Here is a 144,179-nt window from a genome sequence, read left to right on the forward strand (position 1 = left end):
GTTGTACTGTAGAGAAGCAGCAGAAGCAGCATGGTTTAGTGGAAAGAACATGGGCTTGGGCGTCAGAGGTTGTGGGTTCTAATCCTGGCTCCATTGCCTGTCAGCTATGTGATTTTGGTCAAGTTACTTAACTTCTCTTTGCCTCAGTTACCTCATCTGTGGGAAGCAGCGTGGCTCAGTGGAAAAGAGCCTGGGCTTCAGAGGCAGAGGTCATGAGTTTGACTCCCGGCTCTGCCACTTGTCAGCTGTGTGACTGTGGGCAAGTCACTTAACTTCTCTCTGCCTCAGTTCCCTCATCTGTAAAATGGGGATTAACTGTGAGCCTCACGTGGGACAACCTGATTACCCTGTATCTCCCCCAGCGCTTAGAACAGTGCTCGGCACATAGTAAGCGCTTAACAAATACCAACATTATTATTAAAATGGGGATAAAGACTGAGAGGCCCACGTGGGACAACCTGATTACCCTGTATCTACCCCAGTGCTTAGAACAGTACTTGGCACATAATAAGTGCTTAACAAATACCATCATCATTATAATTATTACCCTCCCAAGCACGTAGTGTAGGGCTCTGCCCAAAGAAAGCCCTCAGTAAATACCCCTGATTGATTGATTTTATATCCAAGGATATCCTACAAAAGTCCAGGCTTAGGATCTTTCAGAGCACATTGTCAGTTTAACCTGACCACATTTATGAACTTCATCTACAGGGATCTTTGTTTTTATTAACTTAACCTGATGACTGAGCTGAGCATAGAGGAAAGGCACAGGATAATAATGTGTTTTTAATAAGATTCTGGCCCACAATCTTTAAAGTGGCAGAGGGAGGGTGGGAAGAACATAATAAAGCAAAAATAACATAACCAGAGCAATAACATGAAACAGGTTTTTGCAATACAATTATAGGGACAATTTTGAGATCCTTCACCACAATAATATCACCATCTCTAGTCCAGTAGCTATCACCTTCCCACCGTCCAAAGGTTCGGACAGATTCGGGTGGCTGGTCACCCAGTTTTAAACTCTCTCATCTGGCACTGATTTGGGGTGGGTTACTTTATGCCAACTTTAAATTTTGGGTGTCTAGAATCACTGAATGGACATTCTTCCCATAAATGACACCCATAAAATAACGTTATATTAATTCCCAGAACAATGTATGTGATGCTTCATGAGACCGCCCATGTGACAGGGACCATGACATATTCCCACCTTGGTATTCTCTCCCAGTACTTAGTGCAGTGTTTTCCACACCATTGCACTTTTTAAAATTGGTAATTGTGTAGCGCTTTCTATGTGCCAAACACCATACTAAGAGCTGCAGTATTAATTGGGTTAGACATGATCCCTGACACACATAGGGCTCACAGTGTAAGAGGGAGGTAAAACATATGAGGAAACTGAGGTACAGAGAAGTCATGTTACTTGACCTTGGGTAAGCACAGAACCAGGATTAGAATCAAGGTCTTCTGACTCCCAGGCTGGGACTCCTTCCACTAGATAACACTGTTTCACTTTGTCTGGCACATAAATGGGTCAACAATAGCTACCCTAGTATAAGTGTGCTGCTGCTGCTTCAACTCTAGCTTTTCTCCCTTCTGGGTCACCTATGTACTTGAATCTGTAACTTTTATGCACTTTAACTTTTTATGGTACTTTTTAAGTGCTTATTAATGTTCCTCTACTCAACTCTGGGGTAGATACAAGCTAACCAGATTGGACACAGTCCATGTTCCATATGGGGCTCACAATTTTTATCCCCATTTTAGAGAGGAGGCAACTGAGGCACAGAGAAGTTAAATGACTTGCCCAAAGTGATATAGCAGTCAAAAAGTGGTCAGGTTTAGAAGACACATCTGTCTGACTCCCAGGCCTCTGTTCTAACCCTTAGGCCATGCTTCTTAACTAACTCTCTTCCCCTCTTCAAAGCCTTACTGAGAGCTCACCTCCTCCAGGTGGACTCCTAGACTGTGCCCCCTCTTTCCCTCTGCTCCTCCTCCCCTCCTCATTCCCCCTACTCCTTCCCTCTGCTCTACCCCCTTCCCCTCCCCACAGTGCTTGTGCATATTTGTACATATTTATTACTCTCTTTTATTAATGATGTGTATATAACTATGATTCTGTTTATCTTGATGGTATTGGATGGAGAAGCAATGTGGCTCAGTGGAAAGAACCCGGGTTTAGGAGTCAGAGGTCATGGGTTCTAATCCCGGCTCCGCCGCTTGGGCGAGTCAGTTAACGTCTCTGTGCCTCAGTTCCCTCATCTGTAAAATGAGGATTAAGACTGTGAGCCCTATGTGGGACAATCTGATCACCTTGTATCTCCCCCAGCACTTAGAACAGTGTTTTGCACATAGTAAGCGTTTAAACAAATACCATCATCATCATTATTATTATTATTGTTATTATTGATGCCTGACTACTTGTTTTGTTGTCTCTCTCCCCCTTTGAGACTGTGAGCCCATTGTTAGGCAGGGATTGTCTCTATCTTTAGCCAACCATTATACATTCCAAGTGCTTAGTACAGTGCTCTGCACACAGTAAGTGCTCAATAAATACAGTTGAATGAATGAACCTCACCCTGAGGCCTCTAGCACTAACATACATACCTCTAATTTATTTTGATGTCTGTTTACCATTATAGGCTGTGAGTTCCTTGTGGGAAGGGAAAATATCTACCTACTTTGTGCATTATATTCTCCCAAGAGCTGATTTCAGTGGTCTGCACACAGTAAGCTTTCAAATACTACTGATTGATTGCTTAGGCCCCAGGCTGGGAGCAGGGCCTTCCTCAGTGAAAACTGGAAGGAAGGGCATTGTCATATCATTCAATCAGTCATATTTATTAAGCACTTACTGTGTGCAAAGTGCTGTACTAAACACTTGGGAGAGTATGATATAACAATAAACAGAAGCCTTTTGTGAGATCCCAGTAGAGCTGATGAAATTAATGTTGTTCAGATAGTCTTCCACATGCCTGTCCCATTCTACATTTTATAAAGTGATTTTTATTTTAATGGTCATAGTTGTAGGTACTGCTTTGTAGGACATGTTAATTTCTCTGCTGCAAATCAGAGTCTTCCTTAGGTTATCAGAGTTTAGTGTCTGAACAAGTTTTCTGATATCTGATTTTATACTAATCTCCATTAAATTGTAGATTGATTAATGTGACTGAGAGATCACAACAAATTTACTTGCCAAGCCTTTATCAAGAATCTACTCTGGCCATTGCACAAGCTTTTCCAACTCCATCTACCATTTCAATGAAGATTTCCCCATTTTTCACACTGTGGACATTTACATGTTCTCTTTTATCCAGAGAGGTAATCTTTCATTATCCTTTCTACTTGGCTTTTTTTTCAGCTGGGCAGCAACATCATTAGCCATTGAATAGTAAGAGTCTTGGCTTCTATTTCTTCCTTTGGTAAAAATACTGAAGCTATTCAGAAAAAAAAAGGATTATTATCTTAAATGTCGTTGTAAAAGAAGAGTCAGAGCTCATTTAAGCTGCGACTACATTTTTGAGACATAATTTTTAAAAACTGTTCCAGAGCCAAGTCATGATAACTGAACTATTAAATGAATTTTAATAAAATGCTCTAAGAGAATTACTCTTACTGAAATATTTCCTGTTTCTCTATATTAACACCATATTTTAAGTTCAAAATGTTGAAAATTACCATGGAAACTTCCTACTTAAGGAATTCAGAACAGTTGGAAAAATTTAATTATAAATGTGTACATATTTCTTTAGATATGTAGGGTAGAAGCATGCACATTATTATAGCATGAAAAATATAGCATATATATTCAAAAAAAACCTCTATTTCCCTTCACATCAAAGAGAAGCTCATTCAATTCAGACCATATATTGAGTATACACTGGGTAAAAGACACTGTAGTTGGCAGTGGTAATCTAATACAGAGGAAAATGAAAATGTAATCTTCTCGAGGAAAAGGGTCATGCAGGTGCTCAAAAATTGTTATTAAATATAGTTCTAGTGCACTTTTCATTCAATAATATTTATTGAGCACTTACTATGTGCAGAGTGCTGTACTAAGCGCTTGGAATGTACAATTCGGCAACAGAGACAATCCCTGCCCACTGACAGGCTTGTAGTCTATTGTCCCTCCTCCCATTAGTTGCAACTATTTGTGTCTGTTTCCTCCTTATTAGGTGGTGAACACCTTGAGGACATAGAATGGGCATTTTACTTCTCTTTTAGTCCCCCAAGCATTTAGGTAGGCTTTTACCCTTAGTAGGTTCTCAAATATCAGTGACTAATTGGAGAAATTATCAAAACAAATGCTTCTGACTCCAGAGTACTCATTGATTTATTTGTATTCATTGTCATTTTTAGGTTACTTTTTTTAAAGGTATTTAAGTGACCATAACAACGATAATGGAAGAACCATTACAAAGATTACGGATTATGGCTGCAGACAGGATGTTGTGGAGAAAATATATCCATAGAGTTGCTATGAATCAGAAATGACTCTACGGCACTTGATAATAATAATAATTTGTAAGTACTTACCTGGTACCAGGCACTGTACTAAGCTCTGGGGTAAGTGCAAGCTAAGCAGGTTGGACACGGTCCATGTCCCACATTGGGCTCACAGTCTTAATCTCCATTTTACAAATGAGAGAACTGAGGAACAGAGAAGTTAAGTGACTTGCTCAAGGTCACACAGCAGACAAGTGGCAGAGTCAGGATTAGAACCCATGACTTTCTGACTCCCAAACCCCTGTTGTATCCACTAGACCACACTGCTTCTCTAAACTGTGTTTCTATGTGGTGCTTTTCTTACCAAAGCACCTTACATTAATTAGTTATTTACTGCTCTTGACACTTTGCCAGGTAAGGTTCAGGTATTATTATGCCCAATTTATAGCTGGGGAAACTGAGACATGGGACAGTTAAGTGACTTGCCCAAGGCCACACAATACATATAAAGAAAAGTTAATTAATGGAGTCAGAAGATTCCCTGATATTCGTGTTTGGTTAAGAACAATGATATCTACTACCTAAAATTGAATTTTTCTTTAAAAAAAAAATATTATATTCATGAATTTTATATTTGCTAAGTGCTTACTCTTTGCAGATGAGGTAACAGACTCAAAGTGATTTACCTAAGGTCACACTGCAGACAAGTGACAGAGCCAGAATTAAAATCTAGGTCCTTCTGACTCCCAGGTTCTATCCACTAGGCCATGCTACTTTCCCAAGAATATGTATGTAAATAAGAGTAAAGGCACACCTGACATGTACTTTTAAATAAAAATCCAGACTCATTATCCCCCCAAAACACCTGGCTTAATTGAAATTTTCAATGACTCAGCCTTGTGTGAAACTCAAGCCTCTCAAAAGGCTGTGACTTATCAGGATTTTCAACGTAACACCTCTGCAGGGTGTGAGTCATTGTATGAGGCATCCACCATGGAATGTGAAAAGTAAAGTGTGGAAAACTGTGGTCATGGAATAGTCCCATTTTAAGGTAAGGAAAAAAACAAATCCCCAGTCCATGCAAAAATGCCTACATAATAACTGTATCTTGAGTTAATTGGCTTCTTTCTTCCCTTTTTACTTTTGCTATTATAATATTTCAAGAGAATTTAGTGATTGTATCAGGCAACAGTTTTACCACCCTTAATTCTGAATGACACTAAACTGAAATTGAACTTTGCACCACTCTTTCATTGTTGGTATATGTTGGGCTATGCTATATGAATTAGGCTGAAAATGACAGGATAATTAAGATCATAAACAAAAAAAGTAATAAATTACAGTATTTGTTAAGTGCTTACTTTGTGTCAAGCAGTGTACTAAGCGCTGAGGTGGATACAAGTAAATCAGGTTGGATGCAGTCCCTGTCCCTCATGGGGCCTCCTAGTCTTCAGCCCCATTTTAAAGATGAGGTAGAGTCACAGAGAAGCAAAGTAACTTGAGAAGCAGCGTGGCTCAGTGGAAAGAGCCCGGGCTTGGGAGTCAGAAGTCATGGGTTCGAATCCCGGCTCTGCCACTTGTCAGCTGTGTGACTGTGGGCAAGTCACTTCACTTCTCAGGGCCTCAGTTCCCTCATCTGTAAAATGGGGATGAAGACTGTGAGCCTCGTGTAGGACAATCTGATTACCCTGTGTCTACCCCAGCGCTTAGAACAGTACTCTGCACATAGTAAGCGCTTAACAAATACCAACATTATTAACTTGCCCAAGGCCACACAGCAGATAAGTGGCAGATCTGGGATTAGAATCTGTGACCTTCAGACTCCCAGGCCGTTCTCTATCCGTTCATGCCATGCTGCTTCCCTAAGAAAGATGAGAGACAGTAAAGCATCATGGCTCAGTGGAAAGAACCTGGGCCTTGGTATCAAAGGACCTGAATTCTATTACTGACTGTGCCGCTTGTCTGCTGTGTGACCTTGGACAAGTCACTTACCCGAAGCAGCATGGCTCAGTGGAAAGAGCACGGGCTTTGGAGTCAGAGGTCATGAGTTCGAATCCCAGTTCTGCCACTTGTCAACTGTGTGACTGTGGGCAAGTCACTTAACTTCTCTGTGCCTCAGTTCCCTCATCTGTAAAATGGGGACTAAGACTGTGAGCCCCATGTGGGACAACCTGATTCCCTTGTGTCTACCCCAGTGCTTAGAACAGTGCTCTGCACATAGTAAGCGCTTAACAAATACCAACATTTATTTTATTTTTATTTCTATCAGTTTTCTCATATGTATAATGGGGATCCAATACCTGTTATTCCTTTCCATGTGGAACAGAGACTGACATATCTCCCCAGGCTCTCCCCATCACCCAGACTCACTCCCTTTGCTCTAGCCCTCCTCCCTGCCCTACAGCACTTGTGCATATATGTACATATCTATAATTCTATTTATTTATATTAATCCCTGTTTACTTGTTTTGCTGTGTATATATCTATAATTCTATTTCTTTATATTGATGCTATTAATGTCTGTTTACTTGTTTTGATGTCTGTCTCCCCCTTCTAGATTGTGAGCCCATTGTGGGCAGGGATTGTCTCTCTTTGTTGGCTGAATTGTACTTTCCAAGGGCTTAGTACAGTGATCTGCACACATTAGTGCTCAACAAATGTGATTGAATGAATGAATGAATAGCCCAATTATCTTACACCTAACATGTCTTCCAACTCTGTTGTACTCTCCCAAGCACACAGTTAGTGCTCAATAAATACTGCTGATTAATTGATCTTCCCTAGAGTGTTTGGCACATAGTAAACACTTATGAAATACCATGAAAAAAGCCTCCAAAACAAAGCTAGTGTAAAATCTCAAAATCAAATTAGGAGACATTACCCCTTTCCATCCTCCAGACAGCAGTGACTCCCATTAAATTGACAGGGACTCCTTGTTTAGCAGCATTCTTAATAGTTTTCTTGAAAACAAAGTGACACCCAAAGGAGTGTTAAACTATCGTGCCCCACAGGAGGTTACAAAACAAAATGCATTAATGTGCTCCCAAAATTCAGAAAAGAGCCAATATATTTAAAACCAGTAATTAAAAAAAAGAAAGTTAGGATTAGATAGCAATGCAAAAATGTACCGGTAATTAAAAACTATGACTAAGATATTTGTGGGCATATATGCTATCATTTCATTTTCAAAGGATTATTGTTTATATCCTACTCATCCAAAAGATCCTACTCATTATCTAACAGAGCACGAACAACTCTTGACAAGGTTTGTTTTTTTTTCCCTCTTACTAATCAATCAATTTACTTCAAAGGTTGAAGAGGGAGGGAAAGGAAACAGAGTTAAAGGAGGAACGTATTTGAGCCATGGTAAACTTTGTACATGCTGTGAAACTGGAACATAAAACTGAATTGAGAGACCATTATAAGAAATTCAGTACTGCAATTGAAAAAGGGCACTAAATGAATAGCTTTATAGCAAGGGAATCCCTGTTCCCAAATATTCTTTTACCTCATTCTTACAACCGTGATTTCTCTCAAACTTCATCATTCATTTAGGAAACCCTCCATTTATCAGTTCTTCAAATTCTCCTTCTTTCAGTATCCAAACAGCATCTCAAATTCACTTTCCTCCATAAAGCCTTTTCTTTCTAGTTGGAAGAGGTTGTTCCCAAAATAGTGTCCTCAATAAATACAGTTGAATGCCTGAATTTTAGGAAGGTTGAAGGTGATTCTTCCTAACTGGAGCAGTGAGAAATCCAGAACACCCCCTCCAGCAGTAGTGACTGTTGCTTTTCTTAGGATTATTTTTCCTTCCCCAGGAATTATCTTTCTTAAATATGCAAAACCACAGATCTCCCCATCTCCTTCTAAAAGGCTTTCATAACTTCTATCACTCCGTGGTGCATTGGGTAGCATGAGAAGTTGCCCTCAGCACTTACAAATTTTTTTCTCCTGTACTCTCTCAAGCATCTAATATAGCTCTTGGCACACAGTATGCACTCAGTACACTCCATTAATTGATTGACTGATCCTCAGCACTAATCTAAATAGGAATATTCTGTTATTTATCTGGCTGTTTCATCCTGCCATACCCTTTTTCATCCTCCTGCTCCCACTATTTGCAAGTAATTCTTCTACTTCCACATAAATGGGAATCTCCTTAAATGCATGAAACATGTTTTACTTCTGATTTTTTTAATGGTGTTTGTTAAGCACTTAATATACACCAAGCACTGTTCTAAACACTGGGATAGTTACAAGATACTCCCTGTCCCACATAGGGTTCACTGTCTAAATCAGAAGGAGGAGCATTTAATCTTCAATTCACAAATGAGGTAATTGAGGCATAGTGAAGAAAAGTGACTTGCCCAAGGTCATACAACAAGTAATTGGTGAAGCAGAGATTAAAGCCCAGGCCCACCAGGCGCCTGTTCTTTCCATGCTGCTTCCAATGTACTATCTCATAGATTTGGTAATAATAATAATAATAATGATACTATTTGTAAAGCACTTACTATGTGCCAAGCACTGTTCTAAGCGCTCGGGGCAATACAAGGTAATCAGGTTATCCCACGTGGGGGCTCCCAGTCTTAATCCCCATTTTACAGATGAGGTAAGAGGCACAGATAAATTAAGTGATTTGCCCAAAGTCACACAGCTGAAAAGTGGCAGGGGCGGGATGAGAATCCACAACCTCTGACTCCCAGGTCTGTGCTCTTTCCACTGAGCCATGCTGCTGCTTCCGTAGTACAGTTTGCTGTATTCAGTAGAGAGTCAATGAAAATCACGGACAGATTCAATTTGTCTGTCAGCCAGATGGAGAAGCGGCTTGGTTTAGTGGAAAAAGCACGAGTTTGGGAGTCAGAGGATGTGGGTTCTAATACAGGCTCTGCCACCTCTCTGCTGTGTGACCTTGGGTAAGCCATTTAACTTCTCTGTGCCTCAGTCACCTCGTCTATAGAATGGGGATTACGACTGTGAGTTCCATGTGATTACCTGATTACCTTGTACCTCCCTCTGTGGTTAGAATAGTGCTTGGCACATAATGTAAGTGCTTAACAAATACCATCATCATCATTGAATCATCTTTTTTTAATGAATTTATGACAGTATGACATAGAAACCTATCTTAATAAACACTGCAGAAGATAATGTATAGGAAGGTGTGATTTAGACTAGCTGTTAAAAACAAAGACCAAGAAGAATGAACGAGGATGTTAATTCCTCAGTCTCACTATGACTCACGTCAGCTTCTTCCATTCACGGCCAAGTATCAGCTTTTCATGGTCTTAGCTGTGTGCCCTTGGCCTGAATGTGGCAGATCATCTGAATTTTATTAAAGTAAGCCTTCTGAGAAATTAACTTTTAATTCTTTATGCATAAGGTCAGAGCCCTGTCGATGCTGCCCATTATCTGGCAAGTTTTCTCTTTGACAAACATAAACAATGATTAGTTAAATATAACAATTATAGTACTTATTAAGCACTTATTTTGTGCCAAGCACAATAGTGAAAAAGGATTAAATACAAGGCAATCAGGTTGGACCCAGTCCTTGTCCCATATGGGGCTGAGAGTCTAAGTAGAAAGGAGTAGGATTTAATACACATTTTACAGATGAGAAAACTGAGGCATGGAGAAATTACATAAAGTCACCCAACAGGCAAGTGGCAGATCTGGAATTAGAACTCAAACCATACAAAATGTAAGTTCATTTCCTTTTGTACTAAATTAGAAAATGTGAAGAAAAATATTTAAAAAAATCCCAAGAAGAATATAAATAAAAAAATGTAGAAGATTGAAATAATTTCTCAAACAGACAAGCAAGCTATGTCCTCCTTTCTTGTTGTGAGCATTCTTAGGCTGACAAAGAATAAAGTGAAGCACAAATCACTCACAAAAAAAACCCATTTTGCTTCTGTTATACAGATAATTCAGGCTAAGTGACTATAAGCAGTTTGGAAACCTGGTCCAAAATCTTCAGTAAAACACAATTTCTCATTACCATTACACATAGGCTACATGCTGGAAAATATTTTGTCCCATGAATCTATTTGTGAAGATGTCGAGTTGTTGTCAAGTCAAGGAAGACTTCAGAGTTTCTAGGTCTAAACACAATCATTGTTTATTGAAGCCCCACATCACCATGTGCAAGCAGTGGGACAACCTGCAGCCACCAACAGACTGGCCGATTAGTTCAGTTGATGCTCTTCTTCTGCTCCGGATGATGCAGCATCCATGGCACCTCTCCTACCCCCACCAAGGTCGACCCTACTTCTGCCTCTGGCACAGCACTCCTACTCTCTCTTTTATCCTCTGGATGATTATAGGGACCATAAAGGGACTATGTATGCACACATGTAGAAGTTCCCCCTAACTTGTTTTTGGATAATTCTTCATTGCCCTGGAAACTCAGGCTCAGGACTTATTGATGGACCGGAAGTCCTGAGTACAGTATGTGCCCTTTCCTGAAAAACAGAGAGCACCTGAGCCCCCAAATGCATGGAGCCCCAAGTCCCCCTGAGGAATGGGAAATCCTGAACACAGTGAATACTGTGCTGTTTTACAGTCTCCAGCGAAAAGGGAGAACCTGTACCTACAGTAAAGGTGGAGCCCCTCGTCTCCTTGAGAAAGAGGAAAACCCTAGCACAGCGGATGCCATTCTATATGTGACCAGCCTCCCACAAAACACAGACCACACGGATCCCCTCGAGAATGAGGAAAATCAAGCATAATGGCTGCCTTCTAGGTCATAACAGGAAGTTGTGCAAAATAGCGGGTTTTCTCAAACCTATTTCCACTACACTCATCCCCTACCATGAACACTAATCCTAATGTATGATTGACTCAGTGGGAAATGAGCATTAGGTTTTTTTGATATCTTTACAAATTAAGAAAACTAATTCACAAAGATTTCAGGACAGTCCTCAAAATGTGCACAGAAGAGGAGCAATGGGGAGTACCCTTTGTATTTTCAACCCAGTATCTTGAACTACCATTTTTCAGATCCTACCTGGAGGGTTTCCAGTACTCTACCGGGGTTGACTGCAGGAGGGAGATTCAAGCAGAGGCATACTCATTACATTGCTAACTTGGGCATTGGTTAGCCAGTGGGAGGCAATCTGCTATAAGTCAAAACTCACCTATGTTGGGCCGCAGCGACATAGGAGAGAGTCAAAGGCAGAAACTCAAGTTACTGCATGGAAGAAAGCAATAGTAAAACACTTTCATATTTTTACAAAGGAAACTCTATGGATAAACTACCAGAATGATTGCAGATGAAGGTGGGGCATTCTGTAGAGATGTGTCCATGGAGTCACTTAGAAATCATAAGACAAGACAATATCATGAATTTATTTATGTTCCCATCCTCATTAAGCCCCGGTGTCCTTTCCCTGCTGCCCTTACGTTGAAGCAGAATTAGATCCAAGTGAACAGAGTATCCAGGTATAATTCAAGAGATTACAGGTTGAGAGCTTCCTAAATTCATAATTTTGTTGGTTATATTCACTATGATTGGAAGCCATTCCATGGGAGAACTGATAAGTCAGTTAGTCATATGTACTAAGTACTCACTATGTGCAGAGCACTGTACTAAGTGTTTGGGAAAGTAAAATACAACAATGAACAGACACATTCCCTGCCCACCATGAGCTTACTGTCTAGGGAGGGAGACAGGCATTAATAGAAATAAATAAATGACAGATATTTATGTAAGTTATTTATGTAAGTAGGATGTTATTGTATTAACGTGGACTGACTCATCTCACAAAAAACTCATCACCTCTCCCTAACCTTGAAGAATGGACTACTGAAATCTGCAGATCTTTGGGGGAAAGGAAGGGGCAACTGTACCAACTGCCCAGTGACAGTGCATACTCTTCAATCAGTTGTATTTATTGAAAGTTTACTGTTCGCAGAACTGTTTGGAAGAGTAAAGAATTGCCCTGCCCACAATGAGTTTACAGTCTAGAGGATGAGATTCAGCACCTTGTTGGTAGGATAGTCTAGAAATCTGGCAGAGGGCCTTTCACTGAAAACATGACACATTTCCAAGATTCTTGGGGCCTAGAGGAATTACTCAAGACCAGAAATGAGCAAAGGCCCAGCCCAGATGTTTGGTCCAAGCTAAAGAAGCCAGAAGCCTAGCAGGTTGTCTGAAACATTAGAATTCAAATTGCCCTTTAGCTTAAATAGCAATGCTTTTCCCACATTTTAAAATGTTAATTGTTGTTTTATTATTTGAGGTTTTATGGTCACTCTCAACTTGACTCTGACAGAAATCATCTACCATTAAAAATTGATTAGCTGAGCCAATCAATACCATTATTTAGCAAAACGTTTTTATGAAGCATAATAGAGAGTAGATACAATCCTTTCTCTCAAGGGGTAAATTTAGGTTTGTGGTTTGATAATCTATGACTCATGTGACAAAGGTATGTCTTCCAAGGCAACCATTATTGTGTGGATTCTTCCAATTATGGAATTGTTTTAAATCTGCCACTCCCATCCTCTCCTCTGATTGGTAACCCCACGCAGGATCTGATTGTTGGGCAGATCTGCCAGTTGTATCCCCCGCATCTCTGATGCAACCCTCTCTGTGTTTGAACTTGGAAAGGTGGGAGAGTGGGCATTCAACACCCACTGTATCTTTCTCTTCTCATGGCAGTAGAAGTAGAAATTTGAATTGTGAAAAACCTTGTCCTTTAGAGGTAGAGTATTATATATCCTTGGTTTTAATAGACATAACTTGAATCTTGATAGCTCACACCTGCTGTACCTTCTCATGTCAGAAAAAAACTCTGTTTCTCCTAAAGGTCCACACTCATCCCAGCAAAAGTAGAAATTCCAGGAAAGGGATTTCCAACATTGCGAGAGGTTGGTGGAGAGGGACAGTTTGGATGTAACTAAGAGGGTAATAATAATTATAATAATAACGATATTAATGATTATTATATGATATTAATTATTATTATTATTGTATTTGTGAAATGCTTACTATGCTTAATAGTAATAATAATGATAATGGTGGTATTTGTTAAGCACTTACTCTATGCAAAGCACTGTGTTTAGCACTGGGGGGATACAAGGTGATCAGGTTGTCCCACGTGGAGGTCACAGTTTTAATCCCCATTTTACAGATGAGGGAACGGAGGCACAGAGAAGTTAAGTGACTTGCCCAAAGTTACACAGCTGGCAAGCGGCAGATCCGGGATTAGAACTCCTGACCACTGACTCCCAAGCCCGGGCTCTTTCCACTGAGCCATGCTGCTTCTCGGTATGCTTACTTACTATGTGCCGAGCACTGTTCTAAGCACTGGGGTAGATACAAGGTAATCAGGTTGTCCCACATCCCACAGGGGCTCACAGTCTTAATTCTCATTTTACAAATGAGGTAACTGAGGCACAGAGAAGTTAAGTAGCTTGCTCAAGGCCACACAGCAGACAAGCGGCGGAGTTAGGATTAGAACCCATGTCCTCTGACTCCCAAGCCTGTGCTCTTTCAATAAAACATGGTCCTCTGTAACTCTCTCTACCCCTGTCCCCAGAGCTGTAGAGGGTGATGAATGCATCCAAAAATCCAGGAAGGCTTTCTTTGAAATGGTAACCTTTTAGAGGTTCCTCTAGAGAGAAGTAGCCTGCAGGCATGTTGGTTACTTCCCTCCTTCCCGCTGGGAAGTGCGGGGTGCAATCAATCAGTCCATCATATTTATTGAGTGTTTACTATATGCAGATCACTACACTAAACGCTTGGGCGAGAACAGTACAACATAATTGGTAGGCACGTTCCCTTCCCAAACTACAACCCCTGCCCCCCGCCCTCACACATATAACTACCCACTACTGATGTGGCGGCAGAGGGATTCCCACGCTGTTTCTTCCCCCTATCCACTCTTGGTTAGCAATGGTGAATAGTGAAACTGAGTCTTGGTATCTTGTGAAAAAGAAATATCACTTCCTTGGTGAAGTCACCTTGAAAATAGTCAGGCTTTGGGGAATTCACAAAACAGGAGGATTTCTGTTAAAAACAGATTATATTCAAGGTACAATTTCAAGGAGTTTATTAACTAAACGTTTAGGAATAGCAATATACAGTTGATACTGGGGTGCTAAGGAATATAACCTGGGAAGAGGAGATCAGACAGACAAGACCTCTGGGAGATTATAATTCTAAAGGAATTTGTGGATGGAGAGAAAGTTCCTGGTATGAGGAGGACATTAGCAAAATGTTGGCTGCAGGAGAGAAAAGATTGAAGCATAGCAAGTACGTGAGTTTGAAAGGAACAAATACTGTGAGCTGTGAGAATTGTGTGCAGTGTGAGAATTGATTTGAGAAGAGGAAGTGTTGATGGAGTGATTTAAAGCCAATAGTCAAGAGTTTTTGCTTGAGGCAGAAAGGAAAGGGTGGATATTAAATATTTTTGAGGAATGGAAAGATGTTTGCAATATGATGTGTTGGCAGTTGGGATGGAGAGGAGGGATTGATATGGACAATGTTCTGAAGAATCAAAATAAAAAACATAGGATTTTGTTGACAGACAATATGGGGGATGAAAAAGAGGAGTAGTCAGAGTTACCGCCAAGGCTGTATGTAGTCTTTATGAAGGCGGGGATGATGATGCTGTAAATTGTGTTGGAAAAGCTGGGTGAAATGTTAAGGAAGGAAATGATCATTGTTTTTTCTCTTTTTACTCCAAATTAACCTGCCAAAGAGTTCAGTTTAAATTTGGATTGTGAAAAACCTTATCCTATAGAGGTAGAGTATTATATATCCTTGGTTTTAATAGGCATAAACAACTTGAATCTTGATAACTCACACCTGCTGACAATATGCTATCTGAAGTATTGCCATATTCATTATTTAACCTAATATCTAACACTCTTTTAGGAAGAAAACTTAAGCAGAGAATTACCTTGCAACTGATACGAATATTATTCCTTATTTCACAGTATACACTTGAAACTCATGGTCCGTTACTAAATCTAAATGGTAAGGAGGGAATTAGAACTAGGGCTTTAGAGTACTATTACTACTATGAAGCAGTTAGGCTTTTTACCCCATATTGGTTCTACAGAAGTATCTTAGCACTGTTACCTAGACAATAATGTTGTGTTTTATTGTGTCAATTTCTTTGCATATTTTCAAACTTTAATCCCTGAAAAATTATGACATACTACCTGAAGAAAGCTGCATTTTTTGCATTTAATAATTTAAGACAAAGGGTAGAAAGTTTTTTGTCACAAAAATTCCCAGATGATTCTTGAAGATCACTCATTTAACAAGGGATACTAAGGTCCTTGTTATAATGATAATAATAATTATGGTATTTGTTAAGCGCATAACAAGCACTGTTCTAAGCACTTCAATCTTCTATTCTATCTAAGTTTTCTAAAGGTAGATAGAAGGTTATCAGGTTGTCCCACGTGGGGCTCACAGTCTTAATCCCCATTTTACAGGTGAGGTAACTGCAGCACAGAGAGGTTAAGTGACTTTCCCAACGTCACACAGCAGACAAGTGGTGGAGTCAGGATTAGAAACAACATCATCTCACTTCCAAGCCCGTGCTCTTTCCACCAAGCCGCGCTACCTTCATTAAAAAAGATAACACAACTGGAGGTGAAATCCTCTCCTCTATCCAAATTGCAAATTTTTAAATTTAAACCTCCTTCCAGTCAATAAATACTTATAATTTCCCCTGAGCATGCAAGAAAATCCAGTAACACATTGTGTTTTACTGATTTCCTCTTCTGAATGAGAGGAATTGTATATACTAGATTTCCAAAAATTTAATGAATTTTTTTTCTACAAAATTTGGATCTTAATTTTCCAACATGATGCCAAAAAACACTCTTTTGCCAACATCCTGGAGCACTTTACTATTAGACTAGAAATATGATTCTGAGAAAAATGCTGATGGTTCCAAGCTCAATAATACATTTTTCCCCAAGGTATGCTTTTGCATTATGTATAAGCTAGGTTTGTTCATGATGCTTTAGAGTTATTCTAGCAAGGAAGCAACTACTTCATATCAAGAAGAGAAAATAAAAATAAGTTTACATGCAATATTTCAATTTCACTGGAGTATTAGAATTAAATAGAATTATATGCCACAGGAACACAGACCCATACATATATAAATGCATATGTATATCTATGTATTTTACATTATATCTATATCTAGATACAGAGAAGCAGCAAGGCTCAGGGGAAAGATCCTGGGCTAGGGAGTCAGGGGTCATGGGTTCAAATCCCAGCTCTGCCACTTGTCAGTTGTGTGACTGTGGGCAAGTCACAACTTCTCTGTGTCTGTTACCTCATCTGTAAAATGGGGATTAACTGTGAGCCAAACGTGGGACAACCTGATTACCCTGTATCTACCCCAGCGCTTAGAACAGTGCTCTGCACATAGTAAGTGCTTAACAAATACAAACGTGATTATTATTATTAGATAGATATATCTATAATATATATCTAGATATAATGGCCTTTCATTCTATCTTAGTAAACAAAGAATTTATATCGCAAAAGTCAAACCCTATTTGTCTATAATGGAATAGCATTGCTCAGGGTCTATTTTTTCACAGCTACCTTTCTGGATTGTAAAATGATTTTGCTAGTTAAAATTTACCATTTAATTTATAAAGGTGAGTAACTGAGAGTCTGTATTAAAATTAAAACAGGATGAGATCATCTGTTTCTTTGCCTTATATTTGTTTGATTAACTAAACACACACACAGACACACACACACACATACACAAAAACCCTGGGATTTCTACAGTTGGTCCTGAACTCCATGGAACAGGTTAAGCATCAAACTGAACACAGTCAGTTTTGAACTAGATAACATAATCTTCAATCTCCATCTTTCCTCATGTTTTGGGAGGTTTGAGTCATACTCTCTGTGGACCCCAAGGAGAATTCACCATATGCTGCAGAGGTGAGGTTAGGCCTCAGTGAATAACAATGATAATGGTATTTGTTAAATATTTAATCATGTGCCAAGTACAGTATTGAGTTCTGGGCCAGATGCAAGATAATCAGCTTGGACACAGCTCCTGTCTCACAAAGAGTTCACAGTCTAAATAGGGGGGAGAGCGGGTCTTGACTCCCATTTTTAATATGAGAAAAGTGAGACCCATAGAAGCTATGTGACTTGTCCAAGGTCACACGCAGGTAAGTGGCATGCCTGGGATTGGAACCCAGGTCCTCTGACTCCCATTCATTCATTCAATAGTATTTATTGAGCGCTTACTATGTGCAGAGCACTGCACTAAGCGCTTGGAATGTACAAATCGGTAACAGATACAGTCCCTGCCCTTTGACGGGCTTACAGTCTAATGCCTGTTCTCTTTCCCCTTAGCCTCATTGTTTTCCACTGACATTGCTTCCCTTGCATGATTTTACAGTAAGGACCAAGTGCAGTGTAATAGAGAGGATATGGGAATGGGAGTTAGGAGACAAAGGTCCAGTCCTAGCTCTGGTAATGGCTATTGTGTGAGCTGTGACAGGTCACATATTCTCTGAGTCTCAGATTCCTCATGTATATAATGGGCATAATTCCTACTTTTCAGAGCTGCTGTTGAAATGAAATGAGATTATAAGGGAACAAATAGTGATGACAATAATAATAATAATAGTGGTATTTGTTAAGCACTTACTATGCACCAGATAAGGTACTAAGCTCTGGGGTAGATTCAAGATAATCATGTTGGACACAGTCATTCATTCATTCGATCTTATTTATTGAACACTTACTGTGTGCAGAGCACTGTACTAAGGACTTGGAGTATACAGTTCAACAACAGATAGAGACTCTCCCTGCCCAACAATGGACTCACAGTCTACCCTGTCCCACCCACATAGGGCTCACAGAATACACAGAATAAACACTCAAATATCACTGATGGATTTAGACAGAGACTGGTCTTAGTAAATTCTAAAATAGAATTAGGAGCATGGCTTAGTGAATAGAGCATGGGCCTGGGAGTAAGAAGGACCTGGGTTTTAATTCTATGCTATGCCACTTGTCTGCTGTGTGATCTTGGGCAAGTCACTTAACTTCTTATGCCTCAGTTACCTCAACTGTAAAATGGGGATTAAGACTGTGAGTCCCATGTGGAGCATGAACCATGTCCAAGTTGGGGTAGTCCTTAGGACAGTGCCACACACATTGTAAGCACTTAATGAATACCATAAAAAAATCAAGGCACCATGGGGATTTTTCACCCCACACAGGGCTAATGAGAATGTTATTTTCCACTGCAATAGCCCCTACAGCAAAATATATTTTTTCCTCTGTCTACAAGTAGGTTTAAAATACTCACCTAACTCCAGAGTGTTCTAGAAGTATTACTCCTGATGGTCTTTAGAAGTAAGGTATTCATAACTGATTCATAATAGCTGTTTAATAAACAGCCATTCAGATGACTTCATCTGCTATCTGCACCATACAGTACTAGTTGCTAGGGAAATATGCAAAAAAAATAGAGAAGGTGCCTGTCTTTAAAAATAAAATAGGGAAGATAATGCAAAAACAGTCAAAAAGCTCAATTATTTGGGCAACATCAATACAGAACCTCAGAAGAAGTAGAAAAAAGTATATTTATTGAGAATGTACAGTATGTGTGGCCTACTGGATAGACCATGGGCCTGAAAGTCAGAAGGACGTTGCTTCTAATCCCAGCTCCATTACCTGTCGGCTGTGTGCCCTTGGGCCAGTCACTTAACTTATTTGTGCCTCACTTGCCTCAACTGTACAATGGGTATTAAGACTGTGAGCCCCATGTGGGACAAGAACTATGTCCAACTTGATTAACTTCTATCTACCATAGCACTTGGTACAGTGCCTGGTACATAGTAAACATATAAATACCATTAAAAAAAACCCCAATACTGGACACCAAAGAGTACTAGTCTGGGCACCAGAAATTCTGACCACCATGGAGGGTGCGATGAAAGCAGAAAATGTGGTCCTGTCCTCAAGACACTTTGTTAGACCGCAGTGGAGAAATAGTTTTCTCCCTGCCCTGAATTAGGGGTTAGTCTCCTGTATATATCAGTGCACTAGGGCTAAACAGATTGACCACCCCAAGCAAGCTTGACAACAACAAGACAAGCATGATGTTAGTCTGCCACCAGCCACTCCTAAGTAATAATAATAATAATGATGGTATTTGTTAAGCACTTAACTATGTGCCAAGAACTGTTCTAAGCGCTGGGGTAGATACAGGGTAATCAGGTTGCCCCACGTGGGGCTCACGCATTTAGTCCCCATTTTACCGATGAGGGAACTGAGGCACAGAAATGTTAAGTGACTTGCCCTAGGTCACCCAGCAGATAAGTGGTGTAGCACGGATTAGAACCCGCATTCTCTGACTCCTGAGCCCTTGCTTTTTCCACTAAGCCATTCTGCTTCTCCAAGTTGCATCCACAGTATTTAATTTCAGAATTTAAAGATTAAGGAAATACGTGACTATATTAAGAAAGGAATTCAGAAGGTAATTATCTACAGCTCCTGAAAGTTGTTTGGACTGATTAGCAGACCATCACCTAGAAATTAGTTCTAATCAGGCAGTCCTATGGACTTGTGACTGTGAGCTGCTTGAGCGACCCTTGAAAAATGGAGTTTAGACTAAATCTTCAGAGGCTTGTAACTTTCCGCAGGCAGTAGATCGGGATAGGTAATAATAAACACTGATAGATAATAAATACCTCCCTCATGTCCAGATCCCACTGAAGAGATCCACCCTTCCCTCTTCACCAGAAAGCAGTTCTGCCCCTGAAGGGGAAGAGAAGTTTCACTCCATTACTTCCCAGATTATTGCCCTCAACCTGGAAGGGTGGGGAGGAGGAGGGAGAAGGGCTGCAGCAACCTGGTGATCTAACAATACTTGAAGTATCCACTCCTTCAAGTAGGCCAGGATTACTGAGCATTGGCAGACACTCCATCTCTCAACTCAGCATTCTCAACCCCATCCGGCAGGGCCAGGGTACCTTAGACCCACTGGATCTGTCGAGGCCTTAAGTTGCTTTGGAGTCCTTGCTTCAAGAGAAGCTGCCTACAAGGAGGTTGCAATGATACGACTGCTGTCACAATTTTATGGTGCCAGTTCTCTGCTCTGAAGCAGAGAAAGGGCAGCGCTAGGTGGAATAGCTCCATCCCAACCCTCTTAGCAAATAATCAAGCAGTCTCGGAGCCACCTTAGTCTTCGGCAAGGCAAGGTCCCGTAGGACTTTCTATTCTGCTCAGGAAAGCGGGTTTCAAGGAGGAAAGGAAGGAAGCAGAAATGTCTTTACAGTGTGTATTTCAGAAAAGCAGCTTTAAATACACATCCAGGCAGCCTCTGAACAATAGGCTGTATAAAAAGAAAGCAAAACCTAGTCATGAAATAAAGATATCCTAAACAATCGACAATGATAAACAGTTTAATTCCAGATGTTTTAAAACATGCTTTAATGATATTACTATCCAATTACAGTCTTGTGAAATGTATTTTAATTATCTGTAGAATTGATAGTTTCTGGAATTACACATGTTTACACAACCCAACCCAACAAGTATAATTAGAAAATAACCATTAAACCTAGTTCAGCCGCAGACTCTCAAATAATCTTATGTGATTCAATTTAACATTTCCCAGAGCACACATCCAGGGTAGTTTTGCAATAGGATTTGAAGGATCCAAGGGTTTTGGAATGGTTCAGCTGCAACAAAGAAAATGTTAGGTAAAATATCACAAGAAATTATAGGGATCCCACCTTTCTTCTTGTAACTGTACCAGAAAAAAACAAACAAAAAAGCTTTAAAGTTGTTTCATTCTAACAGAAAAAAACAAACAAAAAAACTTTAAAGTTGTTTCATTCTCCTTTAAAGAGCCACAGATAGAAATAGTCGTGACTTCTTGCTCTAACACTCACTCCTGCCTGTAACTCTCTCCACCTTCACATCTATGTCTCATCATTTTCAAAGTCCTTCTGAAAACTGAGCCAGAATCTTCTGAGCCAGAGTATCTGAGGTTGTAGCTTCTGCTCAGCCAGGTACTTTGGTTTCTGTGTGGTGGGATTGCGGTTTTCCATGCACCTCCTGGAGATGGCCCTGCCCCAGCCATCAGTGGAAGGAGGGAGCTATGCAACCAGGGCAGTTGAAATTGGGAGGAAACATGTTCCATCTGGCCTGTCTTTACTGCACCTTCTGAAGTGGGTATCAGTCCCGGTTGTAACTCACCCTCCTGGGAGTCACATTGAAGGGGATTCAGGATTTAGCCTTTAGGACAGGGTTCCTGGGAAACTTAAAAATAATAAGAAAATAGGACACATAATTATCCCTAATTTTTGAAGGCTATATGGAGGCATGGGGCAGTAAAGTGCAAATTAGAAATATGAGAAGACAATTCATGTCATCTGAACTTCAAATCAGCTTCCAACACTCTAAGTGGCATAGTAAAACTTCCACCGAAGTTTATATTTTATCCTAAATATTTTTATATAAGCTCATATGCACATTAATGTTCTAAATTTGCTTTAAATATCTACTTAATTTGGGTCTACTTAATTATTATAAGAATTATAATATGCCTCACACTGCCTCCTGAACATATTTCCTTTCCCATTTATCAGATTAGGGAATGACTTGTTCTTTGGGTAACTCACAACATTTATTTGGAATTTGAGACAAATGATCTCTTATTCACTCTTTTCCTCCTGGATCATCAAAATATCCTAGGGAAATACTTCAGTTCAAAACAAATTGTTGCAAATAGCTTTTAACTTTTAAAGAGCTAAACTTTATCTTCTCACTGTGTAGGGGGGAAAAGGCATCTTAAAATTGCAGACTTCCTGTGCCTCCACATTTGTCTTCCCCTGATCCTCCTTTCCAAACAGAGTTAGCTGTTCCCAGCTGTAATCCCTGGGCCTCTGCTGCTCAAAGAAGGGCTCTTAATCAATTTAAGCCTCTTAGTCCATCTTAATAGTGTCTTGTTGTCCTGGACATGCCAGAGGTGAAGGACTCAGTTTGGGTAACTGTCCTTCCAAGAATCCCTATCACCTGTTAGTAATCCCAGTGTTCAACCCAGGACAGACAAGATGAGCAACTGAGAAAAGGGCTCATCTAGGGTTGAATTAACCCAAATCCAGCGTTTTACATCTTAAAATAATAATGATAATTAATGGTAATAATAGTAATAATAATAAAAATATTTGTTAAGCACTATCATGTACTAAGCACTGGAGCAGAGACGCAGCGTGACTCAGTGGAAATAGCCCAGGCTTGGGAGTGAGAGGTCATGGGTTCCAATCCCTGCCTCGCCACTTGTCAGCTGTGTGACTTTGGGCAAGTTACTTAACCTCTCTGTGCCTCAGGTCCCTCATCTGTAAAATGGGGATTAAGACTGTGAGCCCCACATGGGACAACCTGATTACCTTGTATTCCCCCAAGTGCTTAGAACAGTGCTTGGCTCATAATAAACACTTAGCAAATACCATTATTATTATAATTATTAATACTTACAATCTAAGTGCAAGTTCACAGTTTGAGTAAGGTAGTCCAGAAGACCATTGTGTGAAGAGACACAATGTCTCCCCCAAATCATGAACATATTCCAGAGCACACATACAGGATAGATTTGCAATAGGATTTGAAGGATCCAAGGGTTTTGGAATGGTTCAAGCTGCAACAAAGAAGATGTTGGGTAAAGTATGACAATAAATTATAGGGATTCCACCTTTTTTCTTGTAACTGTACCAGAAAAAAAAAACAAACAAAAAAACTTTAAAGTTGTTTCATTCTCCTTTAAAGAGCCACAGATAGAATAGTTGTGACCTCCACTAGAGCTTCCTATCTAGACTGTAAGCTTGTTGTGGCCAGTGAATGTGTCTGTTTATTGCTGTATTGTAGTCTCCCAAGCGCTTGCTACAGTGCTTTGCACATAGTTAGCACTCAATAAATAAGGTTGGCTGACTGACTAGTTAAGCCAAGTTCCATTAACAGACCGATAATGTCTTTGCTCAGCATCCACAACTATGTAGACAAAAATATATAGCCTGTGATTGCAGGAAAATGGAAACATCTGATTAGGAGGTAAAAACCTAACCTAACAATTCATTCATTCAATTGTATTTATTGAGAGCTTACAGTGTGCAGAGCACTGTACTAAACACTTGGAAAGTACAATTCACCATCAGAGAGAGACAATCCCTACCCAACAATGGGCTCACAGTCTAGAAGGGGGAGACAGACAACAAAACAAAACAAGTAGACAGGCATCTATACCATCTAAATAGATAAATAGAATCATAGATATATACACATCATTAATAAAATAGAGTAATCAATATGTACAAATATATACAAGTGCTGTGGGGCTGGGGAAGGGGTAGAGCAGAGGGAGGGAGTCGGGGCAATGGGGAAAGGAGGAGGAGCAGAGGGAAATGGAGGGCTCAGTCTGGAAAGGCCTCTTGGAGGAGGTGAGCTCTCAGTAGGGCTTTGAAGAGGGAAGAGAGTTAGTTTGGCGGATGTGAGGAGGGAGGGCATTCCAGGACAGCAGTAGGTTGTGGGCCAGGGGTTGATGGCGGGACAGGCAAGAATGAGGCACAGTGAGGAGGTGAGTGGCAGAGGAGCGGGGTGTGTGGGTTGCTCTGTAGAAGAAGAGAAGGGAGGTGAGATAGGAGGGGGCAAGGTGATGGAGAACTTTGAAACCAAGTGAGGAGTTTTTGCTTCATGCGAAAGTCGATAGGCAACCATGGAAGTTTTTGAGAAGAGGAGTGACATACCCACAGAGTCTCTGTAGAAAGATAATCTGGGCAACAGAGGGAAAAATAGACTGAAGCAAGGAGAGACAGGAGGATGGAGCTGAGCTCATAATTTTGCACCTGACTATAGAGCTGTAAAGCCACCTGATCACTGTTGGACTTCTCTGTGGACCAGGAGACTGCAGCCAGTGCTTGGAAACTTGATCACTTTTTGTCTGTCATCATCTACCTTGGATGGCATGCAGGGGGACGGGACAAGGTAGCTTGAATCTCCTTCCCCTCACCTCAGTGGAGCCCAAGCCAGACCGAGGTTTGGAGCCATGGAGGGGAAGGAACAAAGAGGAAAGACCATCTTGGGGCAGGGCTCCGTACTAGAAGCCGCATGGAGATGGCCTGAGACACTAAAGGCTCTATGCCTTGGGTTCTGGATTAGAGACCAGGTGGCGTTTACCTCTCTGCCCCAGAGCACAAGCCTGAGGAGGGGAAAGGGAGCAACTTGCCTAAGTCACACAGCAGGCAAATGGCAAAGCTGGGATTAGGACCGAGGTCCTCTGCATCCCAGGCCCATGCTCTTTCCACTAGGCCATGCTGCTTCCCAAGCCATGCAGCTGTATGCAACACTGCACCCAGGATATCCAAAGCTCCAAGGAACCTACCATGGTAACAAGTGAGTCTGTGACTAAGTGAGAGTGTATGTATTCCTCTCAGGGTGTTCAGCACCTCCTACATGCGCCTGGTCTCACCTTCATAATATTGCCAAAATCCACCCTTTTCTCTCCATCCAAACTGCTGTCGTGCTGGTACAAGCTCTCATAATATCCCGACTGTATTATTGTGTCAGTTTCCTCTTGGTAAACCCGTCAAAGGGCAGGGACTGTCTCTATCTGTTACCGATTTGTACATTCCAAGCACTTAGTACAGTGCTCTGCACAGAGTAAGTGCTCAATAAATACTACTGAATGAATTAATGAATGAATCTCCCGTCCTTCTGTCTCTCCACACTCCAGTCTATTCTTCATTCTGCTCCTCGGATCATCTTCCTGCTTCAGTCTATTTTTCCCACCTGCTGCCCAGATTATCTTTCTGCAGAAACGCTCTGGGCATTTCACTCCCCTCCTCAAAAACCTCCAGTGGTTGCCTATCAACCTTCGCATGAAACAACAACGCCTCACTCTTGGCTTCAAAGCTCTCCATCACCTTGTCCCCTCCTACCTCACCTCCCTTCTCCCATTCTACTGCCCACCCTGCATGCTCCATTTCTCTGCTGCTCACCTCCTAAAGGTCCCGCGTTCTCTCCTGTCCCACCGTTGACCCCTGACTCACATCCTACCTCCGACCTGGAATGCCCTTCCTCCTCACCTTCGCCAAACTAACTCTCTTCCCCTCTTCAAATCCCTACTGAGAGCTCCTCCAGGAGGTCTTCCCAGACTGAATGCCCACTTTCCCTCTGCTCCCCCTTCCCTCCCCTCCCCGCACCCTCTGCTCTTCCCCCTTCCCCTCCCCTCAGCACTGTGCTCATTTGTATGTATTATTTATTACCCTATTTATTTTGTTAATAAGGTGTATAGTTCTTTGATTCTATTCCTCTTGATGATGTTGTCTTGGTTTTGTTTTGCTCTGTTTTGCTTTGCTGTCTCCCCTGTTTAGACTGTGAGCCCATCACTGGGCAGGGATTGTCTCTATCTGTTGCCTAATTGTACATTCCAAGCGCTTAGTACGGTGCTCTGCACATAGTAAGTGCTCAATAAATATTATTGAATGAATTGACCCAATTCAATATGGATTCCACCCCCTTCACTCCACAGAAACTGCCCTATCAAAGATCATCAGTTATATACTTCTTGCCAAATCCAACAGCTTTTATCTCATCCTAATTGCCCTAGGCCGCTCATATGCCTTTGATACTGTTGGCCACCCTCCTCTGCTGGAAGGATTTTCCAACTTCACTTCACCCTCTTCACTGACACTGACTTCTCCTGGTTCTTCTCCTATTTCTTTGACTGCTCCTTCTCAGTCTCTTTCACAGGCTCTTCCTCTGCCTCCCACCCGCTAAATGCAGGAGTCCCTCAAGGCTCAGTTCTGGAGTACCTTCCATGCTTCATCTACACCCACTCTCTTGGAGAACTCATTCAACTATTATCAGACAGTTAATTGCTCTCCCCCACTTCAAAACTTTATTGAAGGCACATCTCCTTCAAGAAGCCTTCCTTGAGTAAGCCCTCCTCTCCTCTTGTCCTTCTCCCTTCTGTGCCCCTCTTACTTGCTCCTTCATTCATCCTCCTGTCCAACCCCACAGCACATATACATAGATTTATATATATATATATATATTTATATATATATATAAATATGTTATTTTTAAATTTATTCATTTATTCATTTATTTATATTAATGTCCATCACCCCCTCTAGACTGTGAGCTCACTGTGGGCAGGAATGTGTCTGTTGTTATATTGTACTCTCCCAAGTGCTTAGTACAGAGCTTTGCACACAGTAAATATGATTGAATCATCACTATTCAGTTGATTACCAAATCTAAATCTCCAGCCATCATTTGTCTCCTTCTCTGCAGTCTCACATTTCCTCCTGCCTTCAGGACATGGCAATTTGCATGTCCCACTGGCACCTCAAACATAACATGCATGAAACAGAACTCATCATCCCACACAAAGCCTGTCCTTACCCAGAACTCTTGTTACACAGACAGAATCATCATCCTCCCTGTCTCACAAACCCATAACTTTGGTATTATTTTCTACTCATCTCTCTCATTCCACACACATATTCAATCAATCACCAAATACTGTCAGTTCAACTTTTCCCACATTGCTAAAATATGCCCCTTCCTTTCCATCCAAACTGCTATGACATTCATCCAAGTACCTTGATCACTGCATCAACCTCCTCACTGTCCCTGCTGGCTCCTGTTTCTCCCCACTCCAGTCTATACTTCACTCTGCTGCCGCAATAAATTTTCCACAAAAATGTTCAGTTCACATTTTCCCACTCCTCAAGAACCTCCAGTGGTTTTCTGTCCAGTTCTGCATCAAAGAGAAATACCCTACCATTAGGCTTTAAGGCACCCAATCACCTTGACAAGTGTTTGGCACACAGTAAGTGCTTAACAAATAGCAACATTATTATTATGTGCAAAGCAGTGTTCTAAGCACTGGAGAGGATACAAGGTGATCAGGTTGTCCCACACAGGGCTCACAGTCTTAATGCCCATTTTACATATGGGGTAACTGAGGCACAGAGAAGTTAAGTGACTTGCCAAAGTCACACAGCTGAGAAGTGGTGGAGCCGGGATTTGAACCCATGACCTCTGACTCCCCAGCCCGTGCTCTTTCCACTGAGCCACACTGCTACTCTAATGACAACCTATTCACAACACTTCAATCTGACCTCTTGCCCATGTCCTGTCCCTTTCCTGGAATGTCGTCTCCATATCTGACAGATGATCAATATCTTCATCTTCAAATCCTTTGTAAAAGCACACCTCCTCCAAGAAGCCTTTCCTGACTAAGTCCTTATTTCCTCTTCTCCCACTCCCTTTTGTGTCACCCTTGCACTTGGATTTATCCTTCCTCAGCCCCATGGCACATATGTTTAGTCATTACTCATTTATTTATATTAATGTCTATATTGTCATGTAGACTGTAAGCTCAATGTGGATAGGGGATGTGTCTTCAGACACTATATTGTACTCTCCCAAGAGCTTAGTATAGTGCACTGCATACAGCAAGTGCTCAATAAATAGGATTAATTGACTGATTGAATTGATTGTGAGCAAGGAATGTGTCTACCAACTCTACTGTATGATACTCTACCAGGTGTTCAGCACAATGCTCCATGAACAGTAAGTATTCAAAAAAAAATTGATAATGAGGATGATGAAGATGATGAGGTCCTCTGACTCCCAGACCCATGCTTAGAAATTAAATGCCAAGTTCTGTTCTTAGAAAAAACAAGAAAACTCAAAAACAACAACAAAAAGAAAAAAACAAGAACCCACCGTCTATACATTCAGTGCAGAAATGGTGCTATGACTTGGTGCCTGCCACAGTTCAATATCCATTCAGGGCTCCTCACCCATACAGATTTCATCAGAACCCAAGGTGGGGAGAGAAGTGGAAGGGATAATAATAATGGCATTTGCTAAGCGCTTAACAATCTGCCAGGCACAGTATTAACCGCTGGAGTGGATACAAGCAGCTCGTGTTGGACACAGTCCCTTGTCACGTGGGGCTCACAGTCTCAATCCCCATTTTACAGATGAGATAACTGAAGCCCAGAGAAGTGAAGTGACTTGCCCAAAGTCACACAGCTGACAAGAAGCGGAGCTGGGATTAGAACCCATGACCTCTGACTCCCAGGCCCTCGCTCCATCCATATACCATGCTGCTTCTCTATCCCACAGTTTCTCATCTTCTGGCTTTGGGATGCACAGACTCTTCATCTCATTCATTCATTCATTCATTCATTCATTCATTCATTCATTCATTCAATAGTATTTATTGAGCGCTTACTATGTGCAGAGCACTGTACTAAGCACGTGGAATGTACAATTCAGCAACAGATAGAGACAATCCCTGCCCAATGATGGGCTCACAGTCTAATGGGGGGAGACAGATGGACAAAAACAAGACAACATAATCAGGATAAATAGAATCAAGGGGATGTACACCTCATTAACAAAATAAATAGGGTAATAAAAATATATACAAATGCCTTGCCTGCCCCAAGCCATGGCTGAGCCTCTAAAAGGCAACAGGCCCTCTACCAGCCAAGCACTCCATGCATGATTATACAGCAGGTAGGCGCAGGCTGGCGCATTCTTAGGTCTGTGCTTTTCTGGATGGATGAGGAGCCATGGCAGCGATGGCAGTTGTGGAAGCGTGGTGGTGACGGTGGTTGTGATCCTGTGATGGCATCAGCAGCAGTGACAGGAACAGAGCCTGGATGGAGGCTGGAGCTAAGTTCTGATTGTGCGGCCCCACACAACCTCGATGGCTCATCAGTTGGCAGCCTTTTCTTTTATGGGCAATTTCAAATGACCCCTGTGCTTGTGCTGTGCAACAGGCAGGAGGCAGAACCTGCAGGCTCTGCCACGCCACGCCCCAACTCCACTCTCTCCAAAGCTGCACATGCTTGGCAGCCATCTATGGACAGTCTGGGTGCCGTTGTCACAGCGTTCAAAGCAGCAGCCATATTCTAATTTCAGGAGGTGCTTAAGCACCATCTGAAGTGGCAGCACCTCAAATAAAATATCTTTGTGGTGCGGTTGGCTCTTCCACTTCCCAGGAGTCACAGTCCCTGAAGCACCTCAGTTAGACAATTTAGGCATTGCCTACAGCCCAAATTAGGAAACAGACTCATCTGCTATCATTTTTGTTATATAAATGGGTAAAGTAAAAGTGAACATGGAAAAAAGAACATTCTTAAGAGAACAGGCATTTATATTCTGATTAAGCTTGATGGAAACCTAATAAAGAGGACATTTTTAGGTATAATTAATGATCATATTTATTTAGCACTTACTGTATGAAAAGCACTGTACTAAGCACTTGAGAGAGTACAATATAACATTAAACATATTCCCTACCCACAACGAGATCACAGTCTAGAGAAGGAGATAGACATTAATATGAATAAATAAATAAATGAATAAAATAGATAAATTACAGATATATACAGATATATACATATGAGCTGTGGAGAAGGAAGGGAGGATTAATACAGGAGCAAGTATGAGCAGTGCAGAAAAAGTGGGAGAAGAGAGGAGGGCTCAGTCTGGGAAGGTTTCCTGGAGGAGATGTGCCTTCAATAAGGTTTTTAAGTGTAGCAGAGCAACTATCGGTCTGAAATGAGGAAGGAAGGATTTCCAGTTCAGAGGTAGGATGTGGGAGAGAGTCCGGCAGCGAGATAGAGAAGATCGAAGTACAGTGAGAAGGTTAGCACCAGAAAAATGAAGTGTGCGGGTTGGGTTGTAGTAGGAGAGCAGTGAGGTGAGGTAGGAGGGGGCATTTATATACCAAATTTAGGTATTTAGGCATTTAGGCATTTAGATATCAAAATCAGTGCAGCCAGTTTATTAGTCCTTTCCATTCCACTGGCACCTAGTAGGAATAATAATAGTAATAATAATAATAACAATAATAATTTAGTTCCTACTGGATCCAATGCACTGTACTAAGTGCTTTGGAAGTTCAAAACAGAGATATGCGTTTACTGTCGACAAACACTTTCACTGTAATGGGGAAAACAGACATAAAAATATTTACAAAAAGTGTACTCACATGAATGAATCCCTATTTGAATATTCTGCAAATGGGTATAAATATGTTCATGAGGTTGCTAGTGGATTTGGCCTTGTGATAATTGGAAGTACAGATGTTGGTAGAAGAGGGATTTTAGTAGCCTTTAAATAAGAGGAGAGCTGTTCGTTAAATTTGGGGAGGGAAGATCCTCCAGGCAAGGGGAACTGTATTAGCAAAGGGAAGGAGGCAGGAGAGGTGAAAACGAAATAGTTACAAGATTTTCTTGAGAGGAATGAAGACAGAGAACTGGAGAGTAATGGATAAACAGAGCAGATAAATAAGATGGGGGTGAGTTGATGGAGAGCCTTGAAGCCCAGTGAGAGATTCTGTTTGATGTGAGGGACTCAAGAAGGCAGTGGAGGTTTTGAGGAGTAGAGAGACGTGCTGAGATATGTACTTTGGGACACTTAGCCAACGATGACTGTTTGCAACAATGCTGTCCCATCAAAGTAAAAATATTGGCACACACCACTGTCAATCACCAAAGATGGACTGCTCTGTTATAGTGAAACCATTTCTTAAGAGGTCACAAACAGCCTAGGCATTGGGTTAGAACATATTTCATTCATTCAATAGTATTTACTGAGTGCTTACTATGTGCAGAGCACTGTACTAAGTGCTTGAAATGTACAATTTGGCAACAGACAGAGACAATCCCTGCCCAATGATGGGCTCACAGTCTAAATGGGAGAGACAGACAGCAGAGCAAAACAGAACAAAACAAAAAGACATCATCTTCAAGATAAGTAGAATCAAGGGGATGTACACTTCATTAACAAAATAAATAGGGTAATAAATAATATATACAAATGAGCACAGTGTTGAGAGGAGGGGAAGGGGGAAGAGCAGAGGGTGGGGGGGTAGGGCAGGGGAGGGGGAGCAGAGGGAAAGGGAGGGATCAGTCTGGGAAGGCCTCTTGGAATGAGTGCACTGTGGGCTATAGGCTTGTGTTACACGTTTCCCTTGCCTGCAATTTATTGTAATATCTGTCTTTCCAACTAGATCATAAACTTCAGAGGTCAGAGATAGTGTCTATCATCTTTATTGTATTGCATTTTCCCAACCCTTTTGCACAGTGCTCCACACACAGTAGAACATACAATAATATATAATTTGAAAAACAAGCAACACAGGTAGCTTATGTAATATTAAATATAAATCTTAGTGTAGAGACTGGAAAAGTAGAAACTTGTTCTGCTACCCTTGTTGCTTGTTTTTCAAATTAATTAAATCATTTGTTCAAATAACATTTATTGATTAATTGATTTAGGTACAATAGCAAACTTCTTCATGGATACATAAACTATCTGTAAAAGACCAACTCCTTGTAACTTTTCTTTATCCCTTCAAATCATTCTGTCCATCAGGGACTTCTTCAATCATTGTATAAATTAATCTTGAAACAATCATGACTGTATCCTTGGGCTGCATTATTGGGGAGGCTGTCACTTGGTATATGTCTGGATAAATTATGAGAGTAGAGAGAAGGAGGAAAATGAACTCTATCTGAGACATTTTGGCGTTCGATGGTTCATGTTGAGTTTAACTGGGATTTTCCTTGTCTCTTTTAGGATAACCTCACCTTACAGTCATTCACAAGCTATATTATCCTACCTGTGCAAGCTTCCACTAAATCCATCTTCCAAATTGGCTGCTATTCACATTCATTCCAACTTTCTTCAGGCTCCTTCTCCTCTCCCCAACTAGTCTCATTCAGATCCTATCTTCCATCCACAATATAAAGAGTGAGTAAATTTTGACTTTGTCATTTACCCGATAGGCTGTGAAAGAATTGTGATTTGAAACTATTTTTCTTCAAGGAAAAAATGATAAATTAGGAGGGAAACATATATGCAAATTTGTGAGATAAATAAAAATTCCATTTCGGATTAAGAGAAAAGGATAGCTTTCTTAATGAGTGCTGCTGAATCATATTTGCATAAATTGCTTTGGCAGAAAGGGAATTTCATGAATGTTTATAAATTGATTTTTCAGGCAGTAGATTAGTATAAAGATTCACAAGTTAGATGTATTGTGATGGTCTCCATTCTAAAAGTGGAGATCCTTTCAGTGTTTTGCAAATTGTCAAAAACATTAACAAAATATGTATATACTGTATAAATACAAAACCACATACACACACACACTCACACACAATATGGTAAAATGACAAAAAGTAGCCAAAATACAAAGGAAGAAGGAAATAAATTATAGTTTAACATATTTAAATATAGTTTAATATAGTTCAGCATCTCCACTACGTCTCCCGATTCCATCCAAACTGCTGCCATGCTGGCTCAAGCACCTGTCATTTCTCACCTCGACTGCTGCATCTGCCTCCAAGCTGACCTTCCTGACTCCAGCTTCTCCCCTTTTCAGTCCATATCTCACTCTGTGCCCTGATCTAAGTGAGCTTTGGGTTTTTTGTTTTGTTTTTGATGACTGACAAGGAGCAGACAGAGATAGGAGGAGAACCAGCAGCAGACAGAATAGTGAAGCTAAGTTTGGATAAGAAGATGGGAAGAGAGCATTTCCACCATAAGACAGGAAGCACATCTGTTTTTACTTCAATTACTGTTAAAGAGATAGGAGAGTGTAACCTTAGATACTTCTACTACCACCAAGCCATTTTAGTAACAAGAATAACTGTCTTGTTTTAAAAGAAGAAATTAAAGTGAACAAAATAATGTTTGATACTTAGCTGCTTGCCAAACTTCCCAGCCTGACTTTTGGGAACAACCCTCAAATGTTAATGCCCTGGATAACAGCAATGATCATAGTTTCCGGTTATATGTTCAAGTGGGATATTGGGCTTTATGATTAAACTCGGAACCCTTAAACAAAATTAAAGTTCATTGGCCTGCTGATGTGATCCCTGAATTTATCATCAACTCCCTCTTTCCCTCTTTTTATGTTAGAGCATAATAGAGTCTTCCATTCTGATCGAACAAGTTGTACCTAGAAATATGTTGAAGGAAGTTTGGAGGAAAAATAATCCTCCCTAGGTTAATATATTTTAATAACAGGCAATAGTTTAGTCAAACAGCTATCCCTGTAAGGCAGGAATTCAATATTTAGGTTTTCACTATTATCTTGGGGTTGGACTTGAATAATGTACAATAAAGTCACATTTATGGAATTGAATCTGGTAGGTGAGTTGCTGTTGCAGCAATTGCTCTTGACTGGCTGAGTGGAAACAGGGAAACAACTAAGGTGTTGGGAATATGAGAATCCCTGTAACCGTGTCTTGAATTTTACCGAGACTTATAATTATGACTTACAATCAGTACCTTCCTCGGCTCTGGTCTGCCCATCAGCCTTTCCCAAAACTATGGTATACTTTAAGTCCAATCAGGAAGACAATCGATTGTTCAATGGTATTTAATGAGTGCTTATTACACTAAGTTCCTGAAGGTAGGGATATATCTACTAACTCCATTGTATTCTACCAAAAACTTTGTATAATAAAGACTTAATGAATACTGTACTCTTGGGAGAGTAAAATAGAGTTAGTAGAAATGATCCACACCCCACAGGAGTTTATAATCTAGCAAGAGAGATAGGCATCATAAATTAAAATAGGGGCAGTAAGCGAATATAAAGATCAATCAACCCTATTTATTGAGTGCCTACTGTGTGCCGAACAATGTGTTTAAGTGCTTGAGAGAGTACGATATAGAAAGAGTTGGTAGACATATTCCCTGTCCACAAGTAGCTGACAGTCTAGAGGATATGTATGTAAGTACTCTGGGATGGTGGTGGGAATTAAATGCTAGGGAGGTGTGGATTAAAATCCATAGGTGACCAAGTGTCCTGGAGGAGGTGAGCTTTCAGTAGGGTTTTGAAGCGGACAAGAGTGCTATTTTGGTGGATGTGAGGAGGGAGGGCATCCCAGGTCAGAGGTAGGATGTGGGCCAGGGGTCGATGGCGGGACAGGCGAGAACGAGGCACAGTGAGGAGGTTAGGTGCAGAGGAGCGGAGAGTGCAGCCTGGGCTCTAGATGCAGAGAAGGGAGGTGAGGTAGGAGGGGGCAAGGTGGTGGAGAGCTTTGAAGCCAAGAGTGAGGAGTTTTTGCTTCATGTGAAGGTTGATAGGCAACCACTGGAGGTTTTTGAGGATGGGAGTGACATGCTCAGAGTGTTTCTGTAGAAAGATAATCTGGGCAGCAGGTGGGAAGAATAGACTGAAGCAGGGAGAGTCAGGAGGTTGGGAGATCAGAAAGGATGTTGATGCAATAATCCAGTTGGGTTATGATGAGAGATTGTACCACCAAGGTAGCGGTTTGGATGGAGAAGATAGGGCAATGTAAAAACTATGCAAAATTAACAAAAATCAATATTATTTGGAAACTATTCCTGTTGCTTTAATCAACACAAATTATTACTGAACCAATAATACATATGAAGGGTATTAGGGGTAGCAGTGTGGCTCAGTGGAAAGAGCCTGGGCTTCGGAGTCAGAGGTCATGGGTTCGACTCCTGACTTTGCCACTTGTCAGCTGACTGGGGGCAAGTCACTTAACTTCTATGTGCCTCAGTGACCTCATCTGTAAAATGGGGATTAACTGTGAGCCTCACGTGGGACGACCTGATTACCCTGTATCTCCCCCAGTGCTTAGAACAGTGCTCTGCACATAGTAAGCGCTTAACAAATACCGACATTATTAACAAATACATTATTATTATTTTAATGCAACCATAACCTAAATAAATTCTTTATAAGAATAAAATTTCAAGAGAAGACTTTATTAACCAAATGAATTACTGGGCATCATAACTTTAGCAAAATAATTTAACCCTTCTATTTTCAAAGTGTTTACACAAGGAAATGTTAAAAAATTGAACAGTTATCCTACTCATTCCTGACAGGAAAGATATTGGGATATGGAAAAGATCAGTTGAATAAACTTAGCTTGGGCTGTCATTCCCTGAATAATTTGTAAAGATAAATATGGAAAAGATTTCAAGTAATTCTTATTTTAACCCATTTGTAATGACAAAGACAATTATCTTGAACAAATGCACTGATTTTCTCTGGGATATAAAGCAAACTTTTGATTCAGGTAAATTAAACCAGTACTTTCCAATTTCTCAAACTATTTTTTTTCATCATGAGATTGTGGTATCTTACATATTTATGTGTCTGCTCTCACTTTATATACTTCATTGGAAAATCATAGCATTCTGGTTAAAATGCAAGGAATTATTTGCTAAATATAATTATCTTTGGGCTCAGCATTTATAGAAACTTATGATTAGTGCTTTCCCTCAGGAGGGATAATTATTATTATTACTATTAAGGGCCCCATCAGGGCCCAAGGGAGTATGAATCAGAACCACTCAACACTGAACCAAATCAGTCCTGGGGCCAGTGAGTCTGAAGTGAGATTTAAGAATGGAACTAGTTCTTCTGTAAGTATGTGTCTTTATATTTATCCACCCTGAGTCTTTGTTCCAGTCAGTTATGTCTACCAAAGTGACAGAACTCTCCTAACTGCTTAGTAGAGTGCTCTGCATACTGCAAATGTTCAATAAATTGATGAGATGATTGATGTCAAGCCAACTCCTGGAACCAGTTCAGGACTCACAACATCTTGGGGCCATATCTTGGGGACTTGGAGCCCCAATGCCTAGACTGGGGGGGGGGGGGGGTCCCTAACTGTGTCTGGGGATGGAGCCATCAGCCAAAGATGGGAGTTTCTTACTTTTCTCTTTCTTCATCCCCCCTCACACCAAACCCTGTAAGTTTTAAGAATTCCAAATGGGAGAGGACTGACCCAGCAGTGGAGAAAAATCATTTCAGTATTTCGGCAGTATTCATCGGATACAGGACACCTCAGCTCCTCCCAGAAACCACTGACTTTGTACCAAGTGAGTTACTCCAAGTTCCACACCTCAATATGGATATTCTTTCTCATAAATAAGTAATGAAAATAGGAAATTACTGTAATACAGCCGCAGATATACAACGTATTGTATTCTCTACTGGAGGGATAGCTGAGTTTCCTGACTCACTCTGGGACTTTATCCTTAATCCCATTCCCATATTAGGTCTTTGAATACTCATTTCACTGTATATTTCCTATTAACAGTGAAGTCATTTTTTTTACTACCAACATTGACTAATAAAGCCTTTACTGCAAAATGGGTGCAATTTAATATATGGCAATATATTTTCTGCGTTCATCATTCAGGTAACTTGTTATTGAACTGACCCTATTCTAATCACAGTGAAGAACAAATTCTTCCCTGTACAAAACATGTCACTGTGTGTACTTCACAATGTGCTGAAGCCCTTCCTGTCTACGTCCTCCATGTTGTCTAGGCCCCAGTGGGAACACCACTGGCAGGGGTGAGAGACCAAGAGTGGTGTTGTGCAAATGACTATCACTGGAGTCAATTTTATCCCACAGATGCTTGGAACTGAAGTCTTAGATCGGGGTTCAAAAGTCAATCCCCACTGGAGTTTCTATCATGATCACTGCCAGAAAAACAATTTAGAAGAAGATGCAAAAGTGAGGAAATGCAATACACTTCTGCAATTAGTCTTGCTTAGACTTATCCAGAGGGCAATGAGACTGTTGCCAAGATTACCTCCCTAAGGCTCCTGTAAGCTTCTTGAGAGCAGAGATTATGTATTGTACTCTTCAAAGCACTTGTTCAGTGGTCAGCACAAAGTAAGAGTTCAATAAATGTGATTCATGGACTGATTTTTGATAAGGAGCTCCCCATCTTTTGCGAAAAGAAGGAACACTGCAGTGCAAGAGAGGTCTTCTCTCGAGGGGAGTGGAACATTACAACCTTATATCCATGAGGAAAAAGGCCTTTTCTCTCTTCAACCTTGCTAATCTTCACTCATTTCTGAATGAATGAGCTCTTGGACAAGCAATTTTCTAATAACAAAGTACAAAATAGAGTTTCAAAATTGGGCATCCACTCTGACAATCCTAAGATTCTGCATGTGCAAAACCTACAGTACAATAATGGGAATAACTAGCTTGGGCCTGCTGGAAATATTTAAAAAGTCATTTTTTCAAAAGAAAAGAAACAGTTCCCAAAGAAGGGTCTTTTCCTTGCTGCCTTTGTTAGAACATGGCATCAAAGAGTAACTTTGAACCAGTCTCAGAAATTCTCATATGAAGAGAATGAAATAGGTTTTCTCCCAGTCCCATATCTACCAAAGAAATAGATGAAATCTAAAAATAATACTGTGTATATAGTATTGCATGGCATTTTCAAAACTAAATCAATCCTTTTGCTGTATTTGAATTAGCATGGAATATGCCCTGTATATACCTTGTGTATGCATTGTTTATGCTTTGTGTAAAAATATTTGTTTAATGCCTGAGATAGCTATATAGAGGAGAAAATGAACCATTTTTTCTGTTCCTCTATAAAAAGCTCAACTTCAAGCCTTGGATTTTTCATCCTCATTTTACAAGCAAGAATGAATAATGCTTCCAACTGCAAACCTGAATTATTTAAGATGGACAAAGGTCATTAAAATGCAATAAATAAAGTATTACAATTTGGAAACACATTAACTAGTCTTGTTTCCACTGGTTTTATTTAAATCCTCAATTTGCAGTAGTTGTGAACATAAAGTAATTTCTTCAACTTTACCCAGAGTGCCATCTAATGGCCCTGTTGTTTCAAATGAGACAAATCTAAATGTGTTATTGAGGAGAATTAATTTTAAGATACAAACGAAACAAACACAGTGAACTCTGGATACTTGCCAGTGACTTCTCTAGCATAATGCCCATGGATATTCTAATGATAAATTAAATGGCTAACTTCAAAAAGAGCAAGTAAAAATAATACCATAAGCTCAACTTCTTGCCCACAGATGATGACTGTGCCCCAGAGGCACATGTCCAAGGAGACATGTAATACTTCTTCCTCTACATATCCATTTTCTCTTTCTCTTCTAGCTGTAAACTATTTTGTCTGTCTCTTCCACAATACGGAAGTCTCTTTGAGAGCAGAAACCTTGTCTTCTAACACTATTGTCCTCCCCCAGGTTCTTAGAGTGGTGCTCTGCACTCTGCAAACATCAGGTGCAGACCAACGCAGCCACAGCCAAACAGGACAACCAGATCGATTACATCATAAAGGGAATAGATGGGAAAATGAAAGGCAGAGTTCTGGTATATAAAAACATGGATAAGTCCACAACTAAGATGATAGATGTAGTTCTGTTCGTGGCATCTTAAGAAGAATATAAATGGGCTGCAGAGGGTGTATGGGCAGGGGCATGCAGTGACTAAGCCATAGGTAGGTAATCTCAGACCCCTTTAAGATCTAAAGTCTGGGATTGCCACTACCTAATAGTTAGACCAGTCTCTCCCAATGCTTAGAACCTGTTGCTCTGGAAGCCCTATTCCCTACCTTAACACCATTACAAAACCTGGGAAAACTGAGTTTAGTCTACAATGAAGAATTATTGGTGGGGAGCAGTGACGGTTCTGAGTTCTCCTTCCAATATTTTTTTTTCCCCCATTTTAACACTATCTTGGTTTTCTGGATCTGTTCCTTATTGTTACTCATAATTTCTTGTTCATATCTATGTACGTCACGCTTAGATTGTGATCCCTGTTTGGAACAGAAAACATATCTGATTAATTACATTATCTCTATTCTACTGCTCAGCCTGATGAAGTTCATGGCCTAATGGAAAGAGCACAGGTCTAGGATTCAGAATGCTGTGATTTTAATCCTGGCTCCACCACATACCCACTGTGTGATTTTGGGCAAGTGATTTCACTTCTCTGTGCCTCAGTTTTCTCATCTGCAAAATGGTCTTAAATATCTCTTCTCCTTCCCTGGGACTGTGGGTCCTGCTTGGTACATGGATTTCATCTCAAGAGATTATACTTTATTTACTAGCTCAGTACTTGGTACATAGTAAAAACTCAACAAATACCATCATTACTTTTATGATAGTAAAGCCTCCCTCTCTAGACTGCAAACTCAATGTTAGCAGAGAAAGTATCTACCAACTATGTTATATTGTACTCTCACAAGGACTTAGTACAGTGCTCTGAACATAGAAAGTTCTCAGTACATGTGATTGATTATTAGAGAGAATGTTGAGTATGTAGAGGATAAAATGGAGGTTAATAGGTTGATGAATGGATGATAATACCTAAAAAGAATGCCTTTTCTATTTTAATTTCTCCAGGCATTCCATTGCTACTGGTAAAGTCTGATTACAGTGATGACATTTTGTTATGTTCTTAGATTTCAATTCAGTAAGGATAGTCAACAATCCAGGAGACAATCAGTCAATAAAAATATCGGGAGCAGGTTGGGACTGACGTATTAGTAAGAGGTTACGACGTTAGTACAGTCACTCATCCTGTTCTGACTGGATTACTGTATCAGCATCCCTTCTGACCTCTCAAACTCTTGTCTCTCCCCATTTCAGTCTATACTTCCCTCTGCTGCCCGGATTATCTTTCTACAGAAATGTTCTGCGTGTGTCATTCCCTCTCCCCAAAACTTCCAGTGGTTGCCTATCCACCTTTGTATCAAACAAAAACTCCTCACTATTGGCTTCAAAGCTCTCCATCACCTTGCCCTTTCTTACCTCAATTTCCTTCTCTCCTTCTACATCCCAGCCCACGTACTCAATTCTTCTGGCGCTAACCTCCTCGCTGTGCCTCGTTCTCGCCTATCCCACTGTTGACTCTTGGCTCACGTCCTACCTTTAGCTTGGAATGCCCTCCCTCCTCAATTCTGCCAAACAGTCACGCTTTCCCTCTTCAAAGCCCTACTGAAGGCTCACCTCCTCCAAGAGGCCTTCCCAGACAAAGTCCCCTTTTTCCTCAGCTTACCCCCCCCATCAACCCGACTCGCTCCCTTTGCTCTACCCCCTACCCCACAGCACTTGTGTATGTATGTGCCTATCTATAATTCTGTTTATTTATATTGATGCCCGTTTACATGTTTTGCTATGTATATATAATCCTATTTATTTATATTGATGCTATTGATGCCTATTTACTTGTTTTGATGTCTGTCTTCCCCCTTTTAGACTGTAAGCCCATTGTGGGCAGGGATTGTCTCTCTTTATTGCTAAATTGTACTTTCCAAGAGCACAGTAAGTGCTCAGTAAATAAGATTGAATGAATGACTGAATGATCAACTATGACACATTGGGGTAGAGGAAGGTATAGTCAATTGTGCTGGCAGTTTAGGTTGATGATCCATTTCTGTGGGAAACCCTTCGAAAATGTGCAATTACACAGCAAAGTAACGTACAAGCTCCTTTATATTTTCTCATTCTTTTAACCAAAGATCTGAAACCGATGAGTTCTCAAAGCCTTTGAAGGCTAACTGAAGACATGTCTCTTCCAAGAGGCCTTCCCTGACTAATCCCTCATTTCCTTTTCTCCCACTCCCTCTGGGTCATCCTGATTTACTCCTTTGATTCACCGCCCTCTCAGTCCCACAGTACTTAGGTACAAATCCATAATTTTTTATTTATAATAATAATAATGATATTGGTATTTGTTAAGTGCTTACTACGTGCAGAGCACTGTTCTAAGCACTGGGGTAGATGCAGGGGAATGAGATTGTCCCACGTGAGGCTCACAGTCTTCATCCCCATTTTACATATGGGATAACTGAGGCACAGAGAAGTGAAATGACTTGCCCACAGTCACACAGCTGACAAGTGATTAGACTGTAAGCCCGTCAATGGGCAGGGACTGTCTCTATCTGTTGCCGATTTGTACGTTCCAAGTGCTTAGTACAGTGCTCCGCACATAGTAAGCACTCAATAGACACTACTGAATGAATGAATGAATGAATGAAGTGGATTCAAACCCATGACCTCTGCCTCTCAAGCCTGGGCTCTTTCCACTGAGCCACGCTGCTTCTCTTTAATGATGGCATCTGTTAAGCACTTACTATGTGCCAAGCACTGTTCTAAGTGCTGGGGGAAATACAAGGTAACCAGGTTGTCCCACGTGGGGCTCACATTTTTAATCCCCATTTTACAGATGAGGTAACTGAGGCACAGAGAAGTTAAGTGACTTGCCCAAAGTCACACAGCTGACAAGTGCTGGAGCTGGAATTAGAACCCACGGCCTCTGACTCCCAAGCCCGTGCTGTTTTTACTGAGTCACGCTGCTTCTCTTTATATTAATGTCTGGACTGTAAACTTGTTGTGGGCAGGGAATGTGTCTTTTATATTGTTATATTGCAGTCTCCCAAGTGCTTAGTACAGTGCTCAGTAAATATGATTGCTTGATTGATTGAGTTCTCATGTCCAGACTATTTATTATTCCTCTTAGCCCTATAGCAACCTACCTATATCTGGAATACATCTCTAACTAGTTACTATTACGTTACTTTTTCTTGAAATTATAAACCACCATTTTTCCCCCCAAAGAACTTTTACATCAGTTATCTCATTTTATCCTCACAATATCCTTACAAGGGGAGGAGAGGCAACTAAAATCATGCTATTTTACAAGTGAGGAAACTGGAGAATAAAGTTAAGTGACTTACACAGTGTCCACACAGCAAATTCAAAATCATTGGATCTTATTCTCTGTAAGCTTTTTAACTTGCATTTTCATTCAGGGTAGAGACATAAGGTGAAGAGAAGCATCTCCTCTGATGATACTCAAGAGCCTAATGCTTTACTTAATTGGCAGCTAGCTATTCATAATTTTTTTTTTCAAAAGCTGCTCTTTAAAAAAAATATGAGGAGTTTAGGGCTTTATTCAGTGTTCAAAAAAAGGGAAAAACCATAAGCAGGATTGCATTTGTGGCAACCTACATCAATATGTTTTCAGCTTATCTATTTTTGCCCACTTGTCATGTAGAGCGTGAAGTGACTGGTGCCCCTTAAATAATCCCATAATCATGAAGAAAACGTTGTGAAAAGACAGGTCACCTTCAGTGAGCCATGAAATGAGACTTGGTTTGAAAGAAACAGCAGACCCCCACTTCACTTTACTGCACACCGTTTTCTTTAATGTGGTTGGAGACACGGTGAACTATAGTTCCAAATGACTTCAGCCTTCATAGAAATGAGGTGTTTGTAATTATGATATGTTATATATGTTTGATCTAGACAATAATTAAAAACAGAATTTTTAAATATAGGCAATTCTAATCCTCCTAATCTATAGAGTTCTAATGCTAAAATTGAAAGGGCATAGCAACATAGCAAAAGCCAGCGACATTGTTCATTTTCCAGTAGGTCATAAAAAGAAGGAAAAAATTCTTGAGTTGGCTCAATTGATTTTTGATTCTAAGTACTTCAAATATAATGAAAAAGGAAACCAGGTTTCTATGCAAGGCATATTTAGCATAAAATACAAGAAATACATATTTGAAATGAAAATAGTGAAAATACTGCATGTTATAAAATGTTTAAGCCCAGTTTCGGTGTCATGAAGTGGAGGCGACAGATAGAGGTTCAAGTTCCTAGTCCAGTGCTCTGTACACAGTAAGCACACAATGCATATGATTGATTGATTGATTCCAGTTCTAATTCTGCCACTGGCTTGCTGTGGGGCCTTGGACAAGTCACTTAACCTCTCTGGACTTCATTTTTCTCATCAGCAAGTGAAATATTTAACAGCTTTCAGGAACATTGGGAAAATGAAATAAGGTTATTGATGGGAAGGCACTATGGTAAAACACAGTATTATTATCTGTAAATTTTCCCTTTGTTATCCTATTATTGACCTCTAAACCACAAATTCATTCCACTCTTCTTGAATCTATTGATATTTTCTGCCTCCACAGTATTCTGACATACCAAATTTCTTAAGCTTTTCACTACTGAAGACATACTTCTTTTTGTTTGACCTGATCCTAGGCCTCTAACAGCTGTTCTCCAGTCCTTTTACCATAATATTTGGTAAGCAATGTGTTCACAGTCCTGTCCCCTTCATAATTATATAGATTTTAATCTAAGCCCTTTTAGGCTTTGTCTTCAAAGAGTATAGAAGCCTAATATGTTTAACCTATCTTGCTTCAAAAGCTGGCATTTTCTTAACCTTTTAGTGTGATTGCTCATTAAAACATTCCTTTTCTCCTCCTTGAAAAAATTTCCATTTGTTGCCTCCAATTCCGATCTTGATAATAATCAATCAGTGATATTTACTAAGCATATTTACTAATTTATCAACATTGAGCACCCAGTAAGTGCTCAGTAAATTTAGCATTACTAAAATGTGCCCTTTCTTCTCCATCCCAACTGCTACCATGCTGAAGCACTTATCCAATCCCATCTCGACTACTGCATCAGCCTCCTCTCTGACCTACCAGGATCCCATCTTTCAACACTCCACTCTACACTTCACTCTGCTGCTCAGATCACTGTCAACCAAAATATATAGTCCATGTCTTCCTAGTCTTCAAGATTCTCCAAAGTCTGCCCATGCACTTCCTCTTCAAACAGAACCTTCTTAGTATTGGCCTTAAAACAGTCAATCACCACACCCCATCCTACCTTACCTCACTGATCCCCTATTATAGCCCAGCTTGCATATGCCACTCCTATAGCATCAGTTTACTTACTGTGTCCCAATCTCAACTAGCTCACCACCTACCCCATTCCCACTTCCTCCCCCTATCCTGGAATATCCTTTCCTGCCATATACACCAGACCACTACTTTCTCCACCTTAAAGTCACATCTCCTCCGAGTGACCTTCCTTGATTAATACCTTCTGTCCTGGCTCTCTCTCCCTTCTGCATCATCTCTGTTCTTGGATCTGTGACCTTTGAACATTTGATATTCACCCCACCACAACCCCAAAGCACTAAGGTACATATCTTTAAGTTATATATCATAAATCATTAATTCATATTAATATCTGTTTTCCCCTCTAGACTGTAAGCTCATTGTGAGGACAGACTGTGTCTGCCAATTCTGTTGTATCCTACTCTCCCAAACAGTAATAATAATAATAATGGTGGCATTTGTTAAGCACTTACTATATGCAAAGCACTGTTCTAAGCGCTGGGGGGATACAAGGTGATCAGGTTGTCCCACCTGGGGATCATGGTCTTAATCCCCATTTTACAGATGAGGTAACTGAGGCCCAGAGAAGTTAAGTGACTTGCCCAAAGTCACACAATTGACAAGTGGCGGAGCGAAAATAGAACCCATGACCTCTGACTCCCAAGCCCGGGCTCTTTCCACCGAGTCACGCTGTGCTCTGCAAATAGTAAGCATTTAATAAATACAATTGATTAATTGGGTGTAGAGCACTGTACTAAGCACTTGAGAGAGGTCAGTACAGCAGAGTTGGTAGATATAGTCCCTGTATACAAGGAGTTTATAATCTAGAGGTAGGATCATGTAGGATCATGAAGTTATCCTTCCAGAATGTACTGAAATGTAAATTTAAGTGCATCTATGTAGAGAAACACGTGGCTCAGAGGCAAGAACACATGCTTGGGAGTCAGAGGTTGTGGGTTCTAATCGCGGCTCTGCCACTTAGCTGTGTGACTTTAGGCAAGTCACTTAACTTCTCTGTGCCTCAGTTACCTCATCTGGAAAAGGGGGATTAAGACCTGATTATCTTGTATCTACCCAGCGCTTAGATCAGTGCTTGACACAAAGTAAGTGCTTACCAAATACCAGAGAAGCAGCGTGGCTCTGTGGAAAGAGCCCCGGGCTTGGGAGCCAGAGGGCATGAGTTCTAATGGGTCTTCAGCTTGAAGCCTGTATGAACCAGATCCCTTGCACTGAATCAGTTACTACCTTGATGAAGAAAGACCTCCTGACAATGACCCGAAACCATCTAATTTCGGTTTTAAGTACCGTAGGAATTGTGTAAATGTATTGAGATTGGCTGCACTTGCTTGTCTATGTAACAGTGCCTACAGAACAAGTGTGGTTAGGTAAACTGGCCAGTGTGGTAGAAGGGTCTACTTTTCATTTGTTCAACGCTTACTATGTGCCAAGCAATGTTCTGAGCGCTGGCGGGGGTGAGGGGTGTTCAAGTCATCAGGTTGTTCCACGTGGGACTCCCAGTCTTAATCCCCATTTTACAGATGAGGTAACTGAGGCCCAGAGAAGTTAAGTCACTTGCCCAAAATTACACAGCTAAGTGGTGGATGCGGTATTAGAACCCATGACCTCGGACTCCCAAGCCCGTGCTCTTTCCACTAATCTACGCTGCTTCCGAATGTGTATTGTGCGTGGAGAAATTCCATAAGAGAAAGCTGGATAGCTCCACTGTTCAGGAGTTATCACTTTAGAAGGTAGTTTGTGAGAAAGCACCTCCCTCAAGCAAATGATTAAACTTCCCTTATTGTGAAATGTGGTCTCCTGATTGGAGTCATTAGTTAAGGTGCAAAAATGCAAAAAGATGTAATTAGGAGAGAATCACAACTACTCTCTCATCCCAGCAGGAATGCCTGCAGGGGGTGGCCCCTCTAATCTAACGAAGAGGTCTGTAAACCGTTTAGGAAGTATCACTTTCACTGTATGCCAGGTAAAGAACAGTTAAAGAAATTGCTTTTGAGAGATTCAGCAATGAAGTAACAATGTGTGTGGGGGGTGGCGGGAGGGGAAAGAGTGTGCTTATGCCAATGTAAAAAAAAAAATTGGAATTGTACAAAATATGGTTTTAAGGAATGATGTTACTGGATTCTTAATCTATTGCTGAGATTGTAACTCCCTAGATTTTTAGTGCAGCAGGACACATTGGCTTGAAGACAGGACCAACAGATCAGCTGCTTCGCAGAGCACCGACTTTGAATCCCAACCATGAAAAGGAAAGAACATCTTACTACAAGACCCGGTCCCGAGAGGCTTCGGGCACAAGTGTCTGGGTGGAGATGAGCCACGAATTATAAAAGTGTGTGGGTGGGAAAAAAGTGTTTATAATTGACGGGTTTATGTTCATTAACAACTGTGGGGAGTAGAAATAATTTATGAAGCTCATAGAATTCCATATGTTGTTTTGTGAGGATGCTAGGACTCTCCTCTGATCCCTCCCATTGGTCTTGCTGTTGCTCAGCCAAATGGGAGAGCCAAAGGAGGAAATGGAGAAAACCCTACATCCCAGAGTTATGCTACTTCTGTAGAAAAATCCCTATTGAAGAGACTGGTAATATTGATCACCACATAAGTGATAACACTTTCCCTCTTGTTTGAAGGTTTTTTTGTATAGTTGTTGGATTTACCGGTGTAGCAAAGTCCCTACTGAAGGGACTGAGGGTGATAAGGATCACCACTCACATGTGATGTGGTTTATATAGTTGCTGGGTTAGTGTATTAGCAGTTAGTAGCAAAATTCCTATTGAAGGGATTGATGGTGATATCACCACTCATTAATGTAACAAAGTAAATCTCCCCATCAAGTGTACTCCCCCATGAATGTAAATGAGTGAATGTTGTTGATCCGTGTGGTGAGCCCACAACAATTTGTCATATTCAGTGACTCTGTGTGATCCTGAGAACAATTACAATAAAGGAGAGCCTTTAGTGTGCTCTACCTGAGACAGCTGGGGTCTGGAGCATAAAGGGAGGGGTGGCTTTTTCTCCCTGTTCTACTGAATAATGGGCCTGGACCAATCAAAGAATGCCATTTAAGGCCACAGCTGTGTTGCCTAAGCCAGAGAAAAGGTAGTCGCTTTTGAGGGGGTATTGGGAGGTAGCATAATGGCACCTAGAGAAGCAGAGAGAAGTACATTCATTCAATAGTATTTATTGAGTGCTTGTTATGTGCAGAGCACTGTGCTAAGTGCTTGGAGTGTTCAATTTAGCAACAGAGACAATCCCTGCCCAATGATGGGCTGACAGCAGAAGCAGCAGGAGAGCGGCACTTGAAAGCAGAAAGAAAAAGCCTTGGTTAGAAAAGGCTTCTCTGGCCACAGACTGGTATGGGACCCTTGATGGAGTGGACTGAGTGAGTGTGTGTATGTATGTGTTACTCCTTTGCACGCTGGTAAAACTAAGTTAAAAAAACAAAAACTTTCCACAGTAACCTTGGTGATCAGAGTTGTGGTTTGACTTCTACATGTCACCCAGGATCCCCTGGTTCAGGAAGGTCCTGGCTGGTTGTGGAGGGCTTGCAACAATGACATCTTAATTTTTGTGATCTCAGTGAACTGTTTTATTCTCACTTCAGCCCCTCTTCTGTTTCAAGATCAAATAAAAATAGCACGTCTGTACTCCTGACTGTGGAACTGGCTTACTGTGAGATCTTGGGTAACTCAGCAATCCTCTCTGGGCACCAGTTTCCTCATTTGTTAGAAATATTAAAACCAGTCTTTCTGTACCTCACAGGAATCCTTTGGTGATAAAATGAGGTAATTGATGTGAAAGCACTTTGGGAAATAAGAAAGCACAACACAAATCCAAGGTGTCATTAGAGGGGCAGTTATCCTTAAAGGCAAGTTGCTTTATATCCTGTAATATAGTAAGGTCTGCCTCAGTTTCTCATTACCAAAAGGAGGCAAATGACCCTTTACAACCCCTAGTTATAAAGCAATGCTTTACTAATTAACTTGGAGATTTTTTCATGTAAACAGTACTGAGTTACTTTGAGAAGCCCCCAGTGAATGCGAGGAGTGATTGCTGTATTAAATCCATGTTTTTCCAGAAATAATCCTCCAAGCTCATTTTAGCCAACAGTTTTTACGCCCACGACTACAACTTTGTGAAACTTGTTTCTGTTAAAGGAACTAAAAGTAACTTCCTTTCTGGCTATGAACAAGTGCTTTGGATGTCTCGTTATCTGTTTCATTGAGGTTTACACTTTTAGATTGGCACAAATTGTTCACTACCCTGGGCTGAGGTGTTAGCTCTAGGAGGAAGCTTTAGCGTTTCCCTGATCTTCACAAATCTGGATCAGCAATTTAGGAAATTAGAAAATACAAGCCTAAAGAAAACTTCAGGGGTGTAGTGCAGAGGAGTGAAATATACAGGAATAAAAAGGGGAGAAGAGAAAATGGAGGGAGGTGAGGGGGATGTAGTAATGGTGAAATGGAGCTGTTGAGAAGGAAGATATGTGAAAGAGAAAAGGAAAGATAAGGAAAGGGAGAATAAGGGGAAGAATGATTTTCTTTTTTAACAAAAGCAAAGCAATTTTGCAGAAATGGCTTGTTGAAATAATATGCAATTCTTTGGAGGAGTGGGAAATGGAGGAAAGAAGAATTTCCATTAACTTGAACTTGAATAGGACTTTTATTTTTCCATAGTCCTTGTCCATGTTCCCATTTCATTCTCACAACATTTATGTTAATTAGGGATTATTATTATCCCCATTCAACCGATAAGGTCTAGTGTTGCACAACAGGTCAATGGCAAATTTGAGACTTGAGCCAAAGCATGGAAAAAGCATAGAAGTCCAAAGACCTGGGTTCTAATGTGTACTTTCCCCTTTGTATAACCTTGGACAAATCATTTAACTTCTCTGTGCCTGTTACCTCATCTGTAAAATAATTGTGGTGTTTAAGTGCTTACTACATGCTAAGCACTGTACTAAGCATTATGGTAGATACAAGCAAATCGGGCTGGACACAGTCCATATCCCTCATGGGGTTCACAGTCTCAATCACCAGATGAGGTAACTGAAGCAAAGAGAAGTGAGGCAACTTGCCCAAGGCGACACAGCAGATAACTGTCGGGATTAGAACCCGAGTCCTTCTGATGGTCAGACTCATCCTATATCCCCACTCTATATGGGACAGGAACTGTGTCCAACCTGATTATCTTGTATCTACTCAGGGCTTAATTCAGTACCTGGAAAATAGTAAGCACTTAACAAATGCCATTGAAAAATAAATATCTCCCAGTCCTGAGCTCTTTCTCATAAGACCATTCTGCCATTTCAATGCATTCCTAAAATTTATTCACAAGCATGCTAAAGAATACAAAGACTCTGCAACATATTATGAAGTGATACTAGTAATTATTAGTTTCCATATGTGGAAAATAACATACTCAGGCATAAAAAGTTAATTTTGTGGATCAATGGGAGGCATTTAAAAGAGTTTCTGGATTACCCTGAAAAGAATAAAGAAATAGGCAAAAACTACTGAAGCTTAGGAAGTTAACATAAATCAAACTGAGACAGCATTCCCATTATACTTTGGGATAAAAGAATGAAAACAAATGTGTCCTGTGATATATTACTGTGATAAAGTTGATGGACTGCAGACCCCAATGAAAACTGTTTTTCCCCACAATTAAAAGCATATTTGAACATGCACCACAATTCACTATATAGAAAGATCAGTATTTCCTGAACAGAAGCAGATATTGCTAGATTATATTTTTCTGGGTTTCTTTGAAATTTTATAGTACTCTTGTGTGTTTGTTCTTGAAGCTAATGGTTTTTTGGAAGTAATGTAGGAAGAATATTTCTTACAAAGGATAACACAGATGAGGGTTAGAGGTGTAATACATCTATGCCTGAGTAGAATGTCTACTGACTCTGGTTTCAGTGCCCAGTATGTGTTGGCAAATTACAACCTTCAGTTTCTAGGAATAAAAAAGAATACAAATCTAATTTACTGAAAACTATAGGAGATATTTCTGTTTCTCCATTTATAGCTAACCATGAAAAAATAAAACTTGTAAATTGGAAGCAAAAGAAATCATGGAATAACATAATGACATCCCTTAACACTTGACCCCTCTCACAGTCTTCTCCATGGAGACTTTTAGATTTCCTGCTGCATATGACAAATATTTATCCTCACTACTATAGCTACTTAATACCTTTAAAGGGCACAAAAAATTCTAAGATAGAGCATTTCATCATAGCATTAGGTTGGATTTTAAAGTTGGTTTTATGATTATACTGATCTGGTGAAAGTCAAAAATAGATCTATAAAAATCCATAATCTATGAATACCAGGACAACTTTTAGTGTACAGATTCCATATAAAGGCACCAAAAGGAAATGGTCACAGATGTCAAGGATTCTTGACAAATGTATAGGTATTATTACAATGTGGAATAATGGGCAATATTTAAATCATTCCTTTATAAAATAGGATGTGAAATACCAAATTCAGAAAAAAAAGTTTCATTAAGTATCCATTTTCTGTTATATTAATTTTGTAATGAACCTCTGAAATTATTCACAACCTATTAGAGATTTAGATCACAATACATAATTAATCAAAGCAATATTTTCAAAGTACCAATGCAATTTGCAAACTTTGAGTTGGATTATAGCAAAATTAGACAAGTGTTAATCTGAAACATAATTCAGTGAATCTAATTATTCCAGACCCTCGTGTTAATTTTCTGAATGTTTTAGGTTTTCAAAATGTAAGCATGAGACATAAATGATTTTTCCTCAGAGTGATTTTATCACTAGGTAATTTCATCCCAATACGATTTTATTAAAAGATATCTTTCAAAGCACAGCCTTCCCTCATGGGGGGATTTCATTAATAATCCATGCACTTGACTATGTTTTAATGTAGATGCAAGTAGAGCAAAAATAAAAGAAATTTGCACCCATGCCCTGATGGAACTGATATTGATAGCTTTATTCTCCTGAAATTGAAAACATCTCATAGAGTGAAGGCACAGGAGAAAAATAAATCACACCTTGAAACATGTTGAAACCTGACATTGGTAACTGGCCAGTACAGTTGTTGAAAACACAACAGGAGGGGTTTCACCTAGCATTTCATCAGAAGTTGTTTTCATCTGAAGGAAGGTACAACACTAGAGTTAATCATGCTCTCATAATTGGTGATATTTTTTGAGTTCTTACTGTATGCAAAGCACTGCACTGAACATGTTCCATATTCTTTGCAGACATTTCTTCATCTGTAAAATGGGGATAATAATGCTTGCCTCCCCCTACCTCACAGAAATGTTGTGAGGATAAAATGAGAAAAGAGAAAGTGTACTACTAGAAAAGTACCCTACAAATACTATGTTATCTAACCTTTTCTACATCCAGCTCAGAGAAGACAAGAATCTCCACTACAGGTCTGAACCAACCCTGAAGGCATTAATAGGGCCAGAAAACCATCTGTACAATACTCTCTTGTGCCCACTGTAATATAGTCCACCCTAACAGAAAAGTCTGACAAACATATTGCTTATTTTATTTGCTCTGGAAGGGCGATTCAGTCTTCAGCACAGCACATTATTAACTTCTAACTGTTCGGTAGTAAACTAAACATTGAGAAATCTAACTTTGAAACATTTTCAGTTCTGATACTTCCATAGCCCATGTTTCATAGATCATGTTACATAGTTTAGTTAAAGCCAGACATTTAATCAATGAGCTTTCAGAACTCAGACTTGTAGCATCAGAGAAAACATCAAATAAAATGTACTATAAAATGAATAATATTGGTTCAAGTTATAAGTATAAAAGAAATACAATTTTAGTATTGAAGTGCATTTTAAAAATGCTATTTTTATAATCCTAAGGATGTCAATCTCCTTCATAATTAGATATTGAGTCTCAGTCTACCTGAAGTCTTTTGGGGTTCTGACATAATAAAATTTTCAGTCCAAAGTCTTTTTTCGTACTACAGAAAAAAAACTACAAGGCCTATATATTTGTGGACATTTGAAGGTTGCTTCTCTTTCTCATTAAAGATTTTGAAAACTTGACAGAATTTCTAAGTCAGGTTGTCAAAAGAAAATAGTTATTTCAGAAATGGTGAAAGCCAAGGAAAACGAAGGAAAAGGTCTTCTCGATATATAATGCTTCAGAGACTGAAGATTCTGGAAAAAGATAAGCATGGAATTAATTTAAACTCCTTCAATTCAGTGGAAACTTAGGCAATGTTCATATTTTAAAAATTTGGATGAAAAAATCATACCCAATTTATTTCAGAAAGCCCAGAGAAACTAAAACACTGAACACGTAGAAATACAAATAACTTATGATAATGTGATACCTCCTAAGTAAGAAACGGTATGATAAAAATGTATAATGAATGTCAATGTTTCAGGTTAATAAGGGAGACAACATGTATTTATTTTTTTTTTCCTTCCCAAAATAGTTATGCATATTCTGATCTACCAAGGGGCCATCAGGGAAGTATCAATATATAAGGTTCTGTACTCAAGAAGCTGGAGAAACATACTCTTTCTATAATTGGATTTGTAGGTAAGAACGTATTTTCCCTTCATGAACTTCCACTGTTCAATAGTACAGCATATGTAAATCATTTTCCAGGATGTCTTTCTTACTTTTTCTGGAATATCATTATTCATATCAAAACCATCTGTCAAAGTTGTTCACTACTAGTAGTGGGAGTAATAATAATAATGTTGGTATTTGTTAAGCACTTACTATGTGCAGAGCACTCTTGTAAGTGCTGGGGTAGATACAGGGTAATCAGATTGCCCCGAGTGAGGCTCACAGTCTTAATCCCCATTTTACAGATGAGGTAACAGAGGCACAGAGAAGTTAAGTGACTTGCCCAAAGTCACACAGCTGAGACGTGGTAGAGGTGGGATTCGAACTCATGACCTTTGACTCCCAAGCCCATGCTCTTTCCACTGAGCCACGAGTAGATATTAGCTGGGATTGGATTTCATCCAGAACGTTTTGGGACAAGGGATTTTTTTAGTTGTTTTTTTGTTTTTTAAACTTCTTAAATCTCAATGGTTGCTGAATGTTATTGCAAACCACCAGCCCAATATAATGCCTATATTATAAGTTGGGAGCGACATGTTTATACATGTGCAAGCACTTCTACATTTAATTGCTCTCTCAGAACCTCTTTTGCTTTCTATGTTCTAATTATCCTAGAAACAGATGGAAAAATTTGGAAAATGGATTTTACTTGTACCTGATAGGGAAAGAACACTGAAACCAGATCCCAAAGCCAGAAACCTTAAAGTCAAATTTAGTTCTCCAGAGATGTGTTGAAGAGGAGTCCCCTTTCAAGGGGGACCACACTCACTTTTCTTGACTTTTTGAAGTAGGAAAAGTGAGTGTCGAAATATGACACTATTTGATTAATTAGTATAATGCCCCTTATTTCAGTTGAAGACAGATAGGATAGGTGTGAACTCAGATGTAACAAAGAGTGAGAGTTGATGAACTGGAAGAACAGATGAAGTAGAGAAAACTAAAAGGCCTTGATTCTAGTGATCCTGATGAGTTGCAGCGTGGGAAAATGCAGGAGCCTGGGAGTAAGATGACCTCAGTTCTAATCCAGGATCTGCTACTTATCTGCTGTGTGACCTTTGGCAAGTCGTTTAACTTCTCTGTGCCTCAGTTACTTCATATAAAATGGGGATTAAGACTGTGAGCCCCACTTAGGACAGAGCCTGGGCTTCGGAGTCAGAGGTCATGGGTTTGACTCCCGGCTCTGCCACTTGTCAGCTGTGTGACTGTGGGCAAGTCACTTAACTTCTCTGTGCCTCAGTTCCCTCATCTGTAAAATGGGGATTAACTATGAGCCTCACGTGGGACAACCTGATTACCCTATATCTACCCCAGAGCTTAGAATAGTACTCTGCACATAGCAAGTGCTTAACAAATACCAACATTATTATTACTATAGTGCCTGGCACACAGTGAGTGCTTAAAAACTACCATTAAAAAATGTTAGCTTATACAAGAAGAAATGGATAATCAATAAATATTTCTGAAGAAGGAAGCCATGAGTAATGAATGAGCTACTAAAAGAGATAACTACAGTTGAATGTAGAAAAGCAGCACGGCATAGAGGATAGAGCACAGTTCTGGGAGTCAGAAGTGTGGTGAACCCACAACAAGCTGCCTTCTCAGTGACTGTTTGTGGACCCGTGAACAATAAGAAGGAAGAGACTTCATGAAGGCACTGATGTGCTCTACCTGAGACAGGTGATTGCTGGCCTGAAGGGAGCCAGAGCATGGAGGGAAGTGGGGCTTTCTCTCCCTGTTCTCCCCAGGGATGGGCCTGGACCAATCAATGACTGTAAGTAGAGCCACAGCTGCCATGCTTAAGGCAGATAAAAGGCAGTTGCTTTGAGGGTCCTAGAGGGATGCCTGGAAGCAGAAGCTTGTAGAGAAGCAGCAAAAAGGCACGCTGAGCTGTGGGGAGAAGTAAGCATTGGAGCAGCAGGAGAGCAGCACTTGAAAGCAGCACGAAGAAGCATTGGCAGGTTGGGTTCCTTTGACCACAGACTGATATGGGACCCTTGGTGGAGTGTGTGTGTGAGACTCCCTTGCATGTTGGTAAAACTAAGTAAAAAACTTTACACATTAACCTTGGTGATCAGAGGTGTGGTTTGACTTCTATGTGTCACTAAAACTTCCCCAATCCAGGAAGGTCCTGGTTGGTATGAATCCCAGGTCTGCCAATTGTCTGCTCTGTGACCTTGGGCAAATTACTTTATTTCTCTGTGCCTCAGTTAGCTCATATGTAAAATGGGGATTGAGACCATGAGCCCCACTTGAGAGAGGGACTATTTCCAACTCGATTTGCTTTTATCTTTCACTGTACTTAGTACAGTGCCTGGCGCATGGTAAGTGCTTAACAAATACCATAATTATTATTAGCCTGAAGAAGCGATTTGAAACAGGAGACCGGAAAGGAGACTAGTCTATATCTCTTTCATACTGTGTTCTCCCAAGCACTTAGTAGAGTGCTCTGCAGACTAAGTGCTCATCAAGTACCACTGATTCATTGATTGAGACTCTTACAATGCTTTAGAATAAAAGAGATTAAAGCCCTGAAGTGGGTGATGAGAGTAAGGATGGAGGCAAAGGGATTGATGCATGAAATTTATAGAGGAGGAGTTGGCAGAATTTAGAGGCCAACTGGATGTGGAATGTAAATAATATAGAGGTGTAAACTACGAGATCAAGACTGTAAATTTCTGGAAAGGAGGGTTGGAGTATTCCTGATAGAAATTGTAAATTTAGAAAAGAAAAAAGTGTAAAAGGGAAGATGAGGAAAGTGACATAGCCTAGTGGAAAGATCAGAGGACTAGGAATCAGGAGACTTCATTCATTCAATAGTATTTATTGAGCGCTTACTATGTGCAGAGCACTGTACTAAGCGCTTGGGATGAACAAGTCGGCAACAGATAGAGACGGTCCCTGCCGTTTGACGGGCTTACAGTCTAATCGGGGGAGACGGACAGACAAGAACAATGGCACTAAACAGCGTCAAGGGGAAGAACATCTCGTAAAAACAATGGCAACTAAATAGAATCAAGGCGATGTACAATTCATTAACAAAATAAATAGGGTAACGAAAATATATACAGTTGAGCGGACGGGTACAGTGCTGTGGGGATGGGAAGGGAGAGGTGGAGGAGCAGAGGGAAAAGGGGAAAATGAGGCGTTAGCTGCGGAGAGGTAAAGGGGGGATGGCAGAGGGAGTAGAGGGGGAAGAGGAGCTCAGTCTGGGAAGGCCTCTTGGAGGAGGTGATTTTTAAGTAGGGTTTTGAAGAGAATCGGTTTGGCGGAGGTGAGGAGGGAGGGCGTTCCAGGACCGCAGGAGGACGTGACCCAGGGGTCGACGGTGGGATAGGTGAGACCGAGGGACGGTGAGGAGGTGGGCAGCAGAGGAGCGGAGCTTGTGGGGTGGGTGGTAGAAAGAGAGAAGGGAGGAGAGGTAGGAAGGGGCAAGGTGATGGAGAGCCTTGAAGCCTAGAGTGAGGAGTTTTTGTTTGGAGCGGAGGTCGATAGGCAACCACTGGAGTTGTTTAAGAAGGGGAGTGACATGCCCAGATCGTTTCTGCGGGAAGATGAGCCGGGCAGCGGAGTGAAGAATAGACCGGAGCGGGGCGAGAGAGGAGGAAGGGAGGTCAGAAAGAAGGCTGACACAGTAGTCTAGCCGGGATATAACGAGAGCCCGTAATAGTAAGGTAGCCGTTTGGGTGGAGAGGAAAGGGCGGATCTTGGCGATATTGTAGAGGTGAAACCGGCAGGTCTTGGTAACGGATAGGATGTGTGGGGTGAACGAGAGGGACGAGTCAAGGATGACACCGAGATTGCGGGCCTGAGAGACGGGAAGGATGGTCGTGCCATCCACGGTGATAGAGAAGTCTAGGAGAGGACCGGGTTTGGGAGGGAAGATGAGGAGCTCAGTCTTGCTCATGTTGAGTTTTAGGTGGCAGGCCGACATCCAGGTGGAGACGTCCCGGAGGCAGGAGGAGATGCGAGCCTGAAGGGAGGGGGAGAGGACAGGGGCGGAGATGTAGATCTGCATGTCATCCGCGTAGAGATGGTAGTCAAAGCCGTGAGAGCGGATGAGTTCACCGAGGGAGTGAGTGTAAATGGAGAACAGAAGAGGGCCAAGAACTGACCCTTGAGGAACTCCAACAGTTAAAGGATAGGAGGGGGAGGAGGCGCCAGCGAAGGTCCGAGAATGACCGGCCAGAGAGGTAAGAGGAGAACCAGGAGAGGACAGAGTCCGTGAAGCCAAGGTGAGATAAGGTATGGAGGAGGAGGGGATGGTCGACAGTGTCAAAGGCAGCAGAGAGGTCAAGGAGGATCAGAATGGAGTAGGAGCCATTGGATTTGGCAAGAAGGAGGTCATGGGTGACCTTAGAGAGAGCAGTCTCGGTAGAGTGGAGGGGACGGAAGCCAGATTGGAGGGGGTCTAGGAGAGAATGGGAGTTAAGGAATTCTAAGCATCGATTGTAGATGACTCGTTCTAGGATTTTGGAAAGGAAGGGTAGTAGGGAGATAGGACGATAACTGGAGGGGGAAGTGGGGTCAAGAGTGGGTTTTTTTAGGATGGGGGAGATGTGGGCATGTTTGAAGGCAGAGGGGAAGGAGCCATTGGAGATTGAGTGGTTAAAAATAGAAGTTAAGGAAGGGAGGAGGGCAGGGGCGATGGTTTTAATAAGGTGAGAGGGAATGGGGTCCGAGGTGCAGGTGGAGGGGGTGGCACTTGTGAGGAGGGAGGAGATCTCGTCTGAGGATTCTGCAGGGAAGGATGGGAAAGTAGGGGAGAGGGTTGGTGGGGGGGAGGGGAGAGGCGGAGGGGTGACTTTGGGGAGCTCAGACCTGATCGTGTTGATTTTCGTGAGGAAATAGGTGGCCAGATCATTGGGGGTGAGAGATGGGGGAGGGGGAGGAACAGGGGGCCTAAGGAGAGAGTTAAAGGTCCATTATGTGATCCATAACAATCCATCGTTTGCATCTTTCCCTCTTAAGCAATATAACTATTGGAAAGAGCATGGGTCTGAGAGTCAGAGGACCTAGGTTCTAATTCTGACTTTCTAATTCTGTCTCTCCTACTAGCTGTTCGGCCTTGGGCAAGTCACTTAATTTCTCTGTGCCTCAGTTACCTCATCTGTAAAAATAGGGATTAAGACTGTGAGCCCTACTAGATATCTTATATCTACTACAGTGTCTGGGACATAGTAAACGCTTAACAGTTACCATTATTTTAATTAATATTATTACTAATAGAATTCCCTCTGACATTTGTCAACGCATCCTGCTAAATCCCTCATAGAATGTCACATTCTCTATGAGGTATTTCCTGACAGGTCATGCTGAATATTTTTCAATTAAGTTTATATTTAGTCATTTAAATTTCTATTCTTTATTATGCTATCTTTTGTACACTTAGGAAATTGCTTTCTTCTGTGTTGGGGAATGAAAGGGTTAACATTGAAGCTGTTGATATAGAGAAGCAGCATGGCCTAATGAATAGAGCACAGGCCTGGGAGTTAGAAGGATGTGGGTTGTAATTCTTCCTCTGCTACCTGACTGCTGTGTGACTTGGGTAACTTCTTTGTGGCGTAGTTAATTTATCTGTAAGATTGGGATTAAGACCGTGAGCCCAGTGTGGAATTTAGACTATGTCCAACCTGATCATTTTATATCTATCCCTCACTTACTACAGTGCCTGGCACATAGCACTTAACAAATACTATAGAAAAAGAGGATGGGAAACAGTCTGTGGAGAACAGGGAGAAACTGCCTTATGGCAGCAAAACAAGGTAAGGGAGTGAGGCTAGAATGGGGAGCTGTACAGGACTGTGTGGATGGGTAAGGACAAAATAAAGTAGGAATAGAAAGTTATTACATGTGTACCAAGGGGTAGTAGTTAAAAGAACTAGCAAAAGTGTAGTCAAGAAAATAGGCCAGGAGTTACCCATAGCTCCACCCATGTGTCATGACCTTGATTGTACAGGAGAACATGGCACAACATACAAATCATAAAAGGGATGTTCAGAGGAGGGATGGAATAAGAGGAGCTGTGGTGTTGGTAAGAAACTTATGAGGATCAGCTTACAGGGAGAAAAAGGTTTAAAAATTGGGGATTGGGCGGCTATAATGCAAGCCTCACAGGAATGCAGTCAATAATAAATCAACTGTATTTATTAAGTACTTTATTGTGTGCAGTGTGCTGATACTGAATGTAATCCACTGGTGTTCTCTGGAGTTTTATTACTCCACTTGAAACCTGGACTCCCTTTGCTGTTTTAGGGGGTTGGCCCAACTTAACATTTTAAAGTGGACTGTATGATTCTCAAGAATAGCGTCCACATCAGTTGCAAGTGCCTAGTACAGTATGCTGCACCCAGAAGTGTTCAACCAAAGCTGTCGATAATGATAAGATGAAAGCACAGAATGTCACATGCATCAATTCCATTTTTCCCTGATCACTTTGATGGCACCAATAGTACTCTTCAATAATTGATATTTATATTGATGCCTGTTTTACTTGTTTGGGTGTCTGGCTTTCCCCTTCTAGACTGCAAGCCTGGTGGTGGAAGGGTTCTCTCTCTTTATCACTAAATTGTACTTTCCAAGTGCCTAGTACAGTGTTCTGCACAGAGTGAGCACTCAGTCAATATGACTGAATGATATATTTATTGCTTTCATATCAGTTATCAGAATGTTTTCTGCATATTTAAAGAAATTCCCAATGAAAGAGAACCTTCTTTCATTACTTTGGATTTCACAGACTTGAATGACATTTTGAAGACCATACTGCTGGCAGTCTTCATTTTGGGTTCATTATCAGTTTTATACAGCCCAGCATGTCATATTCTAATGACTATTTGATAGATATGTGGCTCTATTCTTACGGAGAAATTATCATTATGAATTCATACAATGTACAGGGCTCAGTAATCACTGTATCCCTGGTGTAACATTAATAGAGTTTGTTTAATAAATCAGGTTTATAGCCCATTATAAACCTACAAGACTGGATTGCATTATTGTTGCTGTTATAGCTGCCTGGTGCAGTTTTACTTCTCGATGTCAACCAGTTGTAGAGACATAAATAAAGATTAGGTAACAATGAAACTTGAACCATGTGCCAGCTGTTCAAAAGTGTGATTTTATAGCATTTAAATCAGCGATCTTTGGCATGGTTATTTGTGGTAAGTAGTATCCACTGGTGTCCAAGACATAAAACTAATAACTCCATGATAAACTATTCATAATTATGGTTGGTTTAGTGAGATCGTTTGCATGAAGACATTACAAAATGATATAGCTCCTATCTCTCTGAAAATGAGTATGAAAATAAACATTTCATTGGGTTTGGCATGATTCCAGCAATAAAAACATTTTTTCATTCTCTCACAGCAGCAGGCGAAGGAAACATTCTGAAGGAGATTGGATAGCATGGAAAACATTCCCAGTCAGTAATATAAGATTGAAGGAGGACTCTTTTTCAGTGAACAATAAGTGTTTGTAGGGCAGGGTCGAACCACTTCAGAATAGACATCGCACATAAAGAGTTGCCCTACCTTTTCAAAAACTTGACCTATGACTGTGTGAACCAATAGTTCCAGCCACATAGCATCCAAGAGCAGGATAATATATCATATGGCCTAGTGAAAAGAGCACAAGTCTGGGAGTCAAAGACTAATCCCAGTTCTGTGTGACCTTGGCCAAGTCATTTAACTTCTCTGTGTCTCAGCTTCCTTATATTTAAAATGGGGAATCAATATCAGTTTTCCCTCCTACTTAGACTATGAGCTCCATGTGGGACATGGACTGTATCTGATTGAATTATCTTATTTAATTAAGCTGTTAAGCACTTATAATATGTCAGGCCCTGTTCTAGTCACTGGCATAGAAATGAGTGCCTGGCAGGTATTAAAGTACTGTTTAAATAGCACAGTTATCATCACCTTGGTTTTCTTTAGACTAATCAATTACCCATAACACTTGACTGAGTCGATGGAGTGGTGTACAATCAATTGCCCGGTTTCTGGGTGTGGATCTCTAGGATCAGCTGCTTGAGCAATTCTTGAATTATTATTTCTAAAACTATGGATGAGTTCGATGTCTGTGGAAGAGGTCCTTAGAAGCACAATAGTGTGTTCTAATATCTGCATCCAGGTCTTTTGTTGCATCTTCCAGCATGGCTGCATAGAATACATTGAAGCAGACCGGGCCAGTTTTCCATCCCTGCTTTATTCATCAGTGTTTACTCCGTGTGAACCCTTGTACTAAGAGATAGGAAAGAATACATGTGTGGGAATTACATAGGGTCCCTGGTCCCTAAGGGCTCATGGTCCACAAATAAAAGTAGAAAGGGGAATGGTGATAGACACATGTCTGAAAAAATAAAATAATGAGAACACAAAAACAGCCAAAGATAACCAAGGACAAAGATAAATCCTAAATTAAAATAAGTCATAGTTTTATGCTTACAATTTCAGAATTTCACACTTCTTATGTATCTAATGGTTACAACTGCAGTCTCAGTTTTGACCTTTCTAACATTCTACATTTTGTGGTGATGACAGGCTACTTCCTGCCGGGATGGAGCCAGCAGGTCGAGGTGAAGGTGCCGAATGGTGCGACTGAGACATCATGGCCTTCCAGTGAGGTGGATTATTCATTCATTCAATACTAAGTGCTTGGAAGGTACAAATCGGTAACAGAGACAGTCCCTGCCCTTTGATGGGCTTACAGTCTAATCGGGGGAGAAAGACAGACAAGAACAATGGCAATAAATAGAATCAAGGGGGTGAACATCTCATTAAAACCATAGCAAATAAATAGAATCAAGGCGATGTACATTTCATTAAATAGAGTAATGAAAATATATACAGTTGAGCAGACAAGTACAGTGCTGAGGAATTGGGAAGGGAGAGGGGGAGGAGCAAAGGGAAATGGGGGGAAAAGAGGGTTTAGCTCCGGAGAGGTGAAGGGGGGCGGTAGAGGGAGTAGAGGGAGAAGGGGAGCTCAGTCTGGAAAGGCCTCTTGGAGGAGGTGAGCTGTAAATAGGGTTTTGAAGAGGGGAAGAGAATTAGTTTGGCAGAGGTGAGGAGGGAGGACATTCCAGGACCGCGGGAGGGTGTGGCCCAGGGGTCCACGAAGGGATAGGCGAGAACGGGGGATGGTGAGGAGGTGGGCAGCAGAGGAGCGGAGCGTGCGGGGTGGTTAGTGGAAAGAGAGAAGGAAGGAGAGGTAGGAGGTAGAGGGTAGGATTACCCGTGAGAACAGCTCCAGTGAATTGGGGGGGCAAGGTGTGGGCTGCTGCTGCTTCTGTCTTTTCCACCAGGATGGAGCAGGGCATGCTGAGATTGAGGCTTGAAAGGACATACTGATTAGGATTATCAACCAAGCAGTTTAGCAGATGGATTGGGAGGCCAAGGGTTGCCCAGTCACTGCTTCTGTCTTCTCTGCCAGGATGGAACAAGCCAAATTGGGATTGAGGCCCTGAAAGGACATAGCATTGCAGATTATCACTCAATCAGTCATGTTATTGAGTGCTTACTGTATGCAGAGTATTCATTCATTCCTTCATTAAACTGTATTTGAGCACTTATTGTGTGCGGAGTACTGTACTAAGAGCTTGGAACGTACAGTACAGCAATAGAGACAATCCTTGCCCACAATGGGATCAAAGTCTGGAGGGGGTGAGACAGACGTCAGTACAAGAAAACAGGCATCAATATAAATGAAGAAAATTATAGATCTATCCATATGTATATAAGTGCTGTGGGGCTGGGAAGGGGGGGAAATGCAAAGGGAGAGAGTCGTGATGTGGAAAGGAGGGGAAGCTGAGGATGAGCGGGGCATAATCTGGGAAGGCTTTTTGGAGGAGTTATGCCTTCAGTAGGGCTTCAAAGGGGGAAAGAGTGATTGTCTGGATTATTTGAGAAGGGAGGGCATACCAGGCTAGAGTTAGGATGTGGGCCAAGGGTCAGGCGAGGCAGGTGAGATTGAGGCACAGTGATAAAGTTAGCACCAGAGGAGTGGAGTGTGCAGGCTGGGATATAGAAGGAGAGAAAGCAGGTGAGGTAAGAAGGGGCAAGGTGATGGAGAGCTTTAAAGCCAATAGTGAGGAGTTTTTGTTCGATATGTATGTGGACAGGCAACCACTGGAGATTTTTAGGGAGGGTGTGGGGGAAATTGCCCTGAATGTTTCTACAGAAAGATAATCCAGGCAATGGAGTGAATTATGGACTGAACTTGAAGAGACAAGAGGTTGGGAGATCAGAAAGGAGGCTGATACAGTAATCCAGTTGGGATAGGATGAGTCATTGTACTAACGTTGTAGTGGTTTGGATGGAGAGGAAGGGGTGGATCTTGGCGATATTGTAAAGGTGAGAGTGACAGGATTTGGTGATGGATTGGATTTGTAGGTTGAATGAGAGATCGAAGTCAAGGATGACACTAAGGTTACAGGCTTGTTAGACAGGAAGGATGGTTGTGCCATCTATAGAGTACTGTACTAAGTACTTGGGAGAGTAAAGTATAACAATAGAACAGAGTTGGTAGACATGCTCCCTGCCTGCATCGTGCTTGGAATCCAGAGGGAAAGCAAAGCAGCTCAGAAAGGCTGATGGATTGAGAAGTGGCATGTCCTAGTGGAAAAAGAATGGGCCTAGGAGTCACAAGGAACTGGGTTCTAATTGCAGCTCTACCACATGTCAGTTGTGTGACCTTAGGGAAGTCACTTCACTTCTCTGTGCCTCAGTACACTCATCTGTAAAATGGCTATTAAGACTGTGAGGTGCATGTGGGGCATGGACTGTGTCCAATTTGATAAACTTATATCTACTCCAAAACCAGGTGCAGAGAAAGTGCTCAATAAGTACCAATGTGTGTGTGGGGGGGGGAAAGGGTGGGGAGAGAAAGGCCAAGGCAGGCACTGCTGACTCCACTGACAATGGAAAATGGATCAGAAGGGCTTCCTTAATTCAACTGTGCTATCATAACCTTGTTGAACCTTGAAGGATAACAAATTTGCACAGTGATTTCCAGAACCTAGCACTTCTGAGGATATAAAATGTTTTGGAAGATCTATGAAAAGAGTGTAGATATCTTGGTGTTTTTTTCCTGTGTTCAGTGATCAAAAAATATTATGTCTGCTATGCTATGTTGTGGTCTGGAGCCACACTGTGATTCGCTTCAATTGACAATAGACTTTAGAATTGATTGATGAAAGAGAACTTTGGCTAGGATCTTGTCAACAATGGAGAGAAATTAGATGAGAATTTAGAGATGAGAATCTAATGGAGAGATTAGAATGAGATTAGATTACACATATTTAATGAACACATCATTTAATTGAGTAGGAAGAACAGACATCTCTTACTGCCAAATGGGACCCTTCTTTGGACTCAGCTTGTGTTAATGAGAATCATCTGTTCAAATGAAGCTTGACTGATTGCCTAAAAGTCCTGGACTTTGTCAGAGGCCTTTTTAGAGAATGGGACTTCTCTGATGGTGACTTGCCTACCAGCTTTGTGATGCTGTACTCTCGAAGCACTTAGTACAGTGTTCTGCACACATTAAGTGCTCAATAAATATGATTGATTTATTTATGACCCTTTACCTGACCCAGTCTATCCCTTGTAAGGAGTCAAATTACAACAATGTACCTAATCCTTTTTCAATTTTCTTTTTCTTCCAGTCTGTAAATTATTTTGAATCTGTCTCTCTTGGCTATTAAATTGCAAGCTCTTTGAGGGCAGGTATTATGTATTTCACTTCTTATATACTAATGCTTAGTACAGTGCTTCAACAGATCCTCAGTTCAGTCTGTGGACAGATTAATTGATTGACAAAATTAATCTAAAATCACAAAATCAATTTCAATTTTGACATTAAGTGAAGATAGAGAAGTAGCATGGCATAGTGGATAGAGCACAGGCATGGGAGTAAGAAGGTCAGGGATTCTAATACTGGCTCTACCACTTGTCTGCTGTATGACCTTGGGCAGATCCCTTCTCTGTTCCTCAGTTACCACTTCTGTAAAATGGGGATTGAGATCAGGAGCCCCATGTGGGACAGGGACTGTGTCCAACCCAATTTATTGTATCTACCCCAGTGCATAGTAGATTACCTGGCACACAGTAAGCACTTAACAAATACCACAATTATCATATCTTGGGCAATACATTATTAACTAGAAAACATAGAAATATGGAGTTTAATTTTCTACTGCACACTTCCAAACATTAAACTTCTCAATATATCACTATTCAAGCCAATTTGGGACATATTCTTGCCTATGTAATTAGTATTTGGGCCTATATTCCAGTTTACAGACAGGTCTCAACCTAATCCATTTCAAAGAATATTGTTTGTCATAATTTTACAGTGCTCTGGATACAGTAAGCACTTAATGAATATCATTGAGCTTTGCTTGCCAAATTTCTTGCCAAATATTGAGGAAGTCCTGATTTTATTTTAGTTACTGGAGACAGAATACTGGTCAAACAGTAGAGTGGGAATAATAATATTAATAATAATGATGTCATTTCTTAAGCACTTATTTGCCAAGTACTGTTCTTAGCCCTGGAGTTAAATGCAAGGTAATCAGGTTGTCCCATGTGGGCCTCACAATCTTAATCTCCATTTTACAGATGAGGTAACTGAGACCCAGAGAAGTGAAGTGACTAGCCCAAAGTCAGCTGACATGTGGCAGGGCTGGGATTAGAGCCCATGACCTCTGACTCCCAAGCCCGTGCTCTTTCCACTAGTGTGACTTGGTGGATGAAGCACAGCCTGGGAATCAGATTGACCTGGATTATAATTCCTGCTCTGCCATTTGCTCTGTGATCTTGAGAAGGTTACTTCACTTCTCTGTGCGTCAGTTCCCTCATCTGTAAAATGGGGATTAAGACTGTGAGTCCATATGGGAAATGAACTGTGTCCAATCTGATTAGCTTGTATCTACCCAGTGCTTAATACAGTGCCTAGCACATAGCCGTCACTTAACAAATACCATAAACAACAACAAAAAAGTCATAGAATTGATAGACTTATATCAATTAAGAAATATAAGAAATGCCAGTCAATCATTTTTCCTACAGGTCCGTCACACCCCACTTAGACTGTGATTCCTATGTAGGAGAGGAATTGTGTCTGAATTGTTTATTCTTTTCTACCCCCAGTCCTTAGCACAAGGCTCAGCACATAGCAAGTGCTCAATGAAAACCATTATCTCCATTATCGTTAATATGACTGAGTTACAAATGAAAACAGTAAAGTTCTCATCCTTCCCAGTGAAGTTCTTATTGTCAATTTACCACAAATGAGTGTAGATCAGAATGCATCATGTATCCACGATCACTTTTGATAAAATTGTGGGTGCTCTAAAATGAAGTCTGATTTGAATACTATGGATAATCCAGACCAGGAAAACATTATGCATGAAAAGTGGGATATGCAGGGATACTTTTGCATGGTTATTGTTGCTAAGGAAAGCATGCCGTTGGGATTCAGGATGAACAGCACATCTGTCTCACTTTGTCTGGAACGCTCAGTGAGACATCATGGCATAACAGGAACCTAAAAAGATCGAGTTGAGTTTATGTCTATTTTGGTAGCAGTGCTAGGCAAACTAAGCACACTGAGGATGGTGGTTGGCTAGATGTAAAAATTCACACATATACATTTCTTATTTTTTCATTATCTAGGCAAAGACCATCAGTCCTCTTCCCACACCTCCCACTTGAACATCACAGCCGGACAAGGAATAAAGAAGAAATCGAAAATGGTATATCATTATAGAAGATGTCTGAAGTTTTTAGGTCATAGGAGATATGAATCATCAAGGTAACAGAAGAATCCCAAGACATCAGTTTCTGCCCTTGACGTTTTCCACTGACTTTTGGATTTGACACTGCCTGCCAAGACCTGTGTACTATATTTCCAATTTGATGCATGGTTTTCATGTGGGACACAGTCATGTGGCAAATCCAAAATTTCTCATGTCTTTTTTTTGCTATTTTCTGCTCTTCTCACCTGTCAGTCACTTCTCTTTAATGCCTCTATGCTTCTTGCTGCAATTGATTCAGGCTGGAGCAACGAAGATTTATTTTTTTATGGGGAATTATTAGTGTAGCTACAAAGAAGGATAACTGGCAAATGGTAATAGGAGGTAAAGATAAGGTTTAAAGAATTACAAACATTGTTGATGTTGTTATAATCTATAATGACAAAATAATTGGAGGGAGAAACTGAGGATGAAGTAAAATGATTTCTCCTCAAAAATCTTCTTAATGAACTTTATCAGGTGGATTCCTCTTTTTCTTTTTATCCATTCTTTTGCTATGTTACGTGACTGTCATTAAGATTTCCAAAGAAGATTTTCACAGAGGCATCTTCTTTTTAGATTTGCTTTGCCTGGATTGGCTAATTTTTGGAGAGGCAATGAGGCCCAATAGAAAGAACATAGGGTTGGTCCTGACCCAGCTTTGAGTTCTAGAATCATTATTGGGAGAATACAATAAAGGAAATAGAAACATCCCTACCCTCAATTATCTCACAAGCTAGTGAGAGAAAGAGATATTAAAAATTATAGGAACAGGAAACAACAGATTATAAGGATATGTACATAAATACTGTGAGATGAAAGTAGGGTGAATTCCTAAGTGCTTAGGTGATTTGGGCTCATGTAAATTTATGATGCAATAGTAAGAGATGCTGTATGGTTCTGGGAGAGTCACCTAACCATTCCGGACCTCAGTTTCCTCTTCTGTAACTGGGGATGTGATAGCTTCCAGGTGGGCCAAAAACTGCTTGCTCTTATAATCTTGTATCTCTTGCACCACATGGCATATAGTAAGTGCTTAATAAATTCCTAATTATGATGATTTTTATCATTTATAAATGACCAGTAGCATCTAAACTGGGGAAGTGGTGATTTCTTAAACTTGACTTTATTGGAGGATTTCTCAGACCTCTCCTAAAATCACATCTCCTCCAGGAATCTTTCCCTAACTATCTCAACTCTCCCCATCTCTTTTTCCCTCTCTGCTGCATCACAAATTTGCATGAATCCAAACTCCCTAAGCACTTAGGAATTCACCCAACCTCCATCTCACAGCATTAATGTACATCTCATAGCCTATTTCCTGTTCTTGTAATTTTTATTGTCTCTTTCTGTCACTAGCTTTTGAGATAATTGAAGGTAGGGATGAGAGTACGTACTTTATTGTACTTTTCCAAGTACTTACTATACTACTTTTACTTACTAGTAGTACACTTACTACTTCTGGAGAAGCAGCGTGGCTTAGTGGAAAGAGCACAGGCTTGGGATTCAGGGGTTGTGGGTTCTAATCCTAGATCTGCCACTTGTCAGCTTGGGACTTTAGGCAAGCTACTTAAATTCTCTGTGCCTCTGTACAATGGGGATTAAAACTGTGAGCCTCACATGGAGCAACCTGCTTACCTTGTATCTACCCCAGCACTCAGAACAGTTCTTGGCACAAAGTAGGTGCTTAACAAATACTGCAATTATTATTATTATTCTGCATATTGTAAACCTTTAATAAATATCACTGTGACTGATTTTTGCTAGGGACATTGTAGAATCTATCCTTTCCCATATCACGTCTGTTTCCAAAATTATCTCATGCCTTAGATTCTAAAAATCTCTTGATTTTTCTTCTAGGCACCCTTGGCAGTCGAAAGCATGAGCAAATATGTATATTTACCCAAATGTGTAGTGGACATTTCCCCAGCTCCCATTTCTGGCTCTGCATTCATCTTGAATAGGCATCAGCTCTCCTTTTCGTCATGTCTCCCACCCCTATTCTCCTGAATACAGTAGAGGGATTAGATCAAGATTAATTAGCTGAGTTATTTATTTTTGTATTTAAATGCTTACTAGATGTCAAGCACTCTTTTAAGCACTGGGGTAGGTAGTCGATCAGGTTGGAAGCAGTGTCTGTCCACATTAAACACCTAGTCAAAGTAGGAGGGGGAGCAGGTATTTAATGTCCAAGAACAGGGAAAATGAACAAGACAGAACTAATTTGAATCATTTTCAATGTGCCTAGCACCATATTAAACATTGGGGTAGATACAAAATGATCAGATTGGGCACAGTCTGAGAGTTTACTTATAGGTAGTTTAATCCCATATAATCCTCATAATCCCATGAGGAAACTAAGGCAGATATTTAGTGAAATGACTTACCCAAGGTCACACAATAGGCAAGTAGAGGAAATGGGATTAGAACCCCAACTGGGATAGGTTCCCCAACTCCTAGCCCATGCTCTTTGAATAAAAAAAAAAAAAAAAAAACTTTACAGATCACTGTGCTCCACTTAACTAAGACATTTAGCTCCCTCATGCCACTCAATGGTATTCAGTCTACCTGGAAGGGACACCTAGAGGAAATTCCATTTCAATTAAATAGCTTTTATTGAGCTGTTATTCTGTGGAGGGAACTATATTGGATCCCTACTGAGTGGAGAACACTAAGCCATATACTTGTGAGCTTACAATAGAAATAAAAAACAGAATCCATGTCCTCAAGGAGCTTAAAATATAATAGAGGAGACTACAATATAATATTGGGGGCTGTAACCAACAAACTCTATGAAGAGGAGTGGAAATGAAGTTGGATACCCCAAAGTGGAAAGATCAGATTTTCATTTGGTAATAAAGAAAGACTCTAAAAGACTATAAGAAGGCAAGAAGAAAGCACTCAGACATTGTGAAGATGTCTACTTTTGCAATCTTAAAATTAGTTCTTAAATTTTGGGCCATACATGCACATTAGGCATTATTATGAAACACCGAAGCAGAGGTTAGAAATGGGGGTTAGAGGAAGAACAAAGGTGAATATAAGGCTAGAGTGGCTGAAGGCCTCTTGAAGGGAGACAGTGAGAATCCAACCAGAGTGGGTGGAAAGGACTTTAAGGAAACTGGCCAGTGTGTAATTCTGGAGCAAGGAACCCGGGTCTCTCCAAAGGGAAAGGTCCTGGTACAAGGATTCACAAAAACAACTATACAAAATCTCAAAGTTAAATAATATTAGTACTTAAGTGCTTACTGTGCACCAAACACTGTTCTAAGTGCTGGCTTATATACAGATTATCAGGTTGGACACAGTGCCTGTCCCATATGGGGCTAACACTCTTAAACCCTATTTTACAAATGAGGTAAGTGAGGCCCAGAGAAGTTAAGTGACTTGACCAAAGTCACACATCAGACAGGTGGCAGAGTTGGGATTAGAACCCACATCCTTCCAACTCCCAGGCCTGGGTTCTATCTAGATCACTGCCACAGAAGACAAGCCTGGCAGGCAGTGGTCAGGCAAAATATTTAACCAAAGACTTTGCAAAGATTGGGGTGTCTAAAAGGAGAGATAATGAGAAGAGAAAAAACACAGGGAAATGAGAGAAATAGAGGAGCAAAAAGTGAGAAATCCTGTGAATCTCTTTGCCTCGTGAAATGTTTGTTGTTTTAATATTCTCATTGTTACAATATAATTAATACCCATTTTAAGGACAACACCAAGGGAAACCATATATATTATATATGATAATATAATTATATATTTAATATATATAATATACATTATATATAATGGTATTTATTAAGCACTTACTATTTTCCAGGCACTGTTCTAAGTAGTACTGGGATGATACAAGGTAATCAGGTTTGACACAGTCCATGTCCCACATGAGGCTCACAGTCTCAATCACCATTTGACAGATGAAGTAACTGAAGCACAGGGAAATTAAGTGTCTTGCCCAAGATTATTCAGCAAAAAAGTGGCAGAGCCTGGACTAGGCCTCAGGTCCTTCTGACTCCCAGGCCTGTGCTCTATCTAATAGGCTACTCTGCTTCTTTTCAACAAATAACTATCTTGCTTCTTTTCGGCAAATAACAAATTCACCTTCTGGGATATGTGAGAAATATTATGAAGATGTATTACAGGGCTCTGCACACAGAAACTGTTCAATAATACCATTGATTGATCATTTTGACATATACCAAATCAAAATGATAGAAAGTTTTCATAATCTAATTGCATCATGTACAGTGTTTACAAAGATGCTAAAGTTGGGCTTGAATTAACTTTGTTGTCTTTATGCAGAGGTTCAATCTTCTGAAAAATAGATTTAGGAGAATTGCATTACATAGGAAAGATTTTTTTCTTGTGTCACTAAAGGGCAAATGTTCTTTCAGAAGTTACCAGAACTAGAAAATGAATTGGAAATTCAACTTCATTTAGGACAAGGTGATTTTTAAACCCATTATAGCCAAGAAATCTTGTCATGATTTAGATTTTCTCAGATTCAATGATGAACCATCAGAGGCTGTTTTCCCTTTCTGGAATTGCTTAGGAGGCCCCACAACAAAAGTTTTCTTATGTATCTAGAAAATGAGACCAAATGTTGAATCTGTATTTTCCCATTTAATTTGTAATTTTTTCATGTGCCTCAAGATATAGCAAGTAGAAAAAATCCAATTTAAGTTTGCTGGTATTTCTGTAGCTCATCTACCTTAGGCTATTTCAGTTATGACCTAAATCTAGGGGAGTTCTTGGAACCATGGAAATTGAAGTTAATTTTCTCACCTTCATGGAATTTCAATATTTAATTAATGGTCTACACCTTACCCCTAATGTATGTATGCCACATGAGAGTTTACTACTCTTCCTGGGATTTCATGGCTCTAAGATATTTTGCTCAAAATACTGGGAATTTCCCCTATAGAATTATTTTGCATCTCTCATTCTGCACCCATGATATCTAATCAACTAGGTTTACCTTTTATGAAATTTTGTTTCTTTTGGATTTTTAAAAATTAAAAAAGGATCAATGAATGACCTGATCATATTAATTCCGATTAATCTGTGCAAGAACAGCATTAACTCTATAAATGCTTCCATGGTCAGAGGAGCAGATTGTGCACTTTAGTGGTCCCTAATATATTCTGTAGTGTAAATTCTTCTTGAAAGACACAAGGACATGAGAAATTCCTTTTTTGGGTTGGTCATTTCATGGTTCATCCAGGCCAGAATTTTGTCGCTGATGCTTAAAGCTTCATGCCTAGTGGATATAGCACAGGCCTGGGAGTTAGGACTTGGGTTCTAATCCTGGCTCCACCACTTGGGTGCTGTGTGATTTGGACAATTCACTTAACTTCTCATTGCCTCAGTTACCTCATCTGTTAAATGACATTTAAGAATGTGAGCCCCACGTGGGACAGGGACTGTATCCAACCTGATTGTCTTGTATCTACCTCAGTGTTTAGAACAATGCCTGGTACATAGTAAGTGCTTAACAAATACCATCATCATTATTAAGGTGGTAAAGTGACACTTGAATTGTGTAATGTTGCCCTCACTGACCTAGATCCTAATGGATAGGGATGTATGAATGTGTTATGCAACATCCCTAACATTCCCCACTACAAATCTATTCTTTCCCATCTAATAACTATTTACCGCTCATCCATGAATTTAGTCAAACTATTCACAACTTCCAATAGAACAAATTTTGTATGCTTACCTCCTGCTCAGGGTAGAATTATTTCCTTTTTTTTTGGTCTCAATCTACAACCTGCATGTTTTTAAAGTTGCCCTCTAGGAGCATGGTAAGATTTAGTTAACATTTTAATTTGGTTTGTGCACACCCTTACCTCTCAAACTGTATCTTTCTAAACTGTCTAGAATGTTGAGTTGTCTTCAGTTCAAAGATGACACTGCTGATAGTGAGATTCGATCCATCAGTGTGCCATTGAGAATCTCCTGTATGCTGTGTCTATTGTTATATTACCAATCAATAGTATTCAGTGCTTACTGTGTTCAGAACACTGTATAAAGTGTTTAGGGGAGTACAAACAACAGAGTTGTTAGACATGTTGATAGAGAAGCAGCATGACCTACTGGAAAAAGCACAGGCCTGGAAGTTAGAGTATCTGAGTTCTAATCCCAGCCCTGGCAATTATTTCCCCAGTGACCTTGAGCAAGTCACTTCTTTATGCCAGAGTTTCCTCAAATGTAAAAATGGGGATTTAATACCTGTTCTCCCTCCTGAGTAGGCTGGGATCTCCATGTGGGACAGAAGTGGCTTCAACCTAAGTAACCTGTAGTGGATAGAGCATAGGCCTGGGAGTCAGAAGGTCATGGGTTCTAATCCCATATTGCCACTTGTCCGCTGTGTGATCTTGGGCAAGCCACTTCACTTCTCTGTGCCTCAGTTCCCTCATCTGTAAAATGAGGATTCATTCAATAGTATTTATTGAGCACTTACTATATGCAGGGCACTGTACTAAGCACTTGTAATGTACAATTTAGCAACAGATAGAGACAATCCCTGCCCAATGGCAGGCTCACAGTCTTTAAGAATGTGACCCCCACCTGGGACAGAGATTGTGTCCAACCCTATTTGATTGAATAATAATAATAATAATGTTGGTATTTGTTAGGTGCTTACTATGTGCAGAGCACTGTGCTGAGCACTGAGGTAGATACAGGGTAATCAGGTTGTCCCACTTGGGGCTCACGGTCTTAATCCCCATTTTACAGATGAGGTAACTGAGGCACCGAGAAGTCAAGTGACATGCCCAAAGTCACAGAGCTGACCGGTGGTGGAGCCAGGATTAGAACCCATGACCTCTGACTCCTACGTCTGGGCTGTTTCCACTGATCCAGGCTGCTTCGTATCCACCCCAGTGCTTAGTACAGTGCCTGGCACGTAGTAAGGACTTAACAAATACCACAATTATTAGAGAAGCAACATGACTTAGTGGAAAGAGCATGGGTTTAAGAGGCAGAAGAGGTGGGTTCTAATCCTGATTCTGCCACTTGCCTGCAGTGTAACCTTGGGCAAGCCACTTATCTTCTCTGTGCCTCAGTTCCCTCATCTGTAAAATGGGGATTAAAACTGTGAGCCCCATGTGGGACAACCTGATTACCCTTTATCTACAGTGCTTAGAACAGTGCTTGGCACATAGTAAGTGCTCAATAAATACTATTGAATGAATCCCCATTATTATTATTATTATTACCCCAGAGTTTAGAATAGCGCTTGAAACCTTTTCAACACTTAAACCCCAGAATAATGATGACAACAGTAATAATAATATTGTTTTTCCATGCCCACAAAAAAGCATCCTTTTACAGATTAAAGGATGCTGTCTTTTCTGGCTCCTACCATTCAGGTTGAATATACCTCAAACTTTTTGAAAACACTACTGCCTCTCCTTTGGCAAAGGATCAGCTCAGACTTGGGGTGTCTATGTTCCTAGGATTGTAGTTTATATCTGGGAAGAGAAGAGAGGAAAGTTACCATCCCTCACATAGTAGAATATGCATCTGAACTGGTTTTACAGTAGTGGTGATCCTCACAAGAAAACGGTTCATTTGAATTGGCATATCATTTTAATGCCCTTCTTGGTACCTGCCTCATACCAAACCTTTCCCATCCAATTTCACCCAGACATGTCTTTTCTAAGACACTAAAATGTCTTTATGCAACATGCCAGGTAAGAATATGCCATGGGTTTATATAATGGAAACATCTTATTTTTTTTGTTTTATATGCACTTCCTTATTGTGACAGACTTTATGGCTGCCAAATCTCTTAGATAAATTGAAAGAAAAATTGAAACTTATTCCAAGCTCATTTTCCTGACTGAAAGTTGGGTACATCATAAGGAAGCTGCTCTTGAGATTGTTTTTCCTCTGAGTGTTACCTTGCCCTTTACAACAATGCTCCTCTGCCTCTTTTCTGCCCATTCATTCATTCAGTTCATTCATTTAGTCATATTTATTGAGCATTTACTGTGTTCAGAGCACAGTACTGAATGCTTGGGAAAGTACAATACAACAATAAACAGTAGCATTCTCCGCCCATGATGAGCTTTCAGTCTGGAGAAGGGAAAATGGACAGCATGGCAATTCCATATAACCCAACCAATTTTGTACAGCTGTTTGTGAAGATTATAAAAGGAATCTGAGACATACTGTCTCCATACAGTCATCCAGGAAAGTTTTCCAACACAAAAGACTAAAAGCATCATCCAAAGTCTGTTAGGTTTCATGCTAGCAGAACTCAAGACAGCGAGGTGTAGAACAAGTAAAGACTGGTATAGTCAGTTCAGAGCAGGCTGCAAGTCAGGTCTACTGACTGTTTTAACAAGGGGTTGTTTCAGCACGTGAAGCTGGGGAATCTGCAGGCAAATAGGAAAGATTGCCAATGGAAAAGCTTAGCTAGGAAGCCGAGAAAACGAGGGAAACAGTGAAATGAGTGCAAGGACTAGATTCAGGAGAAAACCCATTCCCTATTCTCAGAAGCAAGAACTGAGAACCCTTTAGAGGGCTCTGAAAGCCAACAAGGTCAGCCTTGGTGTTGGGTACTGGATTCAGGTTCCTATCTTACGGGCTGTTAACTGTACCTTAACATTAGGTATAATTTATTTCTAACAATGCCTATCTCTCCCTCTAGACTGTTTGTTGTGGGCAGAGAACATATCTACCAACTCTTTTATATTGAATCAATCAATCATATTGAGTGCTTACAGTGTGCAGAGCACTGTACTAAGCACTAGGGAGAGTACAACACAACAATATAACGACACATTCCTGGCCCACAATGAGCTTACAGTCTCGGGGGTCTCTCCTGTGTGTTTAGTACAGTGTTCTGCCCACAGAAAGTGTTCAATAAATGTGATTGATTGCACACACTAGAAAATATATAGAAGATGAAGGACTGCCTGGCAGAAACAGCATATTGTTATGGACTGACAATTAACTTGAAGATCCAGGTTACGAATCATCTGAACAAACCTTATACATAACGAAAAATTTTCACTGAGTTGAAATCTTCACTGAATTATTCTCCCTAGGAAACACACTGTCCAGTGACTTATGATTAAGCAAAAATATAGAAAAAATAAGATGATGACTATGACCTTTAGGAGTGTGACACAGAGACCATGACAGAAATGGTGCATTAGGCTTCTGGCCAAAGTGAAAGACTATCTGTAGCATCACAACCTTCGACTTCTCTGTGAACTGTGGACTGAATATAGAGAGCACATTCAATTTCTAGGGCAGTTCTATCAACAATAATTATATGTTATACTTAACAGCAAATGATATGACAAGATCAAGGCAGATGTATCTATGGAGCACAGGAAATGTCTTGTGATCTCAGTGCTCTCATAACAAATTCTGCACATATAAAGGTGTTCAAGAAATTCTAGTGATAAATGTACACACACACACACACACACACACATATATATATATATACATTCTCTTTAATAGAAGTTCATTTCAGAAAACTAACCCATAATGTTTACAAAGCTCCTACTTCATTTTTATGTGAAAAATGAAGGAAAAGTGAGAACCATTATCTTGAATAGATGTAGGTTAAAAGTCAGCCATTCCAGTAGGTAATCTATTTTTATCCTGCCCAGATCATTAACCAATAAATGATGAGCAACATTTCCCAAAATGGGTGGAGGGCATTTTTGGTTTTCCCTTAGTTATCCAAATTGACATCATTATTTCCTTGTGATTCAGACTTTCTCTGAGATGCCGTAATCCCACTGTAATCCCCATTTCCCTCAGCAGCCATCTCTCTGTTCTTTATCCAGTATTCCAAAGATGTAACATTATAGACAAAATGTTTCCAGAGCCCAGATTGATGATCCATTCCTGCCATTCAGAAGCTGCCAGAGTCTGATGTGGCAATGCAAGTTTACAGATAGATATCTCGCCATAAATAGGACCTTGTAATGTTTGAAATAAAAGGTGTTTTGCTTTTTTAGTTACATCTGAGAGCAATGTCTCAGGTCTGTTGACTCAGAACCTATAGTTACAAGTTTAAACAAAGTCTATAACATTTCATGGTAAAACTACATACATAACAAAGTTACTTCTAGTGTCACTTGCCAGGGTTGGTGCTGATGGCTTGGAAAATATTTGTCAGATAACTGCCATGATGGTCTAAAAAGAGTCTTCCTGGGACAAAATGTATTTTTCCATTTTCTCCAGAGACCTCACCATGGAATGTCAAAGCTTGAGAAGAACATGATTAAAATTTATAAAACTGGGCAATGTTGGATTATATTATTATTGCTATTATAATTATTACTACTATTATGATATTTATCAAGTAATTATGGACCTGAAAAATGTGTCTTGTCTTATGCTGTCATCTGCTTAGAGAAGCAGCATGGCTTAGTGGTAAGAGCCTGGGCCTGTGATTCAGAGGACATGGGTTCTAATCCTGGCTCCACCATGTTTCTGCTGTGTGACCTTGGGCAAGCCACTTAACTTCTCGGTCCCTCAGTTACTTCATCTGGAAAATGGGGATTAAAACTGTGAGCCCCACATGGGACAACCTGACTACCCTATATCTACTCTAGTGCTTAGAACAGTGCTTGGCACATAGTAAGCACTTAACAAATACCATAATAATAATCTCCAACCCTTAGTGATTCCATGGACACATCTCTCCCAGAAAGCCCTGCCTTCATCTGCAATTGTTCTGATAGTATTTACATAGAATTTTCTTGGTAAAAATATGAAAGTGGTTTACCATTGCCTTCTTCTGTGCATCCACTTGATCATCCACCCTTGACTTTCTCCCTTACTGCTACTTGCCAGCACGGGTGAGTTTTGACTTGCAGCAGATTACCTTCCACTTGCTGGACAATGCCCCAGTAAGAATGGAATGAGCATGCCTCTGCTTGACTCTCCTTTCCGTAGCTAAGACTGGTAGAGTGGTGGACACTCTCCAGATGCAATCCTGAGACAGGAGAAAAGTGAGTAGATACGTCAAAATCAGTTCAGGCAGTCAGAATTGAAATTGCATCCATATTATCCTTTCCCCAGTACTAGCAAAATAAGACTGAACAAGTCTAATTTTATTCACTTTATTCTAACTGGGTATGTGACGGGGTGTGATTCACATTTGTTTGGAGAACATATATATTTGGACATCATTAAAATCCTTGGAAGGTTATAAATTATGATCCAACATGGTGCTGCATCCTCTACGATTGACATCTACCATCATATGATTCAATCTGATGCTAGCTTTAAGTCCTCCCCTTCATCGACTCCCACTCAAGAAGGGCCTGGGTGACCTCTGCCACTGGTTCCTTTGCCAGAGGCCAACTCTAGAGGAAGGAACCCAGAGAAAGGGTCTCATAATTGGGCAATTGTGGGCTGAGATCTTGCCCCCATTCCACTTCCTGCACCCTGCGTTCCACATAATAATGTTGGTATTTGTTAAGCGCTTACTATGTGCAGAGCACTGTTCTAAGCACTGGGGTAGATACAGGGTAATCAGGTTGTCCCACACAAGGCTCACAGTCTTAATCCCCATTTTACAGATGAGGTAACTGAGGTACAGAGAAGTTAAGTAACTTGCCCACAGTCACACAGCTGACAAGCAGCGGAGCCGGAATTCAAACCCATGACGTATGACTCCCAAGCCCAGGCTCTTTCCACTGTGCCACGCTACCTCTCCACATGCATCTCTTGCAAATGCAACAGCACACCAGAGGACTCTGTCCCCCTCACCTATGCCATGGGCTTCAACTTCAAAGAGAGGGACCTGGGAGACCTATCAAAGACCTAATCGAAGGAATGTGGCTTCCTATTAATCAATTCTTTAGTATCTTGAAGGACTTTTTCCCTGATTAACATATTTTAGCATATAAAAGGCCAATCCACAGTGGAACCTTCTAATCTTGCTTGAGGATGCAAACAAGGAATGCAAATAAGTCAGAATACATTTCATATCTACCAGTAGACTCTTCCAAATCAGCAAGTTTCAGTCTCATCAAAAGCCTCTGAGGAAGTAACCAGGAATTGTTCTAGCTAACAGTTCAGTGGGAAACAGTTCAGGCTGTGCTCCTGAAGCAAGTACAAAAGAACATGATTGTGAATGATTATGAATAAGTTTTCAATTACTTTGCTCTTGTACTCACAATAATCCTAAAGAAAACTATGTACCAGCCTACATCTGGGGAGCCCTTTGCACAATAAAGGTTTTCATTAGCAATATGAAATTATATGTTGTCTCTAATTTATCCACCAAGGAAAAACACTATCCAACAAATGCCTATATAAAGAAGTTGAAAACTAAATGAAATAGGTCAGACCAGTGTTGGGAAATTCCAAGAGTTTGGCAACAATTCTATACTAATTTTACAAAAAAACAGAAGACTTAGAAGGCTTCTTTGGTTTTTATATGGCAGCAAGACGTAGCTGCAAAAACCTCTAGTGGTTGCCCATCCATCTCGACATGAGATAAAAACTCCTTACCATCGGCTTTAAAGCACTCAGTGACTTTGTTCCATACTACCTCACCTCACTACTCTCCTACTGCAACCCAACCTGCGCAATTTGATCCGCTAATGTCAACTTTCTCACTGTACCTCAATCTCGTCTACCTCACTGCCAACCTCTCTCCAAGTCCTACCTCTGACTTGGAATACTCCCTCACTTCATATCTGACAGATGATCACCCTCCCCACCTTCAACAATATAGAAGTTGGAAGACATGTTCCCTGATCACAATGATCTTACAGTCTAGAGGTGGAGACACAGTCACTGATAGAAGTAAATAAATTGTGGATATGTACATAATAATAATAATGTTGGTATTTGTTAAGCGCTTATTATGAGCAGAGCACTGTTCTAAGCCCTGGGGTAGATACAAGGTAATCAGGTTGTCCCACATGAGGCTCACAGTCTTAATCCCCATTTTACAGATGAGGTAACAGAGAAGTTGAGTGACTTCCCACAGTCACACAGCTGACAAGCGGCAGAGCCGGGATTCAAACCCATGACCTCTGACTCCCAAGCCCGTGCTCTTTCCACTGAACCACGCTGCTTCTGTGTGGCTGGGGAAGAGGTGAATAAAGTCTGCTATTCAAAGTGCAAGAGTGATGCAGAAGGGATTGGGGAAAAAAGGAAATGAAGGCTTAACTGTGGAAGGCCTCTTGAAGAAGATGAAGCTTCATTAAAGCTTTGAAGGTGGGTAGAGCATTCTTCTGTCAGTTATAATACTACTAATAATAATGCTGGCATTTTTTAAGGACCATGCTCCAGGCACTGTAGTAAGTTCTGGGGTAGATGCAAGCAAATCGAGCTGGACGCAGTCCTTATCCCATGTGGGGCTCACAGTCTCAATCCCCATTTTACAGTAACTGAGGAACTCCTCTCAGGGTCTCACCTGGGGACTTTCCAGTACTCTACCAGTCATGACTACAGGGGGAAGAGTCAAGCAGAGGCATATCCATTCCATTCCTAGCTTGGGCAGTGGCTAGTGAATCAAGGCAATCTGCTTCAAGTCAAAACTCCCCTGAACTGGGCAGCAGCTTCATGGGAGAGAGTCGGGGGCAGAGAATCATTTACTGTGTGGAAGGAGGCAACGGTAAACCACTTCCATATTTTTATGATGAAAACTCTATGGATATGCTTCCAGAATGATTACAGATGGAAGTGGGGTGTTCCGGGAGAGATGTGTCTATGGCATCACTATGGGTCGGACATCACTCCACAGCATAAGACAACAACAACTGAGGCACAGAAAAGTGAAGTGACTTTCCTAAGATCACACAGCAGACAGGTTGCAGAGCCAGAATTAGAACCTGTAATCTTGTGACTCCCAGACCCATGCTTTATCCACAGCACCATGTGGATGACAGGTCAGCTGCAAGATAAACAAGATTGAGGTACAGTAAGTAGGTTGGAATTAGAAGAGTGAAGTCTGTGGGCTGTGTGGTAGTAGAAAATAAGGGGCATCAGTTATGAGGAGGTAAGGTGATTGAGTGATTTAAAGCTATTGGTAAGGAGTCTATGTTTGATGCAGAGGTGGATGAGCAACTACTGGAGGTTCTTGAGGAGTGGGAAACATGGAATGAACTTTATTTAGAAAAATGATCCGGGCAGCAGACTGAAGTGGGCAGAGCCAGGAGGCAGGGAGATAAACAAGGAGGCTGACATAGTAATCAAGGCAGGATAGGATAAGTGTTTCGATTAACATGGTGGCAATTTGAATGGAGACTAAAAGGTGACTTTTAGCAATGATGTGAAGGTCGAACCAACAGAATTCGGTGACAGATTGAATATGTAATTGAATGACAGAGATGAGTAGAGGCTAAGACTGAGTTTATGGACTTGTGAGACAGGGAGGTACTGTTGACAGTGATAGGAAAGGTACAGGGAGGACAGGTTTGGGTGAGACTATGAGTAGTTCTGTTTTGGACATTTTATTCATTCATTTAATCAATCATATTTACTGAGCACTTGAAGTGTGCAGAAAACTATACTAAGCACTTAGGAGAAAACAATAAACAGATACATTCCCTGCCCACACTGAACTTACAGTCTAGAGTGGGGAGAGAGACATTAATAGAAATAAATTCAGATATGCACTTAAGTGTTGTGGGGCTGGGAGGGGGGCAGAACAAAGGGAGCAAGTCAGGGTGACCTGGAAAGGAGTGGGAGAAGAGGAAAAGGCTTTTTGTGTTTTTGGTTTTTTTTTTTTTTGTCAGGGAAGGCCTCTTTAAGGAGATATGCCTTCAACAACGCTTTGAAGAGGGGGAAAGTGATTGTCCGATTTGAGGAGGGAGGGCATTCCAGGCCAGAGGCAGTATTAGGGAGAGGGGTCATCTGGCAAGATAGAGGAGATCTAGACAGTGAGAGAGATTAAGAGAGAAGCAAGGTGAGGTAGGAGGGAGCAAAGTGATTAAGTGCTTTGAAGCCAGTGGTGAGGAGTTTTTGTTTGATGGGAGGTGGATGGGCAACCACTGGAGTTTTTTGAGGAGTTAGAAACGTGTTCTGGATGTTTTTGTAGAAAATCTGGGCAGCAGAGTGAAGTATGGACTGGAGTGGGGAGAGAAAGGAGGCTGGGAGATCAGCAAGGAGGCTGACATAGTAATCCAGGTGAGATAGGATGAATGAAATTCTGAGATGTCGGGGCGGGGGGAGGTGAATCAGGGCTGAGAGTTGGTGGGGAGAGATTAACAGAAGAATGAGGGGTGAATGATGGAGTGCCAAGACAGTATGAAGATGGCATTATGGGACGAGGAGCAGCAGAAACATGCACACAGCCAAAGCAGCATGGACTGATCTAAAAGTCCTTTTGGCACTCATTATCCACGGATCTTTCTACCTGAGATAGTTCCACACTGTCCCAGGAACAAAGCATTTGTTGGTTACCTCTGTTTCATGTAGAGAGAGAATTTGATCAAAAACTACATAATGTAGTTCAATGAAGAAACTTTCTCATACTTCCGAGGACATCTGCAGAAAAATTGTTGGCAGATGCACCTGAAAATTGCACTGAATTGCTATATGGCCAGACAACAGCCTGTGACTGTTGTAGATAAAGTAGAAGGCTAAAATGAAAGGCAAACACTTATTACAGATTTCTAAGGTATTTTAAAAATTTAGCACAATATTCTTCATGTTTTATAGAGGAAACCTTGGTTCAAAAATGAAATGTAATGCCCCCACTGTCCATGCTATGCTACTATTCTAGTTTTGGCTTTTAAAGGGTCCAGTGATCTGATTATCTATCACATATTTGAACTAATTTAGAAGTAGAATAAAAACTTTGTGTAGAAATATTCAAAAAATAATTCTATTCTCCACCAATAAACACAATATGGCACACGGGAGGCAGCAAGGCCTGGTGGAAAAAAAATACGGGCCTGGGAGTCAGGAGACCTGGGTTCATTCATTCATTCATTCAATCATATTTATTGAGCACTAACTGTGTGCAGAGCACTGTACTTAAGCACTTAGAATGTACAATTTGGCAACAGAGACAATCCCTGCCCAACAACAGGCTAAGACTCTAAAAGGGGGGGACAGACAACAAAGCAAAACAAGTTCATGACTCAGCTCTGTCACTTGACTGTTGTGTGACCTTGGAGAAGTCACTTGACCTCTCTGGCCTCAGTTGCATCAATTTTAAAATAGGAATAAAATATCTGCCCTCCTTTTCTCCTCAGATTATTAGTTCTCCGTGGGGCAGGAGCTGTGTTTACTCTGAGTGTCTTGTAACTATTCCAGTGCTAAGCACAGTTTTTGTCATGAAGCATGCACTCAGTAAATACCATTTTTATTATTGCCCACATCAGTTAGAACTCTTAAATTTAGTAAAAAGAAATGATAGACACTCTGTTGGCAGCTAATCCCAGCTTCACTTTTGAAATTGTAGAACTAGGATCTGTAAGGAGCAAAGTGTGACTGTAACATACTGAGGGAAAAATTTTAAAAAAGCATGGCTTATGTCACATGAATCAGTGAGACAAGGACTAATGCCTATATGTACCCAATGTTGTGAAAGACTATCAGTTACCAACTGTTCTTTTCCATCCTATCCTTTGGAAGCTGTATTATTTCATAGTCAATACATAATTTTCAAACACCAAGGATGGCTTCATTACTAATACATATGCAAAAATATTACAGTTGTTTTACTCCCTTAAAATCTGGGAAAATGATGATATTGTAGGAAACCATTTTGAATTAATTCATTAAAGGAATATAAGGAAAAACCTGTGGATCTTAAGTGTAAACAATGCATACATTATCTGGTGAGAAGATAGGGTTTGATTATTGACATTGGTTTTCATGATAAAGCACTCAGATCCTTTAGGATTTTCAGGACACAAGAATACCTTTCCCATATCCTGCTCTTCTTATATTCATTATCAGGAGAGTAGTTTCAGGTAGTTTACTACTTAATTGTATGGGGACCACTTAATGCTTCAAATAATCCAGTGAAGATGGTTGTAAATTGGGTTGCTCTGACCTTTTTAATATTCTGTCAGTTACCTTGATGGTCAGTCTCAACTTCCACTGATCACAAAATCAGTCACCCATAAGGCAAAACATTATAGTGGCATCTAGCCAGACAAAGAGCACATTATTGGGTGTGGGGGTACTTTTCCAATTTTCCAACATGTTGCATGCATGATGAAAAGAACCTTTTTTATTATTATTTCCTGTGATTATCTTAAAATTTATAACAGGAGGTTTTGTGGTCAATTCAACCCAAAACACAATGGGTTCCCTTGAAGTTAGTGCCTAGAACTAACTAGGTACCCAATCTTTCACAAGCTGTACCAGCACAAAAATCTCCAAATCACAAACACTAATGAGATTAAGAGATGAGCAAAATAAATCTTGTAGTAGAAGTGGAAGGAAGCATGCAAAATAGCATTATATCAATCCTTTAGCATTATATCAATTCTTTTATGGCAAAGGTTTCTGAAAAACCTGGCAAAGAGTTTAATACAATAATCCATTATCAATACAATCTTTAAAAAATGATGAGATGCAACCAGTCATATCATCCAAGTTTCACAAATCACTCAGTCAATAAATCATATTAATTAATGCTTACTGCATGCGGCGCACTCTACTAAGTGTTTGGGAGAGTACACTACACCAGTGTTGGTAGACATGTTTCCTGCCCACAGTAAGCTGACAGTCTTGAAGAGGAGCCAGACATGAATATAAATAAATTAATTATGGATATGTACATAAGTGTTGAGGGGATGAGGGAGAGATGAATAAAGAGTACTTGCCATATCACATTAATCTTCATAAACTTTTCAAGGAAACTAGAAACTTTTCAAGGAAACTTTTCAAGGAGACTAGTTCCCGAGTCTGGGTCTTCTATCCGTGTCAAACCAACAGACAAAGTCTAACAACATTGCATAGAGGTGTTGATGTTGTTCATGATATTTACCTTGAAACCATTAGATTGTGAGCTCCTGGGGCAGGGAACATGCTCTGTGTTTCAGTAGGGTTTTCCAGTTGTTTAGACAGTACATTGCACTCAGTGTGCTCTCAGCAAGTATTACTGCTCCTGTCTGGCATTCCGCAAAGGTCGATTCTGCTGTAGAAAATCGAATATAATGTGACGATTACAATTGTCACTCCACGAGGTGAGTGCTTTTTTTTTTTTTTTAAATTCACACCTTTATATGTCTTTTGCAATATGTCACATCTCTGCACCCCTGGCCATTTTCTGCATGCACTGCTTGAGTAGAGGAGCTTCAGAGGGGGAGTCAGAGGACTTGTGTGCTAATAGAGAAGCAGCGTGGCTCAGTGGAAAGAGCACGGGCTTTGGAGTCAGGGCTCATGAGTTCGAATCCCAGCTCTGCCACTTGTCAGCTGTGTGACTGTGGGCTAGTCACTTAACTTCTCTGTGCCTCAGTTCCCTCATCTGTAAAATGGGGATTAAGACTATGAGCCCCACGTGGGACAACCTGATTCCTCTGTGTCTACCCCAGCGCTTAGAGCAGTGCTCGGCACATAGTAAGCGCTTAACAAATACCAACATTATTATTAATCCCGGCTCTTCTACTTGTCTGCTGTGTGACCTTGGGTAAATTACTTCCCTTCTCCATAGCTGTTTACTTATCGGTAAAATGGGGATTCACTGTCTGTTTCCCCTCCTACTTAGACGGTAAGCCAAATGCCAGTCAGTCAATCATAATTATTGTGCCTTAGTGGAAAGAGCATGGGCTTGGGAGTCAGAGGTCATGGGTTCTAATCCTGACTCTGCTGCTTGTCAGCTGTGTGACTTTTGGTAAGTCACTTAACTTCTCTGGGCCTCAGTTACCTCATCTGTAAAATGGAGATGAAGACTGTGAGCCCTATGTGGGACAATCTGAATACCTTGTATCTACCCCAGCATTTAAACAGTGCTTGGCACATTGCAAGCGCTTAACAAATACCAATATTACTATTATTTAGAGCTTACTGTGTGCACAGCCCTGTACTAAGTGCTTGGGAGAGTACACTATAGCAATAAACAGATGCATTCCCCGCCCATAATGAACTTACTGTCTTGAGGGGGAGACAGGCATTAATAGAAATAAATAAATTACAGATAAGTACATAAGTGCTGTGCAGCTGGTAGGAGGGATGAAGAAAGGGAACAAGTCAGGGCCATGCAGATAGAAGTGGAAGGAGAAGAAATGAGGGCTTAGTGAGGAAGGCCTCTCAGGGGAGTTGTGCCTTCAATAATGCTTTGAAGGGGAAGTGGGAGTCATTGTCTGCCCAATATGAGGAGGGAGGGCATTCTAAGCCAGAGACAGACTCCCCAGAGTTCTCCCCCCGCCCATCTTCCTGCCCCTGTGCCTAGAACTGTACCAAGGGAGGGGACACTGTCCCCCTCAATCCCCACTTCTTCTACTAATGCACTGAGGACTTGGGTCTGCCCAAGGAAAGAATCGCCAATCACCATCATTGAAATCTGGCTCTCCCCAGATGACATGGTCTCCCTTGTTGCTCTCCTGAGGGTGACTCCCTCAGACTCACTGGGAAAGGAGGAGGTGTTGGCTTCCTTTTCATACCCCAATTTTGTTTTTGCACTATTCCACCTCCCCCATCCCTTTCTTTCTCTTCCTTCAAAGCACATACCATCCGCCTCTACCACCCACTCCAGATTCTAGTAATAATCATCTACCGGCCCTCAAATCCCATCTCCAACTGCTTTAACCATTTCAATCCTTTTCTCACATTCCTTCTTTCTCTATGCCTGCATTGATCTTTGGGGACTTCAATATCCACAGAGATGTTCCTGATGACCCTTCCTTGCCCACCCTTCTATCACTCCTCAACTCCACTATTCTCCTGTACTGTTCAACCTCAGCCACTCACCAATGTAGACACACACCCTAGCTCATCATCTCTAACCACTGCATAATCTCTACCCTCACCAATTCTGAAATTCCTTTATCTAATCACAACTTTCTCCCCATAAATCTGTACTGTTCCCTCCCATAGACTGCCAATCTTTTGACCCCATCCAATCTTCTCAACTCATCATGCTCCATTTAGTCTCCATACCCAAACTACCTTCCCTTGATTACAAAACTGACACTCTCAACACCACCCTCTCTACTGAACTCAACTCGCTTGCTCCACTATCCCTTCATCCATCTTGTACCACTAACCCACAGCTTTGGATCGCCTCCATAGTCTTCCTCCTTCACTCTTGTGCACGAGTCACAGAGTGCTGCTCACAGAAATCTAGATATGAGGCCAACTTGTAGAATGCCCTCCCTCCTCATACTCATTCAATCATATTTATTTAGCACTCACTGTGTGCAGAGCACTGCTCTTAGCACTTGGGAGAGTACAATACAATGAATGGACACATTTCCTGCCCACAAAGAGCTTACAGTCTAGAGATAATTGTGTTATTTGTTAAATGCTTACTGTGTGCCAGGCACTGTTCTTAGCATTGGGGTGAATACAAGCAAATTGGGTTGGACACCATCCCTTTCCCACGTGGAGGTCACAGTCTCAATTGCCATTTTACTGATGAGAGGACTGAGACACAGAGAATGAAGTGACTTGCCCAAGGTGACAAAGCAGACAAGTGGTGGAGTCAGGATTAGAACCCACGACCTTCTGATTCCCAGACTTGTGCCCTGTCCATTCTGTCATGTTATTTCTCATATCAGACAATTGCTTTCACTCACTTCAAAGCCTTATTGAGGGCACATTTCCTCCAAGAAGACTTCCCTGACTATACCCTCTTCTTTTCTTCTCCCACTCCCTTCTCTGCTGCCTGACTTGCTCCCTTCATTCATCCCCCATCAAAGCTCCAAAGCACTTAAGTATATATCTGTAATTAATAAGTTTATTTGTCTCATTGCCTGGCTCCCTTTCTAGACTGTGAGGTCATTGTGGGCAGTGGATCTCTCTGTTTATTGTTATAGTGTACTATCCCAAGTGCTTAGTAGAGTGCATTGCATACAGTAATTGCTCAATAAATGTGATTGAATGAATTAAAGGATGTGGGCAAGAGGTCCGCTGCAAGATAGACGAATCAAAGCACATTGAAAGGTGAGAAGGGGTGAAGCCTGTGGGCTAGGTTGTAATAGAAGAGCAGTGAGGTGAGGTAGGAGGGGGCGAGGTGATTGCATTTGACCTGATTAACTTCTACCTACTCCAGCTCATAAAACAGAGCTTGAAACATAGTAAGCACTTCAGCAGCATAATATTAACAAACACCATGATGATGATAACTACTAGCAGGAATGAGAGAGTATGAGTGGAGCCACTGCAATCATTCCTTAACACAAGTCTCCATCCTAGTATCTCAGGACTGAGCCTCATCCACTATTTTTGATGGGAGATTTCATCACCATCCTATGCACCCATATGTATTGCAATGGAATGACTGGTGACCATAGAAGACCTTCATCACAAACAAGAATGCGTAAAACCAGACAATAGTGATCTTTTCAACACACTTGACGCCATTGCATTTGAGGCCCAGACTTTGGGATGACATACCATTCCTTTGACACCATTCAATGAATGAATAATCTCAGCATTGGCTTGAGTTGTACTCGCCAATCCTCTGGGACAGAATGCATTTACAGCCTTGAACAGGAAAGTATGAATCATATTTTGTCAGGGTTTGTGTTGTTTTCTGACTTCAGACCAGCAAGGAATAATTTAGTACACTAATAAATTAATTAGTTTTCTGGCCTGAAAGTATTAAAATTAAGATGAAGGAAGTGTTTCAACTAGAGGTAACAGAGGGACTAGAAGAGTATGGAACAATCTGCAAAATAGTTCTAATTAGGTTTTTATGGTATTTGTTAGGCAGATAGAGAAGCAGCATGTCCTACTGGATACAGAATGAGCCTGGGAGTCAGAAGGACCTGGGTTCTAATCCCATCTCTGCCACTTGTCTGTTGTATGATCTTGGACAAGTCCTTTGACTTCTCTGTGCCTCAGAGAAGGTAAATGGGGATTAGGACTGTGAGCCCTATGTGGGACATGGACTATGTTCAACCCTATAAGCATGTATCTACCCCAGCACTTAGTACTGTGTCTGGCACATAGTATACACTTCACAAATACCATAAAAAATTTTTTAAAGCGCTTACTATGCTCTAAGAAGTGGGGTAGATACAAGGTTATCAGGGTGGAATCAGTCCCTGTCCCACATGGGAAATCACAGTCTAGGTAGGAGGGATCTTACCTAGTTTAAGATCCACAAACTTTCTATCTGTATCACATAACTACAGGCAATCAATGCTCTGTCAACTGAGAGAAATACAGGAAGCAGTGATAGTAGTATATGATGACCATTATGTAACAATGGCATAAAGTGCTTCCCTGCACTTTTGGAAGATGTATTTGTTCCTTCTGGCAACCAGAGTCCCACTTAAAGACCAAAGAAGCCTCTTTAGGGCTTTGATTTTGCCCTTTCAAATTTAAACTGCACTTTCCAATGTAGGGCACTTGGCCAGTGATTTGCTCTAATTACAATTCAAGACCCTCTCCTGATGATCTGTTGACCTGGTCTTAGTCCCTTGAGCTACCAGTGTGCTCTCCTCAGAAACACATCAATTTGCACATTTTGATGGATTCAGCCTCCCTCCATCTGTGTTCTTTCATTTTCAAATTGAGGAAAGCAGTTGCCCTGGATCTTGTCCCAGATCTTTCATTTTGAACTTTGCTGGGAGTAGTATTATAATAATAATAATAATGTTGGTATTTGTTAAGCGCTTACTATGTGCCGAGCACTGTTCTAAGCGCTGGGGTAGACACAGGGGAATCAGGATGTCCCACGTGGGGCTCACAGTCTTAATCCCCATTTTACAGATGAGGTAACTGAGGCACAGAGAAGCTAAGTGACTTGCCCACAGTCACACATTATGTGAAAAAAGATTTGAAATTCTTACATCCATCTATCAATCAATAATTCAGTAGTATTTTTTGAGCAGCTACTGAGCATAAGATTGTATGGAGATCACTGTATTAAGCAACCTGGGAGGATATCACCAAAGAAAAAGACATGGTTCCTGACCATGGGGATATTACAATTTAATGGGGTATAGTAGGCACATCAGAAACAAATTAAGAGCAAAAAGTGTAATAATAAAAATAGTTTTTGTATTTGTTGAGTGCTTACTATGTGTCAGGCACTATACTAAGCACTGGGGTGAATACAAGCAAGTCAGGTTGGACACAGTCCCTGTCTGAGAAGGGAATCACAGTCTTAATACCCATTTAACAGATGAGGTAACTGAGGCACAGAGAAGTGTAGTGACTTGCCCAAGGTAATACAGAAGACAAATGGCAGAATCGGAATTAGAACCTAAGTCCTTCTGACTCTCAAGCCTGTGGTCTACTTACTAGGCCATGCAGCTTCTAGAGTGATACAATCAGTGATGATAATAATAATATAGAATATGAATATATGAATAAATGAACAGAGTACCAATGTAGATAAATATAGGTACTCAACATAGATGTTGGGATGGCATGACCCTGGGGAAGTGAAAATTTATCAGGGAAAACTTCCCGGAGGAAGGAGGCTTCGGGAAGGGCTTTCAAGGTGGAGAGATCAGTGGTCTGTGGATTTGAAGGAGGGACTTGCAGTCAGTGAGAAGATTGTGAGCAAGGGATTAGAAAAAGGGACGTGAAACTGTCCCAGAAGAGAACCACTGTGTACTTTCTTTTCTGTTATTCAAGCTATCATGTGACAAGAATGAAGGAGCTCCATTTCCTAAAAAAAAATCAAAGATCCTTTCACCATCATCTGAAATGAGCAGAGCTGCTATCATTTAACAGTGAATCCACTGAAGCTTATATTCATGCCTCATCCTACTTTCTCAGCATTTATTGGAAAATCAATCAATAATCTGTGCCAATTTTCTGCATTCCTTCTCAGTTTGTTGGGTAGATATTTTGAGTCTGTGCCAAACACTTTAAGCCCATGAGACTGCCAACTATGGTACAGATACAAAGGCAAGGAAATCATAATAATAATAATGTTGGCATTTGTTAAGCACTTACTATGTGCAAAGCACTGTTCTAAGCAATGGGACAGATACAAGGTGTTCAGGTTGTCCCACGTGGGGCTCATAGTCTTCATCCCCATTTTCCAGATTAGAAAACAGAGGCACAGAGAAGTTAAGTGACTTGCCCAAAGTCACACAGCTGACAAGTGGCAGAGTCGGCATTTGAACTCATGATCTCTGACTCCCTAGTCCGTGCTCTTTCCACTGAGCCATGCTGCATATTCATTCATTCATTAGTATTTATTGAGCACTTACTATGTGCAAAGCACTGTACAAGCACTTGGAGTGTACCATTTGGCAACAGAAAGAGACAATCCCTGCCCAGTAATGGGCTCACAGCCTAAATATAAGCATACTGAGGCTTAGTACAGTCCTGGCACATAGCACTTAATAAATACCATAAAAAATGATAGGAAGCAGGAGGGCTTAATGGAAGAGCATTAAGAGTTGCAGTAGAGGCCAGTCAGTCATCCAATCATATTAACTGAGTGCTTACTGTGTGCAGAGCACGGTACTAAGCGCTTGGAAGAGTGCAACATAACAATATAACAGATACATTCCCTGCTAGAAGAAGATCATTGGTTACTTTAGAGCTGTTTCTGGTGAGTGAAAGGGTGGAAGCCAGATTGGAGGGGACCTAGGAGAGAAGCGGAGGAAAGGCAGTGGAGACAGCAGGGGTAAGCAATGTTAAAGGGGGTAGGTAACGCAGGCTCACCACTCTTAGGGGATGCCCTCATAACTATCTGTAGGACACCCATTTTCTTAACCCCTGGTTCATATCTCCTTGTCCACAGCTGCTGCTTTGGACAATGGATGACTCCGGCTGTGTCAAGAGATGTTGTTCTGTGGGCTCTAAAAAGTGAGCAGGAAGACTTTGGTCCCCATCTTCCTCACTTTCTTGAGCCTGCCAAAGTCGTGGATGAGTCCCCGTGGTCCTCTTGATGTTTTTTTCTTTTTCAACACGAATCACATTCACAATAATAACAGAATGGGCCAGATCGATACATCATCATTATGGCAGTTAAGCAATTTTGCAGAGGAATAATATAAAACAAATGGATGTAGCCAAGCATTCAGTTCAGAATAGGTTACCTTGATTTTTCTTTCACTCAGCAAAGATTTTGAGAAGCTTATTCATGTACTTAATATGAATTTTAAAATTCAGACTACCAGCCTCATCGCCATAGAGGTTTCAGAGAATGGACAAAGATGAGGATTAAATCAGTTGGAAGAGACAAGTTCTGAACAACTGCATCTTGAAAAATCACACAACAAATCCCATATATGTGTTGCACTGCTTGTTGTCATTTCAATCATTTACCAAGATTAAGTACAATTGTTGGGGATATGGTAATAATAATACCATTATGATTAGAATCCCTCTAATGATGGGATTTGTTAATCATTATGTGCCAGGCACCGTACTAAGCACTGAGGTGGATACAAGCAAATCAAGGTGGACAAAGTCCCTTTCCCATGTGGGGCTCATTGTTCTCAGTCCCCATTTTACAGATGAGGTAATTGAGACACAGAGTAAGTGAAGTGACTTGTCCAAGATCGCACAGTAGACAAGTGGTAGAGTCAGGATCAGAACCCATGACCTTCTGACTCCCAGGCCTGTGCTCTAACCATTATGTCATGCTGCTCCTGCACTACACCATGCTGGGCAAACTGTTGGAAAATTGATCTGTCAATCAATCAATGGTATTTACTGAGCACTTGCCATGTGCAGAGCCCTGTTCTAACTGCTTGGAAGAAAATAATTAATAGAGTTGGGAGACATGACCCCTACCCTCAAGGCATATGCAAATTGAGTGGGAAAGGCAAATGTTCAGGGAAAATGCATCATATGCTTGGACTCTTTCCCCCCAGGAGATAAATAATTCATATCATACCATCTTTTTAAATTATTTTTAAATGTCATTAAAATTTTCAAGAAATGGATGTGGCCAGCCAGATAAATGCAAGCACTGCTCTCATTTTCCAATACCAAGTCAGGATTGGAAATGGTATTACTGACCCTTTCCCTCTCTCTGTCACTCTCTTTTTCTACAGTCTTGAAGAGAAGGCTGAGACTCCCACATTTTCTCCTTCAAATACACTCACATCTCTCTCGCAAATGTAGACCTACTTTGAAGCCAACACAAATACAACCCAGCGTGCACACTTCGCTCTTCTAATGCCAACCTATTCATGGAATCACAGTGTCATCTATCTCGCTGCTGACCTCTCGCCCACATCTTGCCTCTGGCCTGGGTCACCTTCTCCGTTCATACCCAACAGATGAGCACTCTTCCCATCTTCAAAGTTTTTTCAAAAACACATATCCTTCAAGAGGCCTATCCTGATTAAGCCCTTATTTCTTCTCCCACTCTCTCCTCTGTCACCCTTAAACTTTATTTGCACATTTTATTCACCCCTCCCTCAGCCTCACAGCACTTATATACATATGTATAATGTATTTATATTAATATCTATCTTCCCCTCTTGCTCATTGTGGGCAGGGACTATGTCTACAAATCAGTTATAGTGTACTCTCCCAAGCACTTACTACAGTGCTCTGCATACAATAATCGCTCAATAAATATGAATGATAGATACACGCAGGAGAAATAGAGTATAGGTATTTGTTCTCAGTCAGTTCGTTTCCCAGCACTCACTGGGCCAATCTCAATTCTGTCCGATGCTGGTCAAGGGCCTGCACTGGTTTATACAAATCAGATTCTTAGATGGCTTGGAAACCTTGCAGTGCTCTAAGTGTTTTGGGTTTTTTTTTTATGGTGCTTGCTAAGCACTTTTTATGTGTTAAGACATAAGACATTCAGGTTGGATATAATCCCTGTCAAGATAGGGGTCACAGTCTAAATCAGAGCCAGGGGGATTTAATCCCCATTTTACAGAAGAGGTAACTGAGGCACAGGTAAGTTAAGTGACTTTCCCAAGGTCATTCAGCAGACAAGTGCTAGAGCCAGGATTAGAACCCAGGTCATCTAACTCCCAGGCCCTTGTTGTTTACACTGGGCCACGTTGACAAACACACCCCCCAAATTGAGAACCATTATTATGAACCCTATAAGGGAATTCTCACCTAATGTCTACTACAGAGCTCTGCATAGAGAAAACACTTAATAAATACTATTCCTACAATCTACACCAAAAAAGGATTAAATAAAACAGTGATCCCTACTCCTTAGCTTCTCTCTGGATGCTTATAACCTAAGAGGAAATAAATATCTATCAATATCTCTCTGGATGCTTATATCCTAAGAGGCAATAAATATCTATCAAAACCAGTTAAACGCTTCTTTGCAAAAACATAATTTAGAAAAATTATAAAATGATGTTGTTATGTGTGATTAAAATTACGTGCATCACTGTCAGAACAAGGTTCGTGAAATCGTTTTCTCTGCAGAGGGAAAGAGAATGAACTGCACTTCAATAATGAGTGAAGAACTAGCTGATGAAATGGTTTTCCCAGCTAGAGGAAAGCAAAGAGAAATAAAGAAATTACAAAACAAGTATAAGGAGTCAATCAGTTCTCCGTGGGGGTTGGAGAGACATTGATTTAAAGTCATCATTAATCAGCATAGTTCAATCAATTCCAGTTCAGATTTATTCTGGGAAAATACAGTTAAGATCGGTTCAAACTGTTAAAAAGATAGATGTGAAATGAACAACAAAGCAGATTCACTGTTTTGTGACCAAAATCAATTTCAATAGCTATCACTTAAGTTAGAGTGGCATGTAAGTAGTACAGTGAAAAGGTCAGTGGAGCTCTCTACCTAGTTAGCAATATAATTTGCAAGTTTTTTTCCAGATAAGGACTGTGACTGGTGGATTAATTTTGAAACTGGCATTGTTCTTGTCACATTATTCTCTGGAGCTTGACAATGGTTCATCAGCTTTATTCTCCAGGTTTCAGGACCTGCCTTGGCTATATGTCTTCCACCTTAATTGCTTTTAGAGCCAACTTGCAATGGCTATAGGTTTAATTTTAAAAGAACATTCAAAATTGTTTACCACTAGACTTTAAGCATCTTGAGTGCAGGGACCACAGTAACCATATTTTACCTTCCCATGGTCTTAATACAGTGTTCTGCAAACACGAAGCACTCAATAAATGCCATTAATTAATTACCATTGATTGGTTGGCAAGCTATCTCATATTTTGTATGTATATATAGAAAAAATGCTCTGTTTAAGTCATTAGGGGTGGGCCCATGCAAAATAGCATTGAGTGCCCAATACAATGAGCTTGTTTGGTTTGAATAGAAAGGAAGCAAGGCTACAGAAACTTTCATGCACTGGTTAGTTAGTACAATTGAAGCAATCAGAACATCTCTATTTGGATGTTTCCAGCAACACCTCAAACTTATCATGTCCAAAAGAGAACTTCTCATCTTCTCACCCAACCCCACCCTTCTATTGACTTTCCTATCAGAGTAATCAATCTATGGCATTTATGAAGTGCTTACTTTGTGCAGAGCATTAAGCTAACAGCTTGGGAGAGTACAATATAACAGAATAAGCAGGCACAGTTCCCTGCCCATAATGAGCTTGGAGTCTAGATAGGGAGGCAGACATTAATATGAATAAATAAGCAATTTATAAGATATATAATTCAAAGATACATACATAAATGCTGTGGGATTAGGGTACTGTAGATGGCACCACCATCCTCTCTGTCTCACAAACCCATAACTTTGGCCTTATCATTGACTCATTTGTCATTCAACCCATACATTCATTCTGTCACAAAATCCTGTTGGTTCTACCTTCATAGTATCTCTAGACTTCACCCTTTCCTCTCTATCCAAACTGCTAACATGCTGATCCAAGTACTTATCCTATCCCCCAACTAAGTTCTCATTTCTCCTATTTCCTCTCCCTTCATACTGGCCCTTGTACTTGGATTTACACCCTTAATTCAACCCACCCTCAGCCCCACAGCACTAATGCACATATCTGTAATTTAAGTTCCTTGTAGAGTGAGAACAGTGCTTCCCACATAGTAAGCGCTTAACAAATACCATCATCATCATTGTGTCTACCAACTCTACTATACTGCACTCTCCGCAAGTGCTTAGTACAGTGGTCTTCACAAAGTAAGTACTCTCTAAATACAATTGATTGATTGATCTTGCCTTGATTACATGATCAGCCTCCTTATTGACCTCCCTGCCTCCCAATTATGGATTCCCTCTCCAAACCATAATTCACTCAGCTGCCCTGATCATTTTTCTTAAAAAAGGTTTACACCATAACTCCCCATTCGTCAAAAACCTCCAATGGTTGCCCATCCACCTTTGCGTCAAAGAGAAACTTCTTTCCATCAGCTTTAAAGCACTCAATCAGCTCTCTCCCTCCTACCTGCCAGTTTTGCTGATGTCCTATTACAACTCAATCAGCACACTCCACTGCTCTAACACCAACCACTCTGTATCTCAATCTCTTCCATCCTGCCACTGATCCCCTGCTCATAGTCTGTCTCAGGCCTGGAACCCCCTCCCTCTTCATATCTGATGGTATATTGCTCTCCCCACTTTCAAAACTCTCCTCACATCACATCTACACAGATAGGTCTTCCCTGACTAAGCCCTTTATTTTCCCTAGACTGTGAGCCCAAAATGGGATAGGGACTGTGTCTGACCTGATTAACTTGCTTCCACTCCAGTCCTTGAAGAATGCTTGTCACATTGTAAGCGCTTAATAAATCTGATAAACACAATATTCCTATCCATGCTTCTCTCTGCTTCAACTATGCACTTAGCTGTGTATTTCTTAAGTCTACTGATACTCAGCCCAGCCCCATATAATTTATGGAAATAATATTTTACTTTATTATTCCTCCTACTCTATTTTAATATCTGTTTTACCCTGTACACTGTAAGCTCCATGGGCAAGGATCATGTCTACCCACTCTGTTGTATCGGTCATTCCCTAGCTCTTAGTGCAGTGCTCTGCACACAGTAAGCACTCACTTAACTGGCTGATTGATTGATTTATTGACTGGTAGCATTGACCCCTTACTGTTATAGAACACTCTGTTAAGCACTTGGGAAAATACAACAAAGTGGATACTTACAGTCCCTGTCCACAAGGAACTTACACATTTCTCTTTAGTTTAGGTGATTCAGAATCACAATAACAGATTTTTCTTGTTGTGTCATATCTAAATTTCATACTCATGATTATTGCTCAAAGGAGAATATTCACTTTTTTTCTTTCCTCCATTGATTTAGTGGTCATATTTTATGTAAATCTTTTGTCTGGGGTTATCAGAGCTATTCTTTCAGTTACTACAAAAGATTACAGGAATATCTCAGAGTTCTAGAATGATTGAACCAGGACGTCAGCATTAAACAGCTCTTGGGATTATTGAGCAAGTGCACAATGAATAAACATCTGACTACAAATAAAGAAAATACCTAAAGCTCTGTCCCAGAAAAGTGGGTGAGTACTGTAATCAGATTGGGTGGATCAAGGGCTAACGCTATTTGTTCTACTGCTGGAATGCTCTAAGTAAACTACTTTAGAACTTAGTCTTACTGAGACATTATTTACCACTTAAACTGGCAATTCAGAGTCACCTAGGCAAAAAAGTGTCTTCCTTTATCTGAAGGGCACAGATAACTTACTCTCTTTGTGAGCAAACACAGTCCTTAGCTTACACTGCAGACCAGTGGCAAGGTTGGAGTTGGAACCCAGGCTCACACTTTCAATCTATCACTAATGAGCCCGTTGTTGGTTAGGGATTGTCTCTATCTGTTGCCGAATTGTACATTCAAGCGCTTAGTACAGTGCTGTACACATAGTAGTGCTCAATAAATACTATTGAATGAATGAACTAAATCCCGAAGGTCCCACCTTCACAACATCGCTGAAATCCAACCTTTCCTCTCCAAACTGCTACCACATTAATGCAATCACTCATCCAAGCCTGCCTGGATTACTGCATCAGCCTCTGTGCTTCCCTTCCTCCTGTCTCTCCTCACTCCAGCCCATACTTCACTCTGCTGCCTGGATCATTTTTCAACAGAAATTCATGCATTTATTCATTCAGTCGTATTTATTGAGCGCTTACTGTGTGCAGAGCATTGTACTAAGCTCTTGGAAAGTACAATTTGGCAACAGAAACAATCCCTACCAAATGGGCTCACAGTCTAGAAGGGAGGAGACAGATGACAAAACAAACAAAAAAAGTGGACAGGCATCAATAGCTGCTCAGGACATGTTTCCCCTCTTCAAGAAACTCCTGTGTTTGCCCATCCACCTCTGCATCAAGCAATAATCCTCACCATTGGCTTTAAAGCATTCAATCATCTTACCCCTGCCTACCTCACCTCGCTACAATCAACCTACACATTTCATTTCTCTAATGCTCACTGTGTCTTGATCTTGTCTATTTCGCCACTGACCTCTTGCCCATATCCTAATTATGGCCTGGAATACCCTCCTTCCTGAAATCCGACTAACAATTATCCGCCCCAAATTCAAAGCCTTATTGAAGGCACATATCCAAAAGGCCTTCCCTGACTAAACCCCCCTTTCCTCTTCTCCCACTCCCTCCCTTCTGTTTCACCCTGACTTTCTCCCTTTGTCGTCTCCCCCACCCTCCAACCCCACAGTACTTATGTTCAGATCTGTAATTTATTTAGGTTAACATCTATCAGCCCTCCTTCCCAGACTGTAATCTCGTTGTGGGCAGGGAATGTGTCTGTTTACTGTTATATTATACCTCCCCAAGTGCTTAGTACAGTGCTCTGCACAAAGTAAGCACTCAATAAATATGATTGAATGAATGAATGATTCCCAGACGTGGGGTTTCACTTAAGGCATTCTACTGCTCCCTGACTCCCCTGTTTATCTTTGGCCAGTGATTCTCAGACTCTGGTCCTGGAACCTCAATATCATTTCAGGACTTTTCCAAAGGCGTGGAGAGTGGGATGCTATTTACTTCACTGGGACCAGCCCAGGCTGGCCACCCTCTCCACTGTGGCTGAATAAAAAGTGTCTGCTCCCTTCCCTCCTGTCATCAAGAGTCGTTGCTCCTGATATACTCCATGTGCACGAGGCTGGGGCCCAAGCTGCCCCTGGGTGCTGTTGGTATTTCTCACACTGGACAGCCAGCTATGCTGCCTCCTGGGGATTCAGCAGCAGCTCTCCTCGGAGCCACTGAGGGGCTTCCATCCCGCCCTGCCTTTCTTCACTCCCAAGGGAAAAAAGAAAAAGAAAAACAGCTCCCACAGCACTAGGGCCTTCACAAACTCTGGGAACATTGGTGGCTGCTGTAGAGGTCACTTTGACTATAGGTGTACACTGAACTCTGAACTACAAGGAGACTGAGATTATGCTCCTCCCTAACAATAATAATAATAATAATAATGATTATGGTATTTAAGTGCTTACTATGTGCCAAGCACTGTTCTAAGCGCTGGGGTAGATGCAAGGTAATCAGTTTGTCCCGCGTGGGGCTCACAGTCTTAATCCCCATTTTACAGAAGAGGTAACTGAGGAACAGAGAAGTTAAGTGACTTGCCCAAAGCCACACAGCTGAGAAGTGGCAGAGAAGGATTAGAACCCACGACCTCTGACTCCCAAGCCCGTGCTCTTTCCACTAAGCCATCTGCTTCTAGACACAGCCCCCTCTGAATTTGTTTTTATTCTGTGCATTTGTCTGTTTTGCATTTTAATGTTTCATCATTGCAGCCTGAAGAGTGCGATTTGAACCTTGCATTCACAACTTGTTAAACTTAATGACATTCGGTTTATCGCTTCCTGTGATCTCAACCAGCCAGGGAGATGGGCTTCATGAGAAGACCAAATGTTGACACACCCTCTGGCGCCCCAGGCAAGATATCTCCGAAGAATGGAACACAAAGGAGTTGTAATTGATAGATTAAGATAATAGGGCGGAAGAAGCTCAATGTAACTGTCAGCAAGTATAGTACCAAAGACTAGGGGAAAAGCCTGTCTCTATTGCTCAATGTTATCCAGTGGACGAGAGAGACAACCCCGGGATGAAGGAGACCTGTTTAACGGGGGACCACTCGTGCTGTTCTTAAGGCTGTACTCGAATTGAATACTGATTTGGGATTTATCATCCCACGGTAGGAAAGTCTCAACGACCCTAGGTTGAGGGCTTAGTGTCAGAGATCTCATCGCCCCTGGGTGAAGGGCTTAACACAAGCAGTGTCCATTGCAGTTGATGTTTTGTGCATGCAAATAACTGTTTTCTTACTCTAATAATAATGTTGGTACTTGTTAAGCACTTACTATGTGCAGAGCACTGTTCTAAGCGCTGGGGTATACAGGGTAATCAGGTTGTCCCACATAAGGCTCACAGTCTTAATCCCCATTTTACAGATAAGGTAACCGAGGCACAGAGAAGTTAAGTGACTTGCCCACAGTCACACAGCTGACAAGTGGAAGAGTCAGCATTTGAACACATTACTGAATCTCGTGGTTTCTGCCATCGATAAAGTTGTCATAAATCCTTTTTCCTATAAGGCCTCATCATGGCCTTAAACACAGACCCTTTTGTCCACTTAAAATCTTAGATTGTGAGTCCCCCAAGGCACAGGAATCATGTCTAATTTCTACCTATGTATTCTTTACCAGCTCTTAGTACAGTCTTCTGTACATAGTAAGCACTTAATAAATATTGTACTACTGTACTAATGCTAAAATGAAAGTGAGGACATTTAATATCTTCTGCTTCCAAAAATTCTGTCAATTTTCAGGGGGCAAAACTGGGAGGCAGCAACAGAAGTGAAACTTTCTTTCAGATACTGTTGCCTACTAAATACAGAACTATCCCTTTCAAATCTATAATACAGGTCATCTGGTTCTTCCTCATTAGCTCATCTCCAAAAGGAGGTTATGTTAGGATCTACTTCTAGCTGAAATCCAAGCTTCCTACTGTGGCTTCCAAGAGCTCTCAATCAGTCATTTGCTTGTTGAGAGAGGCTAATTATCACTTTCCTATGTGATGGATGGATGGAGAGAACCAAATACACACATACACATACATACACACACATATACACACAAACATATATTCCAATCATTGTCCTCCATATTTATTGAGAGCCAACATTCAAACATTAAATTGGAACCTCTGTATTCCATGCTTCCCTGCTCAAGATTCCACCTGGAGAGTTTCCAATACTCTATCAGTCTCAGCTACCTGAGGGAGAGTCAAGCAGAGGCATACCCATTCCATTCCTAGCTTGGGCAGTGGCTAGAGAATGGAAGGCCATCTGCCACAAGGCAAAACTCACCTGTGCTGAGCAACAAGGTCATGGGAGACAGTCGAGGGCATAGACTCAAATTTACTGAGTGGAAAAAGGCAATGGTAAACCACTTCCAGATTTTTATCAAGAAAACTGTTTGGATACACTACCAAAACAATTACAGATGGAGGTGGGACATTTTGGGAGAGATCTGTCCATGGAGACGCTATGGGTCAGAAGCAACTTGACAACGTAAGACAAGACAGGACTCTTAGGCTTGAGAACACAAACTAGACAAGCAGCATGGCTTAGTGGTTGGAGCATGTGCCTGGGAGTTAGAAGGCCATGGATTCTAATCCTGGCTCTGCTCTTTGTCTGCTGTGTGATTTTGGGCAAGTCACTTCACATCTCAGGGACTCAATTACCTCATCTGTAAAATGGGCATTGAGACTGTGAGCCTCATGTGGGTCAGGAACTCTGCCCAATCCAATATGCTTGTATCTAACCCTGGACTTAGTACGGTGCCTAGCACATAGTAAGCACCTCTGCCGCCCACCTCCTCACCATCCCTCGGTCTCGCCTATCCCGCCGTCGACCCTTGGGCCACGTCCTCCCGCGGTCCTGGAATGCCCTCCCTCCTCACCTCCTCCAGGCTAATTCTCTTCCTCTCTTCAAAACCCTACTTAAAACTCACCTCCTCCAAGAGGCCTTCCCAGACTGAGCTCCCCTTCTCCCTCTACTCCCTCTACCGCCCCCCCGCCTTCACCTCTCCGCAGCTTTACCCTCTTTTCCCCCATCTCCCTCTGCTCTTCCCCCTCTCCCTTCCCATCCCCTCAGCACTGTATTCGTCTGCTCAACTGAATATATTTACATTACCGTATTTATTTTGTTAATGAAATGTACATCACCTTGATTCTATTTAGTTGCCATTGTTTTTACGAGATGTTCTTCCCCTTGACTCTGTTTATTGCCATTGTTCTTGTCTGTCTCCCCCGGTTAGACTGTAAGCCCGTCAAACGGCAGGGACTGTCTCTATCTGTTGCCAACTTGTTCATTCCAAGCGCTCAGTACAGTGCTCTGCACATAGTAAGCGCTCAATAAATGCTATTGAATGAATGAATGAATAACAAATACCATAATTAGTATACCCAGGGCCAGATTAACCAATGAATCAATGAATGGAATTTATTGAGTCCTCACATAGTAAGTGCTCAATAAATACTATTGACTGGGTGCAGATAACACTATACTAAGAGCTTGGGAAAGTACAAAGTAATAGAATTGGTGGGCGTGATCCCTGTCTACAAGGAGATAACTGCCTTTAGGATTACCACAGAGGCTCGTAGGGTTGAAGTCCCAAGCCCCAGGTTCAAGAAGGCCTATGAGGACTCACATAGCACTCCATCCAACTCCAGTGTACATTTTGACATTATCATTACAAGGAAGTCCCACTAAAGCACCGTGGTGAGTGCTTGCCACTACCAAGTTTGCTTCCACCACCACTTTCCTCCTCCCAACCTCACTTCCATTCCCCCACCCAGGCCTACTGCCACTACCATCACCATCTTCCAGCTCCATGCTGCCTCAGTGGGCATCTCCCGGCTTCCTGCTACCATGGATGCCCAGGCTGCCACTAGAATTGGGTTTCAAACTTCTGCTGCTGCAGCCCACAGCACAGGCACATGGTCTGGGGTTGTGGATGCTCTGAAATCTTGTGCTATTAATACTGTGGCCATAGCCATGAGGTGTAGACTGGCATTAGTACTGCTGCTAGCCAGAACTTCCACAGCTCTCCACAGCTTGGAGTGGCCCAATAGGCTTCCTTCCCCAAGCTACTTGTGCTGCTGCCACCGATAAAGTGCAGGGGCCAAATGAGCAGATGTGTTTGTGTGTGGGCCCTTTTTTTATGATCCCATTTCCCCAATAAGTAATGTATTTTTATCTTTCTTATCTCCTCTACAAATTCTTGTGGGCATACCATGTGTCTTTCAACTATACCTCATTGTTTCCCTCCAAACATCTATTACAGTGCCTGGTACACGAAACATTCGATAAATATCATTGATTGATTGGTTTTGAAGCTGATGAGAGCCGTGGTCTGGAGAATTTGAAGGGAGCAGTTACAGTCTGGGTGGAGAAGTATGTTGCAGTGCCACGATGCTATCTCTCTGGCCCATGTATGATGTCACCACACAATGATACTTTTGGCATCATCTGTGTTGAGGATCTTATGGGAACCTCATTCATTCATTCAATTGGATTTATTGAGCATTTACTATGTTCAGAGCACTGTACTAAGCACTTGGAACGTACAATTCAGCAACACCTCATGAGATCCTCAGTTCAAGATCTGGCCCCACATAAAGAGATCATTCTTGCCAATATACCACACACAGTCCAGCATTGCAAGCTAAGACCCTCGGCAATGTTGGTTTACAACCGCTTGAAAACCGACTCCAACCAAATCATCATTGCACTGCTTTCAGCAAACAATCCACTGTTACCTAAATGGAGGAGTTTTGCCTTTTATTGACCTGATTTTTTGCCTCCAGTGTCTTGTCTTCCAGGGCAATTGCACTATTTTTCTCCACATTTTGTCTATGCTAACCTTTTCTAAGTGGTCTCAGAAGAAAAGGAATCTCTCCAGCAACATAGGAGGAACAGAGTCAGGGGGAAGGGGTCCTGATCATGTAAGTCTCCCCTCATTCCAAACATCACTATTTCCATGTTCACTAGTAAATTGCTACCTGATCCTCCAGTCAGAAAGTGTTTGCTCAAAGAGTCAAGCAGGCCATGCTGGCCCTCACCCCTTCAATCTCCCACAACACACATAGTTCTCCTGTAATACTCAAACTCTAAAAGCTTATCTTGTCCAACCCCCTGTCTGCTAGACTTGCCTGGCAAAGGCAGTTAGAAGTCCACACTATTTTGCTCAAAGAAGACCTTGCAGTGCCAGATTTTCATATTCCAGAGTCAAATAAGGGCTAATGGAAACTGAAATACAAACATAATTATATAAACCAACTCAGCTTTACATGTTGCCCATGGAAACCTGGCCACAATGTCTTCGACTATGATTTTTCAAATATTTTAATTATTCTTGCTGATAACAATAGAGTATTAATTTGCCTGACTATTTCAGGAACAATTGTTGTTCAAAGGTGTTATCATTATTGAAGTTTAGAGATATTATGCTCATTGGTAAAATGAGGCACAGATAACTTTAAAAGCTCAGGGTAGATTCATATAATCCAGCTAAACTCTAGGACTGGAGGAAGCATTTACTCTTTAACTATGGCAAACTGGAAATCTAAGGGACAAGCTTGGGATTAAGCACTTGATTCTATATTGCACAGATGTGATCTTTGATGAGAACAGCAGCAGCAAAGACAAAGACAGATGTCAGAAAATTAGCTAGGGAGGATCTAATTCTGTAAATTAACCTGAGGCCAAAAAAAGTGCACATTCTTATAATAGCATAATATAATAGACACACTGTGAGTCAACTGCCAATGGCAAAATTAGGCACAAGACACTAGCTTTGTGCTTTCATATTTAGAGGGCAAAAATGTGAATTTTATCTATTAAATAAAACAGATGTTTAATTATTCACTGAAATTATGGTCATGTCTAAATAAATTTACTTTTGAAATGGATCAAGTAGTTTACAAGTTATTTTTATTTTAACTTTAATACAACATAGGCCTCGCAACATAATTCAGCCACTTTAACAGCTCTAATGTCATATAAAATACCTTGATTGGTCATTAAGACTGTGAACATTAAAAAAGTCATGGCCAGATACCTGTTTGATCAATTTCTCTTGTCACTTCGGAAGAAAACTTCTTTGCTGACAAGATGATGGGATAAAGACAAATTTTAAATAATCATATGTTGACCATATATTTCATCTAATCCTTCAAAGACTAAAAGCAAGTGTAAGATATTTTCATTTTGAGCATAGAGATGAAAGTAGAGTGACCCTTGAGAGGGTTGGGCTCTAAAGTGGAGGAACTTTGAGGGGCATGATGTCATGGGATCATGATATAAAATAACAGCAACTCTTCTGAACAACTCAATTGTATAGTAGGAATAAGTGTTCTAAATGCACCTCCTTCAAATTTAACATGGTCACAAGTTCTAGATTGTCATGATTTCTGGATATCCCATTTAAGAATGACCATTGGTCCTGGATTGCCTCCCTAAGCAATTCACCCCTTTATGTCTCACAAGTGCTTCTTATGACTTCTAACCCCTAAAACCTTTCAATATGAAAGTTTCCCTTTTAAGAGTGTCCCAGTGGATGATGTGTGGATACCCAATAATGCGCTTGACTGGGGTTGAGTACTAATATGGCACCCATTTTTGATGGCCAAAAGGATGTTTTAGTGGGCTACAGAGGTCAGATTATAGAAATGGGTATACCTTTGGCCATTACCTATTCCTATATCCTAAATATACATCATTTAAATAAGATTTGATTCTGTCTAAGGAACCTGGACAATATTAGGACTGTAGAGATGACTAGACAGTAAGCATTTCTACATCATATTCTCCCTTCCTTTGGAGTCACCAGAATTTATCTGTATATCCTTATATCCTGCTGCTTTCCTCATCCATAATTTATTTTAATGTATGACTCCCTTCTAGACTATAAGCGCCTTGATAGCAATGATGTCTACCAACACTACTGAACTGTACTCAGTAACATTATGTACTTACAGTAATTGTTTAGTAAATACCACTGGCTGATTGAACATGTCAACACACATTATACTGAATTATACCAGCCCAAATGCTTAGTACAGTGCTCTGCAAAAGTAAGTACTCAGTAAATGCCATTGATTATTTGATTGACTGATTGATCACTTTGATGTAAGCTTGGGAAACATTTAAAATGCCTTTTTTTTTTTTTTTTGCAATTGCAAAAATCCTTTATTGACTTCCTCTTGGAGTTTCACAGCTTATACTGTCCCAATTAAACAAAATTAACAGACATTTACCAGTAAATATTAATTTTTAAAAACAATTATTTCCTTCCATGCATGAGAAATTCAGCGTAACATACTCTTGGAATAGATTTCACCCTTTTATATGTAAACCAATAAATACAGTTTTTGCTGAATGATCCAGGAATATTGGAATTTTCTAAAGTGTTCTGGTTGTGCTTTAGCTTATAAATATTTTGAAAGTAGTGCTAATTGTGATTGCCAAATGCTGTGCTTCCCTCCTTGCTTTAAAGTTTGCCCAAAGGGTCTCATTAAAGATAATCCTTTCATAATGCACTGTATCGGCTCAATGCACACCATGCTAATTGATCAATTTGTATCACTAACTTTTTCAGTGTTGTAAAATATGTATTGTTACACTGACAAGCAGACTCCCAACTTATGCAAGAAGCCAAGAAAACTGAAGTTTGCTTTTGTTTGTGCTAAGTTTTAACCCTGGATTTACACAGTGTTAATCAGGAAGCCTAGATGCTCAGATGTACTCCCTTCCAACTCATGGACCAGAGATGGCTTCCTATACCTTCTATTCATTTCCCTATTGTATTTTCATCATAGAGCATGTTTTGAGTGTAGCTGTACCTCTTCATTTGAAGAATGTATCCCTTCATTTGAAAAGTGCAGATTCACAGAGTTACAAATTCTACGGATATCCAAAATAAAATTGCCTACAATTGTCCAACGATCAAATGAAAAATACTCTTGGGAAGGATTATACAACCATATAAATTATTGAAGGCAGCAAAACCCAAACACTTTAAGCCAAGTATTGACCTTAATTCTTGATCAGGCTTCTGATTATATGACAAAAGAGTTTTTTTCCAAATAGAAGTGTAGGAAGAAGTCTGAGGTCTTTACTGAAACTGGGGTGTATTTAACCTGCAGACTCCCTGTAGAATATTTTTTCACATATTGCATTGTTCTTAAAAAAATGGAATTAGAATATTTTATATCCAAACTATTTAGGTCATAAACTAGACTGTATATCAAAGCACCTACTTAAATAGTTTGATTTTTCAGAAACTTGAGCTCAGAAAGAACTGTCCTCGACTATTCAGCTGCCTTCAATACCATGGACCACCCCCTTTTCTTAGAAACATTATCCAACCTTGACTTCACTAGCACTCTCCTCTTCTGGTTCTCCTCCAATCCCTCTGCGCATCCATTCTCTTTTTTGCAGCTCCTCCTCTTGCCTCTCACACTCTTATTCTGGGAATTCCTCAAAGTTCTGTTCTGGATCTCTTTCTATTTTCCATCTACACTCACTCCTTGGAGACCTCATTTGCTCCCATTGCTTCAACTACCACCTCTAGGCAGACAATTCACAAATCTACCTCTCCAGCCCTGACCTCTCTCCCTCTCTGCAGTCTCACATTTCCTTCAGCCTTCAAGCCATCTCTACTTGGATGTCCTGCTAACACCTCAAACTTAGCTTGTCCAGAACGGAGCTTATCTTCCCACCCAAACCCTATCCCTGCCCCGCACCCTACCCCTCCCCAGTCTGATTTTCCCACCACAAGCCCTTTTTCTTTCCTGTCACCCAAGCCTATAACCTTGGCATCATCCTTGCCTTGTGTCTCTCATTCAATCTACCTATTAAATCTATCATTAAATTCTGTGGGTTCAATCCTCACAACATCTCTAAGATCCACCCTTTTCTCTCCATCCAAACTAGAATGTTGATTCAAGCACTTATTCTATCCTGCCATGATTACTGTATCAGCCTCCTTGCTGACCTCCCTACCTCCTGTTTCTTCCCACTCCAGTCCATACTTCACTTTCCTGCCTGGATCATTCTTCTACAAAAACTCTCAGGACATATTTCCCCACTCCTCAAGAAACTTCAGTGTTCCCCATCCACCTCCACAACAATCAGAAACTCCTCATTATTGATTTTAAAGCACTCAATCACCTTGCCCTTCCTACCTCACCTTGCTGCTCTTCTACAACCCAGCCCACACAAAGCCCACTACGGGGAAGCAGCGTGGCTTAGTGGAAAGAGCATGGACTTGGGAGTCAGAGGAGTCAGAGGATGTGGCTAATCCCAGCTCCACCACCTGTCTTCTGTGTGACCTTGAGCAAGTCACTTAATTTCTCTGTGCCTCGGTTACATCATCTGTTAAATGGAGATTGAGACTGTGAGCCCCATGTGGGACAAGCTGATTACCTTGTATCTACCTCAGTGCTTAGAACAGTGCTTGGCACATAGTAAGTGCAAAACAAATACCATAATTATTATTATTAATACACTTCACTCCTTTAATCCCAACATATTCACTCTACCTCAGTCTAGTCTATCTCACCTCTGACCTCTCATCCTTGTCCTTCCTCTGGTCTGGAATGCCTTCCCTCTTCATATCTGACAGACTATCACTTTCCACTTTCAAAGCCTTAATGAAGGCTCATGTCCTCCAAGGAGCTTTCTTTGACTAAGCCCTCATTTCCCCTGAATCTTGGAATGTTGCCTAAAAAGTGTACTGATTCAGCTATCATTAATCCATCTACCACTTCTACCCAGTGTATTTATCTATCTATCATACAACATATTTTCTTCTTCCTGCTTGTTTTTCAATTCACTATATTTTCTCAGTTGCTTCTCTTTTCCTCTCTTTCCTCCCTATATGCACTGCTCCCTTAGGCTGTGGTTTTTCAGGCCTTCTTTGTGCATCTGAATCCTCACTAAAGTTATCAGAACTGGGGTACCTATCAACAGAGGTAATGATTTTGGCATTTAAGGACTACTATTACTTCTCTTTAACATGGATATGTTGAGCAAGATAATTAATAAGGTTTACATTACTGAAAAGAAATCTAATGGAGGAAACAAGAACTGCTCCAGAGAATTTACTGAGCACTGAACCTCAGCTAAATTCTTATTAATGATTCAGGAAAGTATTTTCTCTTCCCTGCATTTCTCACCTTCAAGGAATGGTTAATAGCCTTGTCACAGAAGAACACAAACACACACAAAAAAATGGACAGAAAAGGTTCATTCCCTAGTCTGTATAAAGGGGAAGAAGTGGAGCATAGTAAAAAGAGTCATGAGTATGGGAGAGAGATAACCTTGATTCAATCGATCAATTAAATCAATCGTTCAGTAGTATCAATTGAACATTTTGTGCAGGACACTGTCCTAAGCCCTTGGGAGAGTATAATAAAGTTAGTAGATGTGATCCCTGTCTTCCAGGAGCTATCAATATAGTTGAGGAGATAGACTCCAAAATATACAGGTAGAAGAAAGCACCGAGAGTAAAGTGCTGCAAAGGCAAGGGGATGGATTAGTAGGTAAGGGTTTAAGTGGTCAAGTGCATAGGTAATGCAGTAGGGGACAATTAGGTGGGAGCGGGGATGAGAGATTAGTCAGGGAAACTTCTTGGAAGAGATCTGATTTGAGTAGGACTTGGAAAATGACAGAGTAGTGGTCTGTCAGCTATGCTCTTTGACCGAAGGTAAATCTCTTAACTTTGCTGTGCTTCAATTTCCTCATCTATGAAATAGAATAATACTTGCCTCTGCCTACCTCACAGGGTGTTGTGAGAACAAAAAAATGAGATAATATAGTAGTGCTTTGGAAAAATGAAGTGCTATATAGTAACTCTCAATCAATTGATATTGATAGAGCACTTACACTACTGTATAGAGTATTGTACTATGTGCTAAGGGGAGTACAATACAAAAGAGTTGATAGGAATAATTCCTGACACAAGGAGTTTATAATCTAGAAGGGAGGGCAGACGTAATAATTTAAAAATTAAGGAAATGGCAGAGTTTATGTGGGGCATGTACAGAAGTTCTGTGGGACTTGGGGTGAGGTGAATATCAAGTCCGTAGAGGATATGGATCCAAAAGCATAGGCAACACAAAAAAGGAGACAAATAGGTGGGGAAATGAGGGGTTAGTGAGGGGAAAACTTCCTGAAGGAGATGTGATTTTAGGAAGGCTTTTAAGATAAGAAAGGTGGTAGCCTCTTAGGTCTGAAGTGGGAGAGGATTTCCAGCCAGAAAGAGAATGTGGGTAAGGGTTAGCAGTGAGACAGACAAGAATAACATTCATTGACCAGGTTGGTGTTGCTGACCAGGTGGAGTGTGTGGTTGGGTTGTAGTGGAAGAATTGCCAGTTTAGGAAGGAAGGGGAGAGCTGACTGAGTGCCTTAAAGCAATGGAAGGGAGTTTCTGTTGGATGCTGAAAAAAATCTTTGGAGGTTTTTAAGAAGTGAGAGATGTCTGAACATTTTTTCAGACTGAAAGCTACTAAAAGCTCTCCTTCTCCAGAAGGCCTTCCCAGACTGAGCCCCCTTTTCCTCTGCTCCTCCTCCCCTCCCCATCACCCCACTCCCTCCCTCTGCTCTATCCCGCCCCACGGTACTTGTGTATATCTGTACATATTTATTATTCTATATTTTATTAATGATGTGTATATATCTATAATTCTATTTTTTAATATTGATGTGAGTCTACTTGTTTTGTTTTGTAAGAAGCAGTGTGGCTTAGTGGAAAAAAGCACTGGCTTGGGAGTCAGAAGTCATGGGTTCTAATGCCGACTCCACCACTTGGCAGGTGCATGACTTTGGACAAATCACAAATTATCTGTGCCTCAGTTATCTCATCTGTAAAATGGGGATTAATAATGTTGGTATTTGTTAAGCGCTTACTATGTGCCGAGCACTGTTCTAGGCGCTGGGGTAGACACAGGGGAATCAGGTTGTTCCACATGGGGCTCACAGTCTTAATCCCCATTTTACAGATGAGGTAACTGAGGCACCGAGAAGTTAAGTGACTTGCCCAAAGTCACACAGCTGACAAGTGGCCGAGCCAGGATTTGAACCCATGACCTCTGACTCCAAAGCCCGTGCTCTTTCCACTGAGCCACGATTAAGACTGTGTGCTCCACCTGGGACAACCTGATAACCTTTTATCTCCCCCAGCACTTAGAATAGTGCTTGGCACATAGTATGTGCTTAATAAATATTATTATTATTATTTTGTTTTGTTGTCCCTCTGCCCACTTCTAGACTGTGAGCCCTGTTTGGTTAGGGATTGTCTCTATTTGTTGCTGAATTGTACTTTCCAAGTGCTTGGTACACTGCTCTGCACACAGTAAGAGCTCAATAAATATGATTGAATGATTTTATTTTTTTTTTCAGAAAAATGATCTGGGAATCAGAGTGAAGTGTGAACTGAAGCGGGGAGATACTGGGGCACCCTGTCAATAAAGAGACTGATGAAAGTAGTTGAGACATACTGTAAATGCTTAGAGCAGCCTCATAGTAGTTTAAATGGAGAAGAGGGAACAGATTCTAGAGATATTATGAATGAAGAATCAACAGATTTGATGACAGACTATACATGCAGGTTAAATGAGATGAATGAAAAGAGGATAATGCCAAGGTTATGGGCTTGTGAAAGAGAGAGGATGGTAATGTTTCTATAGTGGTGGAATTTGGGCAGGAAAATGAGGAGTTCTGTTAAAAAAATGTTGTGTGAATTGTCAGTGGAAAAACCAAGAAGAAGTGTACTGAAAGCAACAGGACAAAAGGGAGAGAGGGTGAGACTGAAGAAAGAGATTTAGAACTAATCAGCATAGATGGTAGTTGAAGCCATGGGAGAGAATGAGTTCCTCAAGGAAATAAATATAGTTGGAGATCAGAAGTGGACACAGAAATGAGCTCTGAGGGATTCCCACAGTTAGTCAGTTAGTCAATCATATTTATTGAGTACTTACTGTGTGCAGAGCACTGTACTAAGCTTTTGGCAGAGTATACTATAACAATAAACATTCATATTCCCTGCCCACAACGAGCTTACAGTCTAGAAGGCTAGGCAGACATTAATATAATAATAATAATGTTGGCATTTGTTAAGCGCTTACTATGTGCAGAGCACTGTTCTAAGCGCTGGGGTAAACACAGGGGAATCAGGTTGTCCCACGTGGGGCTCACAGTCTTAATCCCCATTTTACAGATGAGGGAACTGAGGCACAGAGAAGTTAAGTGACTTGCCCACAGTCACACAGCTGACAAGTGGCAGAGCTGGGATTCGAACTCATGAGCCCTGACTCCAAAGCCCGTGCTCTTTCCACTGCGCCACGCTGCTTCTCTAAAGTGTAAATATGTAAATATGTAAATATGTAAATATGAATAACTAAATTACAGATATGTACATAAGAGCTTTGTGCTGGCTGGGGGGTGGTGGGGATGAATAAAGGGAGTAATTCAGGGTGACACAGAAGGGAAAGGAAAAAGAGGAAAGGAGAACTTAGTCAAGGAAGGCCTCTTGAGGAGCTGTGTCTTCAGTGAGGCTTTGAAAGGGGCATGGGTCACTATCTGCTGCATATGAGGAGGAAGGACGCTCCAGGCCAGAGGTAGGACATGGGCGAGAGGTAAGTGGTGAGATAGATGAGATGGAGGCACAGTTAGGAAGTTAGCATTAGAAAAGGAAAATGTACAGGTTGGTTTGTAGTAGGAATGTAGAGAGGTGAGGTAGGAGGGGGCAAGATGATTGAGTGCTGTAAAGTCAAAGGTGAGGAGTTTCCGTTTAATGCAGAGGTGAATGGGCAATCAATGGAGTTTCTTAAGGAGTGGAGAAAAATGTCCTGAACGTTTTTGTAGAAAAATGATCTGGAGAGCAGAGTGGAGTGGGGAGAGGCAGGGAGGTCAGCATGGAGGCTGATAAAGTAATCAAGGTGGGATAGGATAACTGATTATATTAATGTGGTAGCAGTTGGATGGAGAGGACAGGCAGATTTTAGGGATGTTATGAAGATGGAACTGAAAGGATTTAGTGATGGATTATGTGGGTTGAATGAGAGAGGAATCAAGGATAACCCCAAGGTTTTGGCTTTTGAAGCATGAATGATGTTGGTGTTGTCTACAGAGATGGGAAAATCAGGAAGAGAAGGACAGGGTTGGAGTGGGATGATAAGAAGCTCTGTTTTAGACATATAAATAAATAAATAAATGAATGTTGGTATTTGTTAAGCGCTTACTATGTGCCGAGCACTGTTCTAAGTGCTGGGGTAGACACAGGGGAATCAGGTTGTCCCACTTGGGGCTCACAATCTTAATTCCCATTTTACAGATGAGGTAACTGAGGCACCGAGAAGTTAAGTGACTTGCCCACAGTCACACAGCTGACGTGGCAGAGCCGGAATTTGAACTCATGACCTCTGACTCCCAAGTCCGTGCTCTTTCCACTGAGCCACGCTGCTTCTCTGAGTTTGAGGTCATGGTAGAACATCCCAGTAGGGATTTCTTGAAGACAGGAGGAAATGTGAGAATGCAGAGAGGGAGAGAGATCAAGGTCGGGGATGAAGATTTTGGTATTATCTGCACAGAAGTGGTAGTTGAAGCTATGTGAGTGAATGAGTTCTCGGAGGGAGTGAGGGTAAATGGAGAACAGAAGGGGACTCAGACTGAAACTTGAGAGACAAGTAGGAGGCAGAATAGGAGCCTGTGAAAGAGACTGAGAATGAGCAGTCTCCTAGAAAGATAGGAGGAAAACTGAGAGGGCAGTGTCAGTAAAGCTGAGGTTGGATAATATTTCCAGGATAAAGGGGATGTTGACAGTGTTGAAGGCAGCTGAGAGATCAAGGATGATTAAGATGGAGTAAAGGCCATTGGGTTTGGCAAGAAGGAGATCATTAGTAACCTTTGAGAGGGTGGATTCTGTGTAGCGAAGGGGACAGAAGCCAGATTGGCCATACTTAACTTTGCTATACAGATCATTTTTCTACAGAAACTTTTATGACATATCACTCTGCTCCTTAAAAACTCAAGTGGTTGTCCATTCACTTCAGTGCCAAACAAAAACTCTTCACCATTGTCTTAAAAGCACTTCACCACCTTGCTCCCTCCTACCTCACCTCATTTCTTTCCTTCTACAACCCAGACCACACACTTCAGTCTTCTAGTGCTAACTTTCTCATTGTGCCTCTATCTTGCCTGTCTCGTTGCCAACCCCTAGCCCAAATCCTGCCTCTGGCCTGGAGCTCTCTCCCTCTTCAAATCCGATGGACAATTGCTCTCCTCTGCTTCAAAGCCTTCCTGAAGGCACATCTCCTCTAGGAGACCTTCCAAGACTAAGCCCCATTTTTCCTCATTTCCCAAACCCTTCTGCATATACTTGACTTCCTCTCTTTGCTCTTCCCCCCTCCCAGCCCCACAGCACTTATGTACTGTATTTGTAATTTTATGTTATTTTTACTGTCTGTTTCCTCACCTCTAGACTGTAAAGCTTTTTGTGGGCAGGGAATGTGACTGTTTATTGCTGTATTCTTCCAAGCACTTAGTACAGTGCTGCATAAAGTAAGCACTCAATAAATATGACTGAGTGAATGAATGAATGGATGAAACAATTGGAGGAGAGGAACTTGAGTCAGCTGGTGTAGACAATTCACTCAAGGAGTTTGAAGAGGAATGGTAGGAGGGAGATGGGGTGATAACTAGAGGGAGCCATGGGGACAAGGGAGTTTTTTAATGGTAGGGGAGACAGTGGGGAAAGTAGTGGGAAAGAAGCCATTGGAAAGAGAACAATTGAAGGTGGCAGATAAAAGAAAGGAGAGGGAAAGTGTTTCGATAAGATGTGAAAAAGCAAGGTCATATGCACAGGTGGAGGGGGTGGATTTTGAAAGAAGGCAGGAAATCTCCTCTAGAAATATTGCTGGGAAAGATGAGAGACTTGAAGATGGGACAGGAAGGAAGAGGGACCAGGGTGGTTGGGCAGAGAAGATTTTCATGCCTGGGGTGGGTAACAGAAGAGGAGCCAGATAAAGACATCTAGAAGGACTTATCAGAGAGCTAGGAGGAGGACAGAAGAGTAACACCGAAGGCAAAGTTAGATAGTGTTTCCAGGGGAATGAGTGTTCCATGATGCTGAATGCAGCTGAGAAATCAAAAAGGAGTTAAAGCCTTTGGATGTGGCAATAAAGAGGTCAATGGTGACTTTGAAGAGTCACTGGAGAATGAACAGTTGAAGATGGCACTTGAGGAGGGAAAAGGAGGGGATATGTATTTTAACAAAATGGGAAGTAATGGGGTTAGAGGTGCATTCATATATTCACTCATTTAATTGTGTTTATGGAGCACTTACTGTTTGCAAATCACTATATTAAGTACTTGGGAGAGTACAGTACAGTAATAAAGAGTCTCATTCCCTATCCACAATGAGCTTGCAATCTAGACAGGGGAAACACATATCAATACAAATAAATAATATTACAGATATGTACATAAGTACTCTGAGGCTGGGAGAGAGGTAGAGCAAATGGAGCTAGTCAGGGTGACACAGAAGGAAGTGGAAGTGGGAGATGAAGAAAGAGAGGCTTAGTCTGGGAAGGCCTCTTGGAGGAGATATGCCTTCAGTAAGGCTTTGAAGAGGGATGAGGGAATTTCAGACCAGAGGCAAGACGTGAGTGAGAGGTTGGCAGCGAGAGAGGTGAGATCGAAACCACTGAGAAGATTAGCACTGCAGGAGAAAAATGTGTGGTCTGGGTTGTAGAAGGAGAGAGGTGAGGTGAGGTAGGACAGAGGAGGTGGTGGAGTGCTTTAAAGTCAAAGATGAGGAATTTTTGTTTGATGTGGAAGTGGATGGACAACCACTGGAGTGTCTTGAGGAGCAGGGTGACATGACCTGAATATTTTTGTAGAAAAATGATCTGGGTAACAGAGTGAAGTATGGACTGAATGGGGAGATGGAGAAGGCTGGGAGGTCAGCAAGGAGGTTGATGCACTAATCCAGGCAGGATAGGATGTGCGGCATGGCATAGCGGATAGATCATGGGCCTGGGAGTCAGAAGGTCATAGGTTCTAATCCCGGTTCCCCCACTTGTCTGCTGGGTAGTCTTGGGCAAATCACTTCACTTCCCTGTGCCTCAGTGATCTCATCTGTAAAATGAAGATTAAGACTGTGAACACCATGTGGGACATGGACTATGTCCAACCTGATTTTCTTGTATCCATCTTAGTGCTTAGTAGAGTGCCTGACACATAGTAAGCACTTAACAAATACAATAATAATGATAATAATGATGTGGTAGTAGTTTGGATGTTGAGGAAAGGGCTGATTTTAGCGATGCTGTGAAGGTGGGACCAATAGGATTTAGTTATGGACTTAAGCAGCATGGCTCAATGGAAAGAGTCTGGGCTTGGGAGTCAGAGGTCATGGGTTCTAATTCCAGTTCTGCCACTTGTCAGCTGTGTGACTTTGGGCAAGTCATTTAACTTCTCTGTGCCTCAGTTACCTCATCTATAAAATGGGGCTGAAGACTGTGAGCCCCATGTGGGACAACATAATCACCTTGTATCCCCCCAGCACTTAGAACAGTGCTTTGCACATAGTAAGCACTAAACAAATACCATCATTATTATTATTATTATATGTGAGTTGAATGAGAGAAATGAATCAAGGATAAAACCAAGGTTATGGGCCTCTGAGACAGGAAGGATGGTGGTGCTGTCTAGAGTGAGGGGAAAGTCAAGGAGAGGACAGGGTTTGGGTGGGAAGATAAGGAGCTTTGTTTTGGACATGCTAAGTTTGAGGTGATGGAAGGACACCAGGCAGTGATGTGTTGAAGGCAGGAGGAGATGCAAGACTGGAGAGAAAGAGAGAGAGAGATCGAGGCTATATCATATGCATAGAGGTAGTAGTTAAGGCCATGGGATCGAATGAGTTCTACAAGGGAGTGGGTGTAGATGGAGATCTGACCCTTGAGGGACCCCCACAGTTAGGGGGTGGGAGGCCAAGGAGGAGCCTGCGAAGGGAACTGAGAAAGAATGGCCAGAGAGATAAGAGGAGAACCTAGAGAGGATAGAGTCAGTGAAGCCAAAGTTGGATAATGTGCAGGTGGAAGGGGTAGATTTAGAAAGGAGGCAGCTGATCTTTTGAGGAGAGGGAAAGAACTGAGGGGGCAGGAGGAGGTTGGGACTGTAAAGGAGCAGGGAAAATTTTAGGGAGAACATGCTTAGATGGGTTTCAAAATGATTGATTAGGTAGTTGGCAAGGTCAATGGGGCAAGAGTTGGGGAGAACAGGGGACAGGGATTTGAGGAGGGAGTTACACACTGAAACGGTGGGCACTGGGCAGTGGAGTCAGTAAAGATAGAGAAGTGTTTTTTCCTTGGAAGAGAGGGCAGAGTTAAAGCAGGTGAGGATGACTTTGAAGTGAATGAGATCATCAGGATGAATGGTTTTCCACCAGCAGAGCTCGGTGGCGTGAGCACTAGAGTAGAAGAAGCAGACTGTGGAGATGACCCCAGACTGCAGGGTGTTAGTATAAGATGCAACACCCTCTGCTTATGAGAAGCAGCTTGGCTCAGTGGAAAGAGCACGGGCTTTGGAGTCAGAGGTCATGGGTTCGAATCCTGGCTCGGCCACTTGTCAGCTGTGTGACTGTGGGCAAGTCACTTAACTTCTCAGTGCCTCTATTCCCTCATCCGTAAAATGGGGATGAAGACTGTGAGCCCCACGTGGGACAACCTGATTCCCCTGTGTTTACCCCAGCGCTTAGAACAGTGCTCGGCACATAGTAAGCGCTTAACAAATACCAACATTATTATTATTATTAAGATTGATGAAGGAGAGGGAGGAAGTTAAATTCAGTGGAGAAGGTGGAGTTGTGGATGTGGTTTTGTGCTTCAAGGGAAGGTAGGTTGGGTACAGAGAAAGACTGGGGCATGATAGTTTTGGATAATTACAGAGAAGGAGTGTGGCTCAGTGGAAAGAGCCCGGGCTTGGGAGTCAGAGGTCATGGATTTGAATCCTGGCTCTGCCACTTGTCAGCTGTGTGACTTTGGACAAGTCACTTCACTTCTCGGTGCCTCAGTTACCTCATCTGTAAAATGGGGATTAACTGTGAGCCTCACGTGGGACAACCTGATGATCCTGTATCTACCCCAGCGATTAGAACAGTGCTCTGCACATAGTAAGCACTTAACAAATACCAACGTTATTATTATTAATTGTATAGGCTCAATCAATCATATTTACTGAATGCTTAGTGCAATACAATATAAAAGAGTTGGTAGACAAGTTCCCTCTCCACAGGAGGCTTATGGAGGCAGAGAGGTTAGAGGTTTCTATGGGGGAACAGGACAGTTTTTTAGAGTGTGGGTATTTAGGAGAGAAAGCAAGTGAGGAAGTTGTCACAAGAGAGAGAAATTTCAGAGATGCTGAGGTAGGGGATTATTTTACAGTAACAAAAGATGATGAGATCAAGAATGTGTCCAAATTTGAGTGGGTGAGGCTGAGTGGAGCAGGAAATCAGAGGAGTTAAGGAGTGAGTTAAAACAGGCAGAGAGAAGATCATTGGGAATCTGAAGTCCCCAAGTATCAGTGTAAGGCCAGAGAAGGAGAGAATGAATGTGAGAAAGAGATCAAAATGGTACAAAAAGTTGAAGGTGGGGTCTGGAGAGAGGCAGATAATGGCAACTAGTTATATGACCCCATCAAGTGAAGTCCTACTGAAATTTCATCTTCTCCAGTAAGCCTTCCCAGATTAACTTTTTATTTTCCCATTCTTCCATACTACTGACTCATCTACTTTCAAGATCAAGAAGCAGCATAGCCTCTGGATACAGTTGACAGACACTATCCCTTTCCACATGGACCTTAAAACCCATAATGCATATCATAAGAACTGAGGAACCTCATAAAACTGGTGCCCCAATTTAGAAACTCTTATTATATGGGTTGTTTTCTCTCCCTTCCCCTATGAGGTAGTAAAAATTGAGCACAGGGAGTTTCCAAAGGGAGTCAGCTAGCCTTGGAACCAGGTCTTCTCCAGACCTGGAAAAGAGCCAGGCCTAGAATAAAGTTTGTTGCTAATGTAAAATCATCAAAAAGCAAAGGACAGCAAGAATCTTTAAGAGATTCTATGGAAAGAGATGGAATTATGGAACATTTGCAAGAAAAAAATTCCAACTCTTGACAATTTTGTACTGTCATAACAGTGAAAATTATAAAATCCTTTCTACAAATTATTTTCTACAGTGATTTTCAAAAGTACCCTATGAAAGACACTTAACCATGAAATAAAATGAGGGGGTACTTCAAGAAAATGAAACTGGGATTTAGAAACATAAAGTAGCTAAATGATGAAGAACTGAGAAAATTACTGTTTCTTATATTATTCGTCAGTTTTTCATTTATCCTTCTGTCTTGGAAAATCTATTTGAACATAAAAAATTCTCAGTGTATAAATTATACAGAAATTCTAAAACAAAAATGAACAAGATCTGTCCTATTTATTTTCTTAACAAAATAAACTCGATATTTTTTTTTAATTAAAAAGTTTTGTTTTTTATGCACTCAATCTGCTCGTCCTTAAAAATGTCTTTATACGCTTGTCGACTTACATATACATCTCACTACTTAAAAAAATGTTTCCAATAAGCATACTGAGAGCAAAGAACAAAGACACTGGAAAAAAGAGACAGTATTGCCCTTTTAAAGATTTTTCTCCAAACAAAATAAAATCTATGTCTTTTGAGTTGTATATCCAATATTAGAGGTCAGAAGTGAAACCTCATTTCAGTCTCTCATCTTGGGTTAAAAGAGAAAACTCGTGAAGATGCAAGTTCATGTTTTATATTCAAAAAAGGTAGATGAACAAATCAGTTGAAATTTATTATTTTCATTATTCATAGTGGTTTGCTTTTACTAAATGTTTATTTCTTGGCAACAATAAATCATGTGTTTAGAATATTTCTCCCTACTCCCTTGCCATCTACTTCTTCGAATATAATTGAAACCATCAGGGTAACCTCCCTAAAATCTCTCCTGCACCTCTCAAGTCCCATCCTCCTCCTGCCCTTTCATTGACTATTCCCTTCTTCCCAATAGTATTACAAGAGATCACTCAAGTCTTCTCATGATCATACCTTTTACCTGCACTTTCTACCCTACCCCTATGCATGTTATTAAAAGACTTGCCCCCACCTTTTTCCTTAGCTGAAATCTTTCTTCAATCACTTACTTGTCCCATGGCTTTTGAGAATGCTCATGAATCCCCTATCCTAAAAATGAAACAAAACAACCACTAAAAAACCCTCCCTTGACCTCACCACACCCTCCAGTTTTGACTGGAGGCCTCCTACCACTCCTCAAATAAGTTCTCACTATCCACTGCTTCCTCTTTCTCTCTTCCAATTCTCCCCTGGGCCAGCTGCGGTCCTATAGTCCGACTTTTGTCCTTTCCACTGCACATAAACTGCCCTCACCAAGATCATCAATGATCTCTTTCTTGCCAAATTCAACAGCCTCGGCTCCACTGTAATCCTCCCTATCAGCTTTCAGCCCCCTGGATCATTCCTTTCTCCTGGAAACATGATCTAACCTTGGTTTTGCTGACACTGTCCTCTCCTGGATCTCCTCCTGTCTCTCTGGAAGCTCCCTTTTAGTTTCAGGCTTCTCCTCTGCCTCCCATTTCCTAACTGTGGGAATCTCAGAAGACTCACGTAGGTCCTCTTCTGTTTTCCATCCACTCCCTTGGGGAACCCATGTCTTCATCTATCATCTCTACATCTGTGACTCACGCCGTAGTCTACCTCTCCAGCCCCAACCTCTAGCTGGAATATTCTGCAGTCTAGCATTTCCTCCTGCCAACAGGATATCTCTACTTGGATGACCGTATCTCTACTTGGATGTCCTGCTAACTCCTCACACACAACATAAGAAAACTCCTCAACTTCTCTCTAAACTGTAAGATTGCTGTGGGTACGGAATGTATCAACTCCATTAAATTTTACTCTCTCAAACTCGTAGTACAGTGCTATGCAAGCAGTAAGCTCAATAAATAATCGATTCAAACTCACACCTTCTCTCCCTCTGACTTTCCCATCACTATATACAACACCACTATCCTCCCCATCTCATAGGTCTTTAACCTTGGCATTATCCTCAACTCAGCTCTCTCCCTCAACACGTATATTCAATCAGTGGTATTTATTGAGCACTTACTGTGTGCAGAGCATTGTAACTAAGCGCTTGGAAGAATACAACAGAGTTGGTAGACATGTTCACTGCCCACAATGGATTTACAATCTAGAGGCTTCAATCTGTCATTAAATCCTGTCAATTATCCTTTCACAGCATCTCCAAAATCCACCCCTTCATTTTCACCCAAACTACTTCCACTCTGGTCCAAGCACTTACCATATCTCATCAACATTTAAAACTGAACATATCTAAAACTGAGCTTTTCGTCTCCCCTAAATCTATCTTTCCTCTTAACTTTCTACCTCCATGATTAATTCCACCACCCATCCTGTACCAAGAACTCAAAATCTTGATGCTATCCACAACTCCTTCGGTCATTCACCAGAAACATTTAATCAACTCTTAAATTTCTGGTGATTTTCTTGAACACCTATCACATTCTTGTTTTTCTTCCAGCTCGCAATACAATAAATAGTTTTCTGACTTTGTCCCCTTTCATAATGTAAATCCCAAGGCAGCAGAGAACATGTGATGTGAACAGAGCTCTGCACTGCTCTCAGACCCCTAAAATGGTTTAATAGGCTCTGAGTCTAAGATAGGCACAGTAGCTTGGGACAGGTGGACAGGCTTGAGAACATAGTGGGTTTGGTTTTAAGGAGGATTTATTTGAAGAGACAGGGAACATTCCAAAAGCACACAACTTCATTTTTAATTCTCTTTCACCTACCTCAGTAAATCTCCCTCTAAATCCTGTTGATTTTTCTTCTATAATATTTTACAACTCCTATTCTCCAAATTTAAAGCTATCAGGTTGTTCAAGCCATCATCATTTCCCTGGTCACTTTACTTACTAGGTCCTTATTGATTTCCCTATCTCAATTATATTAATGTATTAGTCTATTTGCTTGAATCATTTCCCTGATTGTGCTCTGAATGCCATTCAGAATGCACAGCTGACCCTCCCTCCCCAATTACCATTCAAGTTAATCAATCCACCAATCAATGGTATTTATTGAGAGCTTACTGTGTGCAGAGGACTATACTCAGCACTTGGGAGAATAAAATATACTAGAGTTAGTTGACAGGTTCCTTGCCTACACAAAACTCACAGTTTAGAGGGGGAGATGAATTGTTTGGGACTGAGTGTGAAGTGCTTGAAGTATACACGTGCATAGGTGACACAGAGGGAGAAGGGGTAGGGGAAAGGGGGCTTAATCTGAGAAGGCTTCTAGGAAGAGGTTTGATATTGATAAGGCTTTGAATGTGGGGAGAGGAGTGTTCTGTCATGTATGAAGGGAGGGGGAGTTCCAGCCCACAGGGAGGAGAGTAGCTGTCATGTTCATCACTTTTTGCTAAAACCAGGAGTTAATGACATGATATTGTTATATGTTAGGTAATTTTGAAGTGAAACATATCTGTGAGGTTTCAAAGTAATAAGAAAAAAACCCGAGAGGAAATGATAGTATATTAAAATTAAAGACAGAAATTCATTTTCAAATGGCCACACAGAGACTTTCCACAAAAAATGTGTAGTTATTCAATCGATACTGAGCACCATGCATGTGAATGGCTCCCTACTAAGCATAAAAAGGGATAGTTGGGACTCTCACTTGACCCCCTGGATCCCTCCAGTTATCACCCCATCTTCTTCTTACCATTTCTCCCCACACTGCTTGAACAAGTTGTCTACACCCACTGTCTCAAAATCCTCTCCTCCTTGACCTTCTCCATTCTGACTTCCATCTTCTTCACTCCACAGAAACCACCCTCTGAAGGGGCACCAATCATCTCCTTCTTGCCAAATCCAGTAGCCTCTACTCTATCCCAATCCTCCTTGACTTCTCAGCTGCCTTCGGCACTGTGAACTATTCTGGAAACATTATCCCACCTTGGTTTCACTGACAAGGTCCTCTCCTGGTTCTCTTCTTATCTCTTTGGCCATTCATTCTCACTCTCCTTTGCGGGCTCCTCCTCTGCCTTCCACTCCCTAACGGTGGGGGTCCCTCAAGGTTCAGTTCTGGGTCCTCTTCTATTCTCCATCTACACCTACTCCACTGGAGAACTCATTTGCTCACATGGCTTCAACTACTACCTCTGTGTGGATGATATCCAAATCTACATCTCTAGCCCTGATCTCTCTCCCTCCCTGCAGTTTCAGATTTCCTCTAGACATCTCTACTTCGATGTTCTCCTGTCACCTCAAGTTTAACATGTCCTAACCAGATCTCCTTATTTCCTCACCCAAACTCTGTCCTCCCCATGACTTTCCCATCACTGTAGATGGCACCACCAACCCTTCCTGTCTCACAAGGCTGTAACCTGGGCATTATCCTTTACTCCCCTCTCTCAATCCACATATTCAATCCATCACTAAATCCTGTCGGTCTTACCTTCACAATATAGCTAAAATTTGCCCTTTCCTCTCCATCCAAATTCTACTACATTAATTTGATCACTTATCTTATCCAGCCTGGATTACTGCATCAGCCTCCTTGCTGAACTCCCAGCCTTGTGTTTTTCTCCACTCTACTCCATACTTCACTCTGCTGCCCAGATCATTTTTCTACAAAATCATACAGGACATGTGACCCCACTCCTCAAAAAACTCCAGTGGTTGCCCATCCACTTCCACATCAAATGAAAACTTCTCACCATTGGCTTGAAAGCACTCCACCACCTTGCCCCCTCCTACCTCACCTCACTACTCTCCTTCAACATCTCAGACCAAACTCTTCACTCTTCTAATGCCAACCTCCTCACTGTGCCTCAATCTTGCCTATCTTGTTGCTGACCTCTAGCCCACAGCCTGCCTCTGGCCTGAAACACCCTCTTCTCCTCACATCTCACAAACTACTTTTATCTCCTTCAAAGTCTTAGTGAGGGGTCATCTCTTCCAAGAGGCATTCCCAGAATAAGCCCCTCCTTTCCTTTCCTCCCACTTCCTTTTGTGTTGTCCTGATTTGCTCCCTTTGTTCTTCCCCACTGCCAGCCCCAAAGCACTTATGTATATATCTGTAATTTATTGATTTGTATTGATGTCTGCCTTCCCATCTCTAGATTGTAAGTTCATTGTAGGTAGGGAGTGTGTCTGTTTATTGTTGTATTGTACTTTCCCAAGCACTTAGTACAGTGTTCAATAAATATGATTGCATGAACTAGAATCATTGGCTCTGGGTATCAGAGGAACAATAGGATTATGATAATGACAATAACAAACCAAGAAGTAACTGATGAATATCAGTGAGTGTCAGATTTTAATTTTGTTTGGTCATGGGTGCAGATTAGATTGAAATCAAGATTACATTGATTATGAAGAGATGGACTTTCATAAATTATATTAAAATATAATCTAAAGGAACAATTAACTTAAGGCACAGTACTTGATTATATACACTCTTAAAGACAGATTAATCAGTATCTTAGGTAAAGCAATATATTCTTTGTTCCTCTAGCAGCCTCATAAATGTTGGAATTGTCATTATCATCCAATTTTTGAATATCCAATGTGGAACATGCAGGCAGGTTGCAAAAATTGGAAGTCACAGCCCCAATCAAAAGGAGTTTATGAATAGCTAGCAGGAGTGACCAATCAATGTTATTATCTTCACTGAGAAGCAGACTAGTCATTAAATGTTTTATGAAACAATAAAAGTGTCTTTGTCCAAATTGGAACATTTATAAGTAAACCTTTCGTAAGCTCTGTTCTGTTCCTGTTGCTAATTCTTTTATACAATCTGCTCACTGCCATCATCAGTTATTATACACTTACTATATGCAGAGCACAGCATTCGCCACTTCCTGGGTTATGTTGATCCTATTCATCTCCTAAATGGTTCCTATCATCACCCGGTTGCAATTAATGAATTCCATCTATAGTGTCGCTTTTTGTTAAGTGCTTACTATGTCCCTGACACTGAACTGAGCGCTGGAGTAGGCACAAGCAAATCAAGTTGGACACAGTCCCTGTACCATGGGAGGCTCACAATCTCAATCCCTATTTGATAGATGAAGTAACTGAGGCACAGAGAAGTGACGTGACTTGCTGAAGATCATACACAGCAGACAAGTGGTGCAGCCAGGATTAGAACCCATAACCTTCCAACTCCTAGGCCTGTGCTCTATCCACTACACCATGCTGCTTCTGTAGTGAAGCTTATGCAAAGTTTTATGGTGTTTGTGGAAGCTTTATTGTGAATACCAATACTCTAAAGAACTGTCTGATGGGATATAATTACATTAAAGAGGAAAACTAGAGCTGGTGAGGAACAGCAAAGTAGTAACTAGGCAAGTTCACAAACCCTGCTTCCTCCCTATGGGACTCCCACAGTAAGAGGTTGGGAAGCAGAGGAGGAACCTACAAAAGAGACTGAGAATGAGTGACAAAAAGAGAGGAGGAGAAACAGGAGAGGATAGTGTCAATGAAACCAAGTAAGAAGTGAGATAGTCCACAGTGTCACAAGCAGCTGAGTGATCGAGGAGGATAGGAACAGAGACTGTTGGATTTGGTAACCTTTGAAAAGGCAGTTTCTGTGGAGTGATGGGAGTGGAAACTGTGGAGGGTGTCAAGGAGAGAATTGGAGGAAAAGCAGTGGAGGGAGACAACTCAACCAAGAAATACAACTCATCCAAGAAATTCGAGAGGAATGGTAGGAGGAAGATGGAGACAATAAGGGGGTCATGGATCAAAGGAAAGGGGATGCATAAGCATGTTTGAATGCAATAGAGAAGGAGCCACTGGAAAGTGGATGGTTGAAGATGACAGTCAGGGAGGGAAGAAGGGAGGGAACAAGTGCTTTGATAAGATACGAAGGGCTGGGATGGAAGGAGCAGGTGGAGGGAGGAGATTTTGAGAAGAAGTGGGAGACTACCTCTTGAGATATTGCTGGGAAAGAGGGAACTGTCAAAGAAGGGGTAGGAGAAGAGAAGGACTGAAGAGGAACAAGAGAGGTTTTAGGGAGATCATGCCTGATAAAGCCGATGTGACTTGACTGTGATGCATGACTATTTGGCAAATTATTTAAAGGCTGGCTGTCTTCTAAGTGTATTATCAAAGCTACTCCCTTTATCAAGTGCACTACCCCCATTTTCAGCACTGTTATCCAAGAGACGGAAGGCATAAGGACGAATAATAATGTATTTGTTAAGTGCTTACTATGTGCAGAGCACTGTTCTAAGTGCTGGGGTAGATACAGGGTAATCAGGTTGTCCCACATGAGGCTCATAGTTAATCCTCATTTTACAGATGAGGTAACTGAGGCACAGAGAAGTGAAGTGACTTGCCCATAGTCACACAGCTGACAAGTGGCGGAGCCGGGATTCGAACCCATGACCTCTCACTCCCAAGCCCGGGTTCATTCCACTGAGCCATGGGAATCAGTTAGGACTCTGTGCACCCCATATTTCCCAGAGGATTCACTCCTTTTCTCCACAGGACTCCTGTGAGCTTCAGAGTTACTCCTCTTTCCCTTCCCACCCTGCAGATAGGGACAAAGCTGGCCTCTGGTAAGAAAAACAGCAGTGTTCACACCTAGACTTAGACACACTTCCAGTTCCATCAACACTTTTCTCTCATTCAGCACCTTTCTCCCTAACTACCTGCAGTTTCTGCTTTTGCTATGGTAAGAGCATGGAATTGGTAATCAAAGACCTGGAAAACAGACTGCTGGTTCACCTTTTTCCCAGAAAGTCTAGGCTCTCCCAAAACTACCCTCTTGCTGCACAAGCAAGAATTATTCAGATCAGTGAGTATCCTGGATGCTTCTTAACTATTCTCCCCTACCTTTTCCTGTCCACCTTCAGTTTATGCATTAACTACAATAAGGATATGAGTCTGGCAGTCAGGAGAACTGGGAAATAAAGTGCCTGGAGCTTCTCCTCATTTACAGAAAGCATTCCAGGGGTCATGGAAACCTGTGCTACTTTGGACAAGTGGAAGATACCCTCCCGGTTGCTACCAAACTTCTCTCCTGGCCCATTCAACTTGGGCATCACTGGCATCGGGAACTCAACTAGGAGATTCTCCCAACAATCATATCACAGCCAACCCTCAACAGGCAGATTTGTCCACCAGTAAAATCCTGTCTCCGGGAATCAATAAGATGAAGGTGGCTCATAAAGCAATGTTTTAACTGGTAGAATATAAAGAACTATATTGTCACCTGGAAACTGTCATTTGTTGAGGGAGTCATAGATTAGCAAACTGCTAACCTTTCTTGTAGTACAGTGCCTGGCACATAGTAAGTGCTTAACAAATACCATCATCATTATCATCCAGTCTGAGTCCATAAGTCTAGTTAGAGGCTGAGCCAAAACTGGAGCCCTGAGTAACCTAGTGCTTTAAATTGTTCTTTAGAAAACTATAACTGTCTCTTTTCTGCAACCTTACTTCTGGGGGTATATATTTAGATCTCATAAAGCCTTATACTTGCAGCTATCAATGGAATCAATGAAGAGTTGGAATAACACATTCTCCTTTGATTACAAAACAGCTTTTCAAAATTTTTGGCTGTCAGGAGAGGGAATTTACAGACAGTCCCACGTGCCTTGACACTCCTGAAGGAGAATATGTTTTGGACCTTTGAACAACTGAACTGAGAACTCAGAGGTTTAGCAAAGCAGTTTGAAATTCCTGATTGCTTTCCAGAAACATTAACCTTTTTTATTACCTTGTGTTGCTCTTCATTAACATTGAAATTACTTCACACCTTGGGCTAAACACAAGTGTAGTTTAGGTTTTGATTCTGTTGATTTTCTTCTAAACAAGTGTTTGAAAAGGAATTGATAAACAAAAAATACAAAGGGATGAGTTCATAGTTTGTCTTGCTGTTTCTTTTAACTTATATAACATTAACACATTTTATCATAAGAGCCAACATTTTCAGGAAAATAAACACAACAAATTCACTCCCTATAGAATAAGTCTATTCAAAAATAAAGTCTAGTTACTTTTCACTATAACATCTGCTTTCAGTGGCCTAGTGCTAAGATCACAGGCCTCGGAGACAGAGAACCTGTGTTCTAATCCAATGCCACTGCCTAGCTGTGTGACCTTAAGCAAGTCACTTAACTTCTCTGTGCCTCGATTTCCTCATCTGTACAGTGAGGAGTAAATATCTGTTCTCTGTCTTACTTGAACTGTTAATTCCATGTTGGGTAGGGATTTTGTCCTTATATTTACCTTAGCACTTAGTGCTTATTGTACAAGAATTACAGTTTTTCTTTCCCCTCACACATGGAAGTAAATATATTTTATGATATTTTGAATAATATGGGCTAGCTGACCAACTCTGATTTGACCTCAGATCTAAAAATTAGAGCTAGAAAGACAAAGATGCCTTATGGAATGGGTTTAACCTGATTAAAGCTCCAGATCATATGAACAGAGATCTGATAACTATTACTGTTTGGTAGAATGTCAGAATTGACAATTAGAAGTCCATTAAGTGCATGCCAAACTGATTAAAACAACAACAAAACTGTGATAGCTACTAAGGGCTCAAAAATGTGTAGACAATAGAAAAGATCCTGCTGAGATAATAGAGGCATTTTAGCTGTCTGAATTGGTGTCCTAATTGAAACACAATAATGGGAAACAGGTCACTTTCAACTTCACCAAACTGGGAAGATTTCTTTGTTGCCTCAGAACCTTGCATAATCACAGTGTACTCTGAAGAGGTTGTGGTAAAGTGGGGTCACCCTCTATTTACACATAAATGAACATAATGCCTGAGAAGAAGGAATTATTGTGTGAAGTTCCAGCATCATGAGCCATTCTGCTTGTTAGGCCTCTAAATGAAAGAACTTGGATAAAGTAGGTACTGAAATCAAAGTTTTCAGGTAGAAAAGGGGCCAGCTTAGATGAAGCAGTGAGGCCTACAGGAAGAGCAAAGACCTAGGAGTCAAAGAACCTTGTTTCTAATTCTGGCTCTTCCACTTGTCTGCTGTGTTACCTTGGGCAAATTACTTGACTTTTCAATGCCTCCGTTTCCTCATGTGTAAAACGGGGATTAAATCCTACTCCCTCCTACTTAGACTGTGAGCCTCATAGGACACTTGATTAGCTTGTATCTATGCCAGTGCTTAGTATAATACTATACATCTAGTGATAAAGTTATTATTATTGCTATTACTATACTTATTATTTTGTTTCTGGTGTCAGCATCTTCTGGGGACGCCTCTAGGCTTTAAGCTTGTATTGGGCAGGGAATGTGTCAGTTATACTGAACTCTCCCAAATGCTTAGTACAGTACTCTTGCACACAGTAAGTGCTCAATAAATATGAATGACTGACCATCTCACAGGCTAAAGACAAGTTAATCTCGACTGCTAGGAAGAAGGTTTTGTGTTTTTTTTCCGGAGTGGGAGCCAGATAAATGAAAGCCAAGCTTAGCTTCTTTAAATTAAGAATGTGAGAAAGCCAAAGTAGAGAAACTGAGGGCAGTAGCAGAATTAGTTGGGCAAACAAGTGACACACAAGTGTATGGAGACACTAATTTTATCTCTGAGTTAGAAGTCCTTTTCCCTTTGACATTAATCTTCACAAACCACCCATAGACAGCTACCTCCTGCAATGTTGACCGTGAAGCAGATATTCAAGCAGGACTAAATTTCCTGACAAGGTATAGATTTCTTGTTCTGTTAATTAAATCAATTAAACTTGTTCCCCAGCTGTCTTTTGTAATTCCTTTCTAACCACCCACAGATGGGAGGAGATAATTAGTCCCATTCCAGCACCATTCCCATCTGAGGATGAGGACACTGTTGGCAGTTATTGTTTGCATGGGAATGAGCATGGTGGAAGAGACCAGTTTTTGACCAGCAGTCCTGATGATGGTTTTAGTCTATTTTTAAATTTAAAAATATACAGCTTCTGACTCTGGGACCAGTGAATCAATCAATTAATCATATTTATTGAGCACTTACTGTGTGTAGAGCCCTGTAATAAGTGCTTGGAAGAGTACAGTATAACAAAGTTGATAGATCATTCTCTGCCCACAAGAAGCTTACAATCAATTAGTTGGATTTATTGAGTGCATACTGTGTACAGAGCACTGTACTAAGTACTTGGGAGAGTACAATATAACAATAAAACAGAGTTGGTAGACACATTCCCTGCCCACATGAGCTTACAGCCTAGAGGAGGAGAATAAATTAATACAAATGATGGATGTTTACATAAGTTCTGTAAGGTCAGGGGAGGGGTGAATAAAGAGAGCAAATGAAAGTGCAAGATGACGCAGAAGGGAATGTGAGAAGAGTAAATGAGGGCTTAGTCAGGGAAGACCTCTAGGAAGACATGTACCTTCAATAAGGCTTTGAAGGTTGGGAAAGTAATTGTGTGGTGGGTATGAAAAGGAAGGGCATTCCAGGCCAGAGGCAGGATGTGGGAGGGAATCTGGCTAACAGTATAGATGCGGGGGGCAGGCATTAATACAAATAAATGATTTACTGTTATGTACATATGTACTCTGGGGCTGAAGGTAGGGTGAATAAATGATGCAAAACCAAGTGAAATCTATTTCAGAGTTAACCTTGAATTTATGATGTTTTGGCTAAAATGATTTCATTATTTTGCCAGTTAATGGACACCACAACAGTCTACTGCTGATAACATGTAGATTTAGATATTGGTGCCCATTCATTTATTAGGGCTAAAAATGCATAGCTATGGCTTACATAATAGGGAGAATGAACCAGATAGTGTATGTGTAATAGACCAATCAGATGTAATAGTCAAAGATAGAAAATAAGAGAAACTCACTGGACGGTGAATGTCGAATTTCTGACACAGCAATTTCAACTGGAGTCATAGTAAGAATGAGATTCCACGGACAACTGCCAGAAAAGACAATCAGCTCTGTCTTCCTGCAATCCTAATCTGAGAAACTCAGTCCTTGTGTTTCTGTTATGCTTCCTCTCAACTGATGTTTACGAGGCTAAGGGGAGCCTGATGTTGGGGGCCATCTGGACTCTTCCTCTGTTTAGGCCAATTGAGGAGAAACCAGGAAGCGTAACTCAGAAGAGGGGATTCCTCCCTTTTAAGTGGTGGCCTTGTTTCCTGGATCTGTGAGGCCCAGTGGAAAATAAGAAAGGCAAAACCGGTAAGTCAAAAGATCCAGGTTCAAGGTCCAGCTCCACTTTGTCACTTTATGTCTCTGGGATATAGTAATAATAATGATTATAACACTGATAATAACAAAGCACTTACTCCATGCTGAGCACCAGAATAGATGAAATATAATAAGATCAGGCAAAGACCAAGTTCCACATGGAGTTCACATGGGGAGGCAGAATAAGTATTTAATATCTATTTTGCAGATAACAAAATTGAGGAACAGTGTAGTTAAGTGACGTTCCCAAGGTCACACAACAGACAAGTGTCAGAGATAGATTAGAGAGGCAAGTCTCTTGATGTCTCAGTTGATGCTCTATCCACTGTGCCATGCTGCTTCTAAGGAAAAGAAGACAAAGGAAAGGGAGAAGGAAATAAAGAGGAGGTAAAGAAAAAGAGTACAGAAAAAGAGGATGAGAGGAGAAAGAGGAATAATGAAAGAAAAGAAAAAGGAGTAAAAAGAGGAAAGGAGATGATAAGAGATAGAAGAGAAGAAGGAAGATGAATAATAGAGGTGAATAGTCCTGTTAAACCTATCCCATAAAATATGTTCATGCCTGGAAGATGTTTGGAAGAATCATATGTTAGCCATCCTTCTTGACATGAATCCCTCTGATTGACCTCTACATCCCTAACTTTCTCTTTAGTAATCCATTATGGGCTGCTTGATCATGAATTTCTCCTAACTGCTCAGAGCCTTGGAAAGAGCCTGGGCTTGGGAGTCAGAGGTCATGGGTTCGAATCCCGGTCTGCCACTTGTCAGCTGTGTGACTGTGGGCAAGTCTCTTAACTTCTCTGTGCCTGAGTTACTTCAACTGTAAAATGGGGATTAACTGTGAGCCTCATGTGGGACAACCTGATTACCCTGTATCTATGCCAGAGCTTAGAACAGTGCTCTGCACATAGTAAGGACTTAATAAATACCAACGCTATTATTATTATTATTAATATCACTGCCTTCACATCTTGTAAGACCAAAAGTCACAAGGTGAGTACCATAATACTATCAGATGCAGAGGGATGATGAAGTAGCAACCTCAAGACCACTCCAACCTATAGAAGCTGGGAAGCCTGGAACTGTACCCAAGCAGTGCACCATACAGACAGACCCCATTCTCTGTGTGCCCAGGGCATGGGCAAGGAATGAGCCACATCTGGCAGGGGGTCTGATGTCTATCTGGGATATCTAGATTTGTCTATCATTGGACAAACCTACCCAGTGCGGTAGCATACCACTTTTACAACCTTTAGAATGCTAGAAAAGTGGTGCTGATATGTAATAAAAACTGGTTAGTCAGTCAATCATATGTCCTGAGTACTTACTGTGTGCAGAGCACGGTACTAAGCACTTGGGAGTATGCAATATAACAATATAACAGACACATTGCTGTCCACAATCATTTTACAGTCAAGAAGGCTACCCTCTCCAAAATCCATACTTTCCCTTATCTAGTCATTGTTGCCTTGGCTTGTTTCCTGTTGAAATCCATCATTATCCTTGTCTGTCTATGCCTAGCCCAACCTAAGATTGTGAGCCTCAGTGAGGTTACATATTGTGCCTGATCGGCTAATGTTTGTATCTATGCCAGCATTAACCCAGTTCTTGACACAAAAAATGCTCGTGCTTGTTGTGCGTCTCTGAGCAAGTCTCTTAACTTCCCTGGGCCTCACTTTTAACATCAGTAAAATTCCATATTATCCTTCCTATGTGGACCATTGAGGCCCATGTGGACAGGGACTGTGTCCAACATATCTGAAATTTACATCAACTGTTAGTATAATCCTTGGCACACAGTAAGAGCTTAACCAATGCCAAAATTATTAATATTATAAAGCACAACGTATATAAAGCTAAGGCTCCTAGAAACCCCTGACAAAGAGACACTGAGTGGCTGGCAGTAAGGTATTAATCAAACAGAACTCTTCTTTTAATAATGTGACCTTTATTATGGTTTAAAATGCTTAACCACTGAACTAAAACTAAAGTTGGATGATTTAATGGATTGTGAAAAACATTTAAATATTTTTTAAACATATCCTAGTGTTCTGTCCCCATTTCCAATTACCTGATAGAAATAATGTTCATTCATTCAATAGTATTTATTGAGCGCTTACTATGTGCAGAGCACTGTACTAAGCGATTGGGATGAACAAGTCGGCAACAGATAGAGACAGTCCCTGCCGTTTGATGGGCTTACAGTCTAATCGGGGGAGACGGACAGACAAGAACAATGGCAATAAATAGAGTCAAGGGGAAGAACATCTTGTAAAAACAATGGCAACTAAATAGAATCAAGGCGATGTACAATTCATTAACAAAATAAATAGGGTAACAAAAATATATACAGTTGAGCGGACGAGTACAGTGCTGTGGGGATGGGAAGGGAGAGGTGGAGGAGCAGAGGGAAAAGGGGAAAATGAGGGTTTAGCTGCAGAGAGGTAAAGGGGGGATGGCAGAGGGAGTAGAGGGAGAAGAGGAGCTCAGTCTGGGAACGCCTCTTGGAGGAGGTGAGTTTTAAGTAGGGTTTTGAAGAGGGAAAGATAATCAGTTTGGCGGAGGTGAGGAGGGAGGGCGTTCCAGGACCGCGGGAGGACGTGACCCAGGGGTCGACGGCGGGATAGGCGAGACCGAGGGACGGTGAGGAGGTGGGTGGTGGAGGAACGGAGCGTGCGGGGTGGGTGGTAGAAAGAGAGAAGGGAGGAGAGGTAGGAAGGGGCAAGGTGATGGAGAGCCTTGAAGCCTAGAGTGAGGAGTTTTTGTTTGGAGCGGAGGTTGATAGGCAACCACTGGAGTTGTTTAAGAAGGGGAGTGACAGGCCCAGATCGTTTCTGCAGGAAGATGAGCCGGGCAGCGGAGTGAAGAATAGACTGGAGTGGGGCGAGAGAGGAGGAAGGGAGGTCAGAGAGAAGGCTGACACAGTAGTCTAGCCGGGATATAACGAGAGCCCGTAATAGTGAGGTAGCCGTTTGGGTGGAGAGGAAAGGGCGGATCTTGGCGATATTGTAGAGGTGAAACCGGCAGGTCTTGGTAACGGATAGGATGTGTGGGGTGAACGAGAGAGACGAGTCAAGGATGACACCGAGATTGCGGGCCTGAGAGACGGGAAGGATGGTCGTGCCATCGACGGTGATAGAGAAGTCTGGGAGAGGACCGGATTTGGGAGGGAAGATGAGGAGCTCAGTCTCGCTTATGTTGAGTTTTAGGTGGCGGGCCGACATCCAGGTGGAAACGTCCCGGAGGCAGGAGGAGATGCGAGCCTGAAGGGAGGGGGAGAGGACAGGGGCGGAGATGTAGATCTGCGTGTCATCTGCGTAGAGATGGTAGTCAAAGCCGTGAGAGCGAATGAGTTCACCGAGGGAGTGAGTGTAAATGGAGAACAGAAGAGGGCCAAGAACTGACCCTTGAGGAACTCCAACAGTTAAAGGATGGGAGGGGGAGGAGGCTCCAGCGAAGGAGACCGAGAATGACCGGCCAGAGAGGTAAGAGGAGAACCGGGAGAGGACAGAGTCCGTGAAGCCAAGGTGAGATAAGGTATGGAGGAGGAGGGGATGGTCGACAGTGTCAAAGGCAGCAGAGAGGTCAAGGAGGATTAGAATGGAGTAGGAGCCATTGGATTTGGCAAGAAGGAGGTCATGGGTGACCTTAGAGAGAGCTGTCTCGGTAGCGTGGAGGGGACGGAAGCCAGATTGGAGGGGGTCTAGGAGAGAATGGGAGTTAAGGAATGTCAAATGAAATGAGAAAATTTTTATTCTTTCACAGAAGAGGTATCCATATAAATACAAATTAATAAAACGTATTTATTGATAGCCTATTGGGTAAAGTAGTGCACTGAAAGTTTAGGAACATGCAATAGGAGCAAGACACCCAATTAATGTCTTCCAAGACCTTACATTTCCACTTAAGGTATTATTACAAATTGTGTATGGTTAAAATTACTTTTATCTAAACCACTATTTTGATTTATAAATAGAGCTGCTCTCTGTCTATAGCCAGCATAAGACCCAATGTTGATAATTTAATTATTACTGTAGTGCTCACCAATTTTCTCTGCCAGGCTTTCTGCATTTTCATTTCTCCTATGCCATAAGAAAGACACACAAATGGTAGAAGTAGAGGTAATCCACCCCAGAAAATTTGGAATGGTGAGATGTAGGGATGTATTCATTTTATCAGTCTATATCACCCTGAAAGCAATTTGTCACTGATTACAAGGTTGGCCTACAAAGTTAACTAGCAGAGTTCTTGGAGCTGGGCTAAAGGAGAAGAAAATTACATGCATTGGAAAAGGTCCTTGAGAGGAAAAGCTAAACAACTGGAGTGAGTTAACCTGGAGAACACATAGTTCAACAGAAAAACAATTAGAGTGTTTAGATGTAGTAGGGTGGATTGAATAAGTGGAGATGAATAACTGTCCTTTGTTTTTACACAGAGCAGGGCAAGGGAAAATGGGTTTAAATTTCAGGGATGGAGGAGAGGAGGTTGAGATTGGACATTAGAAAGAATTTCTCCACTATAATATATAATTTGATATGATTTTCAAATCACTTCCTCTAGGAATGATTATGACATGACGGTCAGGTTACTTTCTGAGAGTACTGAACACATTCAGGAAAATACACAAATGACCTCTGTGTCCCCTCCAGCCTTGTGATTCTATTTGTTTGTCGTTTGAATGGTGTGCCATTGATCCCTTTATCTCTGCCAAGGCATTATTCTATTCTGATGGTCTGTAGTCTTCCAATCTTGGGTTCCAAGAAATTATAGCCAAGTTTTATGTCACTAGAAATGAAATTGCTCTTCTATTGCCATCTAGAGAAAGGGTTGGGATGAGGTGATGTCAGGACATCCAAGTAAAAATGACTTGAAAACTTTTGGAACTGCAGGACTGCAGAGAGGGAGAGAGAGATCAGGGCTTGAGATGTAGGTTTGGTAATCATTCAGGTAGAGATGGTAGTTGAAGCCTCATGAGTGATTGAGTTCTCCCGAGAAGTGGGTATAGATAGAGAATAGAAGGGGACCCTGAACTAAACTTTGAGAGACAGCCAGCGTTAGGGGGTGGGAGGCAGAGGATGAGCTCATGAAAGAGTCTGAGGAGCAACCAGAGAGATAGAAGGAGACTAGGGAGAGAACGGTGTCAGTTTCACCAAGGTTGGATAATGTTTTCAAGAGAAGAGGGTGGTTGATAGTGTTGAGGAGGATTAGGACAGAGTAGAGGTCACTGAATTCAGCAAGGAGGAGATCATTGGTGACCTTTGAGAGGGTGATATCTGCGAAGTAAAAGGGAAAGGGGTGGAACCCAGATTATAGCTGTTCAAGGAGAAAATTGGAGGACTCCAGTCCATTCTTCACTCTGCTGCCTGGATCAGTTTTCCAGAGAAATGTTCAGGACATGTTCCCCCACTCCTCATAACATTCCAGTGGTGGTGATGGTGGTATTTGTTAAGCGCTTACTATGTGACAGGCACTGTACTAAGTGCTGGGGTGGATAAAAAACTAATCAGGTTGGACATAGTCCCTGTCCCACATGGTGGCCCAGAGTTTCAATCTCCATTTTACAGATGAGGTAACTGAGGTCCAGAGAAGGGAAGTGGCTTGCCTAAGGTCACACAGCAGACAAGCAGCAGAACCAGGAATAGAACCCAGGAACTTCCGACTCCCAGGCCTGAGCTCTATCCATTATGATTGCTCAGCCACCCCTGCATCAAACAAAATTTCTTCACCACTGGCTTCAAAGCACTTCAATCACTTGCCTCTTCCTACCTCACTTTGTTGCTCTTGCACTATAATTCTGCTCACAACCTTCACTGCTCTAATGCTAACTTTCTCATTGTGCTTGAGCTTATCTATCTCACTGCTGACCCTATGCCCACATCCTATCTCTGTCCTGGAACACCCTCCCACTTCAAATCTGACAGACAATTGCTGTTCCCCATTCAAAGCCTTATTAAAGGCACATCTCCTGCAAGAGGCCTTCCTGACTAAGCCCTCCCTTTTCTCTTCTCCCACTCCCTTCTGCCCTGACTTGCTCCCTTTGTTCTTCCCTCCTCCCAGCCCCACAGTACTTACGTACATATCTGTAATTTATTTGTATTAATGTCTGCCCTCCTGCTTCAGATTATAAGCTTGTTGTGGGCAGGGAGTGTGTCTGTTTATTGTTGTGCTGTACTCCCCTAAGTGCTTCACACAGTGCTCTGCACACAGTAAGCACTCAGTAGATATTGAATGAATGAATGAATGAACTGGAGACTGCGATTGTAGACTATGGGTGCAGAGGAATGGTAGAAGTGAAATGGGGAGATAATTGGAGGGAGTCATGGGGTCAAGGGAGGGTTTATTTAGAATAAGGGAGTCATGAATCTATTTGAAAGGAGTTAGGAAAAAAAAGCCATTGGAGAGTGAACAGTTGAAGATGGAGGTCCAGGGGAAAGTGCTTTGATGAAGGATGAAGGAATGGGGTCACTGGCACATGTGGAGGGGGTGGATTTTGTGAGGAAACAAAGTTTCCTCCTGAGATACTGTAGGGAAAGATGGAAGAGTCAAAGAAGGGAGAGTAGGAGGAAGGGAATAGAGAGGAGAAGGGGAAATTTTAGGGAGATTTTCTCAAAAAAGTACATAGCCAGGTCACTAGGAGCAAGAGATGGGACGGGGGGTTTGAGGAGAGAATTAAACATCTGGAATAACTGATGAGGGCAATGGGCACTTGAGTCATTAAGGATGGAGAAAGATTTTTGCCAGGCAGAAGATGGGGTAGAATTGAAGCACACAAGGATGAACTTGATGTAGATGGGTTTGGCCTGGTTTGGGGTTTAACCTGCTGTAGTTCCTTCACAGGAGTGAAGGAAGTGGACTGTGGAGGTGATTCAGGACTGTGGGTTAGTGGTTAGAGATGGACAAAGGAGTAGGGGAGAGAGTGAGTTGAGTTCAGTAGAAATGGTCATGTTGATGGAGTCAATTTCATTGTCAAGGGAAAGTAGTTTGGGTATAGAGGCTAAATGGGGTACGATGACTTGAGAAAATTGAATAGGGTCAAAAGATTGATGTTCTTTGTGGGTGAACAGGAAAGATTTGCTAGGAGGGGTGCATGGGCAAGGACAGGTGAGGAGGTTTGGGTTGGATAGAGGGATTTCAGAGCTGGTGAGGTTAGAGATTGTTCAGTGACTAGAGATGATGAGATTGAGTGTGTGTCCAAGTGACTGATTAAGCAAGGTGGAGTCTAGCAAGAGATGAAGCATTTTACTTATGTTGAAATAAAAGCCAGGCCACTGTCACACCACTCCATCCTGCATCACAAATGGCCCTTCTCCAGTGGAAAAGGGAAATTGTTGACACTCATTTATTCAATGGTATTTATTTAGAGCTTATTGTGTGCAGAGTACTGAACAATACAAGTGCTTAGGGGTGTACAATACAACAATAAGCAGACACATTTCCTGCCCACAACAAGCTTACAGTCCAGAGGGGGAGACAAACATTTATATAAATTACATGTGTGCAATGTGTGTGTGTGTGTGTGTGTGTGTTGTGGGACTGGAGGAGGGATGAATAACAGGAGCACGACAGAGCAATGCAGAAGGGTATGGGGGAAGAGTAAGGAGGGTTTAGTCAGGGAAGGCCTCTTGGAGGAGCTGTGCCTTCAATAAGGCCTTGAAGGCAGGGAGAGTAATTGTCAGATTTGAGGAGGGAGGGCATTGAAGGCCAGAGGCAGGGTGTGGGTGAGGGGTCAGCAGTAAGATAGATGAGATGTGTGGGGTGGTTGTAGTAGGAGAGTAGCCACATGAGGTAGGAGGGGACTCGGTAATTGTCTGTTTTGAAACCAGTGGTGAGGAGTTTTTGTTTGATGTGGAAGTGGATGAGCAACCACTGGAGTTTCTTGAGGACTGGGGAAACATGTCCTGAGCTTTTCTGTAGAAAACTGAAATGTGCAGCAGAGTGAAGTATGGATTGAAGTAGGGAGAGACAGGAGGCAGGGAGGTCAGCAGGGAGGCTGATACTGTAATTGAGGTGGGATAGGATAAGTGGTTGTATTAACGTGAACACACAATGGTAAATGGGTTCAAATCCCGACTCCGCCACTTGTCAGCTGTGTGACTGTGGGCAAGTCACTTCACTTCTCTGTTGCCATCGTTCTTGTCTGTCCGTCTCCCCCGATTAGACTGTAAGCCCGTCAAATGGCAGGGACTGTCTCTATCTGTTGCCGACTTGTTCATTCCAAGCACTTAGTACAGTGCTCTGCACATAGTAAGCACTCAATAAATACTATTGAATGAATTCTCTGTGCCTCAGTTAACTCATCTATAAAATGGGGATGAAGACTATGAGCCTCACAAGGGACAACTTGATGACCCTGTTTCTACCCCAGCGCTTAGAACTGTGCTCTGTACATAGTAAGAGCTTAACAAATACCAACATTTATTTATTTTTAAATGAAAACAGAGTAGCATTGTGGCCTATGGATCAGAGCTTGGACCTGGGAGTCAGAAGATCTGTTCTAATCCTATGTTTACCCCTTGCCTGCTGTGTAACCTTGGACAAGTCACAACTTCACTGTGCATCAGTTTCCTCATCTGTACAGTGTGGATTAAATACCTGTTCTCCTTCCCCATTAGACTGTGAATCATGTGGGACTTGGACTTTGCCTGATCTGATTGTGTTTTATTTAGTCCAGGACTTGGCACAGAGTTTGCATTTACAAATGCTATTTTTATCATTATTTTTGTATCCCAGAGACATTAAGTGACTAAAGTCAACAAAAGGTCAGTGTCTCACTGATCTCTCTCCCCACTATTCATTCATTCAGTCATATTTATTGAGCTCTTACTGTGTGCAGAGCACTGTACTAAGCACTTGGAAAGTACAATTCAGCCATAAATAGAGACAAGCCCTGGCCACAACAGGCTCACTAAACCCTGAGCCCTATGTGGGACAGGAACTGTGTGTCTGCTGTGATTATTTTGTATCTATTCCAGTGCTTAGCCCAGTGCTTGGCACTAAGTGCTTGCCCAAACACCACAATTATTATGGTAGTCAGTTTTCACATTTATGCCACTGATAAAAAAGCATAGGTTAGCACAGTTTTCAATAAACTAAAAAGGCAATTTGTTATGATCAGGTGGGAAAAAAAGGTATTTCGTTCCATTTCCACTAAGCATTATATTATCCATCTTTCAGTAGTTAAATTGATAAAGATTCAGTGTGCTGAAAACACAGCAGTTTTTTCAAACTTTTTTCGAGGGAAATACAAGCAGAATAAAGCTTTGACCACTGAGTAGAAAGTAATTTATCAAAATGAATGTAGACTAAATTTAATTCAGGTTGTTTAAAAGTTTGGATGGATGAAACCAAAATTGTTTCACTTTCTCCACCAGGCACATGCCAAAGGTTTTGCTATTATCCACACCTTTTTTGGTCAATTTGGAAATATGTTCCTGGATAATTCCATGATGATTGAATCTCAATTTAGTCGGTGGAGTAGTGCAAAGAGCACAGGCCTGTGGGTCAGAGTCAGTCAGTCAGTACTATTCATTGAGCACTTACTGTGTGCAGAGCACTGTACTAAGCACTTGGAAGATTACAATATAACAGTGAACACATTCCCTGCCCACAGCGAGCTTGACAGTCTAGACGGCAAGACAGACATTAATATAAATAAATTACAGACGAGAAAATAAGTGCTGGGGTGGGGGTGGGGGAATAAAGTGAAAAAGTCAGGGCAAGGCAGAAGGGAGTGGGAGAAGAGGAAAGGAGGGCATAGTCAGGGAAGGCCCCTGGGAGGAGATGTCCTTCATTAAGGCTTTGAAAAGGATGGTGACCAAACATCACTTTCAGGATTTGATCTAGCATCTAAAAGTCAGATTGGTCAAAAAATATTGTATCAAGCTTGAAGGACATTTACTTGTAACAATTTATCACCCTTAATTCAGACACCAAAGGATGAGCCAATGTACTTTTAATGGCATAAAGAGTTTTCCAGTTTACGTTTCATCCATTTTTCAGTTGATATGATGCAAACTTCTTCCAGTGCAAAGCATAATGCAACCTAATATCAACCAACATATTTTTGGATTTGTGGCTTAACAGTATTTCCAATGTCTGCTCACAGTAGCCTATTTATGATATATGTGGTTTCAAATATCACCCAACCTTAATTAACCCTAGCTCCTTTGTTACTGTATCAGGTAATAAATCCAAAGCCAACATCTCTATGAAATTTCTGTTTCACTAAAAACTAAGTTAAAGCTATTTTTTTCCTTATTTTTGACTCCTCACTCCATTCTTGATTTCTATTTTTTAGTCTTTTTCATTAAACTTATGAGTGCTGCACACAGGAGGTATTGAATAAATGCTAACAAAGATGCCAGTGATGACAATGTTGCATTGGCCCAATTTATAATGGAACATTCTATCCATTTTAGGTCACTGTAGTTTAGTAAGGGATTGGAACAATGAATATGTAATAATGGGAGGCAAACACAAAACCCTACAGCACTTACGCACATACCCATTATTTATAGATTAAATAATAATGTGTTTCCCTGTCTAGACTGTAAGCTCTTCAGGACAGGGAATGTGTCTACCAGTTGAGTTATAATGTACTCTCACAAGTGCTGAGTACAGTGCTCTGCATACAGCAAGCACTCAATAACTATGATTAATTGATTGAGGTGTTGAATAATTTAACCAAGTGACAGTACCTCTATATTCCTTAAAAGAACAACAATGATACTGACCTCCACATATGTATTTAAAAAGACATTTCTGGTACAGGTCACTGAAGTTTTCCAACTCAGTCATACAGCGCACAATACAGAATTTCAGTATAGACAGACAGAATTCATGTTCCAAAGATTCCCAAAACAAGGACTTTTTATGATTGATATGAGTTATATTTTACATGACTGGTGGGAAAGGAAGCTCTGAACAATGGAATCAGAGAAGGGTGACACCTTTGTCTCACTTGTGTGAAATAATTTTGAAAGTTTTTGTCAATATACATATCCACAAAAATAGTTTTGCTCTTCTAAACTGTATTTGAATCAGATAATTTTATGCCAGGAAAACGAGAGGAAACCTCTAAACACACAAGTTGAAACCTGAGTTTTAATATTTTATTCTTGTATCCAATGTGTTCATAAATTATACTTGTAATTGACTGATAAATTGTATTGTACATAATAACATTTTGATGTGATTGCATTATATTATGTGACACTGCTATTAATATTTCATGGCAGATGTATCAATCAATGCATAATAATAAACAAATATATAAACTGTTATTAAATATTACTGTGTACTCAGAAAGAAATATGCTGTGAAATAAATATTTCCATGAAAAGTTGGATGGAAGTTATAGAAATGTGTCTGGAGCAATCTGAATGAGGAACCCTAAACCTATTACTAGGGTGTATTTGTAGATGGACCTCCTGATATCCCAGAATCCTTTAATAGGATTTTCCCTAAAAACACGTTTTGTGAGCACAAATACACATTGGTTTACAACCACCCAAAGATATGGCATCCTTGGCGTTAAAATCTACATTGTTTGATGCCTGGATGACACTGCTGTTCCCGCCAAGCTATGCAAGTAAGTAAAGCCGTCCCCATTCTGTTTGCAGCCTAGATTGAGATTGAACAGTTGACAGTGAAGGTCTGTACATAGACTATAGGCTCCTTTTGGGCAGGGATTGGGTTCACCAACTATATTGTAATCTACTCTTCCATGCACTTATTGTATTGGCCTGCATATAGTAAATACTCAATAAATATCATTGATTGATTGGGTCAGGTTTTCGGGTGTTAAAACATGAGTGGGACCTTTGAGAGACTACAGAAATCCAGATATCAGGTTGACCTTGTTGATCTCAAACTCATCCTTTCCATCTGTTACCAAAAGCTGTAAATTCAATCCTCATAGCATCGCTAAAATCAGCTTTCTCCTTTCCAAGCTGGTCACTATGTTAATCCAGGCACTTATCCCAGCCCAAGGTAATTACTATATCAGCCTCCTTGCACCTTGTTATTCACCCATTATTCACCCCAGCCTAAGCCCACAGCACTTATATATGTATCCATAAAGTATTTATTTATATTAATATCTTTCTCCAACTCTAGACTGTAAACTCATTCTGGGCAGAGATTGTGTCTACCAACTCTGTTCTAGCATACTCTCCTAAGTGCTTAATACAGTGTTCTGCACATAATAATCCCTCAGTAAATACAATGGATTGACTTACTGATTCTAAAGGATCTGTGCAGTGGCAACATAAAATCAACTCACAGCTTAAACAAAAGCTTTTATAAAGTAATTTTAGGGTCCAGCTATTTTATGGCTTTGTGACTTGAACCTACCACAGGCATCACTTCTAGATGAAAAATCAGCATGGCTCAGTGGAAAGAGCATGGGCTTGGGAGTCAGAAATCATTGGTTCTAATCCTGGCTCTGCCACTTGTCTGCTGTGTGACCTTGGGCAAGTCACTTAACTTCTCTGTGCCTCAGTTACCTCATCTGTAAAAATGGGGATTAAAAAATGTGAGCCCCACGTGGGACAATCTGATTACCCTATATCTACCCCAGTGCTTAGAACAGTGCTCAGCACAGAGTAAGAGCTTAACAAATACCATTATTATTATTAAGTGACCAAAAGGTATAGATTCAAGTGCACAGACGGCAGTGTTCTGTGCATAGTAGATGTTTAATATATACCATCAATTAAAAATGGTATTGTGAACATTGTGGTCCCAGAACACCATCAGAACACCAGCATTGTTACGATCCTTCATCGCTTGCTAAGATGGGCATGTGAGGACAGTAGACTCAGCAAGTTACTCATACAACTATGATGGTGTTGTCCTCTATGATGTACTCTAATGGTGTTGTCCGCTAGGGAGAACTCAGGATAGAGCAGAAGAAAGCAGCTGAAGAAAACAGACCAGAATACTAGCGTTACCAGGATTACTAGCATTACTAGGGTTTGGGTAAGAGTTTGAAGCAGTGCTTCCAAGAAGATTATGATGCCAAGTGGGAGAAATAAAAACCACCTCTGACATTGAGGGGAACTAAGGAGACAGTTCAATAAGGGGCAAACACACATTACAAACACACAATGTGGATGGGATTGTAAATCACTCAATCTGTCATATCACTAAAATCTTGCCTTCCGTAGCAGTATCTACAAACCCTAGGGGTACCCATTTGTAAATATAAAAGAACACAATATTTGGACATCTCTGGCTCACTTTAAAAGTGAGATAATGACCAGAAGCACTGTTAAGTCCCAGAATTCTGCTTTGCTTTATTCTTCAAATACTGCTGCATCGTCTACATAGCCTCATTAAGCCATTTGGAAAATAAACCACTTCCATTCTTCTCATGGCTATTATTTCTGAGGTAAGAACCAGGCAGATCAGCCATAACCCACACTGAAGACATCTGCCTG

Source organism: Ornithorhynchus anatinus, chromosome 4 (genome assembly GCF_004115215.2).
Source record: "Ornithorhynchus anatinus isolate Pmale09 chromosome 4, mOrnAna1.pri.v4, whole genome shotgun sequence".
In the NCBI taxonomy this organism is placed as follows: domain Eukaryota; kingdom Metazoa; phylum Chordata; class Mammalia; order Monotremata; family Ornithorhynchidae; genus Ornithorhynchus; species Ornithorhynchus anatinus.